Source organism: Numenius arquata, chromosome 4, assembly GCF_964106895.1.
Source record: "Numenius arquata chromosome 4, bNumArq3.hap1.1, whole genome shotgun sequence".
Lineage (NCBI taxonomy): Eukaryota > Metazoa > Chordata > Aves > Charadriiformes > Scolopacidae > Numenius > Numenius arquata.
In genome coordinates, this window is record NC_133579.1 from 15,933,688 (window position 1) to 16,077,866 (window position 144,179).

At 40.0% G+C, this 144,179-nt stretch overlaps 2 protein-coding genes across 2 annotated transcripts; both read right to left on the bottom strand.

The window, feature by feature from the left end:
* Positions 1-20,677: 20,677 nt before the first annotated feature.
* DSG2 (desmoglein 2) lies at positions 20,678-42,648 on the bottom strand. The gene is made up of 15 exons (XM_074146323.1): positions 42,604-42,648; positions 36,171-36,206; positions 35,167-35,301; positions 33,748-33,906; positions 33,315-33,459; positions 32,267-32,427; positions 31,315-31,449; positions 30,984-31,169; positions 29,761-30,020; positions 28,754-28,896; positions 28,021-28,248; positions 26,507-26,737; positions 25,362-25,486; positions 23,819-24,211; positions 20,678-21,700 (listed from the first exon to the last, which is right to left on the bottom strand). Exons 1-15 carry the CDS (start codon positions 42,646-42,648, stop codon positions 20,678-20,680), a joined length of 3,405 nt encoding a protein of 1,134 aa, XP_074002424.1.
* A 10,055-nt stretch (positions 42,649-52,703) lies between these two features.
* LOC141463725 (desmoglein-4-like) lies at positions 52,704-73,908 on the bottom strand. The gene is made up of 16 exons (XM_074146298.1): positions 73,861-73,908; positions 67,117-67,152; positions 66,553-66,681; positions 65,699-65,854; positions 65,405-65,552; positions 64,343-64,506; positions 63,947-64,081; positions 63,022-63,207; positions 62,582-62,841; positions 61,494-61,636; positions 61,126-61,344; positions 59,566-59,991; positions 57,552-57,700; positions 56,984-57,044; positions 55,171-55,379; positions 52,704-53,675 (listed from the first exon to the last, which is right to left on the bottom strand). The coding sequence occupies exons 1-16, from the start codon at positions 73,906-73,908 to the stop codon at positions 52,704-52,706; spliced, it is 3,441 nt and encodes a 1,146-aa protein (XP_074002399.1).
* Between the last annotated feature and the right edge of the window lie 70,271 nt (positions 73,909-144,179).

Consider the following 144,179-nt stretch of genomic DNA (forward strand, 5'->3'; position numbering starts at 1 on the left):
GATCACCCAGCATTCAGTGTGATTAGAGGGCCGGGGAATAGAATGGTAAGGAGTCCCTGGTGTGCACAGTAACCTCAGCCTTATGGAAGCCAAGAAGTATGAGACCCCTGGTTACGGAAAAAATTTAGATAATCCCCAAATATGTAAATGCTTTAAGGCTTATCTGAATTCCAAATCAGTTGAAGTTCATCTCTGAAGAATTAGAATTAATGCCTATTTTTAATGAAAGCGTGTTCCCTGCTTGGAAGCATTACAGTGTTCAGGTCAAGAACAAACATGTCCCACTAATACTCTTGTTTATGTCAAGGATTTTTCCAACTGCACTACATTTTTCTCTTTCTTCCATGTAGTCTCAAACACTTATGCTTCTTTTACACAGATAAACTCCTTATTCTCTGCTTCATTCCTTTCTGTTTGATTTTATTTAGAAATCCAACTGCTTCTACGTGACAAAATGCTCAGACAGGCTGGAATATCTGACTTTGACCATAAAAACCTGTAAGCTTCTCCTGTGACACCGAAGTGAAAGGGCTTGATAGCTGGTAAGCCATTCAGTAATCTGGCTAGATTTCCCTAGCACTTTCCAAAGAATTAATGAGCTCCTGAGCTCTGAAAAAATCCTTTTTATAGTACAGAAACCTGAATGTGACACCTTCTATCACTTTTCTCAAGTAATGTTCCATAGGAATTTGTAGGAAAAGACCTGAGATTTACCTCTCAAAGAAGTTTGCCTGAATTTTCTGAGCTAGAGTCAAGAACTCTTTGAGTTTTACTCCAGGTGTCTGCCACTGAGCTGCTGTGGCAGAGCTCTGGCACGTCAGCGAGTGCTCAATGCAACAGCTTCTGGAGCCAGTGAGAGATTTTCTGTTGATTCCACTATTTGCTAATTATGTAACATTTTCCCTCTCTGCAAAGCCAGGGATAATACTTTTCTAATTAAAAGTGTGCTCAGGGAGGTTCATGTTTGAGCTTGAATTTCAATTTGTAAAGAATTGCATTAAAAAATAAGGCATTTCAGGTGTGTGTAGTGTGTGCGTGTTTGTCAGCCTGCTGCCCACTTTGGTTTTCTATGAGGAGTATGTTTGTATTTAGAGTTTTAATGATCCTTCTCAAATTTCTTTGTTCATAGGACTAACACTGGCTATTTTAATGGAAGGTAAGTAAACACTAGTGATATTAAACAGAAAAATAAGAAAATCATCCTTATCTTGCATCTTATATCAAATCCAGTTAATATGAAAATGAGTAAGTGTAAACTGTTAACAAGCAATTTAGAAAACAGATGGGTTGGGTTGGGCTCCAGGTACAAAATCACAGTTTTGGATCATTTTAAAGTTACGTCCAAGGAGCATCCTGTCCAAAAAAAGAAACATCCAAATAGAAGATTGTTGCTTCAGGCTATTTTTATTGTAGGAATTCACCTGGCACCTGCTCATCTCAGCAGGCTTTTGCTCTGAAGTGTTTAAACTCCAAGGTCACTGGGCACTGATATCTACAAGGTACTACTTTATTAGCTACCCCTATAGTCCCTGTGATCCCTCTAAAACAAACTTCTCTTCTTCAACTTTAATATGTATTCATGTCTACATACTAATCCATCAGCCTAGACAAGTGATTCCTAAAAAAAAAACCAAATAAATTTATACCCATTGCTAACTGAATAACCTTGTGCCAGCCGCAATGCCTTAACCTTTCCTGTTGCTGAAAGATGCTTGGAACTTGCCATGACATCAATGTTTTTAAAGGTCAATTTCTTTGTTAGCGAAATGATTAGATGGTTTAGGTAATAAATTTATTTTTTGTCCTCTTCTTACAGTAAGAGGTACACAGTAAACCTACAGCATGATGCAAATGTTTCTGATAGCAAAACACATTAACGGGGGCCATTATTTTCATAAGGCCTTGGCTAGGGTCTTTTGGGAGTGTATGATATTTGTTAGGGGAATCTCCATGAATTCTTAATTTATTCTCAGTGGACTGCAGATGTCAAATGAATAATTAGATCAGCCATGACAATGAAAATCTTCTAGTTATTACGACCATTAAAAAGATTCTGTAGGGTTAAATTACAATCTTTTCTTAGGTTATATATATATTTGCTAAAGCTATTGCAGCTGTGTACTTTGCTCAGCATCTTGCTGTTCAAGATTGTAAAATGCTGAGTCTAAGGCCCTTCATTCTGGTAGCTGAATATAAACAGGTGTGTGGAAATGCCTGTTTTTCCAGCATGCAGGGCCACCTGGGTAGTCTCTTCAAAAGCTTCTTCAAATTTGCACAGGGCCAAATTAGCCATTGGTTAATGACTAATTATCTTATAATGTCATTTAAATTACTCAATTCTTTCTTTATTGGAGATCACAGAATCACAGAATGATATGGAGTTGGAAGGGACCTCTGGAGATCATCTAGTCCAACCTCCCTGCCAAAGCAGGTCCACCTAGAGCAGGTTACACAGGATGGCATCCAGACAGGTTTTGAATGTCTCCAGAGAAGGAGACTCCACCACCTCTCTGGGCAGCCTGTTCCAGTGCTCTGCCACCCTTAAAGTAAAGAAGTTCCTCCTCATGTTTAGATTGAACTTCTTATGTTCAGGTTTGTGCCCATTACCTCTTGTCCTGTCACTGAGCACCACTGAAAAAAGACTGGCCCCATCCTCTTGACACCCACCCTTTAAGTATTTATAAGCATTGACCAGATCCCCCCTCAGTCTTCTCTTCTCCAGACTAAAAAGACCCAAGTCCATCAGCCTTTCCTTGTAAGAGAGATGTTCTAGGCCCCTAATTATGTTTGTAGCCCCCTGTAGATCTATATGTGGAGATACCACATGGACTCATCCGGATGCAGTTTGGATGTGAACTGTTGCTGGAGTTCCTGTGAGTGTCTTTATGCTCTGCCATGTGTCCTGGGCTGCCCAGCCCCTATATCCCTCTTGCCCATCTGCCCCACCTCGGAATAAGATCCCCATTTGCCCTGGAATAAAATCCACTGGGCATACTGATGAGTGGGAAGCCACCAAGTTACAGTGACATTCACGCATCTATGCCTTTCTTGTTATTAATTGAACCAGAGCCTGCTTCCTTCCTCAGAGGAAATGCTGTACTAATCATTTTGTCTCATAAAAGGTGCTCCTGTGTCTACCATGGCCTTCACTGAACTTTTGCATCAGCTCCCAAGTACATTTACCAGTGTCACTTGTCTGGCAAAACCAAGCGTGTACCACATGAAAATGGATCTGAGAGGAAACAATCTTCTATCTTTTGAGGGATAGAAAGAAAAAGGTATTTCAAAAGGGCATGAACAGGGCAGATTATGACCCTTATGTACAATACAGTAATAACATCTGGATTTCCTTTTTTGTCTTTTTGCTCTTCCTCAACTTTTAAGAGCAAGAATAAAGTATACTGTATTTCAAGGAGAAAAACTGTTGAAGAAGAACTAGACACTTCTATGCTGTGGAACCAGCAGTGTGATGCATCAGCAGAAGGAAAGAATTAATAGCTACTGGAGACCAGCCACTGCTCTTAGACTAGCTTACCTGAGCCCAAAGCTGTTGCTGGTTATACCTGTAGTAGATGTGAAAGTTAATTCTGTGGGCAAGGTAGGAAATAGGTGGTGAGGGTCTACTATAAAAAGTATGAGTAGCTCTGAGATTCCTAGTGCTTCTCACCGCATTGCTGGTAAATTGAGCTAGTCTTTGTACTACATGGGACAAAAATCAGATGTATGTTTTGAAATGCTGTGGGCTACATGAGCCTGCAGGAGAGTAACTGGCAGTCATGACTTCTTATATTGTAAGGGCAAATCTAGCTTGTTTATGTTTTCCTATATGTAAATGCACAAACTCTCCAGTATGCATTCTGTATGAAGCGCTGTCTGCTTTACATAATTGCAAACAAAGATTGTGGCTTTAAATGGATGAATAGAGGCAACGTGTATATTTTTTCCTGATTAAGCCTCTGTGGTTGTAACCTCCTTTACCTACTGCCAGCCAAGTTGGGAGACTGAATTTTAATCACATAACAGGTACACACTCGGGTTTATAGAGTGCAAACATGTGGATAGTTCAGTGCAACACTTGCTGGGGATAAAAATAGCAGTCTCTTTGCTCACTGTCTCTGAACCAGGTTCAGAACATCTCTTGTAGGCTAAAAATAAGATACATAGTGGTTGAGGCTACAACTTAGCTCTACGTACGGCCTTTGTGCCACTGTTCTAGATCTACAATCACAGTTATTATAAAATCTGCTTTTTGAGGTTGGTGGATGTGTTTTATCCCTACTCTGTGTCTATGTATGTTCTTCCTGGGGAGTGTATAGCTTCTTTTTCTGGGCCTGCATAGTATATGGGCCCATCACATACCATTGCCGAGAAACTGTTCCGTCACAGAAGTGTTCAGAACTTGTTCTGCATCCAGGGGTGCTTTATTAATAACAATAATGAAGCAGAGGCCTGCTGTGTATTTAGGCCAAACTCAAGCAGAACAACAGCCACCTTATCCAGCAGACCCTTCTATGTGTCATGCAGTATGTAGAGTCCAGGGATGAAACAGTAGCTGGCTTACAGCAGCCAGCTGGGTCTCTGCTGTAGTTAGGAAAAGAGACCTACTCAAGTCAGAGAGGCCCGAAGTTTGAGTTCCTGACTCCAACAGCTTGTTTTACAAACCTGGAATCCACATACTGTTTTTAAGTGTTGTGTAAAAAAACCACCGTGCAAGTGGAGTGATCCACAGCACCAGATGAGCATGGGGCTTTCTCAGGGAGTGACTCCCACTGCCCATTCTCATGGGATGTGGAGGTCTTTCAAGCAATCTTCTATGAAGGCTCATTTTCCTTGCTTGCAGCAATTTAAGTTAGCAGCAGAGCTGTCCAAAGGATCACTTGGTGTTGGATGTTTGTCCACTGAATGCTGTATATCAATAATTTAACTTCAATATAAGCCCAGAGGTCTTTCATATTCAGGCAATTAGTCTAAACCCTTCTCCTTGCTTGGCTCTAAAACCTATAAATTCTAAACATAATGGAGATTATGCGATAGAACCAGTGAAATGTGTCTAGGTGGTGTTTTACCTTTTGGGACATTTTTCCCTTTAGATGTGGAGTTTGTTGTTTTTTTGAAATCTCTGAGGAGTTTCACTGTTACTTGGTTAAATTAATCCAAGAAAATCTGGAGTCCTTACAGTATGAACTGTGGTTGTTGTACTTGCCCTTCTAATAGCACTTCCCAGACCACAGCTCAGGGTTCTCTCCTGCTCCTCATTGCCCCAGAGTTCGTGCAGAGCTGATCTGAGGGACGCAAGAGGCCTCCTGCCCAAAGGCTTCTGCTGGGTACCTCCCTGTTTGTAGGGCAGCACTACAGTCCCTCTGCTACTGCAGGATGCCGAGCACAGCACCCCACACCTTCCTGAAACTGCATCACAGCCCATGGTAACAGAGCCACTGGAAACCAGCTTAGGGAAATGTGTACTGGTAAACTAAATTTGTTTAATCCTCTTCATCTATGTGATTTTCCTCTCTAAGTGTGTTTCAAAGGAATTTTAATCCTCTTTCGTGTAGGCCAGAAAAGGCACCGAGGTTAGAAGCTTGTCCACACCTAGCAGAATATTTACCAGGCTTTATGTTTGCGTACTGCCATAACTAACTCTCAAGTGTGGCCAAATAGGCAAGCCCTTAGGATCGCTTGGATGCCTCAAAATGCTTTGAAATGTCAGATGGAAATCCTTATCCACCCTTGCTAATTAGCATTCTCCCTCAACAGGGAACAAAAGACTTATGCACTCTGGATGATTTTCTTTATTCTGCTTTCCCTCATGCAATCAAAAAGATTTCCTTTGTCCTCGGTATTAGACTTCTCTACACTATCAGGTACTACTTTGTACTGATGATTTCCCATGAGCTTGACATTGTTAGCTATTGGGCTCCTGGTGACAGGGAAAAAGTGAATTTTAGCTTTAAAGATAATACTCAGCAAGTGCTTTAGTCTTTGAAAAATAATGAAAGAAGCATAGTCTGAGATGGACAAAAACCAGCAAATAACTCCAGCCCACGACTATTATCTGGGGAATATTTGACTACAGACAGAATTTTAGATCTTTTATTAGTATCAGCTTGATGAGTCTATTGAAGTTCCTCCAGAAAGTACGAGGAGTCACATAAAAAAGAGGAACACATACTAATTTTGCTCCTTCTTTGTACCATTATGTGAGGAAGGCTGTAAATAGCAGGGAAAGTGTGTAATTGCTAGTCACACTCCTTTCTGTTGAGCAATTTGTCTTTTTTTTTAAACCCAGGGTTGGCATGCAGAAGTTGCGAAAAGCTCAGTGCATGAAAGCACTGAGCTATACATGACTTATTAGAATTCCCCCCTGCCCTCACTGCCTGAAGTAGATGCACAAGTGCTTGCTGCATACACATAACTGGCTTGTGGATGGTGGGGTTATTTCCTGCAGAGGTCCATAAGTACTCTAGTAACATCTACCAACACAGGTGTAATTGCTTTGAGAAACCACCCCCTGGGCTCTTCTGAAAGCCAGAACTCCTCTGGCTGCTCCTTTCACCCAACCACTCAAAAAAGTAGAGGTAGCGGAGTGCCCTGTTGTGCTCTTCCTGTTCGCCTACCTGTCCTCTCTGCCCCAAGGGGACCCTGTCCTGTGGCACCCAGCAGTCGTGGAGGTCTGCAGTCCACTTGGCCAGACCCACGCCACTGCCACTAGTCTGGCCTGGGAATAAACGGCTCCAACAGCCTGGAGCGGTGTTGTGTCGTGGTACAAAGAGACTCTGTTAAACAGGGTTCATGGGTCTGGCATAGACAGGTCTTGGCTGCTCAGGTTTAGAGCAAAACATGACTGTAAAAAATGAAAAAAAGCCATGTCCTTGACTGAAGATAAACAAACCCAGTAAAACAAAGTTAATCCTTTTAAAATGTAAATATTAAATTAAACTTTCATTTTAACAGCACCCTTGGGTCTGTTGGCCTTTGGCTGGAATACCTCCCCTCTCTCCTCTGCTGCTGGGCAGCACCACTGGGATGGGAGCCCATCCCTTCTGCAGTACGGGGAACAAATTGCTCAAGGTGGGAGGAAGCTGTCGTCGCTGGTCCCTGAGGATCACAGCACATGCAAAGAAAAAGGCATCTGAGCTGGACTATGGGGGGAGAATCTGCTGATGGTTTGAATGACAAGCAGGGCATGCAGTCTTACCAGCCGCTCCAAGATGGAGCTGAGCCAGGCTGTCAAGTAGCTTATAGCATGTCTTTTAACTGCCTCTCTGCCCCCAGATTCATAGCAAGACTGCAAAAGATGATGGCTTGTCTGGCTGCTGTAGTTAAAAAGCAAAGGAGAAGAAAAAAGGTAAGAAGAAGAAGAAAGAAAAAAGGTAAGAAGGAGATGGAAAAAAGAGGCTGAGATGTAAAGACTGTGGTGGTAGGCACCTAAATCTACCACTTTTTGTGATGTTCATGAAAATAGCTAAACCTAGGAGAGGGCTGAGGAAGGCTGGCACTCTGTCCAGTGCAGTGTCCCTCAATGATAGGACGATGAGGGCCGGGGGCTCTGGGTAGGCATGGCTGCAGTAGGGTAACACCCTCCTGCACCACTCTCTGAGCATCTCTGACATTGTGGATCCCCAAAAAGGTGTGATGACCGTTGTTTATATCCATCAGTTAGAAACAATTTCCAGTGCAGCAGTTTTAGCCCACTGGTCCCTTCTTCCACATTCTTCCTGCCTACAACATATGACCTTAATGCAGTTGATGCATTTGTTTGGATTAATCTGTGTTTCTGTGAGTAAAGTTTGCTAATTCTTATAAACAATTTTATTTGCCCAGCTAAGCTGGACTTTGGGCAACTTGAAATTCAGGTGTCTGCAGAATAGTGCTGAAAGGCACAATATGGGCAGTACCTGGAAAACCTGTTATGCCTGCCCAGAGAGGGACCTTTTCTCCTCTCTGCTCAGCAAAAAGAGGAATTTTAAGTCAACTTGGCTTTCCATCCTCAGTTTGTAATTCTGTTGCTAAGTGGCAATGAAAGATTATCGGATCATAGATTAACAGAAACCTCTATTCAGTGTTCTTGTGTAATTACACATTTCAGTTACTTATTTCAGAACTGATTTTTAGCTGCTGCACTCCTACTTTACCCTCACCCCTCCACAGACCTGTTATCCTCAGGGGCTGGTCAGGATCCTCAGGGAGACACTGGCCCTTCCTTTCCAACCTGTGCCCTGGGGTGGCTCTGTCTACTATGGTACCCCAAGGGTCTTTGGAGGGGTCTCAGAAACTAAAGTCCTACTCCTGTCATTCTGAATGGTTCATTTGGGGAGAAAGCAGGAATGACTGTATAAAACAGATTAGAGAGTTCAGATCTATTTCTAGATCTAGTATCTTTTCCCAGCAAACATGGTTCCATTTTCTCAAGCAAAAGTGATCAAGCACCTTCAGAAAGCAGAGGAGAAAACAAACCTGAATGGCCAAGGCAATTACAGAATCACAGAATGGTAGGGGTTGGAAGGGACCTTCGGAGATCATCTAGTCCAACCCCCCTGCCAAAGCAGGTCCACCTACAGCAGGTTGCACAGAAACGCATCCAAGTGGGTTTTGAATATCTCCAGAGAAGGAGACTCCACAGCCTCTCCTGGCAGCCTGTTCCAGTGCTCTGCTATTAGTTATTAAATGTCAAGGGTGAACCTCTGGCAGAAATTACGTGGGGTTTGAGAGGGAACCAAAGAAAAGGGCACAGAAAAATAAGGAAACAGCACAGCTGGCTGATGTCGGGGATGCAGACAGAAAGGGAATCTGGGCAGGAGGTGCAATTTTTCAGCTGGGAGGAGGGAATGGTCATGCACAGCACGTGCATTCACAGAAGCGTGAGGAGCAAAGGCCTTCTCTTGTAGGAAACCAGTTTACATTATTTTAAGAAGAAAAGCTGCACCAAGGAGAACCATGCAAGGAAGAGGAGACAGAAAGAAGGGCAGAGCTGCATAAGGTCCCATCCCTGAGACTGAGGGCGAGGAAGGAATGTGAGCCGAGCGTTTAATAAGAGTGGAGAAGGGGAGGAGAAAAATTGCCTGGCTAAAATGGAAGTAAAATGTAGGATTGGCCTGAAGGGATGGTGAGAAACAGAAGCTGCAAAAGCAACAGAATGGAAGGATGTGTGGAGGGAGGGAGGTAAACAGAAGGATAGACTTTCAGGAGGTGATGGACACAGACTGTGATGCAAATAAAACACAAAACCAGAAAGTAGCAATGTATAGAAAAGCAATTCTGTGGGCAGTTCAATACACCTGCTTTCCAGGGGATGTTGTGTTTTCAATGTCTTTTGCGTTTGAGTCTCCCAGGGAAGCAGTAACTCGAGAGAAAACAAGGGTGAACGAATATTTTCTGGGGCAGTCACTGTGTTTTAAACTGTAGCTGACATTAAATGCGTGCTGCCCTTGTGCCTACTTAAGGCCTTGTGTTTGATGGACATCCCACTTTAGGGAGCACCTTGCAAAGGAGACATTGGGGATTTCTTTTGGTGTCAAATTTTAGAAGGAATGAATATGCAGTGTCCTTTTTTTCTGAAGAGCTTGTGTAAGTCTCCTATCCCCCCACTCTGCCTTAGCTTTGCATGTAATTTCTCTTTGGAGGTAACTGTGCTGTTTTGAAGCAGGACGCTGTGTTTGCTAAGATCAGTTTAAGCTCACTGGCCACACCAGGGTAGTTAGTGACCAGAGTAGTGGGTCCAAAAATGGGACTCTTCTGGCTGGGATGTGCTAATTGAGCTGATCAAACACAAGGCAAACATTCACTTTGCAGCTCCTACCCCAGAACAGAATTTTCCCATATATGTGGGAAAATGGGACCTCCCCCATTATGGGTCTCTCTTAGACTCAAAGAGGAGAATCAGTTTTGATTTCTCTTCAGCCCTTAGCGGCAAGCTGCAGGAGGTGTTTGCTGCCCTTGAGGCTCTTTTGTTTTGGTAGAGCACCCTGGATGAGGACAGGGGGTTGCTCCCTTTCTTTCCTTCCCATCTGAGTCCGTCCAGATCTTCAGTTCTGAGACACAGTTTTTTGGGATTTCAGTCTGAATGGGTGGCATCAACTTCTTCATGGCAGTGCCCAGGGACAGCTCCAGAGGAAGGGGCCTGGGAGAGTTTGCAACGTGGAGATGGTGGAAAGCAGAGAAGTCAGCAGACAGTGTGTACTTCTGAGCAGTGATACTTCTGAGCAGCCTCTGCTTTTGACTGCTGCCCCCATGAGTAGTCTGCTTTTGGAAAAAAAAAAAAAAAAATTGCCTAAGATCAGTATGGCCCTTCATCTGAAGTCATTCTGGAAGGAGGAAAAATACCCTTCAAAAATAGAGAGCATTCTCTTTTCACTCCTACAGACATGCTACTGTCTTTTTGATTAGCTGTTTGTGGTCTCAACTCCATCTTTGACCAGAGTTGTCAGAAACTAAACTCCTTGCACCCATGAAAACTGAACGACTAGGACCATGGCATCCTCACTATTTGTCAGAATATCCAGTTATGACAGGGTGATTAATTTGTCCCTGACCTTGTAATTACTTATGTTTCCCTATATGACTGCTCTGAGTAAGATAGCAACTGCCATTAGAATTACACTTGCCTCTTATCTCGGGCTGAGCTCTGCTCAGAAGGAACAGGACTCTTTTGTGGTGCCCTTGCCTAGTTGCTGAGGAATATACCAAATGAACCCTGAAGAAGCAAATGTAATAGTGCCCTCATGGCAAACAGGGTCTCGTCTTGACCCTAGGTAGGGTCTAGTCTCCTCTTAGGACTCTTTTGGAATAGCGCGATGGAAAGGATGAACCACGTAAAGCAGCTTTATGTGGAAAACCTATAAAGCAAGGAGAGAGAAAGGGGTGAAAAACGTACTGTGTTGCATAACATGTAGCAAGACTGTCAGCTTGCTGAGGGAGGGAACCTCCTGTGCTGCTTTGTGTAATTTTTTGCTCTGATCCCATCTTAATCTTTGCTGTTAAAAAAAAATACATCCATAATAAGTGTCTTTTCTAAAGGTGTCACTGATGGGCTGTTCCCTTTGAGTTAGGGTGACAGTCATGCAGAAACCACCGCACTATGAATTGGGACGCTGGGATGTCTTTTTTTTTCCCCCGCTGTAGCTTGACTGATGTCCTGTATAAGCCCACCGGTAGAGCTACCTCAGGTTAAAACTGTGCAAAGTTGAGAGGAAGAAGGGTGGAGGAAAGGAGGATGAAGAGGTGCTGCTAGAGACTTTGCTCTGGCATTACTCGATGCTCCCTCAGGGTGCCTTTTATTAGCTGCAGTTCTATTAATCAGGTTGAGTATCTTTTCATTACAAAAAGTGTCAAAACTTCAAAAGAAAAATGCCATAAGTGCTTCCTAAGGGATTGCTCCTTTGAGAACAGGAAAGTGTTGGTATATTGCCAGAGTACATCTTATTTAAGAAATCGATTACAAAGCTGGGAAAAATCACTATTCTTTAGAAGGGATTCGTTACCTACATGAAACACTAGAAAAGTGAGGCTGTATTGCAGTCCAGGACCTTGTTCTTTATTCCCACAGGCTTTACTGAGCACAACTGGTTACATTTTAATGCCAGTAAAGAACTTTTTCTAACCAAACCAAAAATCTTTCAGATGCAATGGTGCTGGGAAAAGCCTCACTGGTGGTCCGGTCGTGCTGCTGGCTGTGAAGGCGTTTTTGCCCGCCGCTCTGCTGCCTATCCCTTGCGGGGTGGTGGTGGTGGTGGTGTTGGGGGAGGCTGTAACACCGCGTTTTCGGGTACCGCCGTGTGACCCGGTCCAAACCCTCTTCTTAGCTGAGCCTCTCTCAGCATCCTTAATGTCACTGGGGATCTTTGCGCGCCGGGAGAGACACACTGGGACACGCGCGGTCGCAGGCTGCCACCTGGTGGCCTCAGGCACCCGCATGCCTACACCTCCCATCCCTGTGGGGTTTTTTTCACCAGCTCCGCGAAAATCCTTTTTCTTTTTTTCCAAGGCGGGAGGCGCCGGGGCTGCTGCTTGCGGACCGCCCCGTCAGGCAGGGAAGCGAGGGTCCTGCTTTCCTATACAGAAGGAAAAATTTAATGGTTCTGCTTCAAGAAATGCATTACACCCTACGGAAGTAGCTGGTCATCTGTTGGTAATAAAGATAATAAACCAATTCTCTTTTCAACGACAGCAGGGAACATACCTGCCATTCCTCTGCTGCTGTGATTCAAAACCTTATCTCTTGTGGCAGACAGAGCCAGCCATAAAAACTAAAAATCATTCTGTCACCAAGGTAAACAAAGGGAAAAAAAAAATGCTGAAAGCAGATATGAAAGCCTGGATTTCTTTCCTAACGCTCCGCAAACAAACTAAATGCACTCAGATAGGTCAGATATTGTCGAACTCCAACTCCTCTAAACAAAAAAGCATGGAGTCTGCTGGATGAGTAGGCAGCACAGTGGAGTATTTCGATTCCTGTTGATCCCTTAATCTGGCTATGGAGCACAGCAGGAAAAGGTAGATGTGGGTGAGAAACAAAGAGGGGTTATCTGAGGGGCAGGGCTTTTCAAAGGAAGCTCTCTCTGAAATGAACCCTGGTGGTACTAACTGCTAATTTATTTGTGGTACAAATTCCTTCCAGTGCAGCAAACATTCCTCACAGATTATTTCTCTTTAACACACAGCAGAGAATTTTGTAAGCTCAGACTGAACGGTACATTCAGCACATTCTCTTCCAGAAACAATTTTTAAAAGAACAGCTTCTCTCTTTCTTCCATGCCATCATATATTGTGTCACATTGTCCTTTTCTGCTAATCCTGAACTTCAGCCGATGCAATAAATCAGCCTTCAGGAGCTGATTATGTTTACAGCAGAACCTCACTGCTCTGGAGCTTTCTACCACAAATTACTTTCTTGCTCCTCACACCAGATCACACAGCGACTGTTTCTGTTCCATTCACCTGCTTAAAAAATTCTTCTTTTTCTTTTATCATAGGGCAGAATACTCCTTCTCAGTGAATAGGATATATACGAATATCCTGAATAGGATAGCTGAAAAATAAGTAAAGACACTCTGGGACAGCATCATGTTCTGCTCTTCATTTTGTATTTTGCTCTGTGGGTATAGTGTCCCAGCTGTGTCCCCTCCCAATTTCTTGCCCACCCCCAGCCTACTTACCCGTTGGGCGATGTGAGCAGCAGCAAAGGCCTTGATGCTGTGCAAGTGCTGCTCAGCAATAACTGATGCATCCCTGTGTTATCAACACCATTTTGGTCACAAATCCAAAATGTAGCACCGTAGGAGCTACTATGAAGACAATTAACTCTGTCCCAGCCAAAACCAGTACAGTGGGATGCCAGACTGCACTAGAAACTACCAGTGGGCTTTGTAGGAAGGGGATCACAATGAAACGGTGAGATTTTTTTTTGTAATTTGTACACTGAAATATCTCTTACAAGTGGGTTAGTGGGGGCCTTGAATGCTGGGGATTTTTTAGCAGAATGTTTGCTTAAATATCTCCTGTAAAAGACTTTCTTGATCCTTGAATAGCTAACTATACTTCTATACTGACCTGGCTTAATTTAAGAGTCCAGTTTTACTGTGGTTGCTTTCCCAGCTCCTATACTGTGTTATGCTCAGCAGGTGCAAAGTACTTATGCCTTCTTTTAATTTTAAACCAGTTTGCAGGAATTTTCTTGGATTTGAAAGGAGGAAAACACAACAGGAAGAGGTGAGGATTTAAAGGCAGCTAAGATTTTTTTTTCTAACTGTATGTTTCAAAAAAAATTGTTTCTGAATGTCTCACAAGTATTTTGAACTAATCTTATGAAGTAATGTGAGCAGAGTGAGCCAGAAAATTTAGTGGAATTTATAACGGTGGTTGCCTCTATTCGAGTTATAAGGGAAGTTTTCATGTGAGAGAAGACCCGTCTTCAGTTCGGTCCTATCTTCCCTTGATAAGAGCATCCAAACTACCAGCTTCAAGGATGCTGTAAGGTCACTGTGCTTGGACTTGTTTCACATGATACCAAATATTTAAATGGTCATTAATTCAAAGAACAGGGGTGTGAGAATGATCATCCGCCCTTTGTGCAGGGCACGTCCTTGAGATCTGCTCCTGCTGTAGTCTGGGCTTCGTCTGCCCCAGCTTACAGCCGTTTATCCACAGTGCAGTAAACTTGACTAGTAACTAATTTTACTACCAGTACCACCCATTAGGGTGGTATTTCACCTGGAAAATGGTATTTGGTGTATTTAGGGGGCAACCACACTTTCATCCGTCTGACATGAAGATCAATTGGCTTGTTTGTTTTAAGGGAAGCCTGAAAAACACTCACACAGAACTCTGAATGGATTTGGTTTGTTTGTGTTAGGGAGAAATATTTTATTCCAGTGAGGCAGAGTGTAGGGAGGAAGAATAGCCCCTCTCCAAGTTACCAGGACTGTGGAAAATTAAATACTTGTATGGATCTGTATTCCAGCTCTCCCACCTTTTGCTTACAGGAACAAAACAAAGGCAGGATGGATGTCAAAGAAACTTTTCTTTAACAGATCTTTTATTGTGACAGCACCTCTCTGGGGTCCTGATTCAAAAGGAGTGAGAGAGGCTTTCTGTCTTTCCTGCTGTTGCAAAAGTCCAGCTTGCTGGCTACAGGACAAAAGTGTTGGGTGTATCACAGGGTGATAAATGACACAACAGCGAGCACCATTGCACACAGAGCAAGTCTCTCCCTGCCAGCACTAGCTGTGTGGTCAGATGTGACTTATATCAGGTGCAACGTATCATCTGGGAGACATGACTTGACTCCACCTAAAAGCTGGTGCCCTGAGTAGATAATTCCTTCTACTTGGAAGCTCTGCTTTATTTTTCTTTTCAAGAAAGGAGTAATTGGTATGCTTGCAGATTATAAAAAAAATATATATATAAAAAGATCTGTCTTGCATTAGAGAGGAGTTTTTCACAAGGGGAAGAAATTAAGGGAAGTGAGGAAAGCACCAGTGTGGGAGGCAGGAGAAGGCAGCAAAGGCAACCAGCCAGGTTGGAGGTCGCCCAGGGAAGCTATTGCAGCCCTGCCCCTGGTACCCAGCCCAGGGCACTGCTGCATCCCGTGCCCTCCTGCTGCCCTGTGCCATGTCACTGCCACCGAGTTTCTCCCAGCAGCTCAGTGTTGGCCACCATCCTATATCCCACAGCTGCTCCCAGGTGCCCCATCCCCAGCAGGACAAGGGTAGTTGGCTGCTTCAGGAGGCTGGATTCTAGGCCTGAGGGAGACTCGTCAGTTGGTACCAGCATCGTCCTCTCAAAATTTTGCACTCCCCAAGGGCTTAAACTTTAGCCGTGCTCCAAAGATCTTGGATAATCATTAACCAGGGAATCAACACAGTTTGTTGCTTAATCACTGGGAGGTGGTATCTCACCTCTGAATTTTATTTGCTAGAGATAACAGATCTAAGAGAAATACTCTGATGAAACGTTTGAATTGCAGGTCAGAAACCAGCTTGGAGCTGAGGCAGGAGGGCTATAAACCCTCCCACCCCACGTCCTGCAGAACAAACTGTTTGCCATGAGGTTTTCCCCCAGCGCGTCCACAGCACTTTCTGGTTTGGCTGAAGATACTTGCTGTTACATATTTCAAGGAAAAGGGTTTCAGGGCAATTTTAAAACCAGTGCTGTCACTTTGTACACATATTTCAGCGAGTAAAAGAAAATAATGAAGTAACTGGAGGAAACATCTGCACAGTGTGAATCCCTCTCTCCTTGGCCTTCCCTGGCTAATACAAGGTAGTGATGGAAGTTTCCCTCACCATTTGTCACATCAAAAAAAATTACTTAGTGTTAAATAAAAATACAATTTTCAGCTGTGGCTCCTTGCCTCATGCCCCCTTTCATGACACCCTCAGTGGCTCCATGAATGGGGAGCTGTAAAAATGAGGATGACACCCCCCACCACCCCATGCAATAGGGGAAGAGGTACCCAGCTCTGCTCCGCTGCAGAATTACATCTGCAGCTTTGCCTACTTTGGTGGTTTTTCCAGATGTGGAAATAAAGATGTGGTGCAGTGATGAGGATAGCACGGGCCACGGGTACCAATTACTGGTACAACTGATTTTCTTTATCCTCTTGAAATGCAAAACCTGAGACCCTCCAGCACTCGGTACTGTCCGGGGAGTTGTCCGTCGTGGCAGGCCACCAGCAGAGAGCCGTGGACATAGCCATGCTCTGTGCGGCAGCACCTGAAGTTAAATAAAGTGCCTTTTTTTTGGGGGAGAAGCTTTCAGCATCTGTTCTGCACAGACTGTGTTGCCATCTATCCCCCTCTTGGGGTGGCAGTCCTGAGTTTGATTTTCAGGGTGCTGAGCAATAGGATGTGTTTGGGAAACTTGACCACCTGCATTGCTGGCTCCTGAGGTGAGGCCACCTGGAGAAACTGGGAGCTGGAGACTGTAACCACTTTGTGTGGTTCAAGGGCCACAACAGCTATGTTTGTGCACCGGTTTCTTGGCAGAGACTCTCACCAGAGGGCTGGGGCACTGGGCATGGCTTATCTGGCAATCAGGGCCCTGCCCTGCATCAGTTTTTCTATTCAGTGACTGCTGTCTCCTCAGGGAGACTAAAATGCCCTGTTTCTTCTCATCCAGTCACCTCCCTAATCTACTGTCCTTTGCCTCTGCTGACTGCTGTCCTGTTCTCCCTTGACATCAAGCCTCTCCTGGATCATGCCAAGAGTCCTTCTAGTCTGGTATCCCATCATCATCAGTCACCATAAGGGGATGCCTAGGAGAGAGGGTCTTCCCACCAGGACTGTCTTCTATCAGCTTTTTCCAGAGCTGGAAGCCCATTTCTGTGTATTCAATAACCCCAAATGTCTTCCTTTTCCATGCACTTGTGCCTTGAATCTGCACAAACTCTGTTATTCACAGCAGCTTTGTTAATGGAGGGTGTGCTTCACCTGCAGGTGTGGACCGTGGAGGCAGGAGACGTGGTGCCCATTCCCACATGGAGCATCCCAGGCTGGGAGAGCAGTGTATTCATATCCCTCAAGGAACAGCCAAAAATCCTGAGTCCTTGGCCATGCTCTGCCCCCCGCCACCCCCAGAGATGACACAGGGCCCAGTGCCAGCCCCACCAGCAGGCTCCAGCTGAGGTCGGCGTGGGCAGGGCCGGATACACATGCTTGGGAGCTGACGTCCTTTGGCTGCACCTGTGCTTGGGCTCTGGGCTGAAGTCTAAGCAGACCCAGGTGGACAGGAGCCATTGCGACTGTTGTGCCACCACCACCAGATGCCATCTGGGACCCTGCCCTGCAGCGCTGGGTGCGCGGGCAAGTTTTGTGTGATGCACTGAGCACCTTCAGGAGCTCAGGCACCCAGGGGCTGACCTTCCCAGCTTGTGCGCTTCAAGACGGGCTCACAAACAGCACCCAGCTGGCACCAGGCCCCTGGGGGCCCTGTTCAGCCCAGCCTCGTGTCCTCATGTGCAAAAGGAGTTTGAACTCAAGTTGGTTCAGCTGGAGGAACACATTTGAAAGCCTCCACTGGTGCCAGGCAGAGGGTGGTTTTTCTACTCACAAGGCAGGAAGAAGAGATGCTTGTTGCTGCCTTTTGAGCTCAAGGGGATCAGGAGGGAGAAGAGGCCAGTAGATGAGACAGCCAGAGCCATAGCTCCACTACCACAGGGCAAGCAAAGGGAGTGATGCATTTTTGGGATGCCTCAAGGCCATAAATGCTTACCATCACTCTCCTGTGAAGATCAGCTGATTTATTTAACTTTTTAAGAACTGATTTACTGCCGATAACCCCAACAAGCTTTAAGCCTTTGATCGTGGGCGATGGTCAAATTCCCAGGAAAGAATGGAGCCTGGAAGAGATTGTCCTGCCTATCAAAGTATACGCCAAGGCACGACAAAGGAAACAATTTCTCATGAGTGCTCGGGACAGGCACTCCACTTGCCCTTCTGCTGGGGACAGCTGCATCCTTGTTGGGGCATGCTAGTTCAGATTTTTGGATTCTGATGTACTTAGCGAGGATTTGCAGGAAACATAAATCACAGAAGAGCAGCGTGGATACAGCCCCTGCCACACTGGTATTTCAGCAAAGTCATGCTTTGTTTTTTTTAGATAAGAAAATTACAGTCTTTGTTTTTACTTTGGAAGTCAGAATGAGGCATCTCTCGCAAAGATAAGTGTCTGGGGCTAGTCCCCGTGTCAGGGTTATCTAGTGGTCGGATGCTAACCAGGCATTTCCATTAGTTTGGGTCTGCACATTCCTCCCACCAGCCCCCATTATTTACAAAACACAGCTCCATTAGAAGCTACATATTTAATCTGATGGATGTTGTGCCAGCATAAGCATATGCTGACAGCAGCTGAAGTCTTGGTGCAAGACTAAGCCAAATAATGGAGATTCACTCGTAACGAATCTATTCATATAGACTCTAAGAGCATTAACAAATCTGTGATAAAAATTACATATAAGCAATACACAGGGAAGTCAGGATTTCTGTGACACCAACTATAAAACTGAGACAGTATTTTATGCCCTGTGGTTTGTAATGTGCTCTAGAAGTGTAAACTGGTTAGAAGAGTTTGACTCAAAACCTAATAAGTCTGTGGGCAGGATGCTGTTGTCTTGCATCAAGTTCTTGCACAATTTAGTGTGCTTCACCAGCAGGTAGAATTCATACCTTTTTCAGAATCTTTAAGTTAGCAGGACACCAACTTTTATTACACCTGTATCTTTCAGATATTCCTTCAGGCTGTTTGGGAAATCCCAATTCTACCTCTAAGCTTTTTCTTTGCAGTAGGAAAGTCACTGTTTTCACTAGGGTAGCTGTGAAGAATAAATAATAATAAAAAAAAAATACAGTAGAGTTCTTTATTTTAAGATTACATAAACCCACAGAAAATACTCCATTAAAAAGTCAAAAATAAGTTCACTTCCTCTTACTGCATGAAAAAGTGGTCACTGCTTAAAACTGCATGCTTGCCTAAAAGTAAATACATGTACTTTAAAAAAAAAAAAAAAAAAAAGTAGTTTAAGAGACAAAAATCCAAAATCCAACAGGTCCAAGCAAGTGAGCAGTCTGATTTGCTTGGAAGTACTCCTCCACTCAAGTAATGGCCCATCCGTCAAGATGCACCCTGCTGAACATAGCCACCGTCCTTACGTTTTTGAATCAACTTTTACATCCTTATCTGTCAAATCAAATACACTGAAAACGCGTTTAGTCAAAGGCAAAACATATCAGTGGAAAACATAACATTGCAGCTGCAGGAAAACTCCAATACAGATGGAGACAAACAGAAAGCTCTGCAGGTTCATTGACTTTGCATTCATATATGACCAGCTGCTAAAAAACACAGTACCAATACATAATCTAAAATATTTCTTTCTACTCTGAAAAGACATGAGTCTATGGCAGTTTTTCCTCTATAAAATTAACTTCAAAATGTTTCAAACTGCATACAAATAAATATTTACATATGCATATCTACATGGTGCCAAACAGTGCAGTACCGTCTTCTGCTTTTACCACACAAAAATTACTTTTCTTTCCATGAAATTTAAGTGTTGCACAAGTACAGGGAGCCTTCTCTTGCCAGCGCTAAGGAAAGCTGCCATTATACGGCACCACACAGCCCACTCGGGCGCTGGTACTGGAGCCAGCAGAACCTCTCACACACACAGAGAGCTGCATTTCTGTGCTTGTATCTGTGAGTTCACAGACGGAATTAAAACCACTTAGTTAATTGCACTTGTAAATCAGACCCTACAGATGTCTAAGTGCCATAAACTTTGCTAGCAAAGCCACTGGCTGAATCTCCGGCTCTAAAGCTAAGTTTCAGCTGTTCCTTATACATTACTGAAGGACCAATTAGGAGCCAGTGAAAAATCTATACAATGCAAATGCTTACTTGTCCATGTCAACCTAGATCCACACCCAAGTAATGGAATTTTTACCTCAAGGTACCAAAAAAACTGCAGTTCTCAGCTTTTTTGCTACTTGCTCTCTTTAACCCCTGTGCTAATGTGCAAGTATCGATTGCTTAAGGTACAAACGCTGATAACCCGAAATTGTGACATCCTTCCCAGGAGATCAACGCTCCACTGCCCTGAGAAGGTACTGGCTCGGGCTTCTTGGGCAGGAGAGATTTTCTTATCAATTCACCAAGGTGCAGAGATCTGCAGCTGCAGCTCAGGAGGAGTTGCCCTGGTCCACAAAGTAATAGATGGCAAAAAATGCAATGAGAAACTGATGCCCCTCAGGAGGGGCTTCAGCAGACACACTAAACTGCAGTTCAGAAAACCAAACTTGTGCTTTGTAAGCTACTAACCATCACAACACTTTAATATTTTTTTTTTCCTGCTTTCCCATAATTAGGCAGCTGTGGTTATGTGTGGTATTATTACACTAACTGAATAATAAAAAGCAATCACAAAAATAGCAAACAAGGAAAAAAAATAATACTTATTTCCCACAGCTTTCCACTTCAAAAGCATCCCTGCCAATGTTACATAATGACAGCAGGAGACCTCCTTACTCACTTCTTGGTCACAACCCTTATTTACACAAACTACCACAAGCGAGTCCACATTCTTCCGAAAGCTCCAGAAAACTCAGGTCTCAAGAAGAAGCCTGAGGCAAGAGGCACGCAGACACAGGGTGGGGGCCGGACACAGACACCCCTGCGAGGGGCCAAGCTACGAGCGGGTGTACTGCACCGTGCTGTATTTGGTGACCCTGGAAGACTTGCTGAGTGTGGCGCTGGCAGGAGCCGGCCCTTCTAAGCTGGAGCCTGTCTGGTTAAGCAGGGAGTCTGTGATCAACACGTGCTCTTGCCTTCCTGAGCCAGCATCCACCGCCTGTTCGGCTCTGCTCTGCGCCCCTGAGGCTGTCACCACCCTTTCGTTCACCACCACATTGTGCCCCTCTGCCAAAGTGGAGAAGCTGAGTGAGCCCTGCTCTGCAGCGGGCACAAGCACCCTCTCCCGCTCCCTCACCACGACATACTGGGAGTCAGGGAGATCCTGAACCACCAGGGCTCCTGCTCCGGTGCCCTCTGACTTCACCACCCTCTCCTTAACCACCACGTTACTTCTGTGTGGCAAATTGGGGACTTCCACCATACCCTGCAAGCTTGACGCAGGTGCCAGCACTCTTTCTGTCACCACTACGTTCTCCTTAAACTGGGGGTCTAGAAAGACAGCGGCCGAGCGGGCAGGAGCCCCTGCAGAGTAGGAAGTTTCTGTCATGGTGAAACTGGTCTCCGCGTGGGCCGCGGGAAGTGTCGGAGCGTCATGCTGCCCAGAGTGGGATGCAAAGGTTGTTTCCGTGACCACCTCCTTGGACACGGTGGCTTCTCCTGCGCCATGGCCCGCGTGCACCAGTGGGGTGGGCTGGAAGAGGCTGCCCGAGGCAAAGGCTTGTTCCGAGCTGGAAACATTTTGCTGATCTAAGAACTGTGACTTTGTGTCATTAAGACCAAAACCCGATTCATTCCTGGAGCTACTGTCTTTCATGTTGATGTGTCTGCCTATGCATATTTCTGCTAGAGTCTTAAATTTGTCTCCTAAATCATCAAGAAAGTGGTCGTCAAGATCACCCTCAATAAAGCTGCAGCAGCCAATGGAGCCGTGGGGAGAGCCTGACTCTCCCTGGGAATAAACCAGGAGACAGTCGTTTGCAGCTTGAGCTTCATCTTCATCCGCAAAAGAGACAGCTTTCTACAGACAGAAAACAAAAAAAGCACGCAAAAGTTCATTAATGTCAGCTCTAAACTTAATAAATCTGAAAATGAGGAATGCCTGGTCAAAAAGGTTAAAATAAGAAAATTTAACTGAACCCACAGAAACCATCAACCAACGATGGGCAGTACCCAAAAGCACTTTCTGAAGTTAGTCTGAACTTTACAGTACACCTGATGAGAAGAAAAATCTGAAATTAAATTGAAAACCTTGGTTACTATTACCCACTGCTGCTACTCCTACCAGGAACTGTGCCATTTGTGATACTGCTCCATCCTCACACACAGACTGCTTTTATTTTGGTTCAGTGAATGACCTTCAACTGTAACCAGGTGTTTGTGGGAGAGTGCCAAAACTATGCCTGAGTATATCCTCACATTTAAACCTACGTTTAATGAGTACATGCTGACATGTTATCACCTGCCGTGGCCCTTTTCACTAGCATAACCTGCAGGATCACACCCAAGGAGCCCAACAGTAAACAAATCACCAAGTTAATTGGCTTGATAAGTATAGGAATGTAGTCCAGCGTACAAATTTGTAAGCTCTACGCAGGCCGCTTTGCAACAAGGTGGGCTCATGGCTTCTGACTATAGTGCTTCTGGGGCCAACTCAGTTGGAAGGCAGCGTCGGCAATGGAGTTGCTGCCAGTGCTAGCACTAATACCTGTCTACATGCTTGCACCAGTTCCAGTAGAGAAGACAGACAGATCCCCTGGGCCTGCTGAACCAGCTTTACCTAATACAGTTGCTGGCTTGTGCTCAGAACCACTTTTCTTTTTTTACCACATTTGAAGTTCTGGAGTGCATATTAGCTCAGGCATCTGTGTAACGTGGTATATATCCAGACCCAAATTGGCTCTATGTTTATCTGTGTTTGATCCTGGAAGTAGGCACATTACCCGAGATGCTTCTATAAAAATCAGCACACATCTGAAACTATGTGGTTTGGTAACTTGTCTGGGATGTTGTGGTTTTGTTTTTTTTTTTCCTTTCCTATAATCTGAGATAGTTTAGCCTCCCAGAAGTTGTAAAGGTTACTCTAGTATGACTTTACAAAGCCCTCTTGCAGGACTACAGCAGGCAGCTATGCTTAAAAGTATGTCTTAATATTATGAAGAACAAAGAGAGGAAGGAAAATAGAATTGCTACTGTTACATCTGTACACCCAGAAGAGCAGTAGCCAGAGTACTCAGGAGACATACAAGTGTCCTAAGCTCAAATCCTTCCCTGGCCTGAGGTGGTGATCCAAAGCTGCACAACTACTCCCCTGCAGAACCCCATCATCAGCCAGCTGTAGGGTGTGAAGATGTTTTATTTGTACAGACAATAGACAATCTGTACACTCCCTGCCATACGGAAGTGAAACTTCCACAGTAAGGAGCTCTCCAGCCTAAAGGACTAATGACGTGCATTATGCAAAGAGGAGTAGCTGTAATGAGTAGGAATAGCTTATTGGTCAATGGTTAGGTCACCAGAAAAAAAGTCAGAAAGGGGATTGCAACATGTGCCTCATACAGTTCTAATAAGCAGCTCTTTACCCAGGCTATTGGGTGAAGAGACAAGTCCGGCACCGCTTACTTCATCAGCTACTTTGAAAACGCAGACCCACCCTCTACCGTTTGACATCTACGGCTTATCTTTCAAAATCCTGCTCCATTATAAAGTCTGTAGCTGTGACTCATGATGAGTCATAGGTACCTCCCTACAGGCCAGCTTAATGTGCTTAAGTCCCTGAGATTTATATCACATAGACTTTCTCATGGCTTCTTCCTGGGCCACTGGCTCCTTGGTCATTGTTGAATATTCTGGATCCCAATGTCCAAGTACCTTCTTTGAGAGAAGGGTCTCGTTGTGGGAAACCTTGTAAGCACCCAGTGCTACAAGACCGAGCATTGTCATGCTCCAAGTCCTGCATTTGAGACTAATCCAAAAATCCTTAGTGCCCCCAACTCCACATGCGCACAACATTGGCCATTGTATCAGGACTGTTTCTATACACATATCTACTCATCTGTGTTTGTAATAGCATGAACTACATTTCACAACGCTAGGTGTAAATATCAAAATACTGATATTCGCGGGTCATTATGCTTACATCATTGAAGTAGTCTCTTAAAAACTCTTCATTCATGGCTCCTGCTGCTCCCACCGCGACTCCTCCTCCAGCCACCACTGTCTTGCCTTCTACACCCGCCATGCCTCCAGCCACTCCAGCTGCCATGGCTCCATAGTCAGCACCAGAAAGGAGATGTCTTTGCTCTTCCCATCTTTCCCTGCTAATAGTGTGGCAATGCTCTCCTACGTGAGAGGCTGAGCTGCCTCCTCCTGCTGCAATTTCTTCTCTGCTCATTCCTGCTGCTGCTGCTGCCGCCGCTGCTGTTGCTGCTGCTCCTGCTGCTCCCGCTGCTGCTCCCGCTGCTGCTGCTCCCACTGCTGCTGCTCCTCTTGAGTTCCCCAATGCAGTGGGTGGGATGAGGCTTAGCACTGGCTACATAAATAACACAAATTACGATGTGACATGAAAGCTGCACTGTCTAGCACATTGAACTCGCCAAACCAGCAGTGGGGCTGGGTGGGACTTGGGAGTGTGCTGTCTTATGACTTGTTCAAATTCGCACTTAATACCTGTTGCTGCAAAGAGTGAAGGGCCTCCTGAAATAGGCTGCAGCTTCCACAACTGCATTCCCAAGGAGGATCATGGAAATGTTTCTATAGATCATTGTTTTCTTAAAATTGAAAAAGTTGGGAATGAAGGCAAGAAAAAAAATAACGCCAAAAAAAACCCCACCACCACCACAAAAAGGCTTGTAAAGCTCCAGGGAGCTCAGGTGTTCCAAGACAGACTCTGCCCAGCTTTCACCAGACACAAAGTGGGGGGAGTGTGCACTGCCTGCGCTGCCTCTATGGTGCTGCCTGGCCCTTTCTTTCTAGCAGTCTGGCTTCCCTGTTAATTGTCTTTTATCACAAATTTGGTGTGAGCATTGGCCCCAAATCAAAGTCTTTTACCTTAATTCTGTTTCTTTGTTATTATGCAAAAGCATGCCAGTGTCATGCCCATTTTTTTTTTTAAAACTGGGTTTTGTAGCATAACAAAGAAGGTCAAACTGCAAACTTCTCTTGGCATTCACTGTTCCCTCAGATTTGTGCTTTTTAATGCCCCCCCCCCTTTTTTTTATAAAGAATTTACTCTGTTTATGAAGGCAAATACACAGGAAACTAATTTAAAATGTAACCTGAAACTTTAAACTAGATGCTAAGGTTTATAATCTATTTGTTTGCTGCTTTACCTGCCTCCCAAAGGGGCGCAGAACATTCCAGACTTGCAAATGCAAATGTTTCACTCTTTACAGCATCAATGCCTTTCCCACACTCCTATCTCCTGCTCAGACACTATCAACATTTGTTTGATTTCTTTGCCCTTACTTTGGGATTTAAACACCATGGCTGGTGTTTCTAGAGCTGCTGGTGGAATTCACCTTCCATGCATCCTTCACTGAGCCTCACAGGGTTAATTTTAATTAATGTTCATGTGTGGTTTCACAGCCCTGAAACATCAGCCCATAACGTGGAAGAGATGCCAAGTGCCAAACTGAACACTTGGACAGAAATCAAAGCGAAATGCTATTAGGGATACATGCCTTTTCCTCGGGAGCTGCCCCTTCGCTGTTCCACTGACGCAACATCGCTTCGCTGTAGTCCGGTATCGCAGCAAATCCCTTTGCTCCCGAACCGCAGGGACACAGCAGCAGTAACAGCGGAAGAACTACAGGAAATATGAGTTTGCCATTAACTATGTGATGATTAGGGTCAAAGCATGCTAATAGCCAGTATCGAAGTCTAGTCAGCTCTCATACCAAAACGTGTCTTTAGTGAGCTAGTGATCAGCATAGGAGCTGATAAAGACCAAACACACGTTCCCAAATATTCAAAGTATTTCCTAGAAACATATGCCAGGACAGCTTCCTAGAGAGTAAACTGACAATGATCCTGTCAGGGCCTCAATCCTGCAGGTGACCACGTATGCATATAGCTATACTTCTATCAAAGGTCTCATACATCAAAATCAAGCCCTAAATATCACTGTACAACTTCAGCACTTCTAACCCCTCCTGTTCTTTTACTACTAGATAACGACATGGCGTCATGTAAATTCCACCTCAGTGCTCCTGTGACAAGTCTGGAGCGTTGCCTGGGGAACTCAAAACCACCCAGTCTCAGGAACAGAGCGTATTATTCATGTGGCATGAACTTTGTAGCTAGATTGCTACTAGTACACGCAATAAACTATTGCCATTTAAACGCAGCACTGGTACACATGGCCATGCCCCGACTACAAGCATTCGTCTCTTATTTTCGAGCTTCTATTTTGTCTTATCAAAGAACAACAACATGTGCTGCTCAGAGCAAGGCACCAAGACCTGGGTCTGCAGTGAGGGAGAAGACAGTGGAGAGAGAGCCGTGGTTTGAGTGGGAAGAGTTAGGGTTCACATGGGGAGGTGTGGGAAGCACCGAAAGGATTCCTTACTGCTTCCCCACCTGTTATTTACAGCACCATAAACAAATATTAAAGTTGTGCATATTAATTTTAAAATGAAATTGTTTGAGGGTGAAATGCTGATGTTACCAACGCAATTAGTTGGGGATTTGCCATGACTTCACAGAGACCAGGAGTTTACACGGAATATATCAAGATGATAAAAGCTGGGAACCGGACTGTTTCTTTCCTGATGCCTTGCAGACCACATTTACAGCGCTTCTGACATAAAATCAAACAATTACTTACGCAGCAGAAGTAAAAATGCCAAGATGATTAGTGCAACCGCTCCTGGTCCCAGACCCACTGACTTAGCACCAGCGATCTTCTCTCTGCACACGCCGTCATCCGCACAGTTACAGACAGTCAGTTGCAGAGACTGAGGCTGAGCACAGCTGAGCCCTTGGTAATCCTTTACTAGGATGGGAACTTCAGTTCTGCCCAGCTTCAGGTTTGGTGGTACCAGCTGTATACTGGTGCCTGAGGCAGGAGCGGGAGGTTAAAGAAAAAGACAAACAAGAAATGAGTGGAGATAAAGCTGTCTCCTGTAAACTAAGGGAAATAAAACCTTCACAGCCTCCCAACAAGCCCCCCCCAGTTAAGTCCAGCCGATGCAATGGAATTAAGTTTAATTAGCTGCTGCTACAGCATTACTTTTATCAAGTAATTCATGTCAGTACAAAGCAGCCATGCTCACTTGCAGTCTCAGATAACTCTAAGGAGTTTCACACCAGCAGAGACTTATCACAGAAAATAGCCCAACCACCAATACAGCGTTAACCTTCATGTCATCTGGACAGCCAATGGCTGAATTCACAAAAAAACAGCTTCAGTCTTTAGGAGATTAATCTGTTGTGGGCCACAGGCAGAAACTGGGGAGCCAACATACCACCTGCTCCTGTGGCCGTGTCACGTCAAGGACACAACTAGGCAAGAAATGCCCAGATGATGTTTCCAGCTGGGGAACGCCACCCTATTTGGAAAAGCCGTGATCCCTACAATTACTACTAGTCTAGCTGCAAGCAGGGTGAGGAAAGCTAAGAAGATTCTTCTTTGGTCCTACACCTGGCCATTAGGATGACTCTGCTGATTGCTTTGCAGTGTTATGCTGTAGGATTACGGAGGACAGAATACTGAGTCTGAGCAGAAAAAAGTGTTTTCCGGTGTCTTCAAACTACCTGAGGCATTTCCTTCAAGTATTTCCCAGGCTTTTATGAATGGAAATGTCAGAAGAAAATGCTCATCTCTTTTTGAAATACTCATTAAAATTATTTATGATTTCTGACCTATTTTTGTTCCTACTGTGCTGGACAATCTTAGATTACAATGTGTTTCCCCTTTTCAAGGTTTGCTTATTTATTTGTAAGACTTATTTATTTGTAAGTTAGAGCAACTGAAGCTAGTAACACAACCATACCCCCAAGCTCAGTTTCAACAAAAGCATCCTCCACCACTGCACGCTTGATATGGGAAGAATGGTTTGATCCCAGCATTACCCATGGAATCCTGGTCACCACCTACGGGTCAACAAGCTAGGAAAAGATGGTCCAACTGAGGGAAGGTGACAGGTTCCAGAAGACATGACTGTGATTTTATAGCCATTAGAGAGAAGGGAGCAGCACGCAAGTGATGTGTCTTCACGTGAGTCTATATATATGGGCTTTTTTGGTCTTGGATCAGCAAAAGTGTCAGTTTGACTGAAATGAACTAATTACAACACTAGGACTCCAAAGAACTGAAAGTAATTAAAAATATTTTCTTACCATTTCTGGATGCAATTATCCATTTTTTTGCTGTCCCTTCTGGCTCATCAATGACAGTAAAGGTGAAGGGATCGCTGTTTGGGTAACCATCCAAATCATCAGCTGTAACATCAACTAATTTTGCATCTGAACACACAGTCTGCACAGGGTTCACAATAACCGGGCAGTTATCGTTCTCATCTTTAACTTGAATGACGACTGTGCCGGTGACTGTTTTCTTAGGAAAATCTAAGATTTTAAAATATGAAAGATTAAACTGACTTAAAGTGCAAAAATTTCTTCTTAAAATAAAAAACTTAGTATTTTCCAAAACACAAACATTGCTGAAGTAAGTTGAAAGAGTTCTCCCTGAAGCTTATGGAAGTAGTATTTCATTCCTGATGTTAATAAACACATAAAGTTCTTCTGAAGGCAAGCTGTTTTACTATTTTAACTTAAAAAAAAAAAAAAAAAAAGTATTTCCTGCATATGGTTACATAGTAACATGCAGATTATAAAAGCAGAATTCTAATTAGATACACAAGAAGCTCAGGGAATCTTTCTTGCTTAACCCATTCCAAGGTTCATCCTATTTCAATGATTTGTGTTTCTCTCCTCCAAATACAGAGCCTATGGGAAATGGCACTAATGTCTAGGCAGTTAAAGACAGGGAGGTTATACCAACTATAGTTGCAGAAAGGCAAACTACCCTAAACAAACCGGTTAGTGTGAAAACAAAACCCTCTCAACTTACCAGTAGTTACACCCAACATGGTGATAGTGTAGGTACCGTTTACTACATGAGCCGACTCATAATCGAGGTTTTTAGCAAGCCGTATTTCACCTGTGACTGAGTCTATAGTGATCCAGTCTGCTGGGTCTCTTCCTTTCAAGTATCTGATTAAAATTGCATATAAAGATGTACACATTCATAATGAGGAAAAAAAACACTAGCAGAAAAAGCAGCTTGACAGTATGCTTACTCTTTGTCTAAACCAGAGACCAAATCCCTAGGTCTGAGGCCTGATGCTCCTGCCACTGGAACTGGTTTCAACTATAAATCTAGTATTACAAACCTACCCTGAATGTTGAAACTTGCTTTTTTCCTCTAGAGCCAGGACTTAGGTGTGGAGCATTATAAAAAACAGACTCAGGGAGCAAGACTGGAGCAGGAGAGGGAGCTGTGCTGCCAAAGCCTTCTTCCCCTCCATCCCTGCTCCCAGCAAAAGCTGAGCAGCAGCCACAGGGGACAGACTGTTTTACAGGCATGGGGCAGAGGGGTCCACCATTGGTTATGCACCTCTGCTGGGATGCACCATTTGTAAAAGCCATGGTGGTGAATCAACAACGTTTTAGCTGAAGAGCTATAACTCAAAAGCTACACACACACACTCAGATGCAGACTTATCTACTTCACACCCTTTCTGCCCAATTGTTGGGTGTTTCTGTACATTTTTTCCTAATGCTTCTGCAGATGATGAAGTCAGATGAGTAAATCTACTCTCAGAAGTAGACAGGCATGACAAACAGCGTGCAAGCATGGGCAAACACTCATGTCTCAATGTATATGACCAAACAAGTAGGATTTGCAAGTCAGCTATTTTCTGCATAATAGGATATTGAAGATGATGAGGTTGTTTTAGGTGTGAATTATGCAAAGCAGAAAACAATAGCCTCTGAATATTTCAGTTCTGAATACACACTTTTACAGTAAGATGTGATTTTTTTGTACTCAGTTATGATGGTTATAAAGACTCTTACGTGATGCGCTGTGCTGTTTTTCCAGTGTCTTCATCGTAGGCTTGATATTGTCCAATAACCTGTCTGATCTGCAGTTTCTCACTTGCTTCAATAGTTTTTGTGCCACCAGGGAATACAGGGCCTTCCCGCACATTAATCACGTTAATTTTGATTGGAATTGTTTGTGCTTTATAACTGTGTTTAATTGACTTGTGGAACTCTGCTTTGTTTGTAACAACAATGCCCAAGTTTAGGCTTTGCATTTTTTCATAATCCAGCTCCTACAGCAACAACAACAACAACAAAAAAATCACTCAGAATTTGACAGAATCTGATATCTAGACAGCATTCATACATTTAGTATTTAAACAATACTGTAACATCCATATTTAAATAATAAGGATGCTGCAGTGCAAAGAACTGTTGGTCAACAAGTTACTCTCAATACATAATGCTTCAACTCTTTGAAACTACATATGGAAAATTACTCTTCCTATTTTTAGTGGATGGCACCATAGGTATGTCCATGTATTACTGAATTTGAACTAATTTAAGGTAGGTGGCAATAAGTCCTACCCATTTATTCCGCCTCTACTTTCAGTGAATCAGTGCTCAGTATTACTTGGACCTTCCAATTTTATTTTTTTTTAAAAAACAATTCATTTACTTAATAACGCGGATCAATTTTTCACTTATCAATTTTCAGATAAGGAAACCAGAGCAGAAAAAAAAAAAAAAGAAAAAGGTATGTAGGGCGTTATGCATCTTCAGTTCTTGTGGACTAACGGGGAGTGAAATTCATAAAACCAAAATTTCAATTTATGGAAAATATTTTCATAATTTCAAAATAGTCTGTAGCCCATGGGTCACGGTGTAGGTGTTGCCTGCAGTGTTACCCGTGGCCATGGGAAATAAAAAAATTTAAACTGAGACCAGCAAGGACAGAAAAAAAATGGGCAAGCTTACAGCGTACATGTTAGCACTGTTGCCCAACGACAAGGAAAGTTTGGGGACTTGTGTCCCACTAGATATATTCGAGATCACACAGAATGTAAATGGCAAACCTGGACAAAATTATTTTTCATTGAATTATTGGATACATCAACAAAGAATATGCCAAAGGAGAACTGACCACCACATAAATGTACAGTTTACATGCTGACTGAATATAAATAATTTGTATGTCAAATTAAGGGGAATAAATTATTCTAATAATTAAAGGAGACTCTAAATAATATACTAACCTTCACAACAGTCAAAATGCCTTCGTTTGTTTGGTTATCTGTTATTATACGAAAAAAGCCGCCTTCATTACCAGAAACAAACGAAAAGTTTGCCAGCCAATTATCAGAAAACTTTTCATCTTTGTCAAATACTTTTATTCGCAGAATTTCCACATTTACTCTGTTTTCTTCAATGCTTCCTTCAAACTGCAATCAAAAAACACCCTTCTTTAAAAAGTTGTCACGATTTACTTCATTTCACCAGTGCAGGAAAGTTTGCACAATCTTGTATTAAGCAAAGGGATACTGGCAGGTGTCAGAATATGCCAAATATTGTGATAACTGTACTTACTGCATGACTTTCAACCACAGGCAGATTGTCATTGACATCCAAAATCTTGATATCTAAAGAACATGTTGCAGCATTCCCACCTAATTCACCACCACGGTCTTTTGCTTCCACCACCAAAGAATAGCTACTTTGTGTCTGCCATGATAAGAAAAAATTGTTTAAATAGGGGTAAATTTTTTTCCTTTGCTGTATTATCTCTATCACATTTTGGTAACCCCTCTCATGGTGAGTTATAACTTCTCTTCTAGTTAGTTGTAAATGTCACACACACCTTGATAGGCTCTGAGTAGAAGTGAGGCTTTTGAAAAGGATTTGGAATTTTTGCATCTCTCCTTCAGAATCAGAGTGTACCTACATGGCAGATGAAAAAACTTCAGTGGCCATAAACAGGGCCAGGGGCAGCGATACCTGCACGTCAGGACAGGGCTAGAGGCAGGGATGGTGCCCTCAGCTGCAGAGCTAACATCCAGATCACCATCTGCTGGCCAGTGAAAATTCATGCAGGCACAGGTAAAGCTGCTGGTAATGCGTGGCTTTCAAAGCTGTTTCACAGCAGCACGCATCCTAACTCTTCACGTGGTGATTTGCATAGCAGGCTGCGGAAGTCTAGATGCAGCCAGCAGCTTTGCAGATGGTGATCTGGGTTGTCTTGGCCATATGCTCTCCAGCCCAGAGAAATGACCCCTCGCTTCATTTAACTGCCGCCTTGGGAGGGACAAAAAACAACAGCCGGTGCTGTGCTAGAAAGGTGACAGGGAGAACACAGCCTTGATCCCATCACTCCCTGCTCCCTCAATCCCTGAAAAACACACATCAGCCGGACAAAGCTTCAATCCTAAGGGAGGGGAAGGAAGAGGGCCAGCTCTCCAAGTCGGCAGGCAGAGCTGAAGGTGACACTACAGGCATCAGAAGACTGCTGTTAACAGATAAAAAACAGGAGGGCTTTTTTTACCTCTCTGTCAAGGTTTATTTTTGCTACTCGAACCTCGCCAGTATCCTTATCCATAGTGAATGCAGCGCTAGGGCTTTGGGAAATGATCCTGAAAGCAATTTTGGAATTTAGGTTATTTGGTTCATCCGCATCTGTTGCATTTATCCTCATTACAATTGTACCTGGAAAAAAGCAAACAAAATATAGTACGTTTACACTGCCATGCACTGCCAAGTATTTTTACTGTAATGTCACAAATTAAGAGACTGTTGTCAGATGCACTGCACGATTTTCTGATGTTCTTGACCTTATTTATTTAATGAATAGACTGAAGAAGCGTTCCTAAAATCCAAATAGTACATGTTAACAGTATGTCCTCTAGCAAACAAAAAGATTGTATCTGCCCATCTGTGACTCAGAATTCAATGCACCAGAATCACAGAACAGGCTGAATTCTCTCAAAATTTCTGACAGAAAACTGTAGATACCATACAGAGAAGAAAGAAAATGTTTTTGAACAGTAAGATGCATTTCCCTCGCACATTATTCTAAAGGGAGCACTAACAACTCCTCTACCTGAGCGTTATTAAAATACTTGCTCTGTATTGATGCCCTCCAACAGCTTCACTGAAAATACATGATGGTCCCTACGGTGCAATCCCCTTAGTAACTCATGGCACAGGATATCATCCCCTGGAAAAGGGTGTACCTCAGCAACCTGTTTGAACACTAGTTGAAATTCAGGCAAAGAAGCAATTAATCATATGGCTGCTACTAACTTGAAAGAGAGCTGAGGGAACTCAATACCTCAAGTGAAGCAGATGATCAACAATTTCCCTAAGAGGAAGTGTTATTCTCTGTTGCCTTTACATGGCCGCTTTCCCTTTATCACACCACACAACTTAGCCCTGAATAAACTTGCATTCCCACGTGGGTAACCTGGCCTATGCAAGCAAGAGAATGCATCCTTGTTACTGCAGGTATGCTGCTGCAAAGAGTATATTCACTTGTGCCCTTGCATGTGTTGGGAAAAGCTACATGAAAAAAAATAAATTAAAAAGAACGTTACCTGTTTCACTTAGTTCTTCAATTGAACCAACAAAAACTTCATGTGAAAACACTGGAGGGTTGTCATTTATATCCACAATTTTAATTGGGAGGTCTATTGGCTCCTCCACTTTTGCTCCACTCTTATCTAGTGCATGACCTCTGAGCTGAAATAATACAGAGAGAAACAATAAGCAACACAATGACTGACTGTAATATATATAAATGCATATGGAAAATAGAAATAAACAGAAATATATATAACAAAGTGTAAAATATCTATAAACATATATTATACATATAAATAAACATATATAATATGCTTATAAATATAAGCATACATACACAAATATCCAGAAACTGGATTAAAACTAATGGAAGCAAACATGTTTGAATAAAATAAATAAAAAATTTATAGGAGGGCACCTATAAGGAATAAGTACTATTCAACTTACAAGCAGCATTGGAGTCTTTTCTCTGTCAACCCTTCCCGTTATGTTCAGGTCTCCAGTCCTTCCATTGATAACAAATAATCCATAAGGGGGCTCTGTTACTCCTTGACCAGATATAGTGTAAGTCACCACTACCCCTCTATCTTCAAGATCAGAATGTATCTAGCAGGAATATAACAGATTGAACAGCATTTGGTAAATAAAACCACACTTAAAAACGCAAAGAAAATATTTTTGCTGTTTTAGTAATTAACAAACAAAAATAAATTTTAAACATATTTTCCTGCACTAATTTGAGTGTGGAGATGTTGAGATGACTGCAGGAAAAGCTGCATGTTCTGTTTGAGGATCTGGTGCAGGGAGATGAGGAATGCAATGGGCAGTGCAACAGTTGGGAACTGTGGAGAGGTCTGTGGGAGAAGAAAATTGGGACTGCTTGGACAAAGAGAGTGGGACAGGATACAAGTGCAAGGAAAAGCCGGAAAACCACTGCGATAAGGTGGAAGTTCCCTCCACTTGCCTAGAGTGAGGGAAGGAGAAGGAAACTGGCTGATCAAACTGATCAGATGGTGGCAAATAAAACATGGAGAAAGACCAAGGAGAAAAAAAAAAAAAAAAAAAGAGTCTAGAAGAATGAGTTGAGCAGAGGAGATTAAGCAAAGCCTGGAAATAAAATATGATAACTTTTTAAGGGAGATTAGACCTAAGCTAGCAAGTGTGACTAGGACTGAGGAAGTGATAGGGTGGAGGAAAAAAGGTCAGACCAGGAAAGAAACAGGTAGAAGAGGCTGCATAGACTAGAGATCATCACCCTTTCTCTGCTGTCAGCAAATATCTGAAACACCTGGACAAGCACAAGTGCATTGTGCCAGCATCACCATCAAGGGACAGCCCAAGCAGGGGATCACAGCCTGCTATCATCTGCAGTCACTTTATATGCTGAAGTGACAGGTGTGGTGAATTCAGTTCAACACTGGTGCTGAACCAAATGCATATCATTCTTGCACAAAGGATAGCACCTTGGTTATTTTTAGCTCCATTTCCTAAAAATTAGGCATACGTAATCATGCTCCATGTACACCCTTCTGCCCAATCACCACCAGCAGTTTTGGGACCCACTTGCCAAGTTCAACCACAACTGCCTAGGGGTTGTGGAGTGAAAAAACTCAAAGACACTTAATTCCTAAAAGCTTTATGAAAACTCGTGGCTGGGAAAAGGCGAAAGACTGAGGCAAATTAGTCTGCAAGAGCAACTCATCTGCTGAAGGAAAGAGACAGAAGGAAATGTGCCAATCTTCAACTGACATTCAGTAGTCCTTCAAAATTCAAGAAATGTTTGCGCATGTATTTAGGGCAGCCACGCCCTTATTTTACATTTTCATCTCTACGTGCATTCTGTATTTATCTCTTTTCTGGGCTTACTCTAGCAATTGGATTCTTATAGGAATTGTCCTCCTCTTCCCGTATGAATGCTGGAGGGACCGTCCATTCTCGCTTCTGTCTGAACAGGCTGTTGGGGTGAGACAACATGCCACTCCTGCCATTTCGATTGTAAACCTGTGGGAAAAGGTTGAGTATCAGCATTAAATTTAGCCATTTCAGATGCATGCTATATTGTTGCTGTAGCCCAGACTTCTGAATAGCTTTTGCTCTTTCAGTAGCTAGTAACTTCAGAATCATGGAGCAGCATTAGCCTTCTGAACCATGGTCTAAGAGCTGCATGTTCTTCAAGTTGTTTGAGAAGGAAAAACTTCTAATCAAGTCAGAATTAGGTAAGATCGCCTTTAAATACATGAGGAAGATCCCATGACCAGGGTTTGGTGAAAATACACCTGTTCTGGAAGATTTAAGTGCTTGTCATCAAATGTGGGAAGAGGTTTGGCACTAAGACTGTTTTAAACCAGTGTTTCTGCCTTATTACCCTGTTAGACATCCCATCAACACTACCTCGTGCTCAACCTTCTCTCTGAAACAGAATACATGAAACAGGAGGCCTCTAAACAACCCATCCACTGTCTCTGCTATCCTTGCTCAACCACCCCTCATTCTCCCTCTGCACGAGACCCTCTGTCCTTCTGTCCATCTTAGTCCCTACTGTGTCTGTTGGCTTCCACATTAACATCTGGAGATGTTTCCACAATTAACCTCTTCCATAAAATAGCAACTGATTTCATCTACAGAGAGTTAAAATACTTAATATTTTAGAGGAAGCTTCTCAAAGTTGAGTGCCACTCAGTTTGATGGATGTAGGAATCTATTTGCTTCATCTTTCATTTCATTATTCATTACTCAGATTTTACGTTTCAGAAAATGGTAAAACAAGGTATTTATCAACTGATGTAAAGCACACCTTTGACACTTGCTTTTTGCTCAGAGAACCCTTCTTCAAACACTGATAAAGAAAATAGTTTTCCATTATTTCCTACCTTCACGTAGAGTCCATTTCCACAATTCAAACAGATCTGCAATAGATGTTATGATAATCATTATCAATTCCATGTCACTTTAGCAGTACTAAAACTTAACTGACATAACTTTTGCCATAAGAACAGCAAAAACATAAGGAAGAGGACATTTGACCACTATCAGTTAATTACTCTGGCATACGTATTAATTAATATTTACTGTTTGCCCATAACAGCTTCTGAAAAATTTGCCCATACCCATTCACATTAAAAACACACACTATACTTATATAGTTATTAAGTTTTGCAGCTTTCTCCCAGCAGGAAACAGGTAATAAGCAATTAATAATTTTTTTCCCAATAAATTCTGACTTTATAGTAATTTTTAAACAACCATTTATTTTTTTTTTAGTGCAGAATAATGCCTCACTATTCCAAAATGACAGAATTTGCCATTGATTGAAGCTAAGTCTTGGTTGCCAGCAGCACCCTGGAGAAGCTCCCTCTTCTGACCAAATCATGGATTATACAGGCTCTGGTGGGTTACCAACCAAGTACATGAGAGAACAAAACAGGTTAAATAACGTTTAAAAGCAAGCACTAATCAAAACATCGGCTGAAGTGTACAGTACAGAAGCACCTCTTTACTTAGTGCCCTCCTGGAAGGATAAATGGCATATATGCATCCCTAACTTAAGCAAGGCTGAGACATGTGCATGATAGCAAGCAAATCATGCTTGCTGTGACAAAACCTCATATACCAGCATCCAGCATTGGGACTGGCCATCTCTTCATGCACCAGGATAGCCCAGCATGCCCTTAAGCACCTCAGTTAGGTGCCTCATCCCAGCTGGAAGGAACTGGAGCCTCAGCCAAATTACCAGAGACCCTGTGTTTATCCACTCTCCAGGCACCGATGACTCCACATGTAACAAAACCCCTCAAACAGTACAAAAATGTAGGCATTGGGGAACAACAACAACAACAAAAACTAGGTCATTACAACACGTGAAACCAACAAACAGAGCTTTTGAGCTTTGTATAGGCAGAGAATACTTTTATTGTTCTCAGAACTATTACATCTATCTACGTTCTTAGGTGATTTTTTTTTTTTTTTTTAATATTAATGCCTAAGGCAAAGCAGGCACAGAAAAGGTGATTTCCTACTGAAATAAATCAGGGAGTATTTCTTTATATTCTCTTTGACTGGTTTCTAGACTGTTCACTGGGACCTCCCTATCCATCCCTCTGACTCAGCCTTGATTGCTGTATCGATGACAGCTTTTTTTTTTTTTTTTTTAAAAAAGATGTTATCTGTTTCCCACACAATGCAGCAATGGGTGGATGATGTTAAGCAATGTAGCAGACTGCTGTTTCGACTTGCACAACACCACTGGTTTTCAAATGGCAATTTTCCTAATCTATATATTCTGAAGACAAACTAATGGACATACATTGTGAGGGCTACAGGATCCTACACCTTAGACAAAGTTGTTTTTGTGAATATTCTTAAACTTATTTATTAGTTATATGGATTTTTAAAATTTATTTTCAGATTAATGAGACTGTATCAGCAAGAGTGACAGGAGAATTCTGGTTTATAGTCAAGGTTTTCCAACAGAAGTGGCAACTCTTTTGGAAGGTGAATAGTTGTCAAGATGTCATCTTGAACATCCTTGTTTGTTCTTACTGGTAAACTGAAGGCAAAGGTGTTTCTGTCTCAATACTGAACGAAGACAAAGGCACAAGGTCAAAAGTTTCCTTGTACTGGAAACCTGACAACTGCAGTATAAACAAAAGCGTCTGAAGTTCAAGAATAAGCAGGTCTGCCACCGAGATGCATATCAAGAAAGCAGAGAAAATTCCATTCCTCATTATCAACACAAAGTCTTTCACTAAGATAACAGAGTAAAAATTAATTTCTTTGCTTAGTAGCCAAGCAGCCTCAAAACACTGTTTTATTGCTACCGAAGTAAAAAATACTTTTGCTTTTGTATTTTTCAATCTATAGTTTGGAGGAAATCCCTTAAGGGACTTCCAAGATATCTACAAAAGGACTTCAAGAATGGCAATTTTACTTACAAGATGCATAAATACTTATGGAACTAATATATAAAGGGATCCTGCACTTTTATTGAAAATTTTTAAAGGATTCAAAATTTTTAGAAAAGGGAAAAGCACTTTTCTATGAATTTTTTTTTTAAAGAAGTGAGAGTCACATATCCAAAAGGTGTTGAGTTCTTAATTTCCCTTTTTATTAGTATCGTAGAGCTGTCTTCTATTAAACGGCTTAGTAAGAGTAGGAAAGCCCTGTCTGTCATTTGACGTGGGTCATAGCCTTGGCACAAAAACTAGACATCTACCGATGACGTCTGTTGATGACACAGACCTGAGAAGGCATTGTCGGAAGACAACTGGAGGGTTACAGAAAACAAGGTGGAAAACCTGGGGCCTGAAGTAATAGAAATGGAATGAAAGACTACAGGAAAGCAGCAGGAATAGGCAAGAGGGCAGGGGAATGAAGGAAGTGACTGCCATGTATAGGGAGCACAAGACTGGTCTTGCCCAAATCCATGTTCAAGTATAGTCAGGAAGCGACTAAAGGACAGACTTTGAACACATAGCTTAGTTTTACACTGTAAAGATGAAGACTGAGTAAGCAAGAAGGTATGTGTCCGTATTTGCTCCACTATGAAACAGTAAGTCCTAGAAACGTGGTCTTTCACATATGCTGTGTGTTGGGAAGTTTGGATCTCACACCTGCTGTGAGTCAGTTTGGTGTTGAAGATGATGGGCAAGTGAAGATCTTCCACCCTTAGAGAAGCCAGCTGAAGGGACTGTCCAAGGTTATCTACTAGTCCATCTCCACACCCTGGGGCAGGATGAGCTACACCTACGTGCTTCCTGACAACTGTCCTTAAAAAGTGAGTGACGGAGGTCCCTCAGCCTCACTAGAACAGAATAGAACAGAATAGCCTAGGTTGGAAGGGGCCTTTCAGATCATCTAGTCCAACCATCAACCTAACACTGACATAACCATCGCTAAACCACATCTCTAAGCACTACATCCACCCATCTTTTAAATAACACCAGGGATGGTGACTCAACCACTTCCCTGGGCAGCCTGTTCCAGTGCTAACCTGAAGTGGTGCCTATATAGTCTTACAGTCTTTGTTAATTTTTATCCTAATTATCCTAATTTTTAGCTCTTTGCAAGATGATCATATTGCTGTTTGGATGAAATTCAGTTTCAGATTAAGGCACACAAATTTACACGTCTAAATGAATGCTAGGTGCCTAAACTCCCGTTATAATCAACAGAAATACAGCCCATACAGACAGAGAGACCAGAGAGAAGTTCAACTTGCCCCAAAGCCATCTCGCACCTATTTCTCTCTGGGCTCCGCTGACTGTAGCTATGTCTAATTAGTAAGGCCAATATGAGAGGAACTGTAGAGCAAAGCAGTCGGTGCTGAGAACCCAGTACTACACAACCTGTGTTTTGTGGTTTTTACTGCAGACTAGAATTAGCCTGGTCCCACAGACCAAACACCCCTGAGCATATGGATACATCTCCCAATGCGGTTTCAGGGAGGAGGGATCAGGTTCACACGCTCTGGAGATTTGCTTCAAAAGCCCAATTTGATCCCACCGAATAAGTGCACTATGCATCCACTGCATCTGCATTTACTGTAACAGAAACTCAAACACCTATATCGAGATCTCTTAACCTCAACCCAAATCTCCCTTTTTGCCATGCTGATAATGCTCTCGCTGGACAGTACAATTCCCTTTTCTTCACAATTGCCCTTCATACGTCTGAAAACTTATCATGTACGTTACCCGTTTTTCTTGGTTCCCAGTTCTTTAATCTCACTTCAAGAATCATAAAACAGGGACTTCCTGAATTCAGACTGCATTTTTTGCTTTCCTTTAGTATCTCCTGGGTGGATTCACTTTATTCTGAAGTATGGTGCCCCAAATAATACATCTCTTTAATTCAACAGGATGAATAAATACTAGATCTTATGTATTTCTCACCCGTTTTCATATCTCACCATAGCGCTGGTTTTGGTGCTTTTGCCTTTTTGGAGCAATATTAAATTGCTGAATCAATGCACAAATGCTTGTAAATATTTTTACCGTGTTTCAGCATGTTACTGGCAATAGAAGCTAGGCTGCTTTGAATTATCTCACCTCTGCTCTTTCTAAAACTAAGCATTATGGATTTGTGTTTGGTTTTTTTTTGTTTGGTTTTTTTTTTTTTTTTTTTAATTGAACTTGTTTCTATGAATTTTGAAAAGTAATTGCTACTGGCTGACACTGCAATAGTGAATGTATTCTGAATTTCAGTATACCCAGCCTAAGTCTAACATTCCAAACATCAAGGAAGTACAATCTGAGAAGATGTTCAGAGAAAAAATAAGCTTTGCTACTTGTGTAGTAAGCTTCATACATCTCTGTCAACTGTTCTTTCACTCAAATGTAGGAAGTGTTTTACGATGTCCTCTCTTGAGGACACTCCCTTCAAAAATGACCAAGAAACCTCCCAGTCTAATAATCCTCACCAGCCGTGCCTGCCCCGTGCCCATGGCTCTGGGTGTGTGTCCTGGACACACGCCATGTCAAGCCCAGCCCTACAGGTGTGCTATTGTCTGGCATGCCCGGCCATCCCTGGAAAAGGGCCGGAGGCAAGGACATAGGGAAAGCTGCCATGACCTCTGTGAGGTACCCAGGGATGACCACACAGGGATGCTGCCCGCAGGCAGGGAGGGAGAACAGATGACCAAGAGATACTTCCAGGAAAAACAAGAGGAAGAACTTACAGTTCTCGATGCTTCTAAGGTTGAAGACACTTTGGGAAGACACTGCTTTTAGACTGGTTTTGTTTTCAGTAGTTTCTTAAGATTTTGAGGTTAATCAGTGCCACCCTCACGTGTCAAACTATAAATGACCCTAACTTGATGCTCTAAAACAAGCAACTAGACTTTCTGCCACGTGAGTGGTTTTGTCCATATTATGGGGAAAAAAAAGAAACCAAAAACCTAAACAAACATAAAAGGCAAAACCCAGCAGTGCCCCTCTTTCTTCTGACATCAACCAATTATAAGGGGGCTTCACTTGCTCTAATATTCTATCTGACAATGAAGCATTTAGGCACCAAACTGAGCACACTTAATATACCATACCCTGCCCCAGCTTTAGCTGAGACTGAGGATGATGAGGACTGAAAAAAACAATTTTCCTCTTTTCTTCAGGCAAAACCAACAGCATCTTGAGCCAGTGCAAGCCCAACAAAACAAGACGATGCTGTGGCTTCAGGCAGTACAGGAAGAACCGATGAAAACTTTTGTACAAGTAGCACTCTGCATGTGTCGCATTGCGCTTTTGGGCAAAATGAAGATAAAACAATTTCCAACCAAACCCTAACTCCCAGCTTGCTGCAAGGAACGGGGTTAACTGTCGCTGGCCAACTTGTGGCCACCCACAACTCTACGTTAAAGTTCTTGGGCAACAGGTCACCAGCTAACAAATCTGATCTTGCAGGCTCTCGAGCTGGGGGAGCAAGGTGCCAACGTACAGCACCTGCCAACCTGACCGTGCCACAAGCTGTTCCTGAACCCTGCCCGGCTCCTCGGCAGCTCCCCAGCACAGCCCATGGCCTGGCCTCCACCCTCGCCTTTGTCTGGGCGGCGGAGGCGGCAGCCGCCCAACTTCTGCAGGGCATTTTGCCAGCCTGGGAAGGTGAAGAGCTAAAGAGCAATGCCGCAGATATGGAGGAGAGCTTCCTGCAAAACATCTCGAAGCGGCTAGAAAGCATCAGTCCAAGTCAAGCAAACCAGGCGCTTCGGTCCCCCCTTGTTATGACATACTCCTTGCTCTTAAGCCTGGAATGGTATTTCGTAGGATGGAAGGTCTTAAAGGCTGAGGGCTAAAAAAGCCTGAGGGCAGGGAAGGAGGAAGCCTGAAGCATCGTGGGCTGTTAAGAATTTGGTATCATTTCTCTAAGGCAAGAAGGGCTTCCATTAAACAATACTTTATGATCCACTTTCCCTCCTGGCACTACTCCTTCAAAAAAAGGTAACGCAATTTATTAATACAGGTAATATGCTGAACACGAAGACGACAACAAAATGATCTCTTCCCTGCATTCCTGTTCCTCCCGGCGCCTCAAAAAAACCCCCGCCCATCTGAGATACCGTTCTTACCAGGGTTTTCTACCTTCACCCGCCTTCGGACGGCAAACAGCGATTGCTTTTACCTGTTTTCCAAGGAAAAGCAGAACCCCCGTTCCCAGCCACGGGCAGCCGGCGGCGGGAGGGCAGCCCAGCCCCGACGGGAACCGCTCTCCGCCGCGGGGCTCATCCGCGCCTCCCTCAGCTCCGCGGCCGAGCAGCGCCTTCCCCCCGCCGCCCGGTACCGGGAGACCCCTCCCGTCGGGTCCCAGACTCACCATCAGCGCCAGCAGCCGCCCCACCGCGGCGGGGCCCCGCGACATGGCCGCCGTTTCAACAGGGGGTCACCTCCTCGGGCCGCCCGCCGGGAGAAATGGAAGCAGCCCGCCGAAGGGGGGGGGCACAAGTAGCCGCGGGTGGGTGGAGTGTGGCGGGCGGGGAGCCGCGCCGGGAAAGGGGCAGGTGGCGCCCGGCCCGGCCCGCCCCGGCCCCGCCTGGCCTGGCCTGGCCTGGCCCGGCCCGGGCCCGGCCCGCGGCAGGGAGCCCCGGCCCCGGCGCCGGCCCCGGCCCCGGCCCCGGCGAGGCTGCTGAGGGCCCGTCGTGGGGGCCGCCGCCGCCATTTCCCCCAGGGCTGTCAAAGTTTGATTTTTTTATTCCCCCCTTCCCGCTGGGGAAAGCGAGTTGGAGCGTGTAGGAGGCATGCAAAGCTACGGCGACAACAAAACAATAAATTAACGAGTATTTGATAGGAGGGGAATACAGTCTCATGGGAAAATAAAGTTGTGAGTTGTTTTAGCGTAACTTTTCCCGTAATCTGCTTTTTAAGGCGCTCCGAGCCATATCCTTCCTACTCGTATCTGGCAGAGATCTCTCCTGGATACACCTGATTAATTGGTGCTTACGAAGACATAACTGTTTCTTCACGGTGGCGAAACAATTAAATACACTTCCCGTACATCCTCTCGTCTTTGAGGCACTTACCTAATTAATCTTTCTAAGATCACGCTCAATTTTCATAAATAATTTCTGAAGCGGCTGGTTATGATGATACTATGTGTGATACTATTCGGGGTCCGTGAGGGAAGAAGCCTTAGGAGGGTCTTTCCGATTACATTATGTCCCCTTTCCAACTACCTTCCGCCCCCTTGTTATAGTTGTAACAGTGTACGATAAATAATTTCACATTGCATTTGACATCAGTTGCAACAATTATAATTTACAGGGGGATCACAAGGGAAACAGTTTTACCTCACAATGTTATGTATATCTATTTGTATATCTATTTGTATTATTTCCATAGTATATCACAATTTACAGAGTTTGCCGATACCCTTTGCATTAGTATAATTTTCTTAATTTAAAGAAAGCAAAAGGCAGAAACAAGCCAATATGCACGAAACACACAGGATTAAGGGTTTCCATATTCTTTCTTGGTTCTGTCGCTGAGTCACTGCGCAGGACGGATGGCTTTGTAACCAAACAGAAATGTGTACGCTTGCACAAGAATACACCCCGAGATCCTCTGAGGATCTCAAGGGGTCTCAAGGGCAGGGGTGTCATTTGGCACAGGTTTCACAGCCAACGTAGCTAGTGCAGCTAAAGTCAGTAAAAGTATAAGTGTTAGTAAAAAATTCCTCTTTGAGATAAATGAAGCAGAGCATGTCTCGGAAAGCCTTCATATTACACTACTTTTAATTTGGTGATTCAGAAGTAGATTCTGATTCTAGCTGTATATTACATTTCCTAGCCTGGTGGTTGAGCATAACTTGAAAGTATTTCTTTACATCAAAAGGCTGCAAAAGAAGAACCGTGATTTGCCACTTTGTTCTTAATCTGAAGGGTAGCTCCCTGGCATTCTGATAAATGTTTTGGTTGCCTATTCAACATACTGTTAATGAAGCATTGGAAAATATATATATTTACAACTATTTGCCAGTTTTTTAATGCTGATAACGATAGAGTAAAAAGCTAGTTTAATTTCCTTTGAAAAATCTTTAGCATTGATTTCCCTTTGAAGTTACCCACGTGTTTATGGGAGGAATGAATAGAACCATCTCTTCTTCACAGATCTCAGTAGCCACAGAGGGACAGAAGCTGTTTTGCAAATTGTTTTGCCAGAATTTAGACGTCTGTTCTTATGTTGCTTATAACTTTCACGTGGGTCAGCTACATGTCCTGTGCATCCTGCAAGACCCTCAGTCATCATAAAAAAGTTTGGGGCTTTTTTTTTTTTTTTTACTTAGTTCCCTTGTATGGAAAACTTCTATTAGTCATAATTTACAGAAATAATTTGCCTGATGTTATGAAATAAATACCAAACAGCATCAATTTGTTTCTAACGCACCTAGTAGCCGTGTCACCGACCACTGAAGTAGAATTTCTTTTTGCCTTTCCTCCACTTTAACCTGGCAGTTGCGAAACCCTCCTCCTCCCACAGCCAAGCCGCAGTTCCCACAATCAGTTTGCAGGGGAGGATCCACGCAGCGTTCGATCTTCGTTTTCGCTCCGGAGACAGCAGCAGTTCAGAGTCACTGACACCGCAGAACAAAGAGGAAGTTCATCTTTGCTTTTCAAACCATAAAAGCAGCTGAGCCTTTCTTCGGTGCCTGGTGAGGGAAGGGGCTTTCTGGGGTGTGCGGGGCGCACCGGGTTGCTCTTTTCTCAAAGCACAAACATCAATTTATCTTGATAAGCCTATAACAGCAAATAAATTATCATCTAAAACAACCTAACTTTTCTCGGGAGAGTGTTTGCTTTCAGGGATAACAGTCGTCAGCACAAGTATCCTAGTGAGTCACAGTCGTGCCGAGTGGCCTCGGTGTAAGGGATAGTGGCTGGCGCCAGGTGACTCCCCCAAAACCTCACCTTGTTCCCACTGCCACTCCCTCCTCACGCTGAGTAATGCTTTCTACACCAGCGCCAGGCAACTCCTGGTTTCCCTGGGGTGGAGGACAAGGACATGCTTTAGATCAGACCAGCAGAATCCACCTCTGTTTCGTACAAAAGCAAAGGTAACTTTATTGCAGCTGTGTGGTTTTTTTTTTTTTTTCCTCTTTTTTTTTCTTTTTCTAGAAAACTACGGTTTCTTCTTTTAGACAAGCGATTCAATCGAATGAGACAAGTGAAGTATCCAGCAAATAGTACTAAGGTGGAAAAATCCGGTGTATGTTCTTAGTAAGGAAATGTTGATGTTCATTTACGATTCATATGAAGCTATTATGCAAATATTTCACATTGTTTGAAATTAATCTTTTCTGCATTGTTTAAAGATTCTTTACTGCACTATGGCCCCAGCTGCTGCTCAGTTTTTAGGAGAAGATCCCAGTAGAAAGCAGTGTATTGAGGCTGTGCATGAATATATCAAAATTCCATTTAGTTATTAAAAAAATATAACGGATAACACATATTCTGAGAAAAAATATGCACGTGACAGAGAGAGTTCCTAACCCCCAGACAGCTCTTGGGACCAGAGCGCTTGCATTCGGTGCAGTTACCAGCTTCAGAGTGCTTGCAGGACCAGGGCCTTTTGGCGGACAAAATGAATGGACTGGGGAGAGAAGTACATTAGCAAGAGGGTGTAATACTTTAAGTAAACATTTGGCACTCTCAGAACGGAGCCATTGTTTTTCCCATGTGCGTTAACTGTTTTTTTGATTCTCCATGCCTCCTGACACACTCCTTAGGCAAATCCAAGCTGTTTAGTCCCTTATCACCACCAGGAATAATCCCCCCCTTTTCTTTTGCTTCACCTCCTCTCTTTGCTGCTTTCTCCTTATCATCCTCTCTTCAGCTCTCTCCCCTGTATCCACTCTCCTGTTTGCTGCCTGCCTGGTTTTTCTTTTCCGGTGTGTCCGGGTTGTTTGACTTTCCGGGTGTCTGCTGCGGCGGTAGAAGTCAGTCTGCCTGCTGAGCCACAAGCTGTGGGACTGGCCGAGCTGTATAAAAGCCAGACCAGATCCTTTCACCTAACACAGGCGTTTTGTTACCGCCTGACAGCATGAAATAGTGTCTTTTATGTGTAGAAAACAAGGAGCGGCAGAGCAACTCTTCTGTTGTTTTCCTCTGCATAGCAACCCAGGCCTCTCTGAAGTTGCCTGTAGACTGTTTTTTCAGGGTAGCGTGACGGTCTTTGTGGGAAAACTTACAGGACAGAGAGCATTTAGGTACATACAAACAAATTGATTGCTTTGCTGTGTAGCTGGTAGAATAGAATAGGATAGAATAGAATAGAACAGAACAGGAAACAGCAGAATCTTTCTTTATGTTCATACTGTAGGGGTTTCATGTGTCTGACCCTCTTTAAAAGTAGTTACTGATGACAAAAGAGGAAAGAAGTAATGCTGTGAAGAAGTGTTAGGCCTGTTGTCAAATATTAGTGTCAAAGGCCTGTCACAAGTGAAAATGCTTTAATTTTAGATAAATTTAATCAAGGAAATTATTTTGAAGATAAATGAAGAAGTAACAAGCGATAGTTTCAGGAGCTTAAAATATCAAGTGAGTCAATCTAACCACCGCTGATTTTACCAGAGATCAATTGAATGTGAAGTTAAAAAATCAGCAACAATTTCCATTGTGGGGGAGAAAGATTTGCTCTTGACATAGTTACACTTTTAGGTACCTCAGTATGAAGGAAATTGGGGCATATGGTATTCAGGTATTTCATTATATATGCTAACTTTGTCCTGCAAGCTCTTAGTTAATGGTGTGTATAATGAAGCCAGTGGAACTTTTGTCTGCAACATTTATGGTGTGTAGTATGGCACAGCTTGTGTTATATTACACTGAAATGCACACATATGAAGCACCGTAAGGTGCTCCAAGTCTGTCACATGCTGGACCTGTCATTTTTATTCCCCAGTGGGCTTATGCAACTATTAAAAATGCAGCCATTCTACATAGACTTTTCTTAGAGAAATTAACTCTTAAGGATGATGCTAAAGAAGTTTTCACACACCCTAATAATATCATCTTTGTGAAGTATAAAATCATATTGATAAAAACAAGCACAGAGTTAGTCTGTGAATCACAAATGGTGATAGCATAGAATAAGAGCTGGCTCTGGTGAGACTTCTGTCAGAGCGGGCTGTGGACATGCATGTTTCTGTGTGGGATGGTTGCAGGATGTGTATCCCACCACCTAGAGACCACTGATATTCTGTTGAATCAAAATATGTTCTGATTTTGATGACAAAAGGCTAAATATCCCAAATGACCCAAAGGCTTTATTAATTTTTTTCCTAGTGGGTACAGAGCTATGAATGGGAGAAAATGGAAACCATACTGGTTAACATCAGTGTTAAGACTGAAAACTTTCCATTAAGACTTTCCTATTTCAGGTGCTTTCAGATGATTCATCAGTAAAAAATGTAAATCCCAGACAATCTCCTAGAACTGAGACTAGGCAACGTTTCAAAGGTGATAAAGCAAGCTATTTGTAATCACTGGCAGTACTCCTGCTGAGTTTTCGGATTAGACTCTGAACTTGGGCGTAATAAAATTGAAAGCACGCTCTGCATGACAATGGGGCATAACTGATAAGACTTACAAGAAAAATGGGTGTGTGGCTTTTCATTCTGCCTCTGACAATGGCAACGGGGGATGCCATTTAGAAAGCGTGTGCAAGCCTGGCCGTTGTTTGCAGTCCATCCCCTGGTACTCACCCAGGCGAGGCTATTTAGTTTGTGTTTATAGACCTGTTACACATGAATTTCTCTAGTCCCTTCATGGTGCACCTACAGCCCACCATGGCCGTTTTTATTCAGTAATATGTTAACTAAGGAAATCAAGGAGATAAAAGTCAGACTTACATACCCAGAAACACCACAAGATAAGCATTACTTTTCTGCTATTATTAATACATGTTGCTCATCCAATAGCTGTTTGCTATTTATATATGAATAATTGATCTAGAGTTGATTTTACAGTCAAATGGCATTCATTTTAATAGACATCCAGCATGAGAGGCTCAAGAAGTGTCCTGTGCATGCATGCAAGCTACAGACACATTGCTAGCAATGTATTTATATATATCTTACCAAAACACCTTAACACCTGATCATCTTGCAAATGTTGATGAATTTATAATCATATTCCTAAGGGGAAGAGACTAGGTTGTCATTCCTCTTTTCAAAGACAATTTATTGAAGATTAGGAAAAATTAAACAACTTACTGAAGTCCTATAAGGAGTCCTGGGGAGATCTTTGTCTCTTGGGTCCCTGTCTGGTGTGGCAAGACGGTTCACCTCCCTGGCAACCTGAGCCTGCATTGACTGGCACATGGACAGACCCTCACCCGGAGCTTTGGTACTGCATCACTGTAAGATCAAAGCCTGCAGGTACAAGATTACTGTTTATTTTACCCGGATTTTGACCGGCTTGAATCAAATCTTTAATGAATGAGTTGGAAAAAAAGCCTGCAGTATATGTATTTTAATGTAGTTTTTAGAGCTTTCCTAAAAATAGGAAAAATAAAATAGCTAAACAGCTAAGCTAACTAAATTTGCAGGTAGGCCTAACAGTGTATGATGAATATCAAAGGTCAGGGTACATGATGGATGTCAGTTAAGCAGTTTTTGTTTCCTAAACGGGCTTTTCATGACTGTTCCATTTCATACCTTATTGTGCTGTGTCTTGAATTACAAGATGCTGTTTAACTACTGGTCACAGTAGGAAAATATGTCAGATTTGTCATTATACAAAAGTGCATCCAAAACTGTCAACAGTTATAATTTTGCCATTGTTCTCCTTTTTGTAAAATTTCAGTCAATTTGATACAAGAAATAGTTTCACCCTGGGATGCTCTGACTTTCTAAATCAACACCTTTGATTTAATTTTTTTTTTTTTCTGAAAGAAAAGTAATACTAGAATTTTCATGCACAAAGCAGCAATTTTAAGAAAACTACATTTTCCACTGATAATAGGAAAAAAAATAATGTCCTGAGCCACTCTCCTTAAAACATGATGTTCCAAATGATCATTTATTGTATATTTTCAGTGCCATTCAGAAATAATTACAAACAAATCTCTAATATTTTTATTTATGAAAACACAATAACTCTGTAATATTAATTATATTTTAAATAGAATGAAAATGATGCATTTGGTTACTCAATAGTGAGGAGCAGTCATGTTAATTCAAGCAAAACAGTAGACTTTTTAAAATTTTTGCTCTAAATTGTATGGTCTTTTCATATTACAAGTAGTAGGTGCTGCTCACAACTTATTTATTACCACAAAATCAGGACTGAGTAAAAAGAATCGAAACCTGTAGTTCAAATTCAGACAGTGTTCCCAAGATAGAAAACTAATGAGACCTGCAGCTTGTGGCTCTGTTTTCTTCCGTGGCAGTACGCTTTTCATGCTGCCAAGATCTCAGTGAGCCTATGTAAAATCGTAGGATCCTTCTCTACAAAACCCAAGTGAAAAAAGAAAGCCGTAGACTCGGTGTTGCACATTGCTGACACTTTAATAAGTGCTTTTTGCTTGCATGGTTTAGAGCAGGATTAATATCACTACTCAAAGTTGCCTTTCTTTCCTGAAAACCAATAACTGCTCATTATTAAACAACATGATTAAAGGTAGACAGCAAGTGGGCTTCTAAATTACAACAGAAATAAAAGAAGCGAAACTAATGTCTGTTAGTCAGGATTAAACTATATGCTATTTTTTTAAGAATAAAGCTAGAAAAAGAATTTGCACAGAATTTTTAATGAACCAAGTATTTGTTCACACCTTCAGATATATTTTTCTTCCACAATTTGCAGTAACCCAAAAATGTCCACATTTCACTAAGAAACAATTCTAAGAAAGTTTGTAAAAATTAGGCAGCAATAGACATTAATATTCAGAAATGCACTAGAAAAGTGCTGAGGGATAATGTTGTTATTGCTGTTTGATGTGAGACACTGATATTAAAAAATGCTAGAAATCTTTCAAGAAACTGTATTAAATAATATGCTATTTATCTTAAAAAAGTTGGTAAAAGATAGTACTAGAAGTAGATAACCACTGCATCACCAAAAGCTGTACTTTCTCTATTAATTCTTCCCCTTTCTATTTCTAAACATGCAAGAGACCATGGTTAGTTCAGACACTCACACTTCACACAGCATTCCTGTTCAAGAGGGTCACAAAGAATTCCACATGTGCTTCTGAAGACTAGATATTACTTTGAAGCACAGTTAGGAAAAATATTTCTGATTTGCATAAGATGATTATGGAAATATTTACATAAGACTTCATTTTTTTTGTTTTACATTATAAAATATCTCTAATGGGCTTTGGCTATATTGCCTAGGCTTTCTAAATGTCCAAAGAGTCATACATATTTCAAATATTTGCTTTTTTATGTAAATAGGTGGTTAGCAAAATGAAAGATAGCTTGTCAGCATTTTAGTGAATTTCAGCACAAATTCTCCAGATATAAAAGGATACAGCTTTATATATTGGTACCTGTTTTCCTTCTTTAAAGAATGGTTCCAAAAACCATACTTACAGTTGCTACATAACGTATAGGAGAGACTTATCCCACTGAAGTCAATGCAATTTTAGTGATACTTAAGATCATCAAGGCTACAGGATGAAGTAAAAATAGCAGTACTTCAGATATTATGAGGAGATCATCGAGTAGACTTAGTTGGTTCAGAAAAAAACTTGAAGTCATGGAAGGGAGCCTTTCTTGAGGTAGCCTTGGATTTGGTCACGACTCCTGGGAGTCACTGGTGTTAATGGCTGTGGCATTGACTCAGAGGGCACTGCAGGTTGTCTTTGACAGTGGATCTAGTTGCATTTCCAAAAGCATCTTTTAAAAAGCCTTCTCCTGATATCAGACTCAGGAATTTGTCAACCAGTTTTTCTGAGATGAGTTAATCTGGATACGCAACTGAAAGTTTCTTCTCCGTTTTAGAGAGTGGGAGGCTCACAGACAACTATTAAACTTTTCACTAACCTATCCATCAATGCTGAAGAAGCAAAATTTGAGGGAAAACTACTGAGTTGGTGCTCTAGCAAAAAAACCCCTAGTCCCTCTGTATAACTCTATTGTATTTACACTGAAGTGATGTTGCATACACTGTGGTTACTATACATATGATACAGAAGTAAAACGAGATAGGTACTGTATTTTGCTCCCTCAGATCATATTCTAAGCCATGTTAAGGTACTATTAGAATAACAGAGTCCAGTAGAGCTGTTTTTGTGGGAAAATAAAAGCCAGATTTAATTATGTTTATAGAATCATAAAGACTTTTTCAATTAACACATTCAAATAAACTTTCAAAATATCAATGCAAAATACATTGACATATGAAATAATAATTCTCCAAATTGCTTATTAGCAAATTTATATTGCTCCCAAGTGTTTTTTTCCTTTTCATGAAGGACTTCAGCTAGCAGTGTGAGTGATACAATACTTGCTATTACCTCCCCCCGTCACAAAGCTTCTAAGACTCTTTTTTCTTGTCAGTATGAGAAAAGAGAACTGGCACAGTATATTATAGCCCTCTTAATAGAACCTGACATTGGAGACTTAAATGATAGCCATAGTTTGGCACAAAAATCTGACTAAGAGCTCCTGGTTGTCACTGAAGTCCTTTCAGATTTAAGTAAAGCTGTAATGGTAATGGAGAAAAGATGAAGGCAACATCTTCCTGGGTGACAGGGTCAACGCGGCAGCGCTGGCTGCAGCAAATTGCTGGTCACGCTCCTTGCCATGAGAGTAACAACATGGCAGACCATGGCAGAGTGCTTATTTTACTGAGAACTTGAGAAGACAATGAAAATGTGTTCTGTTTATATGATTATTATTTATAACTATTGCTGGTGATGGGAGAAATGATTGAAAGTGCCATTTTGTAGCGCTCCTTGAATTACATGCAAAGTAAAGTGATGCATTTGAAAGTGCTTGTTTAGTCTTGAGTTGACTAATTATTAAGTACATTCTTTTCCTGTCTTGTCAGTTAGGGGCTATTAACCCAAATCTACTAATTGTGGGGGATCACTCAGCAGCACAGCATTTTAATACTTTTTTGTATGATATTAATTCATGCTGATAATGTTTACGCACAAGGATCCCTTCTCACTGCTCTGCTCGGTAACCAGGTCTCTCTCCAAAAACATTGGTGTCTGTTTGTACACTTGCAATGCTAGATGGAGAGAAAGACATACATTTAAAGCTAACTTCATCTTTCCCTTCACTGACAAAGTCCTGCATTTGACCTTGAAACGGGGCACCCTTCGGAGATCCTCACACAAGTAGGAATCCCTGAAACTTTAGCGCTATTTCCTAGTTATAAATCATATCAATATTCTTGGTGGGTGGCACCTAACGAGTGTTGGTGCAAATGGCAATTTCAGCAGGAAGGGGCGCTGGCAGAGGCCTTACTGACTGGAGTACTGCACGGTGCTGTACTTTGTCACTCTTCTCCGGGAGGTGCCGGGGGACGCGGTGCCCATTGCCTGGCCAAGGTGACAGTCGGCGCCGAGCATCTGACCTGTGCTGCTCAGGCCCCCTAGATTTGTTCCCCCTAGGCTTGTCCCCCCTAGGCTGCTCATCCCAGACCCTGACACTACCCTCTCGGTGACCACCACATTGTGGGCATTTGATAACTCTGAAGGAATATTTATTAAGCTGCCTGGCATGCCGGAGGCAGGCCTGAACACCCTTTCTGTAACCACCACATTTGACCCATCTACCAAATCAGGAATGCTCAGAGAGGTTGGGAGCCGGGAGTTGGGTGCGATTACTCTTTCTGTGACGATAACATTGGACCCATCTGCAAGATCAGGGATATCTAGCATGCCACGCAAATCAGAGGCAGATGCAGGACCAACAACCCTTTCTGTTACAACAACGTTGGATGCACGCAGAGGGTCAACGCAAAGAGAGGGGGAGCCAGAGGTGTAGGTCTCAGTCACCGTCATGTTGCCGTGGAGCAAAGGATCCGTCATCGGCCTTGGGGGCTGTATAGTGGACCCAGATGTGTAGGTGTTTTCAGTAACAACCGTTGTGGTGCCAACTGGGGGAGGCATAGGTGCACATCCATTTACAACGATGGTGGTTCCAGGTGGTGGGAGGTTTAGATCACTTTCAGGGTTGGGAAAGTTGAGGTTAACGCATGGCCAGGTTGGGTTGACATCAGGGAAAGGTTCGATCTCTTTGCCCAGGCAGATCTCTGCCAGGGTCTTAAATTTTGGTCCTAATGTATCCAAATACGTTTCATCTGTATCTTCTCCAATAAAGCTGCAGCAACCCACAGAGCCAACAGGAGTACCGACTCCTTCATGATCATATATTAATAGGCAGTCATTTGCTGGCCGACCTTCATCTTCATCTGCATACACAAATGCTTTCTGCAGTTTGCAAAAACACAGACAAAGAAAAAGAAAAAAAAAAAAAAAGAAAGGAAGAACAGAGTGACTTTTTATCAGGTTTTTAACCACGAAAACTCAAACCACAGTAAGGTTTCCCTAACCACAGTGAGACCTAGCTGGCTTGAAAAACAGGACATCAACAGGACAAATTATATCATCAACATTTTTGTAACCTTGAAATAAGTTTTATTCAAACATTATTGATGTTTTATTCTTGTTTCTGCCAACACTTAGCATCTCAAATTTGGTCTGTTGTCAGTGGGTCTGACTGTGGGGTGAAGGAAGAGAGTGAAACGGACAGGGGAAAAAATGTACTCTTTGGGCAGCAATATCTGAATGAAACAGTAGGAAGAGGAGCAAAGCAGGATGGTGAGGGGAGCAGTGGAGAGGCTAGGACAGAGGGGCTGGGATGGAGGGTTGGCCACAGTGGGGAAGGCTTCATGAGCCCAGAGGGGAATCCATTTTGAGCAGGATGGAGATCACTGATTTGGGATGGAGTTGGGGGTGGTGGGGTGGTCAGTGCAGAGGGATCGGGCAGGAAAAAGAATTTAAAGTGAGTGTGGGTTGAGGTTGGAGGAAGCAGGGAAGGATGGAAGGGGAGGCCCAGAAGGGAGTGGCAGAGGGTCTGGAGACTGAGATGGTCTGTAGGAGGAGTAATCTGGGGAGGTTCGTGGCTGGCAGACAATTGATACACAGTGCTCCCAGCCTAGGCAGGGAGAATGACGTCTGGGAAAAGTCCATGCTCAGGACTTCAGAACTGCTCTGTCCTCTCCTCCAATGAATCTTCTTTAGATTTTGAAGTACAGCAATCCTTATATATTAATTGATATTTTGGTGACATATGCAGTTATAGTACTTATGCCTCACAGTTCATGCTTAGTATGAAGATATATCCCACTAATCCATTAATAGTGTAAACTCTATAGCATTTTTTTAATCCCAAAGGTTAATTAATATGTTGCCAATTACAAAACTACATGTTTGTGTCACTCGCAGTTCACAAGTCTTATAGATAATAGAAATGGGAATAAAAATAAGGAAAAAATTGAACTGGTATTCACAGTTCTTTAAAGGTAAAAATCACTTCATTAAACAAGTTGTACAGGAAGTAGGTGTGAACAATTTCACAAAGTTATTATCTATTTATACACTGAAAAAGGTGGCAAATATATAAATTTGGTGGGCACTTACAAAGCTGAAATAATTTCATTGCTTGCTACCCATACCTGCAGTGTGTCCATCAGTTTTACAAAAAGGCTATCGAGCAATCAAATCTAGTATGGCAGCAGCTCAAAAGCAGTACTACCAGTGTCAGAGTTTTTCCTACTAATACGGTCAGCTTTGCTCTCACACCAGTCTTATACCATGGAAGTTTCAATTTGAGTGGAGTATTTTGGATTTTCACCATGTAACCTGGGGAGGAGAATCTAACAGTAGGCTCATAGATATAACGCAAGGAAGATCAGGTAATTACCTCAGAGAAGTAGTTGTCTAAGAAGGCCATGTTCACTCCTCCTTCTCGATACTCTTTTATTGTTCCTCCAACTGACCCTTTTACTTCCCCTGTTCCAGAAATTCCTCCAGCTGTTCCATAACCAGTACCAGTGCCATAGCCAACCCCTGTAGTTTCTTCAACACCAGAAGCTACTACTCCTCCTCCTCCATATGTGTTTGTATATATGTCTGAAAACAGAAAAAGTTATTCTTCCTGTGTGCTGTGAAAATTTACACAGAATTTGCCAGTTGTTTTTACAAATAGTACAATGACACTACTGAGTTTCCAAAGGTGTTTTAGACTAATTTAAGTCACAGATCCATGCACAGGTGCCAAACATTGAATCTACAATAAAAATTAAGTGCATATTAGCAGACATATATGACCTTGATTATATTCCTGAGGCCAGGCAGCGTGTGCATATGTGCTTTCGAAAATCAATGATTTACTTCTGTAATTGACTGTGAGATTCCTCTGTCTGGTGTACATAAAAGCTGTCATGAGATTTGCATTCAAAAATCAGATAATACTTATGGATATTTATGCAAATACATAAATGTATATTTATGATCACATGAGGGTTAAAATTGTTTTGCCTTAAACTAATTTCTAAAAGAAATAGCTTTATAGCTGCTTTCAGATTTTCTAGTTGTTAAATTGTTAAGGGGGATTTGGAAGTGTTCATAATGCAGACTGAAAATGACCTTTATAATAAATGATAAAGTCATACTTACATGATTTTATCTTCCCCAGATTTTTTCATATATGATAACAAAGGATGAGCAGTCTTAAATATCAGCATGTAATATAATAAACCAATTGCATACAGTAGTCTTGACTATGATTACATTAAGTGACATAGGCTATACTATATTGTTTTTTTCATTTAGTCTCTTTAGTCTCAGTTTATAGAATTTGAACCAAGGGCTTTCACCATAATGATACTGAACAATGGAAATAAACTAAATCAAATATATTAAACTTTTCAATTGTCATGGCAGCAGAATTCCCTGAGAATGAAGACTCGTAATTCATGTATATGCCCCAAAATGTTCTCTTTTGATTTTACCTTAAGGATGAGAACATTTGGAATAATCAATAGTCATCAGAGAAGTTGTCTTGCAGAGTGACATTTCTTCCTGTCAGAAGCTAGTGAAAATGGATCTGTGCCAGCATCCTTCCTTCCTTCCTGTCGTAAAGTAAGGAATGGGGAAAAAGAGAAAGTGGGACTGCACAGCTTGACTTACTCTCTATGGCCATCAAATTCCTAGGAGAACCTTACCTCAGAAGCATTAATTTATTGTGCTATGTACCAGCTTTCTGACTAGGCTAGTGCGCTAGCTCAGTAATTAACTGGCTACTTGACAGGTCCTACTCTCCCTTGCGGGAAGCAGAGCCTGGAAACTGGGAAGAACTGAACCTTCCACCACTGAGTTATGAAAGAAGAATTCCTTATTCTGGCCTCAAGATTGATTTGTACTAAAACTGGTGTCTTGAAAAGACCTTTCATTCACTAGCTGGAGTGATAGAGAAAAATTGCCTGAGATTTGAAAGCCTTGGCAGATATTTCAAAATGAAGGTAGTTTGCAGAAATGAATCTGCTCAAAGGCTCAGACCTCAGATCTTTATTCATGCTGCAAGTCTTAAAGCATCAGTTTGACTATCTGCAGGTGTAAGATTGGAAGGGTTGGGTTATAGCTGTGAAACCAAAGTGCTCCTTGAATCGGAAGACATGAAGCTCTGAAAGACAGCTTTATGACAGCATGCATAGAAAATTTTAGGATCTGCTTACCAGAGGGTTCACCAAAATCACCTCCTGCAGCTGTTGTTGGGGCAAGAATGTGTGAGACGTCCTGCAAAACAACATTTCGACTTCTTTAATGATGACTTTGAAATTCCCATATGAAGACCAAGACTTTGTGAATCAAATTAAGGAGTTAGCAGTCTAAACTTTTAACGATAGCTATTAATTACTATCCCCATTAATAAAAAAAAAAAAAAGAAAAAAATCTATTCAAGTTTTTTTTATTGTCAACACAAAAGGTGATCAGTGAGAAAGGTTTGTGTTACCTTATCCTACTTTGCACTGAAAAAGCTTGCTAGTTATTGTGTTCCAGCTAAAGGGATAGTAATACCAAACTGTTGGGCTAAGCTAACTGAACACAACTGAAAACACACAAACTCCACCTGCCAATGCTAATTAAGAATCACCTTTCACATCTGCCTGGCAATTGTTGGCAGTGCCAGGCTTCTTTTAGAAAAAGACACAGTTCTACAATCACTTTCATGCTTCTAGTCAAATGCAGTCTTTTCTGTAAATATGAGTTACTGCGGGTTCTAGAAACATGGGATGTACTGACCCTGTCTTCAGGCTGTGCACCTTCTATTCCCCATGGATGAATAGCTCCTTCTGTGCATTCAGGTACAGGTTCAAATCCAGTTCCAACTCCACCTGCAGCGCCAGGTCCACAGCCACAACAGTCACTCATTGACATCAAAATTGGAATCACTTAACAGGAAAGAAACAGGAAAGAGGGATTTAGGACATCTCTTCCTCCCAGGAACAGCTGCTTTTCCCAGAGGGCAGGTGCTCAAGAAGTTTTGAAAATATGTCTTTTAAAATGCTTCAAACTAAGCAGCCTGAAAGTCTGGCTGTTGGAATCATTAACTGCTTTGGAAATGTATGTATTTGGAAATTCAGAATAATTTGTACATTTAGTTATAACAGAGCAAAGCGGGGGTGGAGTAGGGCTGTTACTCCAAATTTATGCCTATACACCTGGGAACAGACTTTGATCTGTCTCAGCTGAATGAATATAAATTGCATACATATGAAAATTAAACAAACAGAACCAGCCTTGCTATGTATAGCATTAAGTGATATTCGTTCTTGATATATAAGCATACATTTGTCTCTTAAGACATTTTAATTGAAAAGAAGTATACATTAATAATAATAGACATATGAGAATCAGTGGAGAGATATCCATCTGGCTACAGTGATCTTTGGCTAAGGCTCCAGTTGCATTTTTCACATCGCATATACATAATGCTTGATTTGAAAAAACAATAGAGGCAAACCCCAAAACCCCGTTTTAACAAATGATTACACAGAGTGAGTTGGGTTTCCCAACTGCTGTATTAGGCTTAGCTGTTTCAAGAACTGTGTTGGAAATTGCTGAATGCTTTAAATGCCAACATTGAAAACATTGCTCGTTTTAGAAAGGCACTGAAATATTAATTCTGGCTGTCTTTAGGTCCTTAACCTAGATGGTTAAGTTAGTAACCTCATTATCTAGGGAGTGGACAGAGACTGTTGCGTACACCAGACTAATCAAAGCATCTAAAACTCTCAGTGTTCAAGAGAAAACGGGAAAGGGCTACACGGTGTATAAAGTACTACCTCACACGACTAAGGACATATTTACTCCAGACCACCAACTAGGAGAGGAGATTTCCAAAGGCAGAAATAGTCTGTCCTGTAACCAGTAACCACCTGGGAACTACAAACAAAACAGCCTTTTGCAGCTTCCAAATTTTGTGTTTGTTGATTCCTACTAATCAAAGATCAAAACCAAACCCAAACCCCACTTTTCAAAAAATCAGGGGAAAAATCTATTTCCTCTTGTTTTGTAGTCAGTATTTCTGCACTGGGAAATTTTAGATGTTGATTGCTTGATGTCCAGGATGTGAAAGAAAGATGATCACATCTGATTGTGGTGGTCTGAGAAGTAATTGCTTGCATAAAGTCTAACTCAAGTAATTCTTAACCCTGAACCTAGTATTTCTTCAAAAATGCTAGGACATATGAATGAGTGATCTGTTTTGATCCTGTTATCTCAAATGCTACTTGTTTTTAAAAGGTGTAATGATTGGCAGCAATAGCCAAAAGGTTCAAAATTTAAGATTGTATTTATTGTTCTATTACTGAAGTCTGGCTTTGAGTTCAAAGGAAGCTTATTCTTCACATCTTATTATACCCAACTTGGAGCTGATACTTGTCCGTTTCTTTCACTAATGTAACAGAAGTACAAATGTAACTTGTAAGTGACAGGCACAGCTCTTGCCCAAAATCTTCTGAATCTACTAAACACTTTTTCCCTGTCTGATGATCTAAGAACTGGATAACACCTTAAGAAAAAGACCCCTAAGTCTTAGGAAGGAAATAGTTATTTTGAATGAAATGTTTATATGAGTATGTAGAATATAAAATATATAGAAATTGTTATAATTTAAAAGACAATTTTTTCTCTGTCAAATGTCCTATGGGAGCCAACAGGTTAACCATCAACAAGGAAAGCCATGTTATTGTAGAAGAATTAAAAAAAATACACTTAGAAAATGAATAGAATTGTTTTCTAATTTTATACTTACGAACAAATATTAATCCACCAAGAAACATCAAACCAATGGCAGCACCGCTAAGTGTGGTAGCAGATTGAATATCTCTGCCGTAATTTCCATGTCCATTATAATTATAATCAGTGACTGCAGTATATCCTCCATCACTTTCACTGTATCCATTTGTGTAAACTTGCCCATCTGTGTAGTCCTCAGGTTCTACTTCAGGTCTAGTCACACCAGTACCGCCATCTTCTTTATCTGGTTCTCTACCGCCACCACCGATGATAATTACTTTCGTGGCCCCACTGGTGCAGTAGTTACGACTATCACACTGACAAGCTTGCACAGGAATTATATGTGGTGTAGAGCAACGTCGGCCTTGGTTATCACTTACGCTGATATAGATCCTATAAAGGTAAAAGTCAATGTTCTGACTCACTAGTTCTGCAGAGGAAGCTTTGGGGAAAAAAAAAAAATAAAAAATTTTAGATTAAAGTATTGACTATGAATATTGTAAAAATCTATAGTTTTTGTGGGTAATGTTAATAGAACAGAATGAAAACTATGTATTCCCATTCTAGATCTTCAGTTACTTATGTGTCTGCAGTACTTATTCAAAGCTGAAATTTATGGTATTCATGCATGCTACTTCTTTCTTTTGGAAAACCTGAGCCAGATCAGTTTAGTTACCAGTTTTTAACCTGAGAAATATAAAAGGGGCAAATGCATTTTTTAATATCTACTGCTGATTTTCCTGGGTTTTATTCACACAATGGTGAACAAAAGAGTTATCATTTTTTTTGTTCTCTCACAAGGAATTTACGTGTATTTTTTCAGCAGTTTTAAAATGTTACACATTTGCATCTGTTAAGTACAAATAGGAAACACAAAAATAGTTTTAATTGCGATATTTACCATGTAATATAGTCTTCTATGTGTACAGTAAGTTATGGAAATACTGTCATTTAGTAATATATGAGGTTTGGTTAATTCATTAATTTGTTACATCTTATTGAAGGAAAATGGAAAAGCTCCACTGGGCACTGACTAAAATGTTTTTCTTAGAAACAGAAGTAAGTACAATTTGTACAATAAATTGCAAAAGCTGTAATGTTTATTTGCCATTTTCATATGGGTTTCATAAGAGACCGCAACTAATAACTTTATACTCTAATAAATAAATCTGGCAGTTCTGTCATATGCTTAGAATTTTTTAGATAATATAGAAATAAAAAGGTATCAAATTAATCCTTTGGAATTACCTCATTAGGTTTAGACCAATAGAAGTGCTTATCATAGATACCCTCAAGTAAAGTACAGTTGTGCTGCTCTATTTTTTTGATAAAACATATGTAATGATTCTGATTCTAGTTTTAATATGATTTTATATATAAATACATATACATATATATATATATGTAACCCAGAGCAACTTCTTGGACTTATATGAGCATAAAATCACATTTAAGTGAGATTAGAATAGATTCTAATAACTGTTTTGTTTTTTATTAAAAGGTTATCCTAATCTGTTATTTTAGACAAAAGCTTATTACTATGGTTTATTCTGTTATAAAATGTAGATTAATTTACCATTTATTGATCTGATAATCCATGTAGTTTGAGGTTCACCATGTATGCTGAATGTAAAGGGGAAACCATACGCATCACCATCCATACCCTTTGCTGTGATAATCACTGATGGGGAATGCATACATACTTTCCTTATTTCAGTATTAATAGTTGGGCAATTATAATTGGTGTCTTCTATTGAAAGCACAATGGTGCCAGTAGCAGTATATCGAGGAACCCCTGTGAAAAGAAGATATTTGTGGTCAGGAGGGAATAGTGGTACTATAAATAATGCAGTTCAGGTGGGAAAACTAAAAACAGGAAAAAACATTGGGAGAAATCTGGAACAAACAGAATTATGTTTCAGAAAACTTAATGTCTCTTCTTACCTCTGGTGATAGCCAGAACCTCTGCTTTGTACTGCCCGTTGATTACATAGATTGATTCCCGGTTAATAACTTTGTTCAGTGTGATTTGACCAGTGTTTGGGTTGATTTTGAACCAGGCAGCTGGATCACGTCCTATACTATATCTGTATTTGGTGAAGTAAAAATACTTAGCATTATGTTATGAATATATTAATATTAATATATTAATTTTGCAAACAATATTTGTCACTTTGGTATCTTTTTCTTTAGGCTGCACTAGGTCCAATTGTATTTCACCCTGTTCAAGGAAAATTCCTGTAGACTTCAAAAGATGTAGACCAGAAAAATAATTAAGAATAAAGTAAATGTGTAGTAGTCCATCATATTTTGAAAGTGGTATCATAGTCTAAGAGTAAAATCTTTCTTGACCCTGTAAACCTTTACTACAAGAACCTTGTTCTTGTAGTTAAATCCACAGCTATTCCTCTAATATTCCACAGTTGTATTTGCTAACATATTTCTCGGTTTTATGAAAGCTTTTCAAACCTTTGTAAGATAGATGTATTGATTTCTACATACATTAAAAAGCAAATTGTGGTCCCATGAATCATCATTAATATCGGCAGAAATAAATGTCTTTTTTTTTTTTTTTTAATTTTATTTTATTTTTTACTATCAAATGAACTGGTAGTGACCTCTTGTATTCTGATTGTATAATATTGCCCATTATTGGGGTTTTTGCTTGCTTTTTTAGAGATGCTAACAAATACTCTATTTGTGGCAAACATTTAAAGAAAAAATATTCTTAGGTTGGGTTAGAAAAAACATATGTTCTTATTTAAGTTACAACCTGTTAGAAAAATGATATTTTCTTTGTCTTGTGCACAAAGCTTAGGAAAGAAGGTCTTATATGCATACATATGCAATCATAGCATAAAAAAATGGGCTGAAGAATATACTATTCTCTTGCTATTATTCTGCTGTTATTCTATTAATATTTTCAGAGGTTTTTTATTTAAAGCACCCTGTAAAATACCTATTCCTCATCCCATTGAAATCTCAATTAAAAGACTTATTCCATCCAGGGAGTTAAGCAGAGCAGAGCTTACACAACATTTGATGCAATAGATCCAGTGTCTTCATCGAAGGCTGTGTATGTTCCCACAACATAATTCACTCTTGTGTTTTGTGATACAGAAAACACAATTGAAGATGGATTAAATCTGGGCGGCTCAATAACATTTTTTACTTCTATTGTGAGGGGTGTTCCAGAAATTCGGTACTCATGTGCAACAGAGTGGTGGAAGTCAGCTACGTTCCTGACACCAATAATCAGTGAGTGAGTTTGGAGATATTCATAATTCAATTCCTAAAAGACAAACCACAAAGAATCAGATAATAAATAAAAGTTCCTTTAATTTTATTTGAATATTTTCTATTTTAAATGGTTGAGTAACTTTTTTTACTGCTTGTTTAATTTTGTTAACAATTAATTAAAACTATTTTAAGATGATTACTTCAACAGCTGAATCACAATATTTATCCATACCTTAATTACTCTGAGGATTCCTTGATTTGTAGCTCGATCTGTAACAATTTCAAACCAGTTATCTTCATTACCGGATATAAAGAAAAACTCTGCTAACCAATTGTCTGTAAACTCTTCGTCAGCATCCAGAGCTTGTATTCGTATAACTTCTGAACTGAGTGAATTTTCTGAAATACTTGCAGAAAACTGGAATGACAGATAAATACCTATTAGCAACCACTAAAATAAATAATGTGAGGAAAACACAGCTGACTGCAGAGATTCTTTTGAAGGATGTCCTGCCCACAGCCCATGCCAATTTATATTCCCATGTACTGGGAAAACTGTGATTATCATAGAATCATAGAATGGTTAGAGTTGGAAGAGACCTTGAAGATCATTGAGTTCCAACCCCCCTGCCATGGGCAGGGACATCTCCCACTAGAGCAGGTTGCTCAAAGCCCCATCCAGCCTGGCCTTAAACACTTCCAGGGATGAGGCATTCACAGCTTCCCTGGGCAACCTGCTCCAGTGTCTCACCACCCCCAGATTCTGGTTGCAGATCTGAAGAGCTGTGTCACCTTAAGTATTTGCAGAGGCAGTTTAGAGGAAATGGATTTGTACCTTCTGTAAGAAAAGATCATACAAAGATTGAGTTGATTTGTGTAATCTGGCCATATTGCACGGGTCTGGACACCTGAATGACTACATTTCTCTGAATACAGAGAATTCAGTGTCAGGATTGACTTCTCTGAGTACAAAAAAAATCTATGTGCATGTTATCAGAATTGTTACACAAGCAGTGGATTGGATTTTGAGCATGCTTCAAAGAAACAACCCTGTTAATCCAGTGGAGCATTCAAATGGGAAAGCACTCTAAGAGTTAGTAAAGGATTTTGAACAGATTTTTAAAACAGTGCTGTTGCTTTTGGTATTAAAAACTTACAGAGCTTTGAGCGAGAGTTGGGAAGTTGTCATTGACATCAATAACTTTAACGTTACAGCTACAAAGGGATGATATTCCGTCTGCTGCTCCATCCCGGTCTGATGCCTTCACAACAAGAGTGTAGCTACTATGTTGCTGTCATAGAAAGAGAAATAAGTGTGTTAGAAGCACCACTTGTACATCTTAAACATCATTATAAATACTCACGTCTTGCTACTATTTCCTAATGCAAGAATTTGCCTTAGACGTTTTATTGTAACACACGGAAAAAATGCCTTTCTCCCTTACTTTTTGTAAAAATCACAACCTTTCTTTTCCCCACCCCCCACCCCCGACCCCCATAACACACATACATCACAACATCATGTTATTTAACTTTGGAAAGGAAAATGTTACCTCTCTGTCAAGATAATTTGCAAGATGGAGTTCTCCAGTATATTTATTCATAATGAACATGGGTGGACCTGAAGGTTCCTGACTCTCTATCTTGAAGGCAATTTTAGAATTCAAGTGATTAGGTTCATCTGCATCTGTTGCAATTATTTTCATCACCAGTGTGTCTAAAATTAAAAAATAATAATTAAAAAAACAAATCAGAAAATCTGTTCTGTTCCAGCAAACAACTCATCAAGACAATGCTAAATCTTGGTGTATAAAAATGTCAGAATGCTATCTCTTCATTGACATTTACAAAGAAAAACAGAAGTTTAATTTTGTAGTGCTGATTCTGACTGAAGGTAACATGAATTTAAAATGCATTTAAAATTAAAGTCAGATGGAGTGATGCAGATTTTCACTGAACTTTAAGTCACTGTAGGGTTTATGTAAAAACGGTGAGTGCTGAGCTTGTAGATATTCATGTAAGAAGTCTCCACAGCTTTAAAGGAGAATTTCTAGAAAGTAGAAAATGAGTGGCACCATTGCATTGGTGCTATTTGCATGTCTTATGTTGATTGCTGTACTTTTGGTAAAAAGAACCATTTTAGTGGTTTAAGTAAGGGTTTATTTAGTAATATTCTACTGCAACTGCAATACTCAAGATACAAATACAAATATTTCAAATAGAAAAAATGGGAAAAAACATATTTAATATACCCTCAAAGGAAGAAAGTGTAGGTGTAATGTTAATTCTTTTAATGAGAAGGAATTAATTGATTTATTTTAAATTTTCAGATCTTAAAGAATTTGCATGATGGTATGGTTAGAAACTGGAACATTCAGCGTTCATGTGTGTGAGGAAAGGGAGAAGGAAGAATCGCTGCTTAATTTTAGGCAAGGAGCTCGAGCCCCGGCTCGAATAGCACTTGGAGAAGCATCTACCACTCCTTCCTCTGCAGTAGCCCTGGCCAATATGTATCGCTGCCTAAGAAAAAATAGAATGAGCACCCCAGTTTTATATTAACTGTATTCTGGGAGCTTCATTTTCTATACTGTAATAGGCATAACATAGTTACTTACTGTCCATACTGCTTTCTTCAATAGATCCTGTAAATACAGTTTGTGCAAATATAGGAGGGTTATCATTTATATCCAGAACTCTGACTCGAAGTTCAAGAGGTGGTTCCAAATCTACACCGGTCACTGAGTGTTTAGCAAAGCAACGTATCTAGATAAAGAGATTTACTTGTTTTACAACCAAAAGTGAAGTAAGCAAAGTAACAATGTGAAGCAAATGAATTTGTCTTCTTCTGCTCCCCCTGCCCCACCCTGGATCCACCATTATAAAGGTCAGAGAAAAAGGGGAGTACTTACAACAAATACTGGGGTTATTTCCCTATCCACTATTGATGTTATATTAATTTCTCCTGTTCTTGGGTTAACAACAAATATTCCGAAGGGGGCACGATCAATTCCAACTCCAGAGATGCTGTATGTGATTGGATGTTTTTCTTCACAATCTGATCGGATCTACAATAATAGATAATAACAATTTATGCCAGTTTACTGAGGACACCTGCAGGTCTTTTTTTCCTATTATTAGTTCCTGTAAAAAAATCTATATAATTTCAGGTTCTCAACCACATATCACAAAATTCAATTAACAGAACCAATGGAAGGCTCTTCTACAAAACAGTCATCCTAGAGATCCATGTCTCCGTAAGTGCTGGACAGGCTTTCTATTTCTCTTAAATATTCTGGCAGGGAAGCACAGAGAGACTTCAAAGAGTATCACACTGGGGCTGGACCTCAGTAAGGGTAACAGTCATGGTGAGAGGGTAGGAAGACATCTGCTTCGTTCTGTTACCCACAGGAGTCATGCACTGTCCTTGAACTTCTGCTCAGGGGTTTCTCAGGGTGAGGGAGAGAAGAAAAATATCACAGTCTCATACAGAAATGCTGCACACGAAGAGACTATGGTGGAGCTGTCCAGGAAGTATTCGGATGGCATTGCTCCAGGAAGCCTTTGGTCACTCAGCAGCCATGTGGGTTCACCTTATGAGACTGTCTCAGCAGAGCTGGAAATATTGCATCACCTTTCTTTTGCACTACATTCCTTGCTTGGACTACTCTAAACAAATATACTTTTAAATCTCTCTGCCTTTATTAGCCTGTCTTTAGAAAAAAATTCTTTGTCAGTGAACACTTTTTTCTTTCTTTCTACTTACTTTGGCAATTGGATTCCTCTTAGAATTATCTTCTCCTTCTCTACAAGCAGCAGCAAATTTGATCCATTCACGTTTTTGTCTTCTGAAGGTCTTCCATCTTGCCATTCCATTTTCATCCCATTCTTTTACCTTTGACAAAGAGTTCCAGTATCATATGACTAGCAACCTCAACTCATTTAAAATTAATACAGATATTTAGAATTTACAACAATAAGGAGAAAAGGAATTTTAATAGATTATATGCTTTTTTATATGTCTGTGAGTTCCAAACTCTAAGACTATGCATGTTTACTGTAAAATTTTCCTGTGTATGGGATACTAATTTAGGTTCAGGAGAACTTTTCTTGAGAGGGTGAGCAGGTTATTACCTGCAACTGTTTAATATTTAAGTATGATTTCAATCCTCAAGTTCAGAAATGTCTTAGTTCAGTATTTTCCATTTCATTTTTGCATCTTTTTTTGTTGTTTGTTTTTTGGTTTTGTTTTGGTTTTTTTTTGTTTAGATAAGTAAATGTTTTGATTTAATTTGATCAGAAAATCAATTTCTAAAGAAATATATATTACCTCTACATGAAATCCTGTGCTGAAATCCAAGAGTACCTGCAAGAACAATAAGAAGATTGGTGTATAAAATGCAGGACAAAATGCAGTAAGCAAAACCCTACATTGCTATACTGCAGGACTGGAGCAGTACTTTTCCTCAAGTCTATTGCAAGAGCTTATCTAGGCAGTAGCTACAGGATTGCTATAAATGACTTTGTGCAATTCATTCTTTCTTCTATATACATCACTTGATTTCCTTTACAGTTAACACCTTAAAAATGAATTTGGTCTTTCAAGGCCAAACTTTGAATTTGAATGGATGTGCTATAGCAAATTTCAAGTTATACTTACATCAAAATACAGCTTTCACAAAGATTTTTAGGTTATAACACCTTAGCGGAAGAGAGAAGTAGTTGCAAGAGTTGTTATTAAAATTATGTCTTGGAAACTAGGAAGGGAGTATTTATTATTCTAAAGAATTTATTCTTTATTCTTTATTTTTTTTTTCTGATTTAGAAAGACCACAGTAGATCTGGAGTACTTAACTATGTAGTTTAACCAAGAAGAATGAAAATGTTTTCTTGAAACTTCCCACTGAGGTTGAAGTGCTTCAATGTAAGATGGAAAACCAACTGCAGTCATGAGGCAGATATCTCTGGAGTGCAGTGGGCTCTGCTTTGAGGTCTAACTATGCAACCAAAGTCTTGAGTAAATAAAGGTGGCAGGATCAGATGCAATATGTAATTACTTCAAAATTAAAATTATTAATAAAATAATAGAGAATCCTCAATTTCTTGATGAGCACAATTTAAAAGAAGTCACAGTTTAATTAACCTTGTTCCTAAATAAGGTGTGAAAATGAAGTTCCCTTGGTGAATGTACCATTTCAGAGCATCTGTTTTGGGTTTAGGACCTGCCTCTGCTCTTCAGATGGTAAAGGATGAAGAATATGGGATTTGCAGGAATGCATGGTTGCTTTGTTCATCACTGGGAAAAATAAAATATCCAAGTGACTCAAGAAGTGTTGCAGAGTTTCTCTTTTCTCACCAATGTGGTTAACAGAGTAGTTATTTTTCCACTTTTCTTATCATTTCCCAGTACTGTTAAATAGCGCTTTTTTTTGTCTGATGTTTTTATCTGGTGGGTTTTATGTCAGTTATACTTGGATAAAATCTGTTACAATCTTTTTCTCTATGGTAGCTTTACCTCATGGGACTTTCCTCACTTCAAATTTATTGCCTTGTTCTGTCAAGGCTGGAAGATGGGCACAGACTTTTTTTCCACTTACATCATGTTAAAACAACCTCTTACATGCAACAGATTAATGAACAGCAGCTTCACACTCCTTCCTCTCTCTTCCATCTTTTCCCCATTTACCTATATGCCATAAGAGGTCCACCATCTGTCATTTACAAAGCAATGTCTACTATGATCTGATCTTGCCCAGAACATTCCCTGAGACCTTGGCACTTAATGGTTGCCCTGATCTGCTTCTGAATGAGGCAATTTAGACTGAGAATTTGCTCATTTGGTGTGCATATACCTTGAAAATTATTTGACTATTCATGGAGTAAATATTTTTTTTTCTTGTTTCTTTGAGCAAGCTATTGACATAAATGATTAAGAAAAGTACTCTGCAGGAAAATCATTACAATATGTTCATGTTGTGTTAAAAGCATCAATACATCTTTATCTGAGTTTATGTCTTAGTGACTATTTAAATCTTCAGCTGCAGAATGGGGTTAAAATTCATGTGCAACCATTATTAATCTCAGAGAAGAGATAATATCAGACTTCATTTAAACTGTGGTTTTTTTCAGTCCAGTAGGAACTCAGGCCTGTCCTTTTATAATCCCCCTTGGAGCTTGGGAAACATGGGAGAGTACAAGGGGCAGATTACACCCTCACTAGGGAAGCTGGGTGACGAAGTCCACCAGAAATAGCACTGATTCAATGTCTATTATCAGTTGATCCCACCGGCAGAGCAGAGCCTGCTTTGATGAGTACAGGGAAATCCTCTCCACCCTTAGGCTGAAATCCCTTCTGGCATGCGAGCAATTGCCTTGACCCAGCACAGTATGGGTATACACCTCCCAGTGCAATGTTAGTGAATCTTGTCTGCTGTCTGCATCCTCAGGCCTATTATGTTATTTAACAGTGAAACTAATATCTCACTCCCGGCCACATCGCTCTCATACTTAGCAGACCTAACTGAAAAAATGTGTTGAGGGTCTCTGAAATTAATTATTAAGAATAATTAAGAATTATGCCTGCAAAGAATGCTGTTATTTAAGGACATGAATATTCCTAGAAGACTTGATTTCAGCCTATAGGGAGTTCTGTTTTCAACTAGTGAAACACTGGAGTTTCATCCTTTGTTCCTGAGCAGCAATAATGGTAATGTCAGGAATTTGTTCATCAGTAATGCTGGGGATGGTAAATTCAGGCCTTGTGTTTGCACACTTGTCCTGTGCTAACTAAGGAAAAACACATTCTGCTATGTGTTGCTGATGGAAGATCTTGAAAGAGTCTTGATGGTTTTGAACCCAGAGTCCTTAGTACAGCTTGTGATATTATTTGAAAAGACTGATCTTATGAACTTGATGTCTGCATTTGGTATGTCTGTCTCAGGAAGGAGGGCAGGTAGACACCAGAGAAAGTTTAGTTCACCAGCCAAATCTCAACAATTCTGGAGTGACATCCACCCAACTTGATCCAGGGATGGAGGTTCCTCTGCCTCCCCAACTAATGTTTTCCAATTGTCCACTATACCAGCAGTTAGAAGGCTTCCCCAACCCCAGTTGTCTATTTCTAGTATCTATCTGTGATGCAAACCTTTTTTCTAGTGCTATTTCAAGCAGAGAAGTACTGTTCCTTAGCAGCTAACTTCAGCATGCTTCTAGGTAATGAACAAATTTCCCTTCTAAACTAGTATCCAAGTACAGCACTTTCCACAGATTCAGTGATTAACAATAATTAAAGCAAATGGAGCCAGTGGTATGTGTGGGATGCATCCTGAGGACCTCGAGGTAGGCAAGCTGATCTGAATTTGCTGTCCTGTTAGTCTCTGAGAGACTGTGAAAAAATGGAAACTCTGCAGAGAAGCTAGAAGCTCATTGCACAAGCTGTTTCTGGTTTGGGTTGGGAGGTGCAGGCAGGAAACATGTTTATGGGGACTGTCATTTGCACAGTGGCGTATCTGAAAGCTTGTCTTTTATTGTAATGATACAGAGCCGGAACCATATGTCCAAAATGACGCCTTAGAGTCACACTGGAGTTATTCTGGATTTATTCTGATGTAACTGGCAACAGAATTAGGCCCATAGGATGTGTATGGTTCTTTGCACCTTCAAAGCAATTTACAAACAAGAATTAACTAATCATTAATTGACTGCCAAGCAATTTTATACGCAATTATGGAATCCTCCCTCCTCCACCTACTCAAATCTAAATGACTGAACACGCCTTTAACATCTTCCCAGCATTATTCATATTGGATCTGGTTCTCTCTCTTTGAAGTCAACAGCGGTATTGTTATTGGCCTGGATGGGAGGAGTGCTGAGAACTCACACCTATTATATTAGTCATCAGGGTGCCATGGTAGCTCTGGTCGTGTCAGCGTTTTGGGACTTTTACGTCTTTCTTACTCAGCCAAAGCTCTGACTAGTAAAGGGTGGAAATAACGAACCCTTCCCTTTATTCATTCTGCGTCTCTTTAAAAATGATAAATCAGTGCATATGAAATAATGAGAAGCAGAGTTGAAACATAAGACAAAACCTCATATTTTAAAAAGAAGACATTTAATCACGTTTAAATTGAAATATGAATGTGTTTTCATCTATACCTTTCATTTTCGTAGGTCACTAATGAACTTGCTTCTTCCTATTAAAGAGGGAGTTTTTCAGGATGATTTTTCTGGCACTTTGTTTTCTAATTCTGTGGAAGTCAGCTGTTTCTATTGCTTCCTGAGTTAGCAACTGATACAATATTTTGTATTGCACCAAGGATGGAGAATCCATTGCTATTTCAGCAGAAGTATGACAATGCTTGTGTCAGTCAGAAGAATATATTCCAAAGTTTTATTTGTTTTAAAATATGATTATTCAAAGAACTGACCACTTTGGGAAAGTTTCCACTGAGATTGTTTCTGTTCTGCTGAGTCATACAGATAGAATGAATGTCCATACAGTAACTGAGTTTAACCATTAGAAAAAAGAACAGAAAAGCAATTTCAATACAGGGTGTATGTCATTATCATTCAAATTTGAGTTTTTAAATTAGTCATGCTAAGTCTCCTCAATAAATCTCCTCAATAAAACCTGAGTTCTAATATGGCTTGGAGTGCTCTAGCAGCACATGCACGTCTGCTTAGGGGCCATTTTAACTTAGGAATGTACAACTGCAGACTTAAGAAACTAATCTTAGGTGGTAATTGCTGGATGTGGAATTGCTTTAGTTTCTATTTCTACAACAAAATTCTTTGGCAGAAGAGCCTGCAGGTTCCTGGCTACATCCTGGCAGATGTTTCGGATGCATATGCTAGGAGAGGATTTGACCCCTTAATATTTTTATGTGCAACCAAGTTATGAGTAGGAGGTGTAACCGTAGCCTAACAACTGGAAAAAAAAAAAAAAAAAAAAGCGTAGATAACACATGGGAAAATGTAGCCAGACAAAAGTGCATATATGAGATGTGGTGAATTTAAAATTATTAGCTGTCACATGATAGCTGGCAGGAGAAGAGTCATACCCCATCAAACAGGTTATTTCCATAAAACGTGTCTGTGCAAGTATCACAAACAGAACTCCCTTACTCATGAGAATAACGCCTTTGAAGTCACGTGAGCAAGGGTTGCAGAATCTGTCCCACCAATGGTGAAATGCGTATAGAAAATAATTAGTTTCAGGGCTGTTAAGTTTTCTCATTTTGAAAGTGTAGTGGTGTACTAAAATATGTATAACTCCACAGCATTTTTATTTGATACAACTTATTAACAATATACTAACCAGACACACCATTCAGACAGGTGATTTTCATGAAAGATTAATCAAGCTGAAAACCAAGACCATTTCTCAGAAAACACTGAAATTGGCTACAAAATTTATAATTTATTTAATCTGTACGCTTTGTCTGTCATGTTTCTATAAAGTGCTGAAAGATGCTATTAAGCGGTACAGGCCACCATGAGCACTGCTGTGCAGAAGGACGCATAGCAAGAACAACAATTGCTTCCTCTGGGTAGTAAAAGTTCAAATATTTGATAGTCATCAAAACATAATGGAAGTTTTCATAATTGCTGCATTTTCCTGACCCAACACATATCCTTCCGTCACAACTGTAATGATAATATACTGAAAGAATGAAAATGGCTCCGAAGTTGCTGAGAGAAGTAAAGCAATAAAATCTCTTTTGAATGGACAGATCTTGGATACAGTACAGTCAACTTTTTTTTTGAACTTCAACACATCAGGAGTATGCATCACCAGGTAACCGAGTAAAATTAATAGTCACTAATGCTACAGGAAAATCCAGAAGTGTTAGCGTGATGTGCAACACGCCAATCTCGGAGACCTCTGCGCTGTGTTAAACAAGCAGAAACTCATCCGAACCATAACTTGCTTTTGCCAAGTTTTGTCGTTGTTTGCTTGGCAGCTGCCCTGTGTTGGTTAGTTCTACTTTACTGACTGCAGAGCTGTCACCTAAAATTAATGGATTATCTTTTCAAATTAAGTTTTAGGATTTCATATCCTATAACAACAGAGACTTTTTCCCTGGTTATAACATTAATAGATTGATCAGTAACAAGAAGCTCACAAACATTTACACTTACTAATACATTGTGTACAATGAAAGTCACAGAAAGACATAACTACAATAGAAATCCTACTCTTTTCAATCTTCAGGTCCTTAAACCTCTACCTAATTTTAGAAAAGCAGCATAGATGAGTGAAAATAATTCACCCAAAACTCAGATTGCAGGAGTACAAGGGCCTTCATAATTCTTTTAAGTCCTTTCTGGGTATTTTCCATGCCTCGAATAACACATCATACAACTATGCCACTTGACTATAGCCACAACTTTCTTTTTACAGTGAGAAAAACAAACCCAAAGAGTGACACTTTCATCATGCATTCACTTGCTCAGCACATGGCGACTCAGACTCTAACGCACCACAAGACAGGGATTCTTTGTAATGTGAAATAATAGGCCAAGTCCTGATTTTTACTCAGCTAAGGTCTGCACTAAATTTCATGTTTTTATCTTAAATATAGCCATAGGAACCGGGCAGCTCTGAAGAGCTTTTGCTAATGAGTTCAGTAAAAGAGATTTGCTCTTCATAATCCCTCAATTGATAAAAAAAAAAAAAAAGGCATACAACCAAACAATATCCAGTCAAGTTATTAGGAATTTTATAATCATAAATTTTATTAATAGCAGTGATTACTTAAATAGTAGCCACAGACAACATTCACCTGAAAAGTCATGCATTAAACATAGAAAATCACAGATTGAATATCAACACATTGCAGAAAGTCATAATCAAAAGAAACATTTGTCAGCATTTAATGAAAAACTATATTATTTGTATAGAACTTTCAGAAGTGCAGTTTAAAATAAGCACAGATTTATTTTTCATGCTAAATTTCACAAGAGTTTTTTTGAGAGGGGGCTAGTTGACACTGTACAATGTAATGGTCTGCTGAGGAAGACTCAACTGGCCTAATCACAGAGTTTACAAATATCGTTTTAAAATCTGACTTACCAATAACAGGAACAGACAAGCAGCCATTCGGTGAGGGAGCCAATCCATGGCATCTGACTTCTCGGATACAAGTCCAACTGAGTTATGGTTACAAGCCTGTTCCTTTTCCCCTCCCCCCCCCCAGCTCTGGTGTCTATTTAAAAAGACACTCGGTAGATGTCCTTATACTCAGCCCTTCACGGTGTCTCTGCCTCCCTCTGAGGGAAGCACTGAAGATGCTGTATAACAGAGTGTCTTTCCCCACCCCAAAATCCTGGGCTGGTCTCACCTGAAACGCTTGACAACATCATTATTGCTTGCAGGTAAAAGCTAGGAGACACACCTTAATTCTTATTGCACTGAAACCCTTTGTTGGATACGAAAGGGTACGTTTTAAAAACAGAAGGCAAGCTTTGCTGAGAAGATACCGAGTGATTTATAAATTACTCACAACATAAGGATTCATTAAAATGGTAACTTATCATTGCTTTGAATGCAATTAACCAGTTTTCTCCTTGCACCTAGTATAAGAGCTTAATGAATATTACTGTAAAGGATATGGACTTAATACGAAATTAAAACACAAGTCCAGTTGTTTACTTCCAGGTGTGAAGAGGTCAGTTCCATGCACATTGTTCACAGAAGTGCAGCACTCGGAGCACAATGGCTCGTCATTAAAGAGGTAACATATTAATTTGAGGAAAAAAATAGTATTTTATTCATTAGATCACAAGAATGTCTGAAGCAAAGGATTGAGTCTCTGCTTTCACCAACTGCAAAGCCTCCTTATGCCATACCTTTCCCTTCCTATGGGTTGTGCTCTCGCTGACACAGTGGAGAGGGAGATGTACCCATGCTCTGTGCCAGCAAAACTGGAGAGCGGCTCAAAACAACAGCAAAGGGAGGATCGTGCTGCATAGCTCATTGCTGGACTCATTTTGGATGGCCAGAGCACAAATATGTGAGGGACAGAGAAATCAAAGAGGATTCCCCACTTCGCTCAGCAATAGGTCCCTCAGTTCTGCGGCAGAGGCATTGTAAGTCCCTCCTTGTATCTTTGGGACACCTGAACCGCCCTGTAATGGGCAAGAAAAACATAGGGTGAGCTTCTGCTCTGCCACTGAACCTGGGAGGAGGGTGCACGCTTCACCGCTGAAAGCGCAATACGACTGGTGTGCTCCTGAGCCTGCCAAGCCCACCATGGTGCTGGGCATCTCCGGGAACAGGACTCAAGCTGGGAAAAGAAGGCTTAGCACCTCTGGGGTTACTCAGCACCTCCCGGGATGAGACCCCATGCTCCTGCTGGGTAAGCAGCTTTGCAGCATGCCATGCCCACACGCTGCTGAGCACGGGTGCTTTCCTGCCTTGCAGCTGGCTGGGGCTGCCGAAGCCAGTGGTGCATGTCCCTGCTATCACTCAGCTTTGGGTACTGAGCTCAACATGCCCAACAGTGAGTCAGAGAGGCAAACTGGGACACGCAACGCCAAGTGGATCACATCTAGATTTTCCCTTTTCTGGGAAATTTTCAGCAATCTGAAATTTTCTTTTGGATTAAGTAAAAATAAAAAGTTATTTGTTGCACATATATAATATGCATATTCGTTTATGAACCAAAGTATCTTAGTTCAGAACTTTTGCTTAATCAAATATTCCAAAAGAAGCCAATTTTAAACCATTTTTCCTTGTAGACTTTTCAAATGTTTGGTTTGGAGGGTTTATTGTTTTATTTTGCAGAACTTTTAATGTTACTTTTGTATGTTTTTTAATGTTTCATACCATACTGATATCATCATAACACGTAACACATAACATAAAATATCCATATTACTAATGCAATAGTCAGTGGTTGAAATGGGCCAGTATTCTGACATTTCAGAGTTAGATCTATACCTTCTACATCGGGAAATAGATAGAACAAGGGCAAATATGGCTTCAGAATAAGGAGTTCTCAAACTGAAAAAGGTACAGTAGTTTGATCTAACTTGAAGGAGAAATCCTAAACCGCGGGCCATTACCCTTTGGGAATACTGGAGTTAATAAGATGGAATTAGTGGCATCTACCTAACAGTCATTTTGTGTTCTTGGAGCTTTTCTCTCATTTATATTTTGTATGAAGGTTTCCATGTTTTTTCTCTTAACCCTGTAAGTACTTTACAGAACAGCAGCTGAAAGGGCCTTGGATCATTGTGTAAACAGAGCTGTGTAATTCAAAACACAAGTGGCATATAATGCAGTTGATTAAAATTTCATTTTTTTTTTTTTACCATGGAAAGATTTTTCAAACTTATTTTGGTGTCTTAAAATTCAGCCAGTAACCTACTGATATTGCAAAGGCAGCTAAGAGTCCAACTCCCAGTGACTTCCCTTTGTGTGAGGTAACTAACAGGTTTGAGTGCTTCAAAAAGCACTCTGTTCCTATTCCAGTGGTCTCATTATTTTTAAAACATTGTTTTTGAGTTGTTTTTTAGAACGGGGGATAGGCTTTTAAGCTTCCAAGACTGCATCACCAGCCCAAGCCCACAGCTGATTTTGAACCTACTTCATCCAAGTTTGACGCAGCTACTTTCACACAAACGTATGTGTATATATATGTATATTTACACACACTCAAGTCAAATTTCTTAGCATCTCACAGGAAAAAGTTTGGTCCTGCACCTCTCTTGGCATAGCCCCCAATAAGACTTATGCCTGTTCCTGTCGTGGAGCTTGGAGAGGGAACTTTTGCCCTGGGTCAGCAATGAGCAAGTCCCTCAGCTGAGGGTCAGTTGCTGTCCTCACTGGGTCAGTGCCCTCTCAGTGCCTTTCTGAAATTCAAAATAAATAAATAAATCTGCTTCACACTCAGAAAGGCTGCTTTGCTTCCTGCCTATATTATATTCATACTCAAAGACATTGGAGAGACATTCTATTTTAATATTTCCCCTGGTGCACAATATCCAGAAGGAAAAAAGAGCTTCACAGGACTTAGAAAAAAAGACCAGGAAATAAAGAATGACATGATGAAGTTCTAATAAATGCTTTAATTACAGAAAAATCTAGGGATATTTATGTATTCTGATAAAAATTTGGTACTGTTCGTATTTTTATATTCTGAGAACAATTTAGGTAACGTGCTAGGGTAGCTCTTCTATAAAGTGGCCAGATCTCATGGACAAAAAGGTTGATTTTTTTGTCAGAATCTGTAAGATATCCAGTGAGAGGGAGACATGCAGAAAATTTAGTGGTGTAAGATAAGTATAAAAGCAGTAATAACAATAATACAGTGTTGCTCTGTGCATTTAATGGCAACAGAAACTATGTTTAGATGGCTAAGTACAACTTTTGTGTCTCATCTAGATGGCAAAACACAATAAAATTTTTCACTTGATAAGATTTCTGGCAACGGTCTCTAATTGTTAATTGCATCTCTAAATTAGTGCTCTTCATCAAACAAAACTGACCAACGCATTGTCTGTCATTTGCAAAATGCATGAAAATGAAAACAATATGATCTGAAGTTACCCATAAGCTTGTTCTGGCTACAGATGGGTTGAAGAATCGGTATCATCCTGCAGTGTGATATGACTACAAGAGGAAAGGCTACATGATTTCTTTGGCTTGTTTGTGTCACAGGTGAAGGAGGAGGCAGTCACTGATGACGAAATGGTAACTGAGTTGTGGATAAGAAATTCATACTGGCATAAGTCTGTCTCCAGCACTTGCTTCAGTGTGGAGGCTGTTGAAAAGCTTTGCTCATGGAGACCTAATCCCTGAGGGCTAAACCAGCTTCCAAGGCCCCTTCCCTTCAGGACGAGTGATGAGGTTACAAATTGTGAGTGCTAAAGGACTCTGGGAAGTGGGGTGTCAGACTGGGTATCTCAATCAGAGGTACGTTGCCGGTATTTTCATACATGGCTAGCATTAATGTTCCTGTAGGCTAAAGCTCACAACCTTAAGGGGAAAACACATGAAAGAAACTAAGTGTACCTTTAAAAGTTGGCATAGTACAGCCTGGGATGATAAACCCAGGACTGATTTATTAATAAATTTATCATGATTGTATTAGACTGTTACAGAGCAGGCTAATGTGGATGTCTTAATTCAGTTTTTAAATTAAAAAATTAATCATTTTTAATGTATTCCTTTTAGTTCTTCAATTTAATAAAATCAATCACATCTTTTGAAGTTTTTATTTTTTAGTAATATTTATTTTTCAGTTTAACTTTTTTTTCCTTGCTTCGCTTCAGTTTTTTTTTTTTAGGGGGAGTTTCATTCTGATTCTTTGTTTATTATTTCTAGAAGTTTATGTTAAATATTTTCACAGTTTCTATCTCTTAACTAAGCATACATATTTATACAATTTTATATTATCCACAGTTGTAAAGAACATGCATATACTCAATTGTGTGAGGGGCTGTATACAATTTTCAGATTCCCTAAATGGCTTAAACCATGCATTTTTTAAAACAACCAGAGCAGATGATGGCAGGGAGGAAGAGCTGAGGGTGCCAGGCCAGGGGTAGAGGATGGGTAGGACAGCCCCTTTGGGCTGTAGCAAGGGCTTAGATCTACATGAGATAACCATGAACAAACCTCGTAATACTGCAGTCTCAGACTTAGCCTCGAGTAAAAGTCTCCTGTGTGGGAAGTGAAAAACCCCAACAACCTAAATAATTAAACTTTTCTCCTTTAGCCTTACCTTCTTGATTAAAGGAAGCATGTTTCCTCAGCAGTTACCTGGAGGATCTGCCGTTCCTAAGTTAATACAGACCTCTGTTCTGAAAGAGGAAGCCAGCCTAAGACTTTCCTAAACTCTCTGTTTTCTAGCAAGCATCCAGGAATGTAAGTTTAAATGCTATATTCAGACCTACATGGAGGGCAGAAAAAGAAAGTTTCTGTAACAGCAAGAGAAGGCAAATGGGAAATGCCATTAGCTCTATCAAAGCAGTGTATGATGAAGCTGGCACCATTAACCCGATTTTAATATGTGGAGCCCAAGGCACAGCAAGATGAAGTGACTTGTCTGAAAAAGTCACCTCAGCAAAGCAGGGACAGGACTGTGTCTCACCTGCTGCACTTTAAGATATCTTACAAGTGGCATATGGCAACGCACTCACCTCTGATGTCTTATTTTACATTTATGCAGCCGAAGCTCCTGGGAATTACTTGACTGGTAAGGCACACAGACACACTTTGTGATGCTTATGAGATACACGTCTATGTTTTGTCATACATTTATGTTTTGATATTTTTGGAATCTCACTTGAATGTCAGCAGGATCATTGTTGCTGCTGATAAAACTTTTATGGAGTATGGGCTTCTCCTGTCAAGATTATTTCAGACTGCTAAGCATCCGTTTCAGTCCAAAAGAGTAACAAAAAGAGATGGGTAGTATCTCTTGTTATCAGCCTGATTAACACTACCATGCATTGTATTATCATCTCTCTGGATATAAAATTGAATGTTAAAGGTAATTTTTCAGTTTCCTCAGAATAGTTGATTTTTGCAGCCTGTTCACTCAGCTCACTGCTGAGTTAGTAACTATTGACAATAATAATCGTGATGATAACATTGTCATTTCTGAGTCGCTGAAGATGTGCAGGGAAAACCTAGGAACATAATCAGAAAGACAGCCTTGTGACAAAACTAGAAAAATTAAACATGATGCAAGGAGTTGAAGGTCAGGAAGAAAAATAAAGTGTGTGGAAATTAGAATGATTAGAGGAATGCAATCATGAAATTGCTTACTCTGAGACGATGCCTGACTTCTCTGTCAAACCTTTGGAGTCAACAGCAACAGAAAAATGCTCAGATTCGTAAGTGCCCTAGGTAACACTCACCTGCTACTTTTTCAAGCAGTTAGCATCTCCAGGCTGCCTTCTTATTCTCCCAATCTGGGGTAAAATTTTCCTTTTATTTATAATGAACAGCTAGCGACTTTTATCTTCTGGTAAAGCCAAATTCATTGAGACTAGGCTTTGCAGTAGGATCTAAGCTTATGTGCAGATTAATGTTGCCCACACGAGTTAGTGTCATGACTCCCTCTGAATGATGAGTCCCATCATTGAAACTCAGTATTAATGCTCTTGTTGTCTCTCTGCTATGACAAGCATAGGAGGACTTCCCAGCTCCTGGGCCTGGCTGCATAGCCCAGGAGCTCTCCAAGATCCATGTGCAAACTAAACCACTCCCTTGAGTTTTCTGTGTAAGGCAAGCCTGCCGCCACAAAACAGACTTCTGAAAGTTCACTGGCACAACCCCATGGTGGCAGCAGCTGGGAGGTGATATCAGAGAACACATCAGGTGCTGACCGGTGAAGTTCTTCAGAGGTCTTCAAGTATCATGGTGGAAAGTCAAGAAAGTCTTAGAGGCACATAGCACTACCCATGCCTCTCAAATCCCAAAGTCATCCTCTCTTATCCACTATCTCCTGAGGAAGAGTTAATTCAGGAGGCATAATTAATCTTGCCCCATCTTGACTATGATTGGTCAATATGGGCACAGGTAGAAGACCTGTGAAGAGATAACATGTCTGTGAGTATGTGTTTAAATTCACTTATTACTGAATCATCCCAAGATTCCTTACTTTCTGCCACTATACCTCTTAGAGGAAAAGAGGATACGCAGATTTTTTTTTTTTCCTCACATTGAGTTTACTTAGACTATCTTCAGTGTCTAGAAAGGAAGAACTGAAGGCAGGGTAATAGACATCAAATAGGCCTGAGAAAGCAGGAGCAAGCCAGGAGCAGTAAAGATCAGAGATCTTTGCTCAGGTGGCAAGATTCATATGCAGTGGCCAGTCTCATAAGTTATTCCTCTAAAGGATGATGATCACCACAGAATCATAAAATCATAGAATGGTTAGAGTTGGAAGGGACCTTAAAGACCATCTAGTTCCAACCCCCCTGCCATGGGCAGGGACACCTTCCACCAGACCAGGTTGCTCAAAGCCCCATCCAGCCTGGCCTTGAACACTTCCAGGGATGGGGCATCCATGATGAAAGCATTGATTTCTTTTTCTGGGTTTTACTGCTGGTTAATGCTTTCTGTGTTTGATTTTCAGAACACCTCAGATGCAGCATCTCCCACAACTTTCTGTGAGATCTAGGCCTTGGCCTTGTAGCATATAAGTCTCCAAAGCAGTAGCTGCAGTTGTGTATGAAAGATTTCTGGTATTTGTCCAGACTAGATTTTGCTTTTGTTGCTGGTGAAAGAGTATCTGTTTGTAGGGAATGGACTGTGCGTTGCCTCTATCTCACTTTCACCAGCGACTAACAGAGGCCCAGGATCATAGCTCTGAGCAGGAGTCAGTAATACTGGAGGAAGGTGAAGACAATTGCCTGTTGGCACAGAGAGAAATTCTAAACGCGTCCATCATGAACAAAGCTTAGCCTAACTTTTACTGCAAAGTCAAAGTCAAACAAAAGGAAGGCAACACTCAGTAACTTCTGCACAGTCTACTCAGGTATCACAGAAAATAATCATGCTAGAGACTTATGATTCATACTAATGAAAGATTAACATTTTGTATTCCTGGCAGGAGTAGCAAAGTCATTATGAATCCATATCTTCACTAGCTTCAGCCTGATTTTAGAGCTGCTGTTTTGGAGATGTTCAGGTATGAAAGCAAGCAGCCTTGGAGCAGGGAACTGAAACCAGAGGAGAGGTGTGCCTGTTGCTGAGTCAAGGGAGGAAATGGTCTTAGTACGAGAAGGTTAGATGGGTCAGTGGCAGGACCTGTGTGCTGCTTCACTGCAGGTTACTAATACCTGGGATGCTGCATGGAAAGAGCAAACCTGCCTGTATAGTGGTCTTTTTCTCTTAGTTTATTAAATAAAGAAAATATATAATGTTCTGATACAACAGGAAAAAGAAAACCTGTTTAATTCGGACAGTAAGCAAAGGTTATGTGAGCGCAAAATAAATGGTTTATATCACTGTTTTTTTTAAATATTCTCAATGGGTAAAACATCATTTGCAATTGTCGTGGTTTTGACCAGATTAACCAATCAGAGCGACAGATGGCCCCTCCCCCCCCCTCTAAGGAAAAGAGAGGAGAGGAAGAGATAAAAGAGATTTATGAGTTTAGAAAAAAACTAAACTACTTTAATGAAAATATTAATAAATAATGAAATAATAAATAATAAAAAAAAAAAAAAAGAAAAGAAAAAAAACCTATATATACAGTATATACAAAACCGTATCAAGCTCCCAGGGTGATGATCACGTCACCGGCAGGCACAAGGGAAAAGTCCCAGGCTGGACTCGGTGATGGACAGGAGCTGGATTCTGGATCTGGAGTCAGGATTGCTCGGATCGGGATCAAAGGCAGACGAACAGACAGGGTCCTCCTCAGATGTCGGCCATTGAAGGAAGAGAGATGACCCTTTGATCCCTCAGCGTTTATACTGAGCATGATGCAGATGGGATGGAATACCCTGTTGGTCAGTTTTGGGTCACCTGTCCTGTCCGCTCCTCCCTACAGGTGTGACCCCTCTACGCTTTTCCGCTTCCGACCCTCCAACGGGGCAAATAACAAATTTACCTGACCTTGGTTGTTATAGCAATAAGTATAAGCAAGGGCCTCTCTGCATACCATTCCTTGGTATTATCAGGTCTTATCACTATGAGAGCGAGCAGTTTCAGAACAATATGCCATTAATTTCAGAGTTTAGTTAGTTAGAAGAGGCCCAGCTAAAAAGGAAAAATTACTGAACAGAAAATTAGTTCTGTTTTACCTCAAACCAGGACAGCAATGTTTACTTAACTTCCTTCTTCTTAATCTAATACACTGGCTTAACCGTTTTATTTGAAGACTGGTTAATTTATAAATCTATGTCAGTTGATAATTTGCCTGACTAGCTTTGGGCATGGGTGAAGATGATGTACTTTCCTGTGCCATGCCAACACATGCTTGTCAGCATTTTGAAGCTTCTGGACATAATCCACTGCCAGTTTCTGTTCTGATGTACGGTTGGAAACAAAGCAGCAAACTCACAGTACAGATACATAGATTCAGGAGTAAAGAGTACACTGTTATTTGTTTGACTTCAGAAACGCTGAAGAGCAACCAGTATCTCACTTTAAAATGTATGAAAGAGTAAAAAGCAGGTTTGTAAAAAAAAATACATGAAGCAAAACCAGTATGCTTCTGGAATTATTTCATAAAACATCTTACTTCATTAAAAGATGTTGGAAAGTTGGTCTTTCCAGTACCTGTGACATACATATAGGCAGCTAGATAAATAATAAAAGATTATCAGAATTAAAGAGACCATAATGTTAGTCGAAACATCCATCAGAAGCCATGAAATGTGTGTTTTATTAAAGGGCAATGCTATATTTGGTATTATATTGAACATCAAAATCAAACTGAAGTCACATCATAACTCGTATGATTGAACCTGTGTGTTGCAGTAGCACAAAGAGACTGCCCAAAGGCTGCCCTCAACATCTGGCCCAGTTGTGTTTGTTGCTAAGTAACTCATACTGACAAGGTCTCCCTTCTGAGGAGCTTGCAGTGCAGAAAAGGAATTCACATTTTTAAAAAAGGGGTTTCAATATCAAGTCGATATTTTAAACCAGTCAGAACTCCACTTCTCCACTTGTAATCCTTCTTTCCTTTCTGTCCTCTGAATTAAGGATGCAATTTAAATTATTTTTACATGTCAGTATAATACCGTGGTTTCTGAATAAATTATATATTCACTATATGGATGCTGTAAACCAAGTTTATAATTATGCAGATATTATGTCCCCTGTATCCTGTACAAAGAAGCAGAGCAGAGAAAGAATGACATCTCAGGAACATCATCCCTCTTCTTCCCTCAGACACTGTATGGTACTTTCCAAAGGCTTTTTTCTTATCTCTAAAATAAAATATCTATATACATTTGGTTTGAAACATCTTGCAGCTGTTAAAGCTTATTAAACAACAAAAAAAATCTACTATTTATATTAAATTGCAAATATTTTAACATTATTATCTCTTCAATTATTTATTTCAGCTTTTTGGATCAGCAGTGTTATGTGAAAGCTAATTAGTGGTATCTGATGACGTTTCTGGAATTTAAATAATGCCAAAAGCTTGTATCCACAGAAGCCAAAAAAAAAAAAAAAGTGGGAAGGGCATGCAAGGGAAGTTAAAAGTAGGTTTTGGGAATAGTAGGGTGGCTAAATGAATGTGGATAAATAAAACTGAGTTCTAATGTTTGAATTGTGTTCTATATTTTACTGTTTTGATCAGGCTTTTCGGTGGCTGAAGAGTAAAACACTAATATTCATTTGGAAAATTTGTTTTTACCATATATTTTGTTTAATTGAAAATGCATTAGAAATCTCATGAGCTATCCTGCTTACAGATAACGAAGAGAACCTCTGCATTGGGACAAAGAACAATTTTAATCCCAGTTTTAAGGGAGAAAAAAAGCCAAAGAAGCAAGAAAAGAAAGCAGCTTTAGGAGCTATAGGAGCAATCTGGAGCTACCCAAGACCAATTCTGTGACAAGTGAGGCTCAACTTCAAGCAACATTTCTAAAAGTTCTTACCAACTAACAGGCTTGTGAAGTCATGTCCAAGCATCTAGGTGACATGACTTTCAAACATGTCAACCATCACCACATTAGTGCTGCTAGAATCAGGCCTGTTAATTAGAAAACTGGGATGGGTAACAGCATCACAGCCGCACTTCAAAAGAAGATGGTTTTAAGAGTATAACTTCAGCAGCCAACAAAAAAAAAAAAAACCAAACCAAAACCCTAACCAGAAAATCTTGGTTTGGCAACCTAAGGCATGAATCCCTACACTTACATGATTTAAAGGTGAATTTACTTTAGATGGTGCAAAGTTAGGTATCACTTTCAACAGGTTTGACTTCAGATAAGCAAGTGGAAGAGAGAGGCATGCCTGGGCATAAAGGATAAAGTTATAAAACTGTGTCTGGAGCTCTTCTTCACTCTTCCAGTGTGCTTCCGTCAGCTGACTTGATAACCTTTTGCACACAGGAAGGAGAATTTTTTCTGGGCTTTAGGAATAATTTCACTGACTTTCAGTGTTGTTAAAATGTGGAGTACTTGGCTCAATTTTGCAGTTTGTTCTCTCAACTAAAAAGAAAACTCTGACATTTCACATTTCTAGAACATTAGTAAGACACAAAGATATGTGTGTTTGGCCTTTAGATATCAGTTGCAGCTACAGTTTCCCATCTTGCCTCAAAATAATCTATTTTCTGAATGGCAGTGCTTCTTCATGCATGCTGCAGAAGTTCTGTCTTCACAGGTGGGCATGCAAGGACACATACCACTTAACTGGAGAAGTAAACAGCAAGGATAAGGTCTGTGTATAAGCTTGAAAAGCTCAACATTCATGATAGGATAATTTGGATTTTTAAGGTAAATATTCATATATATATATTTATATATATATATTTGAAGTCTGTGATCAGCCCCAAGTGAGCCAGGAATGTACGTCTAAACTCACACAAGCAACCTCAACATCTCTATTTAAATATATTGTACTAAAACATCCATGGAGTCCAAACCCTGAGCAATGTTATGTTGTTATCCAGTCTTACTGCTTTCAGTACCCAAAGGCAAGTAAACCCCTGAAGCGTAGTGCTCTCATCCTGGTTTTACTTTCAATTTTTTTCCACTCTTACCAAGAGAATGTGATTGAAAGTCACATTTCCATCTTGACTCAAGCAAGGTCCTGGTTGTCTGGATAACTGTGTTATCTCACGCAGCCTGCACAAGCTCTGCATCTGGATCCTTCCCCCTGAAAGCTGTGGAGCATGATGGGCAGACGAGAGGGTGCTGAAGGCAAGAACTGGTGAAGACGATGGGTATGAGGAGGGCTGTGTGTTAGGAGTGGAACTAGACCCAGTCACCTGCAATGGCACTGGAACGCTTTGCCTAACTCTGGATAGCAGCTTAGAGGAGACATCTTGAGGTTTTTTCACCTGTGGGTTTAAAAAGGCAGGGCATTTTAATGAGCTTTTCCCATCCTAATCTCCATTGGCTAGCATCAGACACATCTCAGAACAGACTCTTTGTCAATCTTAGCCCTTCATAGGTACTCACTCACTCATTTCTGGTTTTAATTAGCAATGAAATACCAGATTAGGCTATCTGGTACGGTGCCCTGTCCCACCTCTATTTCTAGCATCATTTGAGAATACCTCTTCCTCCCAGCCTATGTATGCTCCGGCCATCTGTTTCCACCTGCAAGTCCTATGAGAGAGAGAGAGAGAGAGACAGACAGACAGATGGGCCTGCTGTCCCTCCAGCTCTCACTGCAATGGAGCTAGAGGAGAGGTAGCAGTAGTTTTGCTGGGCAGATGCTCCTGGCAATGCCTTCACAGGTGGTGGGAAGAGACCTAATCTCTTAATGGCCCCTTCTTCCTGGGAAGAAAGGAAAGACGAATGAGAGAAAGGAAACCGGTACCTTTCGTTCTAGCCCTTAGAGCAACTCTAATTAATGGAGTATGCTTGAAGGTGATTATAGAAATCCCAACACAGGTGTTAGATAGCAACGATGAGGTATTTGTATACTCTGCTACAGGACATGGTCAGTGGTCAGCAGTCTTCATGTGCTGCCTTTGCTGAGGCTCAGGGAGCATTTACACTTCCACAGCACTAACTAACCAGCTGTCGTGACACTACTGGGAGTGTGATCGCTTCTTTTCAACTGACTGTATAGAGCAGGCATGTGAGCCACAAGCAAAGCATGCAGTTTCTTGTCTAATCTGACTGCTCAGGCAGTGATTGCTGTGTGAATTGCATGACTAATAGCACAGACATTCTGAATCCAGCCTTATTCAAGTATGAACTGGGCCTCTGAAGAAGTATGTTGGATATTTTTGTTGTCTTAGTCATCACTACATTGATAATAACTTCATGTGCTTCCCTGCACCTCCAAATTATTTTGGTGCATGGATACCCATGCCTTTTTTTTCAGAGCAGATCTTTGTGGGGTAGCCTGCATCTGAGTGTTGAGGCAATGAGAAAGTGGAAGTCATATGGTTCAACAATCATCATTAAAATATCACCATTGGCAACAGTAACTAGTAAAGTCAAAACCATCTCTCTAATACAGCGCTGTATTAAAAATTAGTAATTAGACATGGAAATCACTGAGTAAAATTAAGGTTATTTTCTTTTTCCTTTGAAGATGGAGAACCATGGTATTTCAATACTCTGTGACTAGTAGAAAATACTGAATTCCTAAGTAGTGACCCCCATTCTTTCCATTTCAGCAACTACCTTTTGTGAAATGATCACAAATTTCCACATCACCCACAAAAAGTATTTTAAGATGTAAGATTTTTTATTTATTTTCTTGGTGGAAGAGCAAATGCCTAGGCTTGGGCCTGAAGGATGTATTTCAGTGTTTTCCATAATGTAATATTTCTGGTTTACATTTTATTACATAACATATTACACATCAACCTCTTTAATGCAATAGCATTGTTATTTTCTGGTTTTATATGAGCACTGGTAGCATAGGCATCTGAACTGCTTCTGTTTCAGATAAAGCCTATAAACCATTATATCTGGGCAAGGATCTTTGCATACTGTATGCTTGTATACTGAATTTGTGAGAAGATGTCTTCATAAAAATATTAAGTGGACATAATGACATAAGAATGTATCACATCACTAGCCATAGACATCAGACCAAAGTTCCCTCTAGCCTAACAGCTTGCCTTTGAGAGTGGCCAACAGCACTTGCTTAGCGTAAAAGCCAAGTTCAGAAAGGAACTCCCAGAAAAGGGTCATTCGTGGTTAGGAACGTGGTTAAGCTGGAAATTGCATCCGTACAGCTATGCCTAATAGTATTTGATGCACCTTTCTTCCATTAATTTGTTTTAACACTTTTATACCACCAAAACATCCTCTGGCAATGAGTTCCTCAGATTTAGTTATGTGCAATGTGAAAAAGCTCTTCCTTCTGTTGTTTTAAACATGAGAACTTATTATTTCACTGAATGTACTCTGTTATGAGAAGCAGCAAGTAGTCGTTCATTAGTCACCTTCTGCAGGTCATTCAGTGGCATCCCACTGAACAATGACTTACACAACAAAATAAAGTGCATACCTTCTAAGAATGACTACTAAACTTCTCTTTTAATCAAGTCAGCCTTCCCTGTAAATAACAGTCATTATGCACCATTAAGGATGAACATGGTGCGTTGCTGGGAATAAAGATCAGCTTGTTTTATCTCTCCAGTTGTTCTGGATTCTGTCTTTCATCTCTGGGAAGTGACTGACCCAGAAACTATTGAATTCATGGAGAAGGATGTCTTTGAGTTCGCTGAACGTTGGAACAGGTCCCATGAGGGAAAATCTGCTTCTGTAGGTGAAATGAGTTTCCCTAATTTATGTAATCAAGGAGAGCAAGAAATGCCTCTATAGGAGGCTTGAATACAGATCCATGAAGCCAGAGTCCTAAATTATGTGAATCATGCTTTTAATTTATTCTCCTGACACACATGCATTTGAACACTATACCAGAAGACCTGAAACAGCCACCCTTGCCAGGCTTTGCAAATGTTTTCCTGAAGAACAGATGGTGGCAATTTCTCACATCCCTAAATCCAAGAAATAAGTCCCCACAGGGCCTAAAGTGGTTCACCAGAGGCTGAGTAGCATTTAGTAAGTTGTGTGTCTGCTATTGGTACGATAGAGCCTGTTTCCCATAGCTTATCACGCCTGCTCTGTGGACCAGCTTTCCTTTATGTCCCTCCAAAGCCTGGATTTGTATCATCTGCCTAATGTAAGCACCATAAATACATCTATAGTCAATAGAATGTCACCTGCTCAAGACAGCTCAAAGGTGGGCCTCCAGAGATGTCTCTTTCTGATGATTTAGAAAGTTGAAGTGACTGTCCTTCTAACATTACGCCTTTCACGGGTGGGCACTTAGGCAGGCAGGTGGGTTTTATCTGTGCCTGAGTTCCAAGTTGTGTGTGAACTGAAGATGTTGCCAAGCCTTGCACTGGTCACTTAATAATGGTGGACAGGCTCACTGTACGTTGCTCCATCGTTCCTGTGTCAGCTTCTGTTGCAATCTGGCCCATGGCCATCTCAGACAAGTTGCTGAAGAACATCTAGACTGGGTTGGGTACCTATTACAACTCTAATTAGAAGGAAGCAATTACTGGGATTACATGTACAACTGAGATTCTGTGCAAGCAAATATCCACTTTGGCATTTATTGAAGCTTCTCTTTTAAAATACTTTTTACAAAAACATTTGTCTTAATTTCCATTAATTGTGTATACAATCAATGCAGAGATTTAGGTGTGTTGTAAAGTTCTGCATTTTATCTGGGTCTTTCTCATAAAATCAACCTGGTTTTGTTTCTTTTGGAATCTCAAGAGAGTAATTTTCTAGTTTGGTCACCATGACATGGAGGAAAGGCATTGCCCCTCTGCAAAGTTTCTGTTCCTATTGCTCTCCAATTTAATTAACGCATCTTATACTATGCTTCTTACCACTCTTTGCTCTTTGTTGTCTCCTTTCAGTTTTCCCAGGTATAGCCCACCAGACCAGCTGCAGCTTCCCAGGTGCACAGTGATGACAGGGTGGCCTCTGTGCACGGGGGGAGCCAATGGGACTGCAAAAACTGATGCCAGGTGATCACTCGCCCTGTGTATGTTTTCTAAAGGACACATTTAAGTCGTGGTTACTTTAAATCACTTGAACAGTCATTCTAAGTATGCTAGAAAATTTAGAGAAACATGTATTCTCCCTATTGACTTTTTTTTTTGTTATTTTCCCCCTTCTGGTGGTTTATGTGGAAAAATTGCCTCTAGAAAACCCTTTTAAACCAGCAGATATATATTTTTCTAATTTTGTTTACATTGCATTTTAGCTAAAAATGTTCAGACCTGAGCTACACAAATCTAAAAGTGACCATTTTTCATTGCTGCCTCCTACATAACCCCAGTGGCAGTACATACTTGCAGGGACTGTTGTGAGCTCCATGGCATCTTGGGGGGTCTCTCAAGGGTCTCCCTCAGGAAGACCTTGTCACCATGGTAGGTCCTTGCTGGGCACAACCAGTGGGGGATCTTCACCCTCCAGACCTTTACATTCCCCACCATCTTCTTCTTGTGGTGTCCTCTCCGAGGAGAGCTCCCTCACTGCTATGGAAGATACAAAAGTTATTCCAGGTGTTATTTCTGGTCATTTTGTATATCTAATGCATGCATGAAATATGGCAGTATACTTGAACACACATTCACAAATTAATGAATGTAATGGGAATGGATAAACACCTTGCATCTGCCAAAAGACGGTGAGATACCTGTGTAACTTCAGACAATACTAATTTGTCTGCCATTTGGCTGAATTCACACTCATCGCCTCTTCACCTCCCCCCTGCATATATTCTTCAGCTAGGGATGTACCAAACTTTGACTTTGAGAGAAAGCTGCCTCTTGTAGCAAATTCAGAAAAACTCACATGCCACTGACCCATAGATTGCCATCTTTGAGCTTCTAAGATACCTTTAAACCATTTGGGTTTCTTCATGTACAAAGGCAAGTGGTGAGAAAGTGAAGCCAACAGGAGAAAAGCAAGTATTAAGAACAAGGATAAGTCTTCAAATATTGGATTTCACACTATGTTTTGTTATGAAAAAAAGTAAATCATTACCGGCAGTTTATGCCTTTATGGCTGTGATGAATAAAGGATGTTGTCAGAAGAAGCAAAGATTAAACACTAAAAATGTCTTAGTCAATATTAGATATAAAACTAACGCCTCAACAACGACAACAAAAAAAAAAAAAACGGTTGTCATGACATTAGCAAGCTAGCCACTTGGTTTCTCAAGAGTATGACAGTGCACATGCGATTAGACAGGGAATGAGAGTGGTGAAAATGGAGAGGTGTGGCTTTACAGTGCACTGAGTACAGGCACACACCTAAGAAAACAGCCAGTCACTCAGGAAACTGATAAACAGTTTCTCTACCCCACATCCAAGGTGATAAGCAGAACTCCAGCGAGGCAGAACGCTTCATCCACTCTTTCAGCCATGTACCCGAGAAGTGCAGTTCTGACAAACTAGCTTTAGAGAGGTGTGTGAACCCTCGGTGTGCTTCAGCAGAGCACTGACTGGGTCAGCTGGGAGGGCACAGCTCCAGCAAGCAATGCACAGGATGCTGCATGTTGTGCAAGGATATGCCACTCTGCTAGCCATATACCATTATATATATATATATATATATATTGGTTTTGCCCTCCCATCTTTGGACTATGATCTGACTGTAACTGTGTCTGTCTATTTTGTTAATAAGTGGCAAGCCTCTTTGGGAAAGATAATTTGGTTTGAGTCACGTTTATAAAAGTTACAGCACAGTATAAATGTTTTATATTAGTAGTAATGGTATTAATAATGGTAATAACAATGGGGAAACAAAAAAACTTTTGTGTGGTGCGCAACAGAATCTTCCTTGAAAAGAAATATTTGGTTTTTAGCCTCTAAGTGATTGCTCAGATATTTCAGATTTGAAAGGAACAGCAAAAAAACCTAGAAATGTAAAGAATCTATAAGAATTAAAAAAAGGAAAAAACTGTTAAAATAAAGGAATGCTGAATATTTTGGATAACGGGACTAGGTGCCTATAATAAGCTTATAGGAGAACTTTGTATATTAAGAATGCTATTGGTTCTCTCTGTGTAAAGCACATGATCTTCTAAGATAACCTAATAGTCTTTTTCTTAACAGTTGTGAAAAAAGCTAAAAGAGGTGTAATAAATCAACCTCACTCTACTGGTACAACTGGATTTAGGAAACTGCTGAGAAAGACAGTGACACAGCAGGTAGTTTGGTATGGAAATTGCTAGGAAAGCAAAAAAGCAGGTTGTCATTCTCTTCAGTGAGTGTAGCTCGCTCAGTTTACACCAAATCCATAGATTAGGGGGGCAGAAAGTTTTTCTAAGATCCTGTTCAAATTCAGTCATGATTTATCATGACTTAAACACCCACCAAACCCAGTTCCCACCATGGACACTATTTCTGCTTTTCTTTGCTGTTGATTACTAGAAATGGCTAGAAAATATTATCTGTTGTATTTATACCTGTTGGCACAATCTTGGAATTTCTCATTTTCTGGAAAAGACTTAACATTCTGGTCTGATTTTACCAGAAACTTGAAATGATTTGAGGAAAGGTCATGAAAACCTTCATATTTTTCTGGATCACTTCAGATTTGATTCTTTACCTTAGAAAGGTATACAGTGCAGGTTCAACCAGTTTTTGAATAGGAGGAGGCCACCTGAAAAAGTTTGAGGAATATGCAAATCAGTAATTTGTGGTGAGTGCAGTGAGCTGAATTTGCACTTGTTATATTTTTCCTGGAAAAGAAAGGTACCACCTTCAAGAAAGGTGGGACTTGGCTAGTGTCTCTGTACAGACATAGCAAGCAAAAGGGTTGGACCATCAGCACCAATGGAAGAAGATTCCTAAATCCTGGTTTTCACCCTCAGTTGCGATTTCCCAGATGCTTCTCCTGGTCCTCCTGCCCCTGCTGGTGCAAATGGTACTCGTACAGAGAGTAGTATAGATGAATCCTCTTTGTGTTGGTCACTGTTGCCTTTCATTAACTTGCTGCAGCAATTTCCTCTCAAGTACCTTTCCTTTGGGCTGTGGTTTTGAGAAGAGCAGCAGCAGTTGGTGTAATAAACTCCTTCTCCCCTTGGCCCGCTGTGTTAGGTTGCTACACCTGAGGAAGCAGTTCATATGTTTTAAGGCTAGAGGGGACCATTACAATAATTTTACTTGCCATGCACTAGAACAGAGTACATAATTCAGAAATATATCTGGTCTTGACTTAAAGCCTTTGCATGCTGGAGTTTCCATGGCTTCCCCCGATTATTTGTTTAATATTTATTATACTTCCACCTGAAAAACCGGCATTACATTTACAGCTTGTATTTCTCTAGCGTACAGATTCCAGATTCTGAGTCTTGCTGTGGCTTAGTTTACTGAAGTCAAAGAGCCCTCTAATGTCAAAATCTTCCACTCATAAGCCATACATATGTAATTATGGCACATGGAAGTTCCTATGGACCTCTCTGCTCCCAGTCACAAGTGGTAACATCAGCAACAGTCACTTTTTCCTCCAACTCTCCTTTTTCCTCCTAGAAGAAGACATCATGAGCTGCAAGATCTTTTCCTCAGTCTCTGTTTACAAAAGCAGCCTCCATCTTTTAATCAAGAGCTCCTTATTTTCCTTCTCTTTGCATCTGAACTATGCAATTAGATTTAAATATGTAGATGGCCGATTACATACTGCCAACAGCAGACTCTGAGAGAAGTGAGAGAGATGGGCAACAGCCATTCAAAAACTCCTAGTAACTGTTTGTCTTTGTAAGAGTGATTGATGAGGGGATGTTAGACTGTACCCAAACGCTCTTCTGCCATTTCCTTTCTACCCACCATAATTCCCCCACACACCAGGCCACAGTCTGCTTTGCTCTCCCTTCACCTTTCCTCCTTATTCACTGGAAAAATGATCCCTCAGAGAGCTTCCTTGTCCCAGAAGGAAGTATCCAGAAAAGCAAGAAGCATATCTGAGGGGGAGGATGAGGATTTTTGTCTCTTTCCACTCCCTAAACTGGGTCCATCAGTAAGACTGGAAACTCCAGTTGTAGGAACGTAAGATTTATGGCTAAAGAGGAAAGGAGCTGAGTGGTCCCAAACCATTCCCAAAATCTTTGGGTTAAAGTCTTAGTGCAGTTGAGGACAATAAACCCCCCCTAATTATTTCTGTGATGAAAGGGTATCATGCCCAGTCTATATATGTCTTTTTCATATGCAGAAGGGAATGTTTTAAATACAAATTCTGTGTAACTTGCTTTCCAGGACAAAAAAGAAGACTAAAAGGGAAGAATACACTGGAATTTCCCTGGCTGTTCTACAGTAACCTTTTGATCATTTAACTTTATGCACCTAACTTGGGTAAATAAAATAGGAACAGAGTCTCCCTGTGCAGTCAGTGGAGAGGAAGACACCTGTAGAAGATGAATCAGTGTCCAAGATCTCAGTTATTACTAGCTGGAGACGCTTATCTCCTCCCAGTGACTACAGAGGGAGCACAGGATGATGACAGAGCATCAACTACAGGCCTACAGTGAGTTGGCTTTCCATCCCTCTGAAGAAATCCCTGTACAGATATTTCTCCACTTATAGGAGTTATTCTGCATGGTGTGACTACAGAAAGAATGTTGTGTGACTTAGGTGAGATGCATCGCAGGTCTAATGCTAAACTTTGTCTTTTGGATGTTTAAATGAATTCTTCAGCAGCTTTTGCAGTGGCCTTGCAGCACCACATTGCCATTTTGGCTAAATTCAAAGCATTAATAAATTAATAAACTGCTCTTAACTCTGATGTAGTTTGCAATACAAGCTGTTTACATATGGTGTTAGTTGCAAATCGATCACAAAGTCATCTGCAGATTTTTGTGGACACTTGCACAAAACTAAAGCTGACTCCTAAAAAGAGAGAAGGATGGTTTTGTGGTCAGAGTGTACATGTGGCTCATTCCTTCTCCTGTCACCCTTCTCTGTGACACAGGGTCAGGCATCGACTCATATTTCTGCTTCAGTGCTCAAATTATCCATTAAATGGAAAACACTGTCCTTTTCTAGAGCAGTTTTTATAAATCTTACTGGAGTCAAGCACCATCAGGGCGCGATCTGTCCAGGTACAATATCAACTGTTCATTCCTGAAAGTACTTTCAATAGAGTTTTGCTTGGTGAACTCAAGCTTTCAAGCAGCTTTTTTAACTGCAGAGACTTACTCCTTTGCAGGTCCTTTCATCTTTTACTTCGTCACTTCGTAGCTCTAATTCGTTAAGCTGGACATGTAAACTTCCAGATATCAATGAATACCACACGTTCCATCAGGCTCATGTTCCACAGTCCTTTCAGTGCCTTAATCATATGATAGTTTCAAAGCTTTGACAGCTGGCTGGAAAAGAAGCCTCAAGGCTTACTCTCTGTTTAGATATGTTACCAGCTCACTTTTGCACAGCTTGCAAAACAAGCTCCGGTGTCTGTGTTGCAGCTGTATTTACAAGAAATTCCGCAGAGGTATGAGAAGGCAAAAGAAAATCTATCCTATCATTTGCAGATTACAAATTCAGCCAACAAGGAGACATTCACACCTCTTAAACTCAGAAATTAACCATGCAATCCACAGCAATGGCAGCTGAACCTTTTTTTTTGGCCTACAAACCATACGTAAATTGAAATATGCTGATTTTGGGCATGCTTTGGGACATGGGCACGAGAAGGATGAATCACCTCTGAGAGCTGGCATAATTCAAACCACCCTAGCCGGTGTCAGCAGTAGTCACTGAGCCTGAGGGACAGCCGAGCTTCTCGGTGAGGGGACAGGAGTCTGCACAGCAATTTCGCAGCGGTATGCAAGGCAAAGGAAGTTTCAGAGAGTTGTGCCTGCAATTCCTGCATATCCGGTTGCCACAGCTATAAGGTTATGCCAGTAGTCTGCAGACACCCTAAAGATATACGGGTGATTGAGGGCGCTGCATTGCACTGGAGTCCTCTGCTTGGAAGGTTATCTTCGCTAGGGACTGTAGACAGTCTGCATAACAGACTTCCTCTGGGTTGCATTGTGGTTTAATACGGTAAGAGTTAAAGCAATGTTCCCCTCTTCAAAATGCAATCTTGCTTTTCCTTCTCCTGTGAGTAGTCCTACTGAGCCAGAGGAACTAGCTGGGCTTGTAGGTTACATGTATAGCAGCCTTTGAACTAAACTCTACCTTCAGTTACACCTCTGCGAACTGGAGTAAGTCTCGCACTTCACTGAAACTAGCTGAGATGTTTCATTGCTGTTATAGAGGAAAGACGACAGCTCTAGACCTTTTCACTCATTTCAAAGTTCCAAGAGCAATTTCCTAGTACAGCATCAAAGGGCCAAGTAAAACATATGATCATTACTGTAATCATTTGGTCATTCTTGCTTCCTGAAGCCAAATCTATTCAGAAAAATAAATATTTCTGACCAGCTTTCTATAATTCTGATTTGTTGATCAGAATTGAGCTACAGCTTTAAGTAATCCTGAAATTCAGAAGTCTAAGGAAGTTTACAAAGCATTTAACTGATTTACTGACCTTGTGGAAGCATGTTTTAATTTAAATTTAAAAAAAAGGTAGCAGAACTTTTCTGCAAGAGAAAGTTACAATTTTTCTTCCAATTAGGAGAAACAGAAAATAACAAGCATAAGAAGACAGGCCCAAGAGGCAAAGGAGTCTGCTGTGAACAGTGTGATTTTGCTTGTTTTCCCTAAAGCAAAGGATTTTAGTGTCATTTCTAAAATAAATACCTGTAAAAAAAAAAGGCTTCACAGAGAAAAAAACATTTGCAATAATTTTGGCTGAGAAGAGCAGAAGAAACCTGTGAAGCAAGAAACAACAGTTTGTGTAGAAACTTAGTTTTAATAAGATCAAGTTTTGCCCTGCCGTGTTTTGAAACTATCTGGAAGAGCCTGTTGCCTTCCACAAAGAACAAACACAGCTAAAATTACTAACGCAATGACTCTACTTAAGAAACAACTTAATACCTGCAGACTTTCTAACTGGGTGTGGACGTGTAATTTGCTCTTTTGGATCTTTCTGCTTGGACAGAAGCCAATGTAAACTCCCAAGCCAAGTCAGCCTGATTAAAAAACCATTTTCTGAAGCTCTCGGTTCCCATGAAAGCCTGATAGCTATTTAATATCTGGAGACTCAGATACAATTGAAACACTTCATTTGGAGGCTTTCTCTGAGTAAAGTCTGTAAAAGCAGAAGCACAAATGTGCTTTCAAACACACAAATCCTTACGCAGCGCACCTTGGTCCTTCTAGGTTAATAAAAGGAAATATGTACAAATTGAAGGTATCTGTTTATATGTATTAGATGAACAAGCACAGACGTGTGCATTACAAGTATTTTTTTTATATGAAGGCTTCATTATACTTCTAATATCTTGGCACATTAGGCATTGTGGTTTATAATTTTAACCGGGGAATATCTCTGCAATGAATTCCAGCCACTTTCACATTGTCACAAAAATATACTGAATATTTTTTTGAAGGCACAGCAACCAGATGTAATGGTAAAACTATCTATTTCTGACTAGGAGACCATGTACTTTTCTGTTTACCTTTTTATAAAGCACCCTTGGACACCTTCAACCTGTGAACACTGGGAAGGCTCCAAGGCTCTCATTGTGAAATTACATTGACCTTTTTTTCCTTTAATACAGATTCATTTCCTCTCATCAAAATATGTGATACACTTTCATCTGGCATGTAAAACAAGCAAAACTTTAAATTAATTTAAAAATACAAGGATGTAAATTAATCATTGGAAAAGCTTTTAAGCAGCAGCTAATTGGATGACCTTTCTTATCATTCAGCTAGATCTGAATGGTCTGTAAAGTATTCGTGGCTTATCTAGCCATAGCCTGGGTGAAAGCTCAGGGTAGAAGTTGGGAAAACAGACTTCTGAAAGAGTTGTTCTTTAAAGAAAAAGGAGTAAAAGGAGGAATAGAGGTCTAGGATTCTTGCCTTCTTTTTGTGACAATCACCAGAAATAAGTGAATACAGAGGTAGGAGACAGACAAACTGCCATTGCAAGAAGGGCGCACAGGAAGGACTGCGTTCTAGAGATGGACCCTGCCACGTCTGGGCACAGTCTAGTTTATACACCCTGTTGCACTCAGGGCTCCTCTAAAAGTCTACCTTTATTTCAGAAACAGAAGGAAGTCACAGGCCTCATTTCCACTCAGTTTAACTTTTGCCCTTTGTCGTGCATCTATTTTTTAAAATCCGACTGTAATTATTATTTTTTACTCTGATTATTCAGTATGACAGGTCAGTAACACTTGCTATGAGCTGAGGTAATACCACTCAGCCATTCCAGTTTTTCTTTGCGATAGAGTCCGACATGTTGTCTTCACGTCTCAGTCTACAAGCACGTCTGGAGTGCAAAGCGGCCCAGGTGAAAACAAAACCGCAGCTATAATACTGACGATAGTGCAACCGCACCAGAGATGAGCTAATTCTGCCTTGGCAGAGCTGGGGCCAGAGGCAATGCAGGGGATTTCTGACAGCTGTATTTTTGCCAGAGAGAACTGATAAAAAATTTTTTTGGAGTGAAATTCTAAAGAAGCTGCATCAGGAGCTCCCCAACACAAATAAAAGGCTGTCGGCACACTTCATCTGTGTTAATATTGCAGATGTGATAGGAGCACAGAATATTCAATAGCAACTATCCTGACTTTACGGAGGTTATATACACATTTTTACAGAGCTGTTAGTTGAAGTCTTCCTGGCTCATCTGTTAACACAGGGAATGTTTGCTGCAGGAACTAAAAATAATGAGGGTGAATTGCAATACTAAAATTAAGCAGAAAAAAAGCCTTTTGAAGTATTGCCCCGTGGGACTAGCTTAGACTAGTTTGGTCAGGTTTGGGAAGCATTAGAAGACAGAGGATCTGAAAATGCGGAGAATCTTGGTTCTGACATGAGAGAAAAGGCATTTTACCCACCTCTTCACTGACAGATGGAAGGCTGAGCAAGACAGAGACAAACCCTCTAAAGAATTTCGATATGGAAAAAAAAAGGTGTGACAAGCAGGTAAGCTAAGTATTATTTGTGCTATTTCAACGTTTTTAAGGCATGTTTCCTCCTAAATGCTTTTTCTAATTGAATCGTCTGTGCTTCACGGAGCCGGCTGGTTGCTGGGTGCCTCTGAGAGAGCAGCACCCGGGAGAGGTGTGGGGAAGCCATAGGCCCCCCTCGCCACCTGACCGAGACCCAGATGCAAAACATTGGTCTGGAGGTTTCTGCTCCAGGAACCTGGTAACCAGAGGCCTGCGCTACAGAGGAGAGGGAGAGTCCTGTTGGACTGGAAAATGTGCTCTGCATACCAGAAGCTGGCTAAGGAAGAACTAAGAGCTGGTTTGCAAGGTTTAGGTGTTGCCATTATTAAGGAATGATGCAAATTCTTTCTTCTAGGAGGAAGCACTGGAGAACGTGCCCACATATAGCTTTACCTTCCCGTAGCTATGCCACCCTGCATTGGGTGGTTCGCCCTGCTTATCCAAGTGGGAAAGGCTGGACTTGCCCTCTCTAAGAAGCCTGTTTTTTTTCCAAGGAACTGTGGATGGAATAAAGCTTGCATTCCTCTGGGGGCAGAGTGGGATTCCCTTTGGCTGTCCCAGGGACTATGCAAGAATGGCCTGTACCTCTTCTTTGCTTTTTTTGGATTTAAGTCTAGTTAAATGAAAGGTTTATCTCATAATCTTTAAGCTTAATGGAACCTTTTCCCCCCTGGTTTCAGTATGATCTCATGTGCTTGCTACAAAAGTCAGTTTAAAAAGAATTTGCTTAAGTAAAAATGGGTGATTCATGCCTCTGTATACATAGGGACAATGGTGGGTGAAACCCTTATCCCCTCCTTTTTCTGTAACTAGCCGGCCTACATAGAAAGTAACTTCAAAGAATAAAGTAAAAAAAAAAGTCTCCTACAGTGTTCACATTACGAAGAGGGCTTTAAAGTGGACAGAGAGGACAGTCCATCTATAACGTGAATCCTTTTACAGTGCCTGTGTTATGTAAAATGACCTTTGTGAAACAAAGAATCAGGCCAAAAATGTTCAAAATTCACCATTTCTGGTATGTAATGCTTCTAATAATTCATGAAGACAAGTAGCATGAAATGCTAAAAGCATCTAAGGGAAAGGATGTTCTTTTAAAGTTTTACAGCTCAAGAGAAAAACATGGGAAATACTCACTGCAAACCTCCAACCAACTGCTGGCAAAGAACTTACTCTCAGTTATAAATGTTAAAAGGTCATATGTGGCTCTACTGTTAAATTAACACTTATAATTGCACGGTCATGTTCTGGGTTTTTGCATGCATTGAAGGCTGTATATCGATTTGCTCATGATGCTGCCACCTTCAGGAATTAAGTTTTATATAAATTTAAAGTAACTGTAGTTGGGAAATGAAATAACTCTAGCAGTAATCTAAGTTTATCTAATTTGCTAGGTATGTTAACCACTTTAGAACCACACTGGATTCCCTGTTCATCTGCTAGATCATCTCTGAATTTAACCTTCATAGTCTAAGGCTAAGAAATTTGAAGCCAATCTAAGGCTGGTTCAGTTATTATGCCAAGGGACTGGGTAAGGGTATGCCATGTTAAGCAGATAGCAAAAAGCTATATGAATGTGTAAATTAAAGTAAATCAACTCCTCTTTTAAATTTCTTCCACTCTGTGTATATGTTCCACCAGATGGATCAAAAGGGTTAGATGTTCAAATGTGCCTTGGAGGCACAGACTAGCAAAAAAAGGTGTGGAACTGAATTGAGCAAAAGATAGTTTTTCCATCCCTTTGAACTGTTAGAGATTTTCAAATGAATCCTGTACTGCACTGGAATGAAAAGGGGATCTTCCAGAGTTTTAAATGCCATTCATATCAGAACAGTAACTATGGTAGCCCCATAGTTAGTAGACTTTAATAGGATGTAAAACATAGTGATTTCAGTCCTTCCTTTGAATAATTAAGAACAAAGATTTCTCCCAAGGTCTTTCCTATTCCAAGAAAGTCACCTAATCAGATGGCTATTTTAAACTCTGCCTTGCTCAGGCTCTTCTATTATATCTGCTTAACATATGAGTGAATCTTACAAAAACTGTATTCACAGTATCACAAAGGCCAATATTAATTTATGTGAGCTTTTGGTGTCTGCAATGTAGATGTCTACGTCTGAGCCAGTCACACAGGAAACCTAGAGTTAGCTAGTCACCATCTGTAGTCAGTGGAAGTAGAGTAAATATGATCAGTGCCACGTAGGGCAAAATTAATCTGACTAAATGTAGGCATCTAGTTTTGGATGAGACATATCCATCAACTATTGGCCAGATCTCTGCTGACTATAAAAAAGCCTAAGCTCAGATGTTTGTGTTGGCGTAGTAAACATTCATTTAGTCAGATGAGCCTCACACAATTCCCCACATTAACTAAATTTCAGGGATTGGTTATGATACTTACCTTAGGTGTTTGGGAACAAAGGTTAAATGTTTCCTTTACTAATTTTCTCACATCCTCCTAACCTATCAGACCTGGTCCACATTGTAAAAACAATTAAATATTTTTTGGTCAGCAAGCCTGATTCTGTTTGATCTGATTTTTTGTAGGATATAGCTTCAACTTGGTTTTGTAAGTGAGTATTGTCCCAATTCTTTTTCTGTCCTTTAAACCATGTTTCAGGTGAAATAAAAAATTGCATATATGCATTTTATTACATAATTTTCCTACAAATTTGCTCAGAAATTGAAAATTTCCTGCCTAAAACTGAGTGTATGCCATAAAAGAAAGCTTGCATCTTATGAAAGGTATCTTTTCTCGTATCAGAAGTAGAATTCATCCTTCCTTTCACTTTTTCAAGATTTCATGTAATGCAGTATTACGGCATCCATGTGTCATAACTTTAAAGTTATCATAAGGTAAAAAACCATAAATATCATGGTAAAAAATGTAAATACCATGAAAATCATTATTATTCTTTGTTAACCAGTCCCTATCTTATGCTGTCCCTTTTCCAGATAATACAGTAAACAGAAATTTAATTATCTTATAGGAAGAAAAAACACCCCAACAACTCTGTAATATCCTTGTGTACCCTACAGATTTTATCTGCTTCTATCATCTGATGATCTCAGTTTTATAATTACATATAGGTACCTAAAATAAGACTTTGCTTTGAACTGCTTGAAATGCAACATAAAAGAACTACACACTCCAAATGCAGTATTAACTCGGCTGGCTATAATATTGGAAGGTAGCATGCAGATTAATTATGGGACAGAGGGTTTCTGACTTGCCCGAGGCTATACCACAAACCCAAGAAAGCCCAATTTAACTTCTTGCTCAAGCCAGAGGGATTCTTTCTAGTGACTTCAATAGGAATTGGCCTGGAGCCAGAAAAGAAACAGGATGCTATCAGGCATCAACCGCTTTGTCTTGATAGGAACCTGAGACAGGAAAGTTTTTGGAGAGTTGCTTTCAACAGCAAGGGAAAAGCCTTGATGGTGTAAATACATGTTTGCAGCCTCACCCTCAAATACTCCCCCTTCTGAATCTGAAACAAATGGGTTGCAGTATAAGTTTTCAAATATTGCCCTTTCCTTTATTATTTGACCGCAACTTCTGTTGTGGCAGTATCACACCTCAGGTGTAACAGCATTGGTAGACTTTTTTTGATGTGTGAATTTAAGAAAAAGAGTGTGAGTGAAGGTGAAAATGGCAGAGGAATCCAATCAGTTTTAAATCCTGTGGAATAATAACAATTTTCATTTTAGTGTCTTCTAATAGGAAGAAACATTTTGTAGTTACAAGGCAATGTTTTTGTCTTCTCCAAGAGACAATTTTGGTTGATTGCACTTTTCTAAGTCACTATATTTTGTACAAGAATTCATGGAAAGAGAAATAAATACAAAAAAAGACAAATGACAAAGAATTCAGAAAAACTTAAAATGACAAAGTTATGTGCATTTTCATAAATACATTTTTTTTTTCTGTTGAGAATCTGAAAGTTGTGCTAAAAAGCTTGGATGTGAGTTAGCTCATGGAATATGACCCTTTGGTTTCACAATTACATGCAATAATAATAATTTTACTATCGAAAGAGCTAATTTCTATGTCCAATAGAAAATCAAAGATACCTACAAGGTACTTTCCAGTGCAGTGGATTACCTCACCAACACGATTTCATCGTCCCAATATCATCACTGTATGCAAAAACTAATGTTTCAAAGGTTTGGTGAAATGTCATCTCCAGTCTATCATATTCAGAATATAAATATTTCTTTTCTTTTAGTTCTTTACTTCTGCCTTTGCAAGAAAAGCAGTAATCACATTCCCTATAAATAAAAACATTAGAATGAAGAATAAAGAATTTTGTCAGGGGAGATTTCACTTTTTACAGCAATTTAGGTTTAAGGTACAGATAATTGCAGTCATAATTGAAATGTGTGCTTTATTGAAAATGTGAAGCAATATTCATTCTTGCATCCACTAAACATGCAAACAAACAAACAAAACCAAGAGACAAAAACCCCAGCTGTTTCTTACATTTTTTTTTCTGGCCACAATACATCTCTCAGGAAGCTAACAAAATGCATTCAGTCTTAACATAAATCAGCAAGTATGCCTGGGAAGTTAAAACAATCCAAAATTTACAACATGATATCACACAGAAGTGAAATGGTACTTCAAGTTTCTGGAGCCCAGAAAGCGTGTGGATGAGCTGCAGTTTAATGAGCATCTGATAACAGAGGAATGTGGGGCCTGGTTTTGAGCCTTTGAAAAAAATGAGTGGTGAGTTCACAAAATAATGAATGAACCTGTTTTCCAGTAGAGAGAAAATAACTTATTATGAGCAGACAATTCAAATATAGGCAGAATGAGACAAACAGTTAACACTGAAATCAGTGTCCAAATATAGGGGCACTATAAGTAAGTCTTTTTTATGCATTTCAGATCAGTTTTCAGATATATAAAGGTATTGACGGAATGTAAGTCTACCAAATAATAAAATACTTCTTTTCTCTAGAAAGATGAATTTACTGTTATGAGTTTAGAGGTCGAAGCCCACGGCCCAGGAGTTCCCATCTTTTATTCTCTTCCTGACGTCACTACTTCTGCAATCGAAGAAGAGTGGCAAGACACACCACTTCCCAGGATCTTTTTTTCCCTCTGAAAAACAAGGGGACCCTATACCAGTATTTAAAAAGCCATTGTGAGCACTAAAGTAGTTACTGTTTCTACAATGCTTTAGACTTCCCCAAAAGCAGACTTGCAAGTTATGGTATCCTGTAAGTAATATAGAACTTCACTATTTGGCAGTCATGAAATCCTTGAGGGACTTCACATAGAGCCTGTTGAGGCTCTTTGGAAATACATGCTTAATTTGTGGGGTGAGGGTGGCTGAGTGAGGCACAAGGGAAGTAAAAGGGACTAGCACTAGGAGGCTGTTTCTGTGTCAGGGGGGACTAGTGGTGCTCTTGGGGAGCTCTGCCTCTCTGGGAGTTAGGGAGGAATGGGAGAGATGGTTCAGGAGAGTGAAGGTATGGAAAGAAAGCAAGGTAGGCACAATTCCAAGTTGAGGGGCTGGGAGGTGCTCATAGATGCTCATTGGAGCATGTCTCTTACGAAGACAGGCTGAGAGGGTTGGGCCTGTTCAGCCTGGAGAAGGTTCCAAGGGCACCTTGTAGCAGCCTTCCAGTACTTAAAGGGGGCCTATGGGAAAGACGGAGAGGGACTCTATCAGGGAGTGCAGTGATAGGATGAGGGGTAATGATTTTAAATTGAAAGAGGGAAGATTTAGATTAGAAATTCTTTATTCTGATGGTGATGAGACAGTGGAACAGGTTGCCCAGGGAGGCTGTGGATGCCCCATCCTTGGAAGTGTTCAAGGCCAGGCTGGATGGGACTTTGAGCAACCTGGTCTAGTGGGAGGTGTCCCTGCCCATCGCAGGGGGGGTTGAAATTGGATGATCTTTAAGGTCCCTTCCAACTCTAACCATTCCATGATTCTATGATTCTATGAATGGTACCGAAAAGTGTCTTCCTCTGTTTTGTCTCAGACCACCTTATCTCCCTGTAGAGATCCTCCCACAGATCCTCCCACAGTTTCACTTATCCTGAAATTGCCTCCATCCTCTTCTGCTTTCTTTCTGCAGCAGCTTTAAACAAGTTATGATGCCTTTTCTGGGTCTCTCTTCTTTGGACTAAGCAATACGAGTTCTTCCTTTTCATAGGCCAAGTTTCTCAGGTCTTTGATCAACCTTGTAGCTCTCTTGTAGGCATCTTACGCATGAAATAAGCCTTGTCAGGGATTAGGAGGTCGAAAAGTTGGGTTGTATGTTTTACAAACGGTGCTTCTGTTTATATATCAGGGTTATCAGGATAATAATAATTTCGTTGTTCCTATAGCCTGTTTTTCTGCAGCAGTTGAAAACCTTGGATCCAATTCAGCTAAGTATTTTTGTACAGAAGCAGTATATTTTTGACATAATCCACTGAAGAGGAGAGAAGTAAAAGACAGTATTTCTCATTTGTTTCAGTGGTCAGTCTGGCCCAAACCACGACATTCACACAGAAGGAATTACTTCCTCTTTTAAAATTTAAAAACTACATGTATTGCTGAAAAATGTTAAAGATAAACTTTCTGTTGTTACATAGTTCATTCCCATAGATAAAATTTCTAAAAGCTGTATGTGTATTTTGTGTTTCCATGTGTTGATGTGGGTTCAATGGAGTGCTTGAGTATGAAGAAATCATGTTGATAAATCGCTACTAGCGTTTGTACATCAACATGCATGTTGCAGCTTGGTTTTCAGAGCATTCCACTAACACAGATCAGAGCATTCCTTGCTCTTTTCAGTACCTATTAGCCTTGCTTAGGAGTACAACACATCTGCACATCTATGAAAAAAAAGAAGGAAAAGAAAGCCTAAACTGGTAAGAAAGCTTTTGGTCTCTATGGTTTTCAGAAGATGGAATACATTTGCTGTTTAATGTTCATTTACAGAATATTGTTCTCATCTGATTTTTGCAAAAAGAGAGATAAGTAAAGGTGGACAGAATTGGCTGGAGGTAGATTTAGTTTACTAAATCATTCCTCCTGGATTTCATTTAACTGCGGAAAGGACAACTGAGTGTTTCAGATCTGAGTTGCATTTTATATGATCTTTGAGGGAATGGTTATCATGAAAGTGATAAACACAGCAGGAAAACATAAACAGTGAAAAAAACAAGTTGTCTTCTTCAGGTTTGATGTGGTTTGATATGGTGTAAATATGGTAAATTGTGAAGAAAAGTATCAACGAGCTCTGGAGAACTTCAGAGATTGTGCAGAACCTTATGATACACACACTTAAAACAGAGAACAAGACACAGCCTGTTGCTTAGTTTTGACTGACTAACACAGTCCAAGAAAACACCAGAAAAATAGTCTTGACAAGTTACTCTGCTTCATTGGCATGCGATCCAATGTGTTTCATCATGCATATTAATATTTTTGAAGAATAGTGAGTAGGCTTGTTTCTCAGTTCACTTCGTTACTATCAATGCTATCAAGAGCTGTTCCAAAAAAAATCAACAGTATTAGGTAGATGCAAAAATGTGCAATAGATTAGGAAACAAGGCCCGCTGTGCTTACCGTTGTTCACAGAAGGTGCAATTAAGTAGTTTCTCTCTACTCCATTACTCTCTCTACATCTTTCCTTGTAGAGTCATTTATAAAGCAAGAAGTAGCAATTATATATTTCATATTACAAGTGTTTATAACTATAATTATTTTCTGCACACTTTCTACAGGAAAAGATGACTACCTAAGCTACAGTGCTTGATTCTGAAGGTCATTTTGACTGAGTAAGGACTATAGCATTTGAGTGTCAATCAAAATATTTGAGAGGACTGCAAAGGGCGTTAAATTGTTCTGGAGACATCTTCCTTTTTATTCTTGAAAGCATTTCCTAACTGAAAGACTACTGTGGCCAATGACATACAACATGATCATACCTATAAAATAGGTGTGAAAGACAGTTCTCTTGGTTGGGTCAAAAATTTTTCATTACGCATTACGCTGAATAATGATAGTAAAAGTAAGGACAAAAGTAGCTAATATTTCTCATATAAAATGTGTTATTGAGATCTTAGATGTAATCAACTCTTTTCTAAGAGTAATTTCTTGGATGGAAATGAACTATCTTTTTGGACCATAACTAAATGAAATATTAAATTTATAATACAACACTTTAACGGCTTATTATCTCCTATGAAAATATTCAAAGCGTCAGCAGGGGAGGTTTAGACTGGACATTGGGAAGCATTTCTTTACCAAAAGAGTGGTAAAACACTGGAACAGGCTTCCTAGAGAGATGGTCAATACCCCAAGCCTGTCAGTGTTTAAGAGGCGTTTGGACAATGTCCTTAATAACATGCTTTAACTTTTGGTCTGCCCTGATTTGTTCAGGCAGTTGGACTAGATGGCCACTGTAGTTTCCTTTCAACTGAACTAGTCTATTTTGTTCTGTTCTGTTCTGTTCGGTTCTATTCTATTCTAAAGATCGGTCATACCTTGAGAGGCTTCTTCTTTAATCATGTTTGTGCCATCAGCCATTTTTGGCTTTAGTTTGTAGAGAATGTGCTGTTGGAGAAAAAACTTTTGTTTATTAATATGACTAGAACTGTAAGAGAGAGAACACTGAGCCTCAGAACTGTCCCAGGAGACTCAACTAGAAAAAAACTTACTTAAAGACTGACAAAGAGCAATCAAGCAACAGATAAGGACTGGAATACCATTGGGTGGTAACCAGACAAACACTAAAATCAATTTTTGACAAACATGTTTATCTTTTCAACACCTAGTAAGAAGCAATTATTAAACATAAAAGAAAGTGACAGATTTTCTGTAGGAAATGCAGGCTTAATTAATTTTTTTCTAGTTTTTGTATAAATACATTGACTGCTAATCTCTCATATGACAAAAAATTGTTTCAAAATGGTGCTATAGATCAACGAAGAAATATCTACTCTAAATGATTAGATATAAGTATTAACTATAGCATAAAACAGTTTATGAAGTAGTGAAATGGCTACACAAAGAACTGCAACTGTGAGCTTGTTTCTACGTTCATTATCTATTGAGCAACAGAATGAGAAAAAATTATTTTGGCAGGTTTTTTTACTACTAATAGTAAATTTAAGTTACATTCCACTTTCTTTGGAGGAAGAAAACACAGAGAATTTGATGGGCTTCCACATCAGATATATTAAGAAAACAGAACACACTTGTAAACTACACAAGCAATGTAAAATGCTGTAAAAAAGTTACAGTATTATAATTTTTGCATTTATAGAAACACTGAATTTTCATTTGCTGGCTGAAGGGATATGATCTTTTTGTTATCTGTATTATTCATTCTTTCAAAAATAATTACATACTTTGCTTATTATTTCTGTGGACTTCAATTTTTACCAAAGCCGGTATCATACTGACAAGAGAAGGACCCTGCCACCTGAGGCTTTTTTGCTCTGTTTTTTCCTGGCTCTCACTCCAGAGTATCTCACCCTCTGCGCATTCGATGCAGAGCTGTAGTCTTCCGTCCTCCAAGAACTCTGCAACACCTTAGGTAACAGAGCAGCTAACATGCCCCAAGCCCCACTCTGGCACCTCAGGTGGGCTAGAACAAGCCCAGCATTGCCAGCAGCTGGCCATGGATCCAGGTTCTTTGCTACTGTAAACATGGAGATTTAGTCTACCCTGAGGAATGGTGTGGGAGGGGTGTTAGTATATGTTCTACTTACATTATCAATCCTAAATAGCCCAATAAAACGGTATTAACAACAAAGACCTTTTGTTTGCTTGACTATATAGAAATACTTCCTGAAGAAATCATTCCTGTTCATGAAAACAACTGCTTGGAATTTCTTCCAGAATAAATCATTCTTTCTCACTAATCAAAACAGATTTTTTTTTTTAAAATGGACATGTGATTACCAATGCAGGAAACCTTTTACTTATAATGATGGTTGCGGTTTTTATATTTATTCACATATGTATTGCATTTATGTTGCATATATGTTGTACATATGCAGACAAAATCCATATGTGAAAGACACATTTTGAAACAAATTAAAAAATATTTCTTATTTTAACTAACTTAGGTGACCAGTGCGCTGTATTTACTGTCTGAAGGTGATAACCACATAAGGAAACAAAACATCACACAATCCTAAAATATTTCCCCCTTGCCAAGCTTGAACTGTTTTTAACACCACAGAGGTGAAACATGAGCCTCCTGTGAGCATGAAGAATCCTGCATCTGCGACTATCAGCACAGCCTGGAAATCAGCTCTGCCTCCTTCTTTAAAGAGGTAATCACAGCATTAAGCAAAAGAGAATATATAAGGAAGAGCCGTGGAGCGTGGCCTAGCTAACCACAGCAAGTTAGGTACAGTCTCACCTTTCTAAAGTGAATCTTGTTTCAGACTCTTACGGACAAACCAGCTGGGATAAAGTAACAGCTTAACTTGTTTAACTAGTTCCGTTCTATTTAGAGTGAAAGGTAAAGTTTACGGAATCACGGAATCACAGAATTGTCAGAGTTGGAAGGGACCTCTAGAGATCATCTAGTCCAACTCCCCTGCTAAAGCAGGATTGCCTAGAGCACATTACTCAGGACTGCATCCAGGCGGGTCTTGAAAATCTCCAGAGAAGGGGACTCCACAACCTCCCTGGGCAGCCTGTTCCAGGGCTCTGTCACCCTCACCGTAAAGAAGTTCCTCCTCACATTTGAGTGGAACTTTCTTTGTTCCAGCTTGTGCCCGTTGCCCCTCATCGTATCGCTGGCAACCACTGAAAAGAGTCTAGCTCCATCATCCTTCAACCCACCCTTTAGGTACTTGTAAACATAGATAAGGTCTCCCCTCAGCCTTCTCTTCTCCAGGCTAAAGAGCCCCAGCTCTTTGAGTCTTTCCTTGTAAGGGAGGTGCTCCAATCCCTTAATCATCTTTGTTGCCCTATGTTGGACTCTCTCCAGTAGTTTGCTGTCTCTCTTGAACTGGGGAGCCCAGAACTGGACACAATATTCCAGTTGTGGCCTCACCAGTGCAGAGTAGAGCTTTCATGCTTACAGTCAAGCATGAAAGCTTAATCTTTTTCTCTGTTTTCTCAGTCCTATTATGCTCTGTAGTTTTTTGCTGGTTGTAGAATTACAGCATCTCATACTAAAATAAATACCAAGACATTTCAAAAAGATAGCACTGGGGACGTCTGCCCCACCTCTCTGCTGGCGGTCGCCTCTCCACAGCCGGGTCACAGAAGTGGATCTGAACCAGTTCCTCAAGCACGGCAGCTCGCAGCCTGGTGTGTTAACGTCAACCAATGTTGATGTCGGTTAATGCACCCGACCGTGAATTACGGCAGCCAAATGCTGGCCCGATCTTGCTGACTCTCTGAGAAATCTGAGGGGGAAAGAAATTCTTACTCCTTCTGTTATCTCATTCCTTATAGGACATAGAGGTTTCTCATCTTTTCCCACCATGTTTTTTTGCTGATGGGCACCATCATTCTTGAACCAGTAACTGAGTGGGAATTGTGTGCTGTCCCGGGTTCATGCTGGAGCATTTTCCATCCTAACACAGAATTTTATAGGATGAGGTTTACCAGAACAGGGCAAATGAGGGAGAAGGAACAAAAAATAAATAACGATTCTTGAGCACGCAAGTACAGAGTTCATGCTAGAGTCACGGCTTTTAGAAACCATACTTGAGAAACAGGAAAGCACACTGCACCCGCAGCAGGAACAGAAGACCATGGAAAGAGCTGTGTTGTGTGATGGGAAATAAGGCTAAGGAGGAGAGTGGGCAACGCTATAACTGAGCACTACATTGGACAAATCGTTCCAGTTTTGTTGCCACCAACCTTGTTGGCCAAATTTTTAGAGTGTTTGAAAATATGAATCCCAAACCAAAATGCTAACTGAAGTGAATTTTAGCCCTGTAAACGCTTACCAAAAGTGTTTTATGTGGCTATTAAAGAAACCACACACTGAACACGTTACTTGGTATCTCTGCATGAGAGACAGCATGTAGCCAAGCAAAACCACATTCCCCTACTTTCCAAGTCTCTTAAAAGTTTTATTGGCCATTAAATGTTTGTTTTCTCAGCCTGAAGTTGAAAACACAACACTATAAACATTATTAACAAACGCTATTTGAGGTTTTGACTGAAACCTCATTCAGCTGTGAGATTTGTTGGACTTTCTCAGAGAATCAGCCATGAGTCTGAGCACCAAAACAAGCCTGGGTGATGACAGAGTGCAAGTATTGTGCTGCAGGAGCTGAAAAGCTGTGCAGGCTTCTCCCTCGTGGAGAGAGGTGGGGAATGCCCCCAACCTGGGCTGTCTCTGTGGCTCCACTTGTCCCAGGCAAGTCCCACATCTGGGACTCTGTGGGGTGGAGCCATCGCTGCTGATTAGAAGGTACAAGAAGAAGGGTTCACTGCTTTTTTTTTTTTTGCAAAGTGTTCTATTCAGAGCCTCCTGGTATCCATGGGATCAGAAAATCAGCTTTTTTTTTTTTTTTTTTCTCCTTAGAAATGTGCTTTTTGGGGTTTTTTTGAGATACAAATGGACAAAACAATTGAATTAATTTTAAAATGTTGTATTAAACAAAGGAGAACTTTAGTGTGTTAAAGCAGATGTATTTTTTTAATTGCTTTTTAGACATTTTGTCCAAGCCTAGTATGGAACTCTAGAGCTGACATTAGAGAATAAAACATGCTGTGTTTCTGATACAGCTGCATAAAAGCTTAAGTGAAGGGAAGTATATATATGTAGTCATGTCTTATATCTGGAAATAATATACATATATCTATATAATAATTGCCACTATATTTTTGCATGTAAGGAAAAATATTAGTGTATTTTTATCAGATGCAATATAATGTGGTCATTACAAAATGATCAGAAAGTTGCTAAAAGGCTGTTTCTACCTGCCTATAAAGCACTCATTTCACCGAAACTCCTGCATAATATAGAATGGAAGGGATATTTATTATTCTAAGTTAATCTAGTACATAAACATTTTATTTTTTAAGTACTTTAATTTCAAAAAAATGTCAGAATGTATAAAAAATGTTACTCTTTGAATATGTCAATATTGAGAGCAAAATAAAATTGAAGTGCCCTCATCTTGAATTTCTGTTTGGGTGTGCAAGTTAACCTGACTTCTTCAACACTCTAAAAATATCAAAGAATTACAATTCACAGGTACTTGCCTGATGGTTTATCCACCAGTCAGATGGTTACCTCTTAGTGGTATCAACAGCATTGGTTCAGTAAATCTGAATATTCATGTGAGGAGTGTGACTGAAGCAAGTTCAACAGCCCAGCCATACAAATACATGTTGATGTTATTGAAGAACTACAGATAGCAAAAAGTTAGCACTCACAACAATGTATTGGGTCTATTTTATTAACCGAATAGACAACGGTCTGGTCAGCTTTTCAGTTCAGTGGGTAAGGGGACCAAGTTCCTAATAATTTTGTATGAGAATAATTTTTCTATTTGTCCTAGAGCTTTAATACAAAGTTGGCATGAAATACTTTTTTTTTTTTTTTTAATTAAAAAAATCAAAAGCCATTATTGCTACACAGGGTGTAAGAAGCAAAGTCTTATTTCTTGACAGTTTTCATAACCTTGGCCTTTCCCATGTGTATTTGCAGAATTTAATGAAAGAAGAAATCTACAACATTAAGTATGAGGGTAGAAACTGTGTTCCAATTTTTCTAAATTACACAGTCACAAATTCATTCACTTGGGATGTTACATTGGTATAAACAAGAGAAGAATGTGGCTAAATCTTCAAAATGGCAAACAAATAACCAATTAATTCTATATTATCATAATTCTTATTACATGTATAAGATAGATGGAGAAGTTCAGCGATTTGCCCAAGGCCACAGGAAAAGCTGGGAATGCATCAAGGATTAAAATGGAGGACAAATGGATTATCATTCAGTCCACAGTTCTTGTAGACTATCCAGGAAAGACTGTATGCAGCCATGAGAATACTTGACCCTCTCTTTTAATTAATAAAACCCATCTATAAAAGTGGAATTATGTGTAAAAAAAAATAAACACACGTCATAAATGATTAATTTGTTTTATTTTACAGTCTTTGACAAGCGTGCCTACTAAATAGGTCAGGTAAAGATTCTGCCCTGTCAGCACACTGGCTGTTGTACATATTGTTCTGATGGCGTCAAGAAAGAATGCGTCATTGAGTTTCATCTTTTATGTGAAAGAAAGAAAAAATAACAAACCCTAAAAGTGATTAAACCCACACCAGAATGAACAACGGAGAAAAATAATTGAATGGTGAGCCTTAACATCCATTGTTACCATATATATATATGAGAAATATATACATGAATACACGCATACATATATATCTGTTGCAGTATGTATGCAAGAGTGAAGATTTTATCGCCTGCAACACCAGGATAATGCATAAACTCTATAACGTGGTTCTAGCTCTATAAAAACAGATCAAAGATTCGGCCCAGGTGTGGCTCTGGAGTTTCATTGCTCAAGGCTAATTATTCACAAAAAAGTCCCCACCCTAGAGAGTTGTCTAGCAGGTTTATCTTTTGGCTGGTAGACATTTTAGAGAAGACACTACCTAAGCTCAGCTATTTTGTATGACACGCTACAGCATCCAAAACAATTTCACAGATTTTATGAGATATTTGATGAAGTGCAGAGTACACGTGAATGTAGTTTTGTCTCCCAGAAGCAGACAGGAGTTTCCAAGAATGTCAGCTCATGCTGAGCTCTATTTAAAACAATTTCAGTGAACAGACAAAAGCACATGCTATAAAGACTACTGAAACTTTTAACTTCATAAAGAGCAAACCTACTAAAACCACTTATTCTGAACATGACCAAAATGTGTGAAACATTACACTACACACAACAAAATAACTCAATTAAGAATATGCCTACTATCATGATAGTTTAAAAAAATGACTGTTAGAGACCTTTTTTAAAGACAGCCTCTACTTTACTTGCTTAGGAGGCATCAACTGTGATCAAGACTGCTCCAGTCTGTCTCAAAAAAATAGGAGATTTATCACAGTCATCTGTCCTTGTCATAGTTACAAGGAGGATTAGCAAAGAAAAACAATAGCACTTTTATAGAGACAATAACTCTGTCCTGGGCACCAAGTTAAAGCTAAAGAAGCAGAGACAATCCTGTTTCTTGTTGCAGTGCTCTGAATCTGTTCAGTGTTTTCTTCTGGATTTGTTTTTAATGGTACAGCTGGACCATTCAGGAGCCTTACAATTATTTTAGCAAGAACTCCATAGAAAACATTAACCTTATTTCTCAGTAATTGCAGCTCATTTATTAAAATGGTTACCAATATTTTATCTAAACAAACTACTTTTCCCTAACAGCTGAATTGTGGGGACAATGGTTCTGCCTGCTTCTGATCTCTTTTGAGCTAGGGTTTTTTTTCTCCTCTCTGCCCTGGTATTTCTATATCTACCTGTTAGAAATGTCTTGACAGTACTGAAAAGTGCCAGAATCTGTCACATATAGAGTTTTCAAGAGGTAAGGAAGCTAAGCAGTCAATTTGCATGAATATTTGACTTTAACAATAAAGCTGAGATTCTTACTTGGTAAAAATTCTCCTGGAAGACAATATAATTTCCATCTGACACAGGAACGGGTAACAATTTCACACAAGAGGACATCTGAAGAACTTTTCGTATCCCAATAATATTACAAACATCAACAAATCAATATAATACTTTTGTAAGGAAGATGTCATTAAGCATGTTTTGGGATGTAGGTACTTTATTAGAGGAAAGAGAAAGATATACGAGCGATTATGTGAGCTCTTACTGGGATCAGAAAGGCTGAGTTTTCAGTGCTGTGTGTAGCTTACTATACTACACCTGCCATAAAATACTGCATCCACTTATTAAGGGCTATCCCTGCATAGAGAGAGGCTGACTGGGTCACTGGACAGGATGCTCTGGTATGGCCACAGGCCACCAAACACTGGCTTCCTTTTTAAGGTTGGTAGGCAAGTATCCTCTTTCCTTCTGTAAAAACAATATTTTAGTCAATTAACTTTATTAGGTGGTTATAACTCCTATGAATAGGTAAACTGAAACTGTTTCTGTGTTTTGTGGCTTCACAGAATTCAGCCTTTCAGGAAGATAGAACCTGTGTCAAAATATCAATGTATTTAATACTTCTGATACCAATGAGAAAGCTTTGTATGACTTTTTTAGTAGAGTAAAAATAAAGTTGTAATAAGTTAAATAACACTTTTTCAGGAAATTCTGATTCCAGGTGTGATTCTCCTCTTTGCTTAGTTTGTGCATGGTCTTGACTATTTGTATCATATCAGAAGATCACAAAGATCCTTTACTTCATTTAAACTGATGAATTCATTTCTCCCTTAATTACCATCCACGAGCTGTGTAATTGGAAAAATATTGTATTACTGTATTTTGGACAGCACTTTCTGTCACTTTCTGAGAAGACTAATGTATCTTTTTTTTCAGTTCAACAGTACAATGTAGAAGAATTCAAATAATAATAGTGTAAGTAGCTTAATTTTCTTGCTGTTTTTACATATGTATTTATGTACATGCTCTCCTCACTGTTACAGCTGGACTTTTGGCAAGAGTAGAGTTTTCTTGGCCTACAGAAAACAGTAAGTTCAAAAAAGTTCTTCACGATGTCATCAGGACAACTTTTATATGTGACAGCAGCTTGGAGGAGGAAGTAGAAGTTACCTGGGATCTGAAGAACAGATGCGTGAGACCCTAACAAACACAGTCTTGGCATAGATGGAGAAATAATGTTATTTGAAATAAATGAGATCTTTAAATACTTTAAACACCTGACTGTGATATCATTTACTTGATTTTAAGTATTTGGGTCTTACCTGCGATGTGAGAACCGTAAGTGATGTGATGCTTAAGATGGTAATAATTAGAGCAATCAGGAGGTCTACTAGCAACAACGTAGACTGTTAATATGGATTTTGATGACCACCTGCAATCCCCAATGGGTAAAATGCAAAGTCTTGTGAAGAAAACATATGGATAGTGGTCTGAAATGTGATCACAGACTATTAGTTATTCTATATTAAATATCAGTACTTTTCTGTTCGGTAAAACCAAGTAACTGAAAAAAGTGTACAGGAGTAGTCTGTCACTTGATGTCATACCATTAGTGAAGCATTTTTTGCAATTATCTAATAGCAAAAGGTTGGTTTAATGTGTAGCACATGCTATGTAAGGAAGGTAGGTATAAGCTACATGACCTTGGACTCAAATACATGTGGACTATCATAGATTGCATGCCTGGTAACTCCACTCAGATGGGTGGGGATTAAGTAAATAGTGTTTATAACAGCTTATACATTATTTAGTGTAAATAACTCTAAATATACAGCATATAAAACAGCATAAAAAGATGACACAATTTGCTAGTGATGTTGTTCGCATGTGTATCACTTCTTCCTCTCGGAAAAGGGAAAGGAGGGAGAGGAAGAGGCAGCAGAGAGCTCTCTCAAGGACACAGTGTCTCCTGAGGTTACCCAGAGGTGAGCTGGAGCTCACTGGCCATGCCTGGCTCATAGCTCTGACCTGGAATGTTTGTAATGCCAGTAAAGAAATAGCAGCAAGGAGCTGATGTCATGCATAAACATGTGAACATGTGTAGTTCACCTGTGCACACATGGAATTGGAGACAGAAAATTAGAACTTGAGGAATTTTGTAGACTAAATGTGACTGGAGATTTCTAATTTTCTTTTAGAGTTGTGTATTTTGGAGGGGAGAGGAGGGAAAAGAATCACTGCAAAAAGAGAAACTGGCTTATATGAATATGCAGTCAGTTTTTTCAGGAATTTTGCAAGTACTTAAGAAGTTAAAGTTGCTAAATAAGAACCAGAATGTTAATTTTTTCATGAGCTTCTGCAGATGACACACCTTATTTTAACTGATTATTATGCAAATCATGAACTATGAAGATAATTGCTTCCCTGGCCAAATGACAAAGGATTTCTTATTTCCAGTGTATGCCCTGTTGAATGCCGAAGGCATTGTACGTGCTAAGGCTAATGCTTTTCTGTATAATAGGCACCTACTGATTAGTAGTTCTCAAGCTTAATTTGGTTATGGTATGATAAATCAGGGAGTGTCTTTCTAAGTAAAACTGACATAATGCTTTTTTTCCACTGGAACTAAAATAAATCTGTCCTTCCAATACAGCACCTCCAGAAAAGTTAATTAGATTAAAATTAAAGCATCTTTTGCATTTCATGTATTTTACAATTTTAAAAATGATCCCATTCTTCTCATGTTTAAGTGTTGTGCCTGTCTAATTGTTTTCCAAAGTTACGTTAACCAACATGACTACCAGGCTCACGTGTGGCTTCTTTATATATATTTCTCCTCAGGGAAATTATGTTTTTTTTCTTTACATTCTACTAATGTTTTTATTTGTAAGAAGCCAAAGAAGACTGCCTTTAATGATTTGGCTTTAGTCTGGCATACACACATTTCTCTGTCTGAACCCTAGTAAAGGGGAGGAAACTAAATGCATTTACCTGGGAGAGGTTTCTGAGATGACCGGTGCTGGAGTGTGACTGTAAAGGGAATAGACGATGACTGCACTGGTGGTGTCTCACTGGTAACTGAAGGTGAGAGAAAGCATAATGTCTGCTGCTGGAATGAGGGTGGGCTCTGTGTTTTGGGAAAAAGTTTGTAACAGAGAGAAAGGGAAGTGTTTTTATATCCCTTGGACCTATGTGACTACCCAGCAATCAGCTATAGGCAGGAAAGCACTTGCTGGCTGTTATTTTGTCTGGCTATGTAGCTCTTCATTATGCTTCATAAAGATTGATGAGGTTTTGAACCCTTGCCAAAAAAATACCTGTGTGACTCAAATCAGTATTTTCCTTGGAAAGATAAGATATACAGCTTGAGACCCTTTGAGATTGAGGCTATGAGAAAGGACAAGGATTCTGGAACTGGGTCCAGCTTAATCTAGTGGGTTTGGACAGTCCTATATCCCTAAATCTGCAGCAGGCAGGAGTCTGTGCTGAGCGGGTGACCACAGTAAGGCCCAGAGGTCTGCTCAGCTGAGCAGATGCCCAGGGGATCCCCTAGGACCGTGCACAGCAACTTGGTATAAAATGTTTTAAGATTAGTGGTTTTAAACCTGTTTACCTGCCCTAAATAATCTCTGAATATCCTTGCTAAAGCACAAGGACAAAGAGCCAAATTGCTACCGAAGATATGCAAAATGGATGCCAGAGCAAATAAATGAAACATGTCAAAAATATTTGTGCAGGCAAAAAAGGGGCTTTTTAGGCATCAAAGCAGTAGGAGGGAGAAAGTTTACACCATCCTTTGTGGTGTGTTTGCACTGTGCTGTTCATGTGGGAGTAGTTACCAAAGATCAAGGGTCACATTTCAACAGCAGAAAAGAACAGCGTATTCACACACATCCTTATTATTCCCATTTAGCCAGAAGATAAACATAACTGTTACTTATGTATTTATTGATTCTCTCTTGATATTTGTGAAACCCCACAGTCACTACATGACAGACTCCACCTTAAATTTAATATCCCATGAGGACAGTAAGGCTCCTATGATGAGTAGAAGGTGACTCTTAAGTGTTCATACCATTACTGGCCTAATATTATAAGATTATCAAAATAAAATTGAGTCAGTATTTAAATCAATTTTATTCCTGTAATGGAGGTTGTAAATCATCCATATAACTAGCACATATGTCTATACATATTTCAGCTAGGCTTCTCTAAATGATAAGCATTGTCTCAGGGAAGATAACAAAGAATTATTTGAATTTCATTAATAACTATTTTTATTTATTAATAAGTGAGTTATTAAAAGTGTGAGTGAAAAAGAGGGAAGGAAAGAGACAAGTGCCCCAGTGATAAAAACATGAAAAGAAGAATCCTTTTCCAGTTACAGAAGAACAAAGGGGTTGAGATAGCAAGGGACCTCTGGAGGTTGCCTAGTCCAGCAATGCTCAGGCAGGGTCACTTACAGCATATTGCCTATGAACCTAGTCTTATGCTAGCTACTTTATCAAGAAAACATCCCCTAGTATTAGATCTACTATCTATTTAACTTTCTGTAAGATTGGTAGTTATAGGGGAATGTTAGGAAGAATGCATCATCTGCCCTCTCGAAGCTCACAGAAAATACCATTTCTCATCCTTTCTGGGTCAGTATTTTAAATATGAAAGTACCATTACAAATGCTTAGAAAACTATCCAGATTTATCCATTAGGCAGTAAAACAGAGATTCTACTGCTGACTTTTGAAACTTGGCATGCGGCTGAAGACCAGAGGACATACATAATGAAGCCTGAGTAGCTGAGAGGCAGAAGGAGTCAGGATGTGATAGTCCCAGATGCCCACTGTCCCATTTTGGGTGCAGCTGGCATGGATGTGCAGCTGAGCTGTGAGGTGACCCAGAAGTCCGTACTGACTTGCTTCCACCCAAATCATCATGCTGGTGTAGGTTGATTCCTTCATCTTTCACTTTGGGGCCCAAAGTTAATGGAAGCCATTAAAAAATTGCAGTGATTCAAGTATTTATTAGTGTTTGAAGAAGGAATGGATGGATCAGGGAAAGTTGCAATGAAGAGGAAGGGCAGGGACAATTTACTGTTTCAAACAAACAAAAAGCCTGTATAGAAAACAAACAAACAAAACTTTGAAGCTCTTTAGCACCTTGAAACCAAAGCTCTCTTCGTTGGAGAGAGTTGGATAATATTAGTTGGATGAATTTATCATCCTTGACAAATACAGAAATGAAACAGAAATCAAACCAGTCACATTTGACATTCAGACAAACGTTAAAAACCCCTACTATTTTGTCATCAGTACTGCTTTATTCACAAGTAACAAATAATTGCTCAATTCTTCCAAAAGGCCAAAACCTTGCTTCTCAGCATTCTCCTTACACGGTGAAAATAGGACACCTTAAATGCCCATCATCTGCCATCAGAAATAATTACTGATGCTATTTGTTTAAAGTATTCTGTACCTAGGATACAGAACAATGAATCGATCCTTACAGAAGTCAATAACTTCTTTCTTTTATGTATCAGAATGTTCCACAAAACCGGTTCAGCACAAGGATGCTGTATTGTTTAAAATTTTAAAAACAAACCTACTTAGGAGAGCATCTATATGATGCTGCGCAGTGTGTGTACTGATACCTGAAGTAGCACGTGTGGTCATAAGCTTTTAAAATGCTTTCCTCAGTAACCTGCCTAATGCTCCAGATCCCCAGCAAACTCTACAGTGTTGCTTCCATCTGCTGAAAAATATTTTAATGATGACTGCAATATAAAATACAGTCAAATCCTTTGGCTTGACTTAGTCTTGATCCAATATTTTAAGAAAGACAAATCAGCCAAAGGTAGAAGGCCATACTAGGACCCAGCTGGTGTGAATCTTCTTCTGGACCCTTCCAGAGAAGCGTGCATCTTGGAGAGGTCACTTCACAGCTCTGTACCTTGGTTTCCCTCCCTGTAGAACTGGTTACAGAAATTCCTACTCCGTGAGTTGTTTCAAGGAATTTCAGGAGAAGGATGCTATTTATGAACAAACAGCCACAGTAAGTAACCTCGTATTGAATTTAATGGCTGCCCATCAATCACCATCACAATTTTCAGTGTGACTATGTACAGTAATGTCTGTCTTTAGGACTGCTTTCACTTTCCTTTCATGAACAGTGCATCAATCAGGCATTTTTAACCATTCTTTCTTTGTTCGAAACAATTGCCCTCTTTATTTTGTGTGCTTGGATATAAAAATGAAACAAAAAAACCCCCTCAACCTGATCTAGCAATAATTCATTTGGGGTCCAGGAACACACCAGTGAGAAAACATGCAGTATTTCTTGATGTTTATCACCACTGGGGCCTCTGCTTCTTTTCCAATAAAGCCCGCTGTGGTATACATGCATCTCACTGTGTCTGCACACCGCTTCTTTTGCTTATACTATTTTACACCTATCTGCCCCTCCTATGTATACATTTATTACATAAATAGCTATGAGTTAGTGACACTCTGTGATCTACCCATGAGCTTTAATAGTGAGTTATTCAAGTTCAAAAGTAACTTACTGATATTAGAAACAACAACAAAACTCTCCCAAAGCAAGAAAACACAAACATTTAGCGAGTGCTTGACCTTGATGTGGTGGAAAAGCTCGTGTGTTCCCATGGTCTGCAGCTACTCCAATGGCAGTGATGGTGCCAGCATGACACTGTGATCACCAAGCTGGACAGATAAGGTCCAGAGCAAGTGATATGGCACTGATCTTTCACTTTGCCATAAAAAATCCAGGAAACTCAAATAAGCCTCGGGAAGAATAAAAATAACAAGGTCATCTCATAAGGTTGTATGACCTTGACCATGCAAAAGCACTGACTGTATTCAGTGTCCACATGTCTTCAAACAGGAGCTAGAAGACTGTCCCATATGCTTCAAAGCCTTGCAAGAGATATAGTGACTGGTAAAAGTTAGCAAACTTACCTTGTTAAACAACTGTGGAGAGACTACAAAGCATTAAATGGGAAGAGACGTTTTAGAGGGAGTATTATCAGTAGTTATTAACCATAAAGACACCAGCAAAATTATAAAAAGTGTGCTCTCACCAGAGAAATACATGAAGTAACTGTTACGCCAATGAACTTACAATAATATTCCAAAATGATCTTGGACTGAAACTAGCAGCAGTGAATGGAAGAGAAGTGGTGTAAAAATCAGCTATGTGGCATGAAAATGTTCACGGTATAACTCATGGCAAAGGAATGAGATTAATTGCTATTGCTCCATTTAAAGATAATATTGGCACAAACAATTTTTCTCATAAATATGTTCACAGGCATATGTGGTTTTGACTATCAAGCAGAGTGGCCCAAGGGCAGCTAATTGCAAATTGGACTATTAACTGCAAGTCAGTGATATCATTTCTTTAGCATATTGACCTCAACTATTCATTTTCATTTAATCTATTTTAATAATTTATTCTATTTTTTTAGTAAGTTTAGTGAGTTCTCACTTCAGATTTTTTTTTAAATCGTTGCTTTAATCCATCCTACTGTAAAAGAGGGTACCACTTTCCCATGTAAGAAACAAATACAAGATCATTCTCTATGAAAAGAATATGAAATGTATGTCTTAGTATTAATATCAAAATTCTGTTTGCTTGTCCTCTTTTGCAGTGTGTATTTTTTGAATAGTATCATCATGTTTTCCCCGACTTTGAACAAGCACTCTCTGGAAATCAGGTTTCATTCACAACTGAGGAAATGCTAAAATAAACCTTCATCTAATTTTGTAATATATGTCCTTCTAAATATTTATATGTGTACATACATTCAGAAATATTCATTCCCCATATAAACGGTGAGAAAAAAAAAAAAAGACAGATGTTCTTTTATTTAAAATTAAATTGCTCAGTAATTCCAAAATAATGATTTTTTTTTTTCAAAAAAATAGTAGTATTAGTAAAAACTATTTTTTTGAAGTGGACACAGTGTTGCTTATTTTGTAGCAAAATATGTTATTTCTTTGGAGTTATATTTATTTAGAGCACAAAAGAAGAAAAGGGTAGGTAGGACAAACATACTTAACATCCAGCATTTAGAACATGTGAAAACTTACCATTTTTTGTACTATATATAGAATATCATATGCAAAAAATGTACAACATAGTCTATATGATAGAAGGTAAACCATTTGGTAGTAAGTATGTAGAATCTCATTTTTGTATAAGATCTTAAGATCTTCGAGAAATTAAAAACAAAGATTATTTCTGGCAGTGTATTTTTTGCTCTACAAACATGAGACCTTGGTTGCTTTCCAACTTACCTCCTCCTAGAACCGTTTCTGTGAAGGGCAAATTTTATTCAACACTGGTAATAATCAAAAGTGCTCTGATCAAAATAGTATTCTCAGACTTCTCTCCATGTGGCAGTGAGCTTGAAACGCACCAAAATCATTTAGCTGGTCTGGCTTTTGCCATCTCAGTTGCATGCTCAAGGCATTGTTTGTTGTGTCTTATGTATCAATGAATATTTCTATCTGCTCCATCTTCTCTACTAAGGCATGGTGAACATTATTGGACTTTTGGCCTCCTGTTTGTCTAACAGTGCAAAAAGGACTCCAAAGGTAAAAAGATCCTAGCACAGAGTGAAAGCACTTTCCTACAATATTCTTCATCCACTGAGTTAGCTGTAGAGTTTCTTCTGCATTTCTTCTTACCATTCCTTTATGGCCTTTTGCTCACTACTGATCCCTCTATAATTGTCACACAATCTTCTAACTGGTCCTTAATTGCTATCTGATATTTCCCTATAAAGACTGAGTTTTTAAAATGTTTCTGGTATACATGTGACTAACATATTTTGTTGAGACTTTATGTCTCTCTCTTACCCACTCCCGGAATTCAGGAGTTAAAGCTTCATGGCTCCTGGGGAACGGAGACAGGCAATTGTGCTCCTTTTGGGCTCTCATCAGGTCAGCTGGAGCAGCAATAGGAAATGCTCCAAGGAAAAGCCAGGATCAGCCACTAGAGCTGTACCAGCCTCTGGAAAAGCTGATGGCCTTCCCTTGGCGCCCACGCAAAGCTGCTGCTGGCAGTGGTGCCTCCACCGGCACTGTGATTACTTGTCAGCCTACTGACCTAGACGGTTTCCTGTTTTGCCTAAGCCTAAAGCCATCCCTGGATCCACAGTTTGGCAAACAGCGGGAGGCGCAGGGATGACAAAAGCTCAGTGGCATTACAAGCAGTCCTCGCATCAGACTTTTAGGTGCCGATGGGTCTTTGCTGGTGGTAACGTAATGATGAAGGAATGCAGCTACCATCAGTGGAGACACCAAGTGATGGAGAGGTGGAGAGGCTTTGGAGATCCTGCCTATATACCTACAGTGTCAGTTATTTTCCTACATCCTTTTCTAGCTGAAGCTGTAAGTAACTTGCCGGTGTATCTAGGATGCAATTTTCTTTATCTAAAAACGTTAATACCAAGCACTCTAATTCCAGATTCAGCTGAATGAAAACTGGCCATAAAAACATACTAAATAGTACTTAATATTTCTATATGTTTGAAAGTTATTGATGAATAATTGATCAACAGACAGAAAGGAGAGGACAGAAAATAAATTCTTCCTAAGGAATCACATATTTCATATGACCAGAAAAAAGAAGTTTTACTGACACTTCTGATCAATTCTCAAACACAGACTTGCTCTTGCCATTAGCTTGTTCTCCTCCCTCTCACTCTAATAACCATCCAGTCCATGCTTAGAAGCACCAGTGAATTTCGGTGTCTTGTCCTTGGTCAGATGTATCCTGCAGGGCTCATAGAAATCACTGCAAGGACACAGCTAGAACATAGGAAATCCACGCTCAGCAATCCATCACTTTGTTTCCCAGACTTCTTCACTCCCTTCCTTCTACACATACACCAACGTCTGCTTCTATTTACTATCAGGAGCAAAGTTGAGAAGAGGAGATGAGACTGCTTTCTAGATAAGACAGAGACAGGGAAAGGCAGTTCATGTGACTTGGTCCAAGTGAAATCTGCCCTTCAGGGTCAATTCCAAGTTTCAATGTAGACAAATCCATCCTTCTCATGGCATTCATTACACTGTGCTCTGGAGGGCAAAAGGTTAAAAAGGCATGCATTTCTATATGCCCTGTTTATATGAATTGCTAAGGTCAGGCCTGAGTTCTTCCAGAGGTATGGGAAGACCCACTGGAGGAATCTTCTCTCCAAAGGAAGCTCCCTAGGGTTTAGACAGTAATTGCAGAAGTCCTGAACAGTGTCTCAGCTGATACATGAGCTGTAATCAGTGCAGGGTTTAGCTCCAGGGATAGGACTACTTGATCATAAAGACATGACGGAATGGAAAACAAAAGAAGATGCAGAGATTTCACATCACTTAGAAGTACTGGCTCACACTGAGCTGGGCGATAGCCAGCAAAACAACAATAGGGCTGCATTATTCTCATCGTCACCGTCCTTCCCCTTCTCTTCTTTTGTTCACTGACTTCCAGCAGGCCCAATATGGTAACTCGAACAGCAGAAGCAACATAGCTGTGCTATTGCTTTCTTTCTTCCTTGTTGTTTAGCTGCACCATGGTTCAGTTTACACTGTAAGAACTCCTGCTGAGGTCTGTGTTTATGAAGCAGTTTGTGAAGCAGCAGCAACAGTGCAAGAACCTTGACAGCCACAGGGTATTGGAAATGACTTAATAAAAATAAATGTTCATACATAGGTCAATATTTTCATAGTATTTGGTCTACAGTGCTTCAAATCTAACAATATATGTGATGAAAAGTTGTTTGCACTCCTGACATTATTGGGGTTTGAGGAAAGCTAGTCTGGATATGGAAAGGCAAGTTATTAGGACAAGATCCAGCCCTGAGAAACTCTGAGATGGCTCTGTGAGGTCCTGTTTGAGATCCCTATAAGAGATTTCTTGGCACACAAACCACAGATTTGGAGGAGCAGTGGGTAGTCTCCATTTACCAATAAACTTTAAATATGTTACATTGTCTTCTTTGGAACAGGGATACAAAGCTGAGCTTCCCAACTCCCAGCCTAGTGGGAAAACCAACAGGCTCCTGGAGAGCTGTGCTTAACTTCTCTCCATAGACAGTTAATACTTAATAACCTTGGGCACTCCCATGAGTAGTGCAGAAATGAGGCAGAAGATGAATTTAAATGCATATGCCCCACAAATAGAGCAAGTACTACAGCCCAAGTACTACAGGCTGTTGGATTAAACTCTATCTTCCCATGTTTTATGAGAAAGGGCTGATTTAAGGATCTAACTCGAACAGGAGATTCAACTAGCAAATAGATGGCTTCTTAGTCCTCTTTACAGCCATGGATTATCCGCTAAGTTTCCCTCCTGAATACTGCTGAGTAGTCAGTTTAGGTTGCTCCCCAGTTTTTCAGGATCCTCACGTAAGATCTTAAGCTTTGTACCTACAAGTTACAGGAAGATTTGGCATTGAATTTAAGGACTGCGTCATATATTGCTGGTGAAATGGCTAAAACTGAACCTTAGCACCCTTTACACAACTTGTGTTACGTGAGCATATTTCTCCTAGTGTTTAGGAACTGTTCCTAACTCTACTAAGTCAGCTGCCAAACCCACACTGACTGCAGTGGTGCAGAATCAAGTCCCAGCATCATGCTGGCTAGAGTTCTCCATTGATGGAGCATGTCCTGAGGTGAGAAATACCTTCATGGAGACCATGAATAACAGAGGGCTCAGGGCCCATGGAGTCTTGAGGATTTAGCCAACACAGATCACAAAGTAAAGAAAGAGCAAATGAACTTCACTCATCAAGTGCTCCTTTCTAATGAGAGGGCTAGTTGAGCCTCATTTGACTAAAAGCTTTATTACAGATTGTGCACTAGCTATATCAACCAGAAGGCAGGAAAGGTCTTCTACTTAGTTTCATATAAATTTCTGTGATTGCTGAGTACAGGAATCTTTGCTGTTACCTGAAATGATCCCTTCTTGAAAAAGTAATAGAAGAGTAAGACAGGTGATCATCAATCACTATAGTGTAATAGAGGAAAACAAAAAGGGGCACAATGAAGTTAAATATTTTATGGAGCAACATTTTAATTTTATAATTAGAAGGCATCATAAACCATTAACTCTTGATAAAAAGCATCAGTTTCCCACAGACCAGCTTCACTGAACAGTTCAAAGGCCTGATCAGCTCTGTTTTACTTCCAGTAGACATTGCAGTGCTGTCGCCTCAGCTGTGACACAGAACAAGGATCTGTGAAAGTGGGGGCTATACTGCAGGTTACAGACTTTTGAAGAAGCTTTTTTATTGCCATGACTTCAGCTCATCTCTTATATTCTTCTGTCATAGTGTTGGTACCGCTCGTATTCCTGCTACTGGATGATCATAGCTGGACTGTGTGAAACATAACTTTGGCATTGGGCCCTATGTGGAGTACGAGTATATCATATAATTATTGCTGTGTTTCTGTGTTACAGATTTAATTGTAAATATCCTCATGGCCTTCATACAATACACAGCTGGGTAACTTCAAGAGATGATGTCTAGTCATTCACTAGATAAAACTGGATTGTAGTTAGCCCTTTCCTGGGTCACACAGCAGCAAACTGATTACAAGGAAAAGATGTGTGATTTCAACATGGTATCTCCCATACATTCATTATCATTTGTTCATTCCGTAACAAGGAATTACAGTTTTGAAGGATTCATCTGCAGCCTGTCCAGCCCTGTCAAGTCACATATAGTGAGTAAAGGCTTGCTCACCCTTTTGGTCCCCCTCTTGGCCTGTCACCTGGTGGTGATGTCTCAGGTTTTGGAGCACATCAAGGCGGCCTCTCTCTTTGTTGACCCATGTGTCACAAGCAGCTGGCAATTGTTATCAGCTCTTCCCTGGGAACCACCCTCTATGTAGGTCCTGTCTTATCACAGGCTTTTCCAGCATGATGGCCATATCTTGCAAAATATACTTGCAATATCTTCAGCAGCTTTTCTTACTTCAGTGTTATTTATCTTCCTCTAAACAGATGCGACTTGTATGCAAGTTGAGAAGTAAACATAATCCTGACTCCATTTAGTCAAATTTATGTCCATCTTGGAAGGCCAGACATGCCTGAGGAGTGTAATGTGACTACTGAACTCTGTCTAACACTAGCCCCATCCTCAAAGCGCAGAGGAAGAATGTAGTACTTTTTTTGCTGATTCAGTGCAGAGTATTTTGCATTGTTTCCTCCCAAAGCAAAGTGGACTTCTATGACAGACACTTACCAATTCATTCCTAGCTTACATTTTTCAACAGTTCTTTTCATTGCTAATCTTTCTCATACGCATGGGTGGAGCACTCATGGCAAACCTGTTCAGCAAGAAATAAACTACTGCATAGAAGATGTACAAATCTACATTACACATTTGAAAACCATAAGTGATGATGCATTCTGGAGTTTCAGAGTGATTTCAAGAGTAATTTTTCATTAAACCTTTATTTGGAGAAAACTATTTTCATTGCGTCTAGATATTTTGGAAGAAATGTCCCAATTTGGTAAAGTTTTCTCAGGCACAGCATACGGTCTCTCATACTGAGATTGTTGTCTCTGGTTAATTCACAGGTCTGAAATAAGGAAATTCAAGCTTTTGTTGCATTGTTTAATTAATTTATTTCTTGCTGAATGCACAGGTTGCGAGAAATATTTTAGTTGTCTCAGCAGTGTGACAAAAGACACAAATACTCCAAATTAGAATTTCATATGGTCAGAATTGTGAACCTGAAGCATCTTTACATTGAGTTATTCAAATTTTCAGTCATAATGTTGAACCGACAACATTTTTTCTCATTACTTTAATTTTCTAGGTAATGCATAGAAGTAAATGAGTACTCATTAAAATACGTATTCACTTTGGACTCCCTGAATGAATTTTTAAGCTTGTTGTGGAACTACAACTTAGGCAAAATTAAAAGGAAAATAGTTAAAAAAATACTTTCCGTAGCTTTAATTTTGCAAAACGGTCCAGTAATAAATCCAAGAAACACAATAATACCTAAGGTAAAAACACTCTTGTAAAATATAAGCAGCAATTGGTTTTATTCAAGAAAGACATGCCTATCATCCGGGCTGCATCAGAAGTGTGCCCAGAAGGTCAAGGGAGGTGATTCTACCCCTCTATTCTGCTCTTGTGAGACTGCACCTGGAGTACTGTGTGCAGCTCGGGAGTCTTCAGCACAGAGAGGACATGGACCTGCTGGAACAGTTCCAATGGAGGGCCACAAAGATGATCAGAGGGATGGAGCACCTCTCCTATGAAGACAGGCTGAGAGAGCTGGGGCTGTTCAGCCTGGAGAAGAGAAGGCTCCATGGAGACCTTGTAGCAGCCTTCCAGTACCTGAAGGGGGCCTACAGGAGGGATGGGGAGGGACCCTTTATCAGGGAGTAGAGTGATAGGATGAGGGGTAATGGTTTTAAATTGAAAGAGGGGATATTTAGGTTAGATACTAGGAAGAAATTCTTTACTGTAAGGGTGGTGAGACACTGGAACAGGTTGCCCAGAGAAGCTGTGGATGCCCCATCCCTGGAAGTGTTCAAGGCCAGGCTGGATGGGACTTTGAGCAACCTGCTCTAGTGGGAGGTGTCCCTGCCCATGGCAGGGGGGTTGGAACTAGATGATCTTTAAGGTGCCTTCCAACCTGAACCAATCTATGATCTGTTGAAACTTCTCTGTACTGTTGAGTAAGTCATGTGATACTATGATCAAGAATGAATAGACTAAATTGTTTAAAGTACTTTGTTTAGAATAACCTGATAAAATATTTAATTTCAAAAGAATACTGTAACTTATGGGACAAATCTCTGTTCCTTAAAGAAAAAGCTGAAACAGAATTATAATTATAGCACTAAAAGAGGATAAACTATGCCTGTAAGTTATAATTCTAAGAGAATTATAGCAAGTTGGATAAAAAATAGAGTCAAATTCTCCCCCCACAGACATACTGAAAGAGCTGATTAAGGCCAGTTTATCACCTGTCTACATTCCTAAGTGACTTTTCAGATGTCTGGGATGAAATTCCACTAAATAATTTTTTTAATGACTGCAGCAGAATATGAGAAAGAGACAGGGCTGGTGTGCTTTTTCAGGGTGTGCTCTTTCACTGTATACCTTCCACATTTATATCATATGATAAGTGGTCCCAGCTGGGCTATCACCAGAACATGGACACCTTTACAAAGCACTTGCATTGCTTGTTAGTATGTTGGGCTGCTCTGGTCTATTAACATCTATGACTCACTTGTGTCTATACCCCTGTTTAATATATTTTATAATAAATTCTTTCATGAGCTGGAGTTGAACTGTTCTAGACAGCCTATATTAGCATGACTCATTGTTATCTAAACATTCAAAGGTAGAACTGGATCTATGTTGTCTGGTTTCAGCATAGTCAAACTCAGCTTGCAAACATATGCTTGCCTGGAGCTGGATCACTTGAAAACAAACTTGAATTTGCTATGCCAAGAGCAGTATTCATTAGTCAATCTTGAATTTCAAATCCTGACTTGTAATAGGAAATTGAGAGAATTAAATGTTTTAATAAATTTCAACACTAAAATTATCTGAGAAATAGTTCTTCTGGTTATCAGGGTGCTGTTTTGTCCCTACATAATGAATGTTCCATGCAGTCCTTATCCTCCCACCTCAGGAAAGGATATGGAAGACCTGTAGCAGATTCAGAGAACAGCAATAAAGATGATCAAAGGTATGAATGACTTCCATGGGAGGAGCAATTACACAGGCTAGGAAACTTCAACTTGGAAAACAGACAATTGAGGGGATATATGATAAAGTCATAAAAAATGGGGAGTGGCATGGGAAGGGTGAATAGGCATCACTTGTTCATTGTCTTGAGCAGAAGTAGTGACATCAGATGAATCTAAAGGTGGTTAGTTCAAAACAAACAAAATGAAGAGGGTTTTTCATTCTGCATGTATTAAAGCTAAGCACTACTTGTGAAAGGGTTTTGTGAAAGTTAAAGTTTGCTCAGGTTGAAAGACAAACTGGAGGAGTTCATGGAAGAAAAATCTGTATGGTCACAAAATACACAGTGCTCATGAATTCCCCAAGTTGCAAATAATCAGTCAGTTGCAATGCTTGAGAGAGGTATCACTATTCACTTGTCCTGTTTTTATAATTTTTCACTTGGTATCCTGTTTTGTCCATCACCTTGGTCTGATCCAGCACAGTTATCATCATGTTTATTTATTAATTATCATTGTGAGTATTTATATAGTGCATCTGTACTTTTTGTGTACATACCCAGTAACTTTAAGCTTGTCTCTCAAGATTAGTTCCCAAAAAACATTGCAGGAAATCTGTCAGAATATAAATATAATATGAATTAATATAGCATGATTTGCATCTAAAAATGAAAGAAAACATAAAATAGTAGTAGAAATATTTGTAGCTTAAACATACATTTATATTTTTAACAAGTCTTCCATTATGGTATAAAACATTTAAGAGATTTTAATATAGCTATGAAAATACATTACAGGTTTATCTTTCACCATCAATGAAATTAAGTGCTAAAAAATATTTTTAAAATTCATTACCTGCTTATAACCATGCACTTATCTATTTAAAACTGAAAGAAATGCACAAAGTATGTAATAAGGACTGGGAAGGCATACAATTATAAGTTGAAGAATTTGACCTGTAATACAGGTAGTATTGTTAATTTTCATATGGACCTCTTTTACATTATTAGCCTGCTTGAAAATCTAGTGAAATATACTTTGTAATTGAACAGGGTCTGAATCATGAAATATGACAGTTATGTATAATGTACTCAACAATTTTGTGATAAGAAAATGAAAATCTGGTATGCCATTGACAGACCTCAATGAAATACTGTATAAAGAAGTATTTATTTGGTTCTGGTGGATTCGCTTTATTTCTCTGGCAGGTGGGAAAACCCTTCAGTTGTAAGCGGAAAGCTGGAGTGCTCAGACAGACTGCAAAGTCAATACTAGTTTTAAACTCATGGTTAACATCATCTCTCTGATCTGATGATTTCATATTTTTTCAGATTTGGGATGGAAAAGGGGACAGACTAAGTGGACATATTCTGAGTAATGTAAGTGGGTTGTTGGTGTGGGCTCCCTGCCACACTAGGCAGGTTTGTAAAGGATGTGTGAATCCGGCCAGCAAAACACACAGACGCCAACGGGAAAGTTATGACACTTTTGCATAAAAAAACCCCCAAAGGGTTCATGTCTCCTTTGCTTCTTGCTTTCTTTGAGGAAGAGGGAAGTATTTTTCTCAGTTAACAGTGACAAAAAAAAAATCAAGAGTAACAAACGGGCAAGGACATTTATACAATAGTAACGAAATACGTGGAACTAGATGTCAGCGGAGCGTTTGGACACTTTGCCACGCAATCAACAGCAGTTCCTTTCCTGGCACTTCTGCCATTGGGCCACATAGCACAGGTCCCAGAATGACCCGGGGGAAGAATAAAATAAATCTGGCTGGACTAATGAGAGATTCTTGAGTGCTCCGGAGGGCAATAAGAGGGACAAGACTGTATCCACCTCTTTGGGAGGTGTTGGAGGGGAAGGGTTGTTCACTGCCCAAAGAAAGCTCACTTTGGTACAGAGTCACTTCCATAATGAGCCTTTTCTTTTCTAGTGGTTTGCTCATACTATCTGACGATAAAGAAAACGTAAGTTAAGATCCAGGCCATTTACAACAAAATAACAAAAGTTAAGATGAGAAAGAATCAAAAAGTAACAGCTAGCTTCCCAGTATCTTTAGATGGGTTGTGTTAAGTTGCAATTTACTTCAGCTTGCATGCAGACTTGTACACCAGCAACTTTAATGATAGCATAAAACACAAAAATGCATCAAGGAATCTGAGATACAGGTGGTTTGCTTTGCTATTAGTACATGTGTCCGGCAATAGTTTTACTTTCTAGTTTCAATCCTAGACTGAGTGACCTGTGCAACTCAGAAAATAACCTTTGTTTTAGTTCACCAATAATATTTTATAATCGACACAGAGTGATGTATTAATGCACAGTTCCACCTGACAGGGAAATTTCATCCTCTGCAAAAAAGGAATGCTTAAACATAAAAATTCTAATTAACATTTTCTAATAAAATTATTTTTTCTACATTACATCACTGTTTTTTTTGTGTTTAGTTGTCATGTCAAAATTGAAGGAAACAAAAAAATGGGCCAGGTGTAATACAGCACCCTGCCTCAAACTGTCAGGCATAAAAAACTGCTGTCATCAAAATAAATCCCAGCAACAAAATGATCTCTTATTTTGTGTGAAGCATATTGCCCATCAAAAAAAAAAAAAAAAAAAAAAATCTCCTACCAAAAGTTATAACATCAAAGCCTCTTTTTTAACCAAGAAAGATGTTTCATTATTCTAAAAGAGTCACAAATCAGAAGGTGAAAGCACTAGTTTATGAGAAATTAGTGACTTTTGGAATAGGGGGAAAAGAGAAGGTGGAAGAATCATCTGAAGGCAGGATGGGCCTTGCTCTCTGTGGGGGAAGTTTGGAGCAAAAGAGTAAAAGATGTTGCCAGTAGCAGGTGGCGTGAAGAGATGAAGTGATCATTAGGAGACAGGTGATTAAGTGAGGCAGAACAAGTGTGCAGAATGGGGGTGAAGGGAACCAGACCTGCAAACAGATGGGTAATTATGCTAGCACTGAAGGAGCCTGAGTTTAACCTACTGTGGAAAAGGGAGCCATAAAATGTTGAGAGAAAGGAAAACAACAACAACTATTCAGGAAGAGGACTTTGGAAAGTAGGGAAATATGTGACCAAACCTACCTGAAAGTTTGAAATGAGGAATAAATGTGGCTGATTATACAAAATGCTAATACTGGGATGGAAACTGCCCCTCCGTCTCAGATTCAGCTAAGAATGGGCAAAGAGAAAAGGAAGAGGGAAATTCAATACAAAGTGACGACAACTAGAAGACAAGCCAGATCATTGAATTTCTATTTAAGAAAGATCCCTGAAATAACGCCAAATCATGGAAGCCAGAAGTGGGAAATCTTTGCCTCTGTCCTCTTCTGGTCACTTTGAGGCACCTCACAGTTGTCAGGCTTTATGTCATTTCCATCACACAGCTGAAGACTGCAAGACTGCTGCTCCAGGTCAGTCAAGTCTTCATGATGTAACACGCCTACCAAGCCAGCCTCGTTGAAATCGGAAAAAGCATTTTTTTCTTTAGGAAACTCTGATTTCTGAAATTCAAACCTCTATCTTACCTCACAGACAGAAGCCGCATTTTTAGAGGAAAATCAAATAGACAAACAAAAATTGGTTATATACCCTAAATATAATGTTAGCCCAGGAGACTGGAGTTCTTCAAGGACTGTCATGCCTATCTATGTGACAGCAATCCTCTAAGCAACACCTTCCCTCTCACCTGGAAAGACTGCCTCCCTTTAAAGATGACTATTTTATCTCTGGGGTCAAGGACATTTTTCTTATAAAAAGCTTCAGTGATCTGTGAAGAAAATATTTAATGTTAAGAATAAAAAGTCATTCTTTTTTCTTCTTGTTTGTATTTCTTCATAAAGCTGTATTACAATGAATCAGTGTCCTATTACAAAAATATTCCAATTGCTGAGCATACACCGTTCCCACAAATTATAGCAGAAATCCTATGGTCTTTTAATACACACTTTAACTACCTCTTGTTATAGTAAGTAATAGGAGAGGTTTGTTACAGTAACTGAAGAAGATGAACCTGTGCATGTTCCACCCAAAGGTGTACTACTTTTCAATGAATTAAAGCCCTGTAAACAAAGAAGGAATCAGTCTTCTGCAGTGTCACTGAGGTTATAATTAAAGGACAGTGAACAACACATCTAATTATTAGGAGATGGGAACTTGATAACTTTGGGTAAAGGACATCTCTGACGTTTTGCTTACAACAACAAGGAACTGGACTCAATGACCCTGTAAAGGTATATTATAGCCTAATATTATGAAAGTCAACTCTGGGCTGATCATTTTATCGTCCTTTAGTCAGACTGGAGACAATAAGGGCAAAGATTTGTTTGAATGTGTCAGCCTTTTGAATGTCAAGCAGATATTAAGTGCTTATTAAATACCTGGCACTCTTTGGCGCTTAGGAACAGAATTCAATGGTTTTATCAGGTTATTTAATCACTGAAAATATATCACTATTATCCTGTATTACCTTAAATTCATTGTGCTCTCCTTTTCCCACGTTATTGTTCATTTCCAGGCCTACTAATACATTTTAGAAACGAAAGTTAGTAGTCAAGTTTGTATGATCTTAAATCCACATTCGTTATATGTCGAAGGAGTACAACTGGTGCTCCTTTGGAGTGAGCCAATGGTCTGAAGCTAGTGTAGGATGGTTTACAAGACTAATGTTCCTATTATAAGTGTTTTAAAACTAAAAACGTTGAAGTATGAGGCAATACAAGTATAATTCCTGATCAGGATAGGTCTCTGAGACTTCATTACGTAGTCTTGCAAACCAATAAAATATTCAAGCCAGCACAGCCTTGGATACATCATGGGATACACAAATTGAACATACATGATTGACACTGGCCAGTGAATGTGTTTTGCAGAATGAGACTGTCTGAAGAAAGATAGCATCACAAATATTGACAGAAGGAGAAAGGTGCTACATGAAGGGATGGTTACCTACAATTAATTTAAAAATCCTGCTGTGCTGAAGAAGGCTGGTAAAGTGTTTGTGCTGAGTGACAAACCAGGCACAGTGCCATTCACTTCAGAGATGCCTGCCAACAGATGCTAGCTGAAAAAATTGCATTTGATGGGGCGCATTTGCCTTCTGTAGTTTACTGGTGAACAGAGTCAATGTAATGAATAGAAAGAAATAAGCTCCCAAATTTTATTATCAACAAAGAAAAAACTTTTTTTTTTTTTCCTAAACCATCATATGATGATCATCAGAGCTGAGAAGTTTGGTAGGCAGGGAGCCTGTCTCACCATGAAAGTTTTACATATACTTTTTCATTTTTGTTTCTGTCTACACCAGTTAATCTGTATGAATTGACACTGAATGCTATTTGCTGCTATTAGCGCTCTGTCTCTTCGAATTATCTGCATTATTTTAAAATGGCAAAAAAACCTTTCGGGCATGATATGCAAAATGAAATCCTATTTAAACAATGGCATGGACCTTTTCCACAGTTTGATTAAGAATAACAACATGCAGTCTTTGAAGGAAAAAAAAAGAAAAGCCTATGACACTAATAAAATTACTGGTTGGAATAGATACTAGAATTTGTCTGCTGACATTTGATTCTCATTAACATTATTGGTTTTTTGTATTACAGAAGCACCAATAATGCAGAAAATGCTATAACACCATAAAAAACCCCATGATACCTCGACTGAAAAGCTCTGGAGCATGTTGCTAAACAAAGCAATGGTAGCGAGATGGTCAGAGACAAATCTGTGGGGAGTTTCTTCAGAGTGTTACTTATTTCCTTTGGAAAATAGGCTTTTCATGTCTAACAAGTAAAAGGGCATGAATGACAGTGACAGGGAACACGTGAAAAATGTAGGTCTCAGAGAGTTTCTGGCTTTTACTATTTGTTGCTTTGGAAAGGGAAAATGTAAATGAATCAAGTTTCATCTTGTACGGAAGATAAGGCCCTTGAAGCGATCGCAAAGAGTAGGAGGTGTTGACAACCGATAGCTACACGAGTGCCACTGGGAGAACTTGTATTGCTATTTGATTTGGATAGTGATAGGGAAATATAATTTTCTTCATCATTATTCAGTCTAATTCAGAATATTAGTACAGACCAAAAGTAATTGTTGCAATTGTTTAAAATAATCAAGCTCTGTTTTCTGATTATCCAAACGTTTTCATGTTTATTACTTGGGGAAGTCAAGAAGAAGGTAACCCCTTATGCTGCAACATCTCACATCTTACTGTGTAAATACATAAGCCAAATATCAGACACAATATGTGTAAATGACAGACATCTAATTTGTATTCACAGTTATCACAATTATTTGCACAAATTGAATAATGTCACATACATATGTATAACCATTCAATAACCAATTTGTTTCCAGATTGAAGTGTGCATTTTCCATATGCATCACCACATCTGAAGAATTTATTTTCCAGATATTTTCATGTTTTTGATCTCCAAGATAAGCATTTTCCTCTCAAAAAAAACCCCAACCCTCCACATGTACATTTCCAAAGACAAACAGCTGTTGTTTTGTTCTGTCTGTATGTCACCTAGAGGAAAGTCATCTTTGTGGTATCTTCTATCTTCTCTCTCAGTATAAAACAGATATAATTAATGTATTTAAAACTGTAAATCCTCTTTCTCGCACTCTACAGTCATCAAATTCCAGACACATATGGTTTTCCTCTTACAGTGGAAGCAACCTGTAATTAGGCTATGCCCAGAGCAATTATTTTAAAGAATTTAAACTGATGACGGAAATTATTTTTTTTCTGAAACCATCATATGTAGTAGAGTATGCCAAAGTACGGCAGTAATACTGAGGATGTGAAAGAAACCACAGTAAACAAAGAAGAGGCACTGGGCAAAGTTGCAGCCACTCTCTGGACAAAAGTCACACTCCTCTCTCACAGCGGTGCTCTGGCCCCTGGCTGCGATCCAGGGAAAAGGGCCAAAAGGGGCGAGTGCTCCGGCCGAGGCCACGCCAACTCCCTGGCAAGTCATGGCGTCTCTGTCCAAGCAGGCGTGACATCTCCTACAAAATCAGACTTGGCCTCACCCTGCCTGAAAGCAACTCTCTGCCCAAGCTAGGAGTATCTAAGTTAACTTCTAAACTCAGTACCAAGCCCATTTTTAATTGGCAAGTTAATCGTGAGAAAATGCTGACTGAACGTTACTCCTAAGTACTAGTCTTTTAGTTAAGCACATTTGTAGGTGGGGCATATATAAGCATAAAAAGGCCTCAGGACAAGTTGGAAATTGGACTCTGGCAGTCACATTGTCCCCAGATTACAGCTCACAGCAGATGTTCACCAAAGCTACATAAACTTTGCCAAACTCTGTATGATCTGGTAAATCCCATGAAATATGAGCGCTGTGCCTTTTAACAGCAGTGGTAAAACTTGGCTTTCCCTCTGTGTTGGCATGTTCAATCCACCTTTGTGATTTTCATAAAATTTTGCACATCTTTGTAAGATGGAACTAGGTGGCTTCAAAATCTGCATTAGAACCAAGGATAAGAAGCTAAATTCTGAGTAATGTCAAGCTAAAATCTCAAGTGAAGTCAATAAAGCAAGTTCTCTTTATCTTCATGCTTAGGTCAGAGAGAGCTCTTTGAAGTCAATTGTGTTACAGTCCTTTAAAACAGTGTTATTGGCCCAATTCTAATTTAGAATCCAGTTTTATGACATTCCATTCATTTCCCTGAAGTTTGCTTCTCATCTGCAAAGTGAGATTAGAATCAAATCCAATGAGGTTTGCTGCAGAAGGTCAGATAAGACTGAAAGAGTATCTCCAGGCTTTTGTTTATGAAAACAAGTCTTCTAAATCATGTCGGTTCTTGCAAAAGTATCATGAATGATTATTAAACATTATTAAACAGTTGCATTGCCTTAGTTTTACTTGTTTGGTCTGTATCTTATAGCTTAAGTCCTCCAGAGACATCTGAGGCTATAAAAGCAGCTGTATCAAATCAAACCACAGCTGGCCCAGTTCCCTCTCACTGATAGCGGCCAATAATGGAACCAGGGAAGTGTATATGAACAAGGCAGGTATATAGTAGCACGTTCCTAGTGAGCTCATACAGCCTACAGCAATCTTGTGCAGCAGTTTCCTGAGGAAAAACGTGACATGCTTGTTTCTTACAGCAGAGTGCAAATCAAGAGTAATTGCATTGAAATTTTGTGGAGTTATAAGGGTGTACAACCAACAACTGTAGGTGTATTTTTTTTTTCTGTAGGCCCAGGCAAAACACTTGATTTAAATATCTTCCTGTCCTTGTGAAGTTAAAATTATGGTTAAAAAGATGATATTTTTATGACAATACCTCCTTACTTTATGGTAGTAGTAACATGATTAGAAAAATAAATACTTTTGAAAGATAAATGGCAATTATAGTGGTCTGCTTGCAGTTATTAAATTTGTATTCCATTTATTATTGATAAAAGAAATAGCATGTAAATAACTTTAGTATCAATAATATTTGTGTTCCAATCATAACTTCTACTGCAAACTTTAAAAGCTGTTTTTTTCTTTCAAATAGGTACACTGAAAAAGAGTTTTAGACACATCTGTTATTCGCTAAGATTCACGATCATTTACCATCCATATAGTGCCCCAGGTGCAGAGTGTGTAGATGGTGCTTAACAAATACAAATGTAGACAAGGTTCCCGCCCTGAGAAATTTGTAGCCTATTTTGAACAACCACAACACTAACAATTTAGGGATTAGGCACAGGAATAGATGCAAAGAGACAGAGGAGGTCAAAAAGGTGAACTGAAGGAGGTGGGATTTAATAGGAGATTTAAAGATCACTTGGCTCACAGGTAGAGCAAACTTGTTCCGAGCAGAATACTGTTATACAAAACTTATTCAAAATCTTATTCTGAAAGAACTTTGAATTATGAACGTTTGAGAGGTCTGGGGAGGTTGGACCCATTGACCTTCACAAATAAGAGACACGAGGAGTGATCTGCGTATGAGCAGTTCCTGTGTTTCTATGATTGTGTATCTAAAACCGATGATTTCCTGTGACCTAAATGTCTTTCATTTTTGCTTGCAACTGGGCTGGCAAAGTAGTTCCTGAGTTTATAGCTTTTACCATGCTAAAAACTAGTAACGATTGCACGATTAGAGTTTTAATTTGCTCTAACCATTTCTGTTTACAGCCTGCAGGCCAAATTTGGGTAATTGCAGAGAAACCACACTTTTCCATACCTTTGTCTCAGAAATGAATGACTAAAATTGCAGAGCAGTCCTAAACCAGCTCTTTACTCCACAAGTGCACAAGGGGGCTTGCACGCTCCCTAGCCCTTGTCATAGCTCTCTTTACTCTGTGAATTCATTCTCTGTCCTCACTTAGAAGAGGATAGGCTGTGTCTGGTGGCCAGTAGGGCACACTGGGGAGCGTACAGAACACACCAAAGGCCACGTGATGCTTCAGGCATCGTTGGGTTTTGTCAGAGAGGATCTGCTGAACAGCTCGGAGAAGGGACTCTGCAAACGTACACGTGCTCCCAAGGCCACCCAGATGCAGGCGGGACATGCACAGCCACATGTCGTCTGCTGCAGTAGCTAGAACTTGTTCCTAAACATTTAAAGCTTATAAAACATCTTTAAATCACTCTTTCACCTCAAAATATAATGCTGACCACAATTCCTGGTTTTTTGTGTTACAATGTTTTACTTTACGGTATTGTTTTCAAGCTTTGTTTTACAACTCCATTGTGTGAGCCGATGCAGGCAGAACGCGGGGACAACCGCAACAATTAGTGTGATATATGTGTTTTCCAGCACCCCACATGCGAGTCACTTGAGCGCATCCTCCTCGCCAATCTTCCGTTACTTTCCCACACCCATATAATAAATCTATTAAAAAAAATCTAAACCTGTGATTTTTTTTTTTCTGGTTATAATCTCCTACCTTCTCAGCATTAGCGATTGATTTTAATTTTTTTTTTTTTAGATAATCTGCAACATACTTGCAGTAGCAGCAATGAATGTGTCAGGTGAATCAGTGCCAAAAGTGTTGTGTAACATCGGAAAGAAAATATATAGCTTGCTAGTTTGACAGTATCATTTCACTTTTTAACTTTTTATTAGCAAGATAATTTTACATGATGAACCGAGTCATTTAGGTTAATTTTAAATGTGTAAAGAAATATTAAGAGAGGAAATCCCCTAGTTAAGAGAAATGCTGAACTATAATAATCAATCCCCTGAAATGTATTTTGTTGGAAACGTATGAGAAGCAGAACAAACGCATGCAGAAGCTCATACTTATTATGTTAATGACTTATATTTACAAGTTGGGTGAAGAGTATGCTATGTTGAACAGTGCACTAGATTACAAGATACACTTGCAGTCTTTGCTTTTGATTTTTAGTATTTTTTTCTTTAAATACTTTGAAAGAAACACATTATGAAACAGCATAACTGTAAATCATGGACATCAATATAAAGCTTAACCCTTACAAAAAGTTGTCATGACTGAAAGGCAGTTAGTGTCAAGAAAGCAAGTAGGAACCTGTTAAATTAAGCATTTTAACACAGCTGTCTTCAAAAGGACAGAGATGAAAAGGAAACAAAAAATAATCTATGAAAGCAGAAGAAGGAAAAAAAATGTAAAAACTACAAAGATGTTTTATAAATTGTGCTTCTCTGATGCCACTCAGACCACAGGTGGAAAGCTGGTATTTCAGTTAATAATTATAGAGATTTATTCTTTGTTATAGTTCGGTATTCATGTGAAAAACAAAACAACAAAGAAATAATTTAGGGTGACCAACAGCACATCACTCAGTCTATATACTTCAGAGGATACACAAAGACACACATGAAATGTGTTTACTTCACACTGCAGCCAATGAAAGGAAGGGAATATAACCTAGTAAACATTTGCATTTCCCACAATATACCGTGTCTGTAGAAATAAATGAATTGTGGAGTGGAACTTACTAATTTTTTTTTTTTTTTCAGATTTTCAAAGGAACTGTGTTGGTATTTCAAATCAGATGAGAAAAAAGTAAAAAGAGGATGAAAAGTGAAGAAGAAATGCTGAAAAAAATACAGGATTCAATCAATGGCTCTGGAAATGAAGACAAACAAGCCCCATGTTGCCAAATGACAAGTAGAGTCTCTTCCCCTGAGCAAAACGAAACAAGCCAAGACAGCCCCAGAGCATAATCCTGCCAAGCTACGGACCTGGCAGAGACAGTGCTTCAAATACAGGGCTCAGGAGGAGCAAGCACAGCTGCAGCATACGCCCCAGTTCTGAGAAGTGGCCTTAAACGTCCTTACTGTACTCTGACCCAGCCTGGCTCTCTCCCTTGTGAAGCCGTTTCTGCAAGTCTGTAGTAGAGAAGCAAGAGCAAATGGACTAATAAATCACTCATTGACAAAGTAGCCATAAAAGCAGATAATCAAGCATTATCTATATTTAGTTTAACCACACAAGCTGTTTTTAAAACAGAGTTAAATGGGCTCAAACCTATTTCCCATGTATGCAATTAGTAAAAAATAAAAACCACCAATGGAAGCGTCCCCTTCTGTGCCGAGCTTGGCTCCCATGCCAAGAAACACAGCGCTTGCCTGCACATTCAGTTGCTCCCAGTCATTTTGTAACCCAGCCTGAACTCTGATTTTATACTTATGTATAAATAATATGCTTCATGTGATCCTGCAAAGACTCTCTTTTAATTAACCAGGGCTGGAAGACGGACTGTTTCTTAGACAATGGAAAGGCACCAAGTCTCCATAGTTGGGGTCCATCTCCACAGGCCTGAATAAGGCCTGCAACGCTGGGCTTCCTCCAATAAAGCAAACAGCTGAGCATGGTGAACCCCCACATTTCCGGGACTTTCACGTATACCCGTGTTGTTCTCTGTTTTTCCCATGCTGAGCCTTTGTTTTTTAACACACCCAGCAAGCAGGGAGAGAGAGATGCACAATTTCCGACACAGTGACCCAGGGAACAGGGATAATTGCTATAGGCAAAAGCCAGGAGATGGCATCACTTTCTGTCACCTCTTTTCTGGCTCACTAGAGGGGAGCCTGATTCCAGTCAAAACAAGGATTTCAGGGTGGACTTCCAGCGGAGCTGGGGGCACAAGGAGCTCTTAGCAGATGAACACAAAACCCTGCAAGCTGGGAAGAAGGTGAGGGACAGAGAGACAGCAGACTGTTGCCAGTGTTACACAAAGAAACTTGGAGATTTCAGTTACTGCTTTTTCCTGTGTATGGTTTTGCGACAATGTGGCAAAGCTGTGTTTAGGTTTGGGGGTGACGTGTATGTTTCTGTGAATGCAAAATTTGAAAAACAACCTGTACCTGGAACATTATGGCAATAACATAACATATATCAGAAACCTTTCTAAGGAAAGTTGCCTTACTATGTCTTCTTAAGGCTACCTATGAAACATATTGAATTTGTGACTCAGTCTGAAGCTAACTGAAGCTTCAGTTAGCTTCACACTTCACAAAGCCAAAGGAATAAAGGCAGTCCTTCATGGTTGATAGATGTGGAATTAGGACTATAAACTCTGCCATTGAAGCAGTAAGACAAAGGGAGATAGAAGCTAGCAAACGTCTTAAAAGGAAATATTTAAATATTCTAGAAAATACTCCCTCACTTTCCCTTGAAAATGGCTAGGACCATATGAATTAGAAGCAAACTCACTTGTTATTTTCAAACTATTGTACTTCAATGTGCATGACTTAAAGATGCTTTGAGAGTCTTACTTTAGTAAGAAAATGTATAATCAAGATTTTAAAAAATGATTTCTATCTTAAAGAAGCTGTTGCCAGAAGGTATGTTTTCTTTCAAATAAGTTGTTTACATAGACTGTTTACCAGGTTGTTTACTTTCACTGGTTAATGAGAAGTGACTTCACGGTTAGCAACTGGGAAATAAGATTGCTATTTAAATGGGAATTTCATGACAGTTTTTCCAAAGCATGTATCTATCTTGATCTCATGCATATATTGTAAAAGATTTGTAGTTGGTTCAAAATTGTTAGCCGTAATTAACAGGAAAACCTATATTGGCAGTTCTATGTGAGTAGGTCTAGGTAGACCCTTCTGAGCTGTGAGTAAAATTGCATCTGCGAGAGAAAAATAAAGTAATTCAGGAGTCACTGATCCTGCTTTGTCTGTTGTTCCTTTTAGTAGACATATGTGAGAGCTTTCAGATCTAATATTTAAAACCATATAGGAGTTTACTAATTATTTTTTCTGGACCTTGATATGAAATAAAAAGATCAAAAGCTTTAAACGATTAAACACAATTAGGAAATACTACAACAGATTAAATTTTCTCATGAATCTGAAATATCTGATAAAATATTTCTGGCATGTACATACTACTATTACCATTTCAAAATCTGGTCTTGCAGAAGTGAGAGGCAAGGCAAGCTTCTGTACAGTGACTACACCTACAATGAATAATCCAATTGCAAGAGCACGTGAGTCATATTAAGATTTCACCTGACTACCTGTTCCCGGGGATGGAGGCTTTAGGAGATGCACTGTTACCCAGGGGAAGGTGTGGCTGCTGTCTTCATTTTTTACCAAATAAAAGCATTGATGTGGTCTGATTTAATTAATGAGCTCAGTTATAACTAGATCAGACTTCTGGTAGAAAATTCCTTTGGGGGAATGGTACAGAATTGTATTCTGAGATATCACAAGAGCATTCCCCAACAGTTTATTGGAGCTATAATTAGTCTGACTGAAGTATGTGGCACGATTGCTCTGAGTTGGTACACAGCTTTGGTCCTGCACCAGGGAAGGTAGCTGGGGACAGACAGCTGCAGAAGTGGCATCCCAATTTTCCAGAGAAAGTAAAATTCACATCTGCTATCGTGCAGACAAAGATGGCCAAACTTCCTGACTTCAAAGAGAATGCCACTAAACTTCAACAAAGAGAGGACTGACTCCCTGCTAACCTCTGAGAGATCCCCACAAAGCATGTCCTGGACAAAGCACAAGACCACTGACATACTCTGCACTGTGAAAAGCAATCTTTCCCCATGAATTTAGAGGCTCAAAGTGTTTGCTAGAATAGTTTAGCCTTTAAATTGTCTTAGCCTTGTATCTGCTTTCCATTGGTGTCAGCTTAAATTTATTAAAAAAGAGAGTGGCTATGAGTCTACTGCCTACAGACTTACACGTCCAAGGGGACTGATCACTGAGCATCCTAGACCTGATATGAAGAAGTAAGAAGTGTAACAAAATCAGTGTGGAAATGGGGGACGAGAGAGAAGTGGGGGAAAGGAGACCGGGAATTGTATACTTTCAAGCAGATGAGATGATAAGTTTTTTCATCTAAAACTTTAATAGCCACTGTTAGTAATATTGAAAGAATGGACTATGCTTTCTGAATTTAATGTCACA

Bases quoted from the DNA above. Each gene is read 5' to 3' on its own strand.
- DSG2 (XM_074146323.1), bottom strand. From the start codon at position 42,648: ATGTCGCGGGGCCCCGCCGCGGTGGGGCGGCTGCTGGCGCTGATG. The intron at 36,207-42,603 runs GTGAGTCTGGGA...CATCTATTGCAG, and splicing joins GGCGGCTGCTGGCGCTGATG to ATCTGTTTGAATTGTGGAAA. The intron at 32,428-33,314 runs GTAACGTTCTTT...GCTTTTTTCCAG, and splicing joins TGAAGAACTAAGTGAAACAG to GTACAATTGTAATGAGGATA.
- LOC141463725 (XM_074146298.1), bottom strand. From the start codon at position 73,908: ATGGATTGGCTCCCTCACCGAATGGCTGCTTGTCTGTTCCTGTTATTG. The intron at 67,153-73,860 runs GTAAGTCAGATT...TTGTTCTTGCAG, and splicing joins CTTGTCTGTTCCTGTTATTG to GTACTCTTGGATTTCAGCAC. The intron at 61,345-61,493 runs GTAAGAAGAGAC...TTCTTTTCACAG, and splicing joins GGTTCTGGCTATCACCAGAG to GGGTTCCTCGATATACTGCT.